This window comes from Hyalella azteca, unplaced genomic scaffold (genome assembly GCF_000764305.2).
Source record: "Hyalella azteca isolate HAZT.00-mixed unplaced genomic scaffold, Hazt_2.0.2 contig16984, whole genome shotgun sequence".
Classification (NCBI taxonomy): Eukaryota; Metazoa; Arthropoda; class Malacostraca; order Amphipoda; family Hyalellidae; genus Hyalella; species Hyalella azteca.
Window position 1 is genome coordinate 512,902 of NW_025946787.1, and position 144,179 is coordinate 657,080.

Here is a 144,179-nt window from a genome sequence, read left to right on the forward strand (position 1 = left end):
TGCTCAAATTCAGCCTTGTAGAGCAGGTAAATTTTTAAGGGGAGCGTCTATCCTAAATTTTATCTCAGTAATCTACAGAGGGATCAATTTGAAATTTGGTACACATGTGTAAACCCTAAAAATACTCAAGTTTTATTCGTGTCAATTTTTCGAAAAAAATTGAAAGAAAACGTGAAATTCTTAGAAAACGGATAAAAAGGGGTACTTTAGAAAACCTATCTCCTCCTAGGATTTTCAAGCTACAACATCGAGACACACATCATTCGATGTGCAAAAACCATATCTACAAACTGGTTTTAGTTTTTTTTGCATTTCTTATTTTTGTGGGTGTGGGAGCATTTTGTCCGAAATTTTTCGAAATTTTCTATTTTACTTTTACTTCCCCCCCCCCTTTTGCAAAATAAAATCCGAACTATAACGAACTTGGAAAAAAGGCTAAGACCAGTTTGTAGATCTTTTCTTTGCAAATTGAACAGTATATGTCTCATTGATGTAGCTTCAAAACTCTAGGAGGAGATACAATAAGTGTGAATGATGAGGAGAGCGCGACAAAGTCCCGCGCGCACCACAATATGCGCTCAATGTAGCATAGATACCAAACTAAACGTTTCTGGAACTTGATTCCACTCAAGGATGATAAAATCAACGTACAGAGATGGTATTGGTTCCGTTGGATAGGCCAGAATGTCAGCTTTAAATGAGACTATAAACACGTAACTGCAGAACAACTCAAGTAGACACTATATTTAAAGAGCTCAGCAGCTAATTAGTTCCTATCTAATTACTTAAAGAACTCCCCACCCGCCACCCTTTCATGAAATGTCGTGAAATCATAGATCAACGTACAGAGATGGCAGTGGTACCGTTGGATAGGGCAGAATGTCAGCTTGAAAATGAGTATAAAAACCGAAAAAGTGAAAATTTTCAATTTTAGGGTAGACGCTCTCCTTAATGGAGAAGCGTAAACGCTGAGACGGAATAACATCTTTTGAGAAAAAAGCTAAGGAGCATTTTTTAATATTTTTAATTTATCAATTTTAATATTTATTTAGTTTTAACATTTTTAATACAAAATTTAGTTCACTGTCCAGAACGAGAGTAATAAATGGCACGGAATGTTTGGGAGGTCAAAATAAGCAAAAATACTTCATCCATTACGTTCAACCACAATGAAAGTAATTATAATGTTAATCTTTACCTAATGGTTACACATATTTACTGTTTAATGAGAACTCTAAAAATTTTAACGAAAATTGGAAGTGGTAAATTCAAGTAATTGCCGATTCAAAAGAATAGTAAATTAATATAATTTTAAGTTCTCAGAAATGTAGATAAAATGTTTTAGTACCTAAAATTTCATAGATCGATGCTGCAATAAAGTCGCCGTGAAATAATTTTAATTCGTTTAGAGTTCCTCTATCCAATAAACCAGTTCTCACATCTAGCAAACTTATAATTGGATAAGGATGATTTGCAATCGCAAAGGATTCAATTCAATAAAATGAAACGCTTGTCGGACGACATGATGTTAGCAAAACGATGGAACATCCCTGCAAACATAGCAGGCGGGAAATGCATACCTGTTCTTAACTGCAGAATCCCATCAAGTTTGGGGCTTCAGAAGCTGATGCAGAGGCTTCAGCATTGAAGTCTGTCGCCATCACAATTAATCCAAGTTTCTGGTTCCAATTTCGTGTCGCTATGCAAGTTGCGTTGTGAGCACCAACGCTACGGACACTGCGACCACGCGTTCATTTAATGCGAGAGGATAACGCCATGCCACAGTCTCAAGCAAATATAATTTTTATTTTAAATAATAAATTCTTACTGTTGAAGCGTGCTCAACTGCCCATGTTACTGATTGCTCCCATGTTAATTACTGCGTATTCTCATGTTACCAAGTGCAATTGTTGCTACATAGACATGTTACCGCAAGCTCATGTGCAGTATGCACTTGTATGTGTACGCAGCAGAATGTATGCATTCGTTACCAAAAACACTATTCGTTAAAGTTTGTCTGATTTCTCAACCGAATGTCAGGCCTGTCAACGAGTAATTATTTTATACTATGGCAGGCGTGAGCGGGATGTGAACGCAGTCTCGTTTGTAGTGTCGCTGTCGGGAGAATGGCGAGACAGGTGGTCGAGCGTGGCCGCTTTTCAGCATAACGAAGGAAATTTGTGCTGTCAAAGAACGTCGCTGCAAATTATACGTGATTGGGCAGCAGGCGCGTAACCCGTTTATCCTGTTGCTCGCCTCGCGCCTTGTCCATTCATGCCAATATTTTGTCCTCCTGCTCGTCTGGCGCTTTGTCCATTCATATCCATATTTTGTCCTATGCTTACAGTGTCTATTCTTGCCAATATTTCAAGTTGATGGATGGAGAGGCTGCCTGCAAGAGAACTGTAGATTTTCATGTCAAAGTGATCGTGAGAGAGATATTATTGGCTTATGAATACCAGGTTACTTGCTCCGAAGAAATCTGAACAGTGAGGCAAATCGAGAGTTTGACCCACTGCGTACTGACGATAAATGTTGTCGACAGGCTGGCGCATCAAAATTACTTATGCATGCAAAATTGTACTAATAGTTAAGGCATCCTGATAGAGAGGAATGATGGGAGCAAAGTAAATTTTTCAACTGAATTAATAAAAAAACAGTGTTTTTAACCACGGAGTTGCTCCTGGCAGTCAATTTTCTTGTGGGTTATTCGTTACCAGAACATCTACAAATTTTATATTAAATCCTTGCACGCTCATAAATTAAATCCTTTCATTTATAATCCTTTTTAGATTAAACCCTTTCATCTGAAATACTTTTTAGATTAAATCCTTTCGAGTCCGTATTGCATACGTGGAATTAATTTTACTAAAACTCGTCCATGAACTAAATATGATGAAGCCGAACGATTGAGAACGCTTTTTCTTAAACGTCCACGCAGGATGCTCTGAGCACCGCTGTGAAACTGGAGACGTTTCCACAACGCCTTTGAAAATGTCTATAAATGTCTATAAAAGTTACTTTTTATTGGAAGAAACTATCCATTCATTAGTGTGTGCATTCACTCTGGAAATTTGATTACCCGTTCAGGACGAGGTAGAGTCGCTTAAAACTTTTACTTCTTTCACATAATCGAATTTTGCTCATTTATTTATTTATTTATCATGTGTTCAAACAAAGGCAAATAAATAATTCGCGGAAGGTGCAAACCACCGACCGTGGGTTGCATGCTGCCCGATACATAATTTTATGTTGCTTTTACGCATGTAAAAACTGTGATTATGTGTATAATTCGAGATTAAGCTTTAATTAGCTCTGTTTGAAGTTTCCGAAAGATAACACAGTTCAAAAATAAAAACAAATTTTAATCCCCAAATACTAATTATTAATTTTACTTTAATTTAATCCGTGGTGAGCTTGTAAGTAAAGTAAATTATTCAGTATTATTGTGAAAGGTTACGTAAAATTCTCATAAAAATATTGTGAATTGTTAATTTTTATTTTCAAATTAGCATTTGGTTTAGTTTGTGCTAAAAAATGAAACGTGGCCGTGAAATGAATGGACAGTTTTAAAATTACTACGACTACTACTACTACTGAAAGACATAAAAAATGTATATGCCACCCGCGATATTAATCAGTTTAAATATTTTGATCTACTCAGCAGTAACAATTTATTTGGTTGAGTACTGCTATACAACTAAATATCGAATGTTGTAAAAATAATTCTCAACAAATCTCATTGCATGTTGAATTGCTCTAAAAAATGCACAAAATATCCCATTCCTCGTTACGACTATTTCGCTAAATGAGTTGGCTCTTAATTCGATTAAATATCCGAGAGTTGTAAATTATAAATAAAATTGAGACACAATCTGAAGTCATTATATAATTAAATGTCGTTCTCCATAAATATATAAAATATCTTTGAAAAGCAGCGTCACGTAGCTATACAGTTAGTCCCAATATTTTTCATAGGTTCTGAAATGAAAAAATTATTTTTCGAAATAAGAATCCTTTCGGAAATGTGCCTGCCCGTCACGGCGTGTTTAGCTTATGGATGCAGCGGCGGCGGAGCGGAAGTTTGGTGCAACCTATAATAAATAAAATATAATAAATAGTGAATAATATAAATATAATATTATTAATTATAATATAAATACAATAAATATTAAATAAAAAAATAAGAATATAATAAATAGCGGAAGTTTGCTGCACGTTCCCTTCGGTGCGCGAGGCGATGCAGCGCACGTATACAGGCTCGGGTCTCGCCGTATTTGCATGATCAGGAGCTTGTCTGCAAAGTAAGTCTCGATGGAGCCTCTATCGCACCCGTCTAGATCAGTATATGAGCTACGGGCGTCTGTTGCTTTGCATTACGGTTTTGTAATTTTTTTTCTCCTGCGATGAAGTACAAATAAACATATTTAAATGTTTTTATATTTGTTCCAGAATTTTTCATATGTTAAAGTTACTTTCGCAATTGTGGGAACTTTCATACGATGACTAAAAGTTAGCTACAAATCAAAAGAAATTATTACCTTTTACCGAGGTAATCTTGTATGCATGATTACTTGCAAGTAAATGAAGTAATATTCAAAATATAAGAGGAATGCGGTTGCATAAATAAGTCTAGAATATATATATAATTTTCTGTAATTTTGTTCGTTTGTCTCACTATATATCGGTGTGAAGCAGATCTTTTATCTTATTTCTGCATCGTCTGAGTTTCTCAGGGAAAAAATTTCGTGAACAAATTTTAGTAAATTATTTCAGATGATCAGCGATTAATGTTTGTATTTTACTATTGAATTAAAAATACTTAGGCTGCGATTTGCGATTTCAATGCTCCAACAAATAATAGACAATCGCATTAATTAATCTTTCAAATAATTCATTTCAATCCTACAACATAACTGCGAAACAAAGAAACTAAATAAATCCCATTGTGTCGAGCGGTTGCGTCTGGTCAGTGTTTGCTTGGGAAATATACGACCTATGATTTCCAATATTTATTGTAGGCTGGATACAATTGAACTTCGAAAGAAACTATCAGATAAATCGATCAGAAATTCAAAATTCGGCAATGAATGCTAAGTATACTGTTCAAATTCAATAGATTCAACCGCCATTTAGATACAGTACATAACGGAGAAGATGCAAATTTTTGTAGTGCTTGGAGAAGGTCTCCCCAGGTGAGGTGAATACGAATTGTTGTAGGAATTGTATTTATTGTAGAACTTTGAGTTTACCATTCATATTGTCTATACCCTCGTGACTTCTATATCCTCCTGACCTCAATTTCCAGACTTGACTACACAATTTCCTGCTAGCGCAGGCAGGCGCTCGAAAAAACAAGATGGATTCAGCTCAACTCATCCGCCAAAAAAATCGATTGATATGAGTCTGCGTAAACAGCTAAACCTAATTTCCGGAGTCCTTGCCATCACAGACCTTGGCAGACGTGTTGCTCTAGCGGAGGCCTCCGATTTTTCTTAGCGCGTCTTGGTAAACAGAAATGAAATGCGGGCACAAGGGAATGATGATCTTGACTTCTGGGGACTAATATCTAAAATAATAACAGAGCTGGAAATTATGGAAGACCTCCAGTTGTCATCAAGTGAGCTAGGTTAAATTTATATATTGATTTAAATTTTTTACAGAATTTTATTAACGTCACTATGCCCTGATTAAAATATCATTGACGAAAATGGAATATACAATTCCCTTGGTAAATATAGAATTGTTCTTTTTGCAACAGTAAAGTTGATAATTTTCTAAGTTTCATTGGCAGACTTAGTAGGGAACTCAGTTGTTGCTGTTGAACCCAAGACCGTTTAATATTCAGTAAAGGCCCATCCAGAAGGAACCTTGAGAACCTCGTTTCTGGTTCAATCGCATTTTTTAATCAGACTCGTATATGCCTATAACGTATGTAATCATACACCCTGCAAATTTGATAAAATTTATGTAGAAAGGCCACTATTTATCAAGAAAAACATCGATGGCTTTATAGGTAGTTTGTTTCAAATTCGATAGTTTAATATGGGCAAAAACTAAATTTTATGCATCAATTATTGCTTGAAATCGTACAGAAATGTTATCGAATACCATCAATTTAAACAAATCAGTAAATATAATTTTTATCGTAACAATTTTTTTCTTCATTTTGATTTGGAGCTTTCCGCACTTTAGGTTTTGCGTATATCCGGAATGTATTCATTCACGTTTTAGATTCTATAGCTGCAACTTGTCATCAATGAATCATTAGATCCTGCAGGAGAGAACTACGCAGTACAACGCTTTGTACCTGTCCTCCAAATATATGCGTGTGGAAATTTATAGAACTTTCTATATGAACTGAACCCTAAATGGTAGTGCTCGTGACAGAGCTAGAGACGTAGTCTCCCAGTACAGAAAGATTAGGATTATTTTTTTTGGTTACTGGATATGAAACAGTCTAACAGATATAATATTCAAAATAATGAGTGTTAAAGCGCAATCTTAAGTTACTCCTCAAGACCTTAGACAAAATACCGACCTGGCTACCGCTGGACATGAACATTGCTGTTATGAGTTTATACTTATTACGCGACTATTAAGGAGTTATTCATATCAGATGCGATATATTGTATCTCATGATTACCTTTGTTTCGAACTCGAAGGCGAACTATTATGTGAGTGAGCCATAATACATTAAAGTTAATACATTAAAGTTAATACATTAAAGTTAATACATTAAAGTTAATACATAATACATTAAAGTGAGCCATAATACATTACAGTTATTTTGACAAAATTGAAATAAATCGAATACTATATCTATGATCTTGCGATTAATAAGTTACGATGATGCGATGGTACTTTGATGAAACTTCAATAAGTGATCTTTTTATCTGAAATCAAATTTTTCAGGAGCCATCGTGTACTGAAGAAAACGCACTGAACGGCTAGTTAGTACATGACCTTAACAAATTCATTAACATTCTGGCCGCATTTTGTTTTATCAGATCTCCCGGATGTAATTCTCCTGTTAATCATGCAGAGCGAGAAGCTTACTAAAATGTGGTCAGGCTACAATGGATAGGCAAAGTTAAATGACAATGTGAGAAGATGATATACTCGTTGCTGAAATGAGCATGTCTCACGAATGCTCACGTAACTCAATTTGTCGTTAGAGCGATCACAAGAGAATCTCGAGAGTGAAGAGGAGAGCTTCTCACAGCCTCAAGTGCCCGGTATTGCGAATAATCCAAGCCTTCCTTAACTTGGCGGCGGTATAATCTCATGAGCTCAGCAGCCTCGTTATTCCTTGAGAAAAAGAGACCTCGTCCAAGAACTTTGCTTCGAATGAGAGCCAAGTTTGCGCGAAGCTTTTTGAAGATTCAATTGAAGTTCGTCATCACGCGGGAACGCATTTTAAGCATCTGCTCTGAGCAGCAAGCTGTATTTTATATGCAAGGGACGGCTGCGTCTCATGAAGACGGAATCCTCGCTATTGTCCATCTCAGTTGAGTCTGTTGTGTTATCGTGGGAGTTAAGCAGACCTCAGAGGTTGAGTTCAGTTTTCACTGCGGCTGGAGGTACTCAGCAAAATTTGTGGGAACGTAGAAGGTAAATTAACCACAGGGATTTGAATTAAAAGATAAACTGGCATAAAATATAAATAAAATCTATTTTTGAACTAGTAAACTGGCGAAGATCAAAATTATCAGAGTGCGTCAGAATAAAAAATACGCTTGTGGAGAAAAATACTGCTAAGCGAGCATGTTAATACCCAAGTTAGTAGATTGAGTGAGATTGTCACGGACAAAAGTGTATTGGAAGACCTCAATCCGCAGAATGCATGGGGACAGTAATTAAAGGAATTCAAATATAGATCTAAATTAAAGAATGCTGTCGCAACCAAACTACTGAAAAGTGTCTACATGTAGAACTCAATTACTGGAATCTGTGAGGGAGCTTTAGACAGGAAAGTGTATAAGATGATTTTAATTTATACGACTAGCCTAGATCTTTGCTAGTGAGCATCGGAAAATAATTTGAAAGAAAGCAATTGCAAAAAGCAATATGAAGCTAGAATGCAAAGTGCGAAATATTTTACGGAATGATTAAAATTACGAATATTAATATTGACGATCAAATAACGGATATTTAAAGAAATCACAAGTGAGCAAAGAGATTTTAAGTCACGTTGTGCAATTTTCATGCGCGAGTTAGCCTCGATGTATCACGGATTACAATCAGTGAATGAATTATTTATGGAAATACTTTGAATTCTTTCCTATTCCTTTTTGGATCAAACAAATGACTTAATTTATGGAGAAATGTTTCTATACAATAGATGTGGCACTGAAGATATCATTATGCAAACATACAAACGGTAGTATACGAGCATTGAATGTTTCAAGTAGCGAGCGTTAGTAAAAGACCCTTTTGTTTTTTAGCAAATACTGAACTTAACCAATAAACCAATAAATTTTGTTCGTTTTTTATTCTTAGTTTGTGACAAGAACTAAAAATTAAGAAAATGTCGCTGCATTTAAAACTTGACCCTAGCTGCAAAAGCCTTGCCTCTCAAAAAGCCTTAGTGGTACCAAGACGTCCATTACAGTTCAACAAACAGAGATATTAATGAGACTTTGTCTAAAAAATACGATGCGTATTTTGCGCCAAGGTATGCCACCATGACTAAGATTGACACGAAAATATGATGTATCAGTGCTACGAGCAGAAAGTATGTTCTTCTTTGGACAATAGACCCAGTCTTTTTTCTGAACGTTAGGCATCGATTTAGTTGTTAATGTCTTTAGTTGTTAGTGCCTCAAGTGCCTTTACACAACAAGCCAGCATGACGCCTGCACTGCGTGCTGTAACAAATGAAAACTTAAGGCGCTAAAAAGAGTCTGAAAATGTGAAACTCTTCCACGTTGCGAAAGTTTGAAGCGCCGCAGACGATGGGTAAAATCCATTTTTTCAACGAGTCTAACGAGAGTAAATCGATTACCATGGTCTTAAAGAGCTCAAAAATATTTTGCAGTAATGAGGTTGAGGTAAATTCAAATCAATGTGTTTGTATATGTTGTACTCCTTTTGTTAATCATTTAATGCGCAATCCCATGATATACATATTTTCCTCCAGTAGATTAGTAGTAATGAATTTTTAAAATTTATTTCGAAAACTTGCTTGGGAAAAAATTCAATGCGGACACCGCTGTGCTAACAGATGAACCGAACTTTCTCACCAATTCTCCTTCGTGTCGAAATCTTAAGAAAGGTTCCGAGGAACCCGAAGCCCGTTAATTTCCTTATCCTTAACAGAGATTTAAACTGTGGGCTATATTCCAAGAGGAGCAAATTTTGATCACTTTTTAGTTAGTCCATAAAAAATTTTAGAGGAGCAGTTTTCTCTGTGCCTATGGGCAGCTGTGCGAAGTAGTGGCTAAATAAACACAGCAAAAACATTCAAAAACGTAGACAACGATATACATAAATGTTTTCTAGGATGCAAATCAAATTAGCTTCGGACTAGAACCAATCACATTGATTATTCTCGAATTTTGCAAAAATCGTTACTTTCCATGATGAACGAACCATGATTCGATGAACGAGTTATTTAATTTTAAGTTATTTACATCCCAATGGGAAGCTGAAGCTTCAGATTACCATTATAAATGTAGTCACCAACAGAATTATAAAATTTATCGGCCAGTAAAGTAATTTATAAATATTTAGGAAATAAGGATAAAAATTTCCGCTTTCTCCGTCTATATTTAGCTTGACCGGACCGCCCCACCAAGCTGGTTAGTGACTGAGTATATCGTTCCCTCTGTGTGGCGCCGAAAATGTTGCCATAAGTCTTGCTAGTGCCCCTAATAAATTCCGTCTGAATTACTTCGCTCAAGAAGAAGTGTTTTAGGCCAAATAAATTACATCCTGTGGGCTTGGGGACCATAGGATTTAGAGTGATGCCGAAAGGATTAATTGAAAGGAGAGTAAAAATAGTACCCAAACAAAATTTCGTTAATTTTGTTTACAGTATCAAAGTCACTCGTGATTTAGATATGGATAAATTCTGTCATTATTAGGAAGCAGAAGATAGTGTGTTTGTTTTCTAAACGTAAATCACATTGTAAGTTTAGGTATGTGTTTGAATTCTGATATAAAACTCGAAAATAAATGGTACCGTACTGAGGTATTGGGCACGGTTACGCGGATTCTATGTTAAAATTTATGATAATTTTAGATCGGAATCATTTAAGTTGTTGTAAACATTCACGATTCTCATCTTCGTTGGCAACTGAGCAAATATTGAAACAGGTCTCGGCCGGAGTGATGATGAGACCGGCGATGCTTCACGCCTGCTACAGAACAAAAGCCTTGAATGCTGTAATTAAGTTGCCTTTAGTTCTGTAATGCTTGAATCACCTCCAAAGCTAACAGCGATGCTCACTCTGGAGTCTCTTCCAGGGGCGTCTGTGCTTAATGTCCATTCTCGTTCATACTTTATTTTATAAGGTAATTTTTCAAGCGTCATGACCCTTGCGGTGCAGAGTTTTCGCTCCCCATCGAAGACTCACTGATAGGTGAGCCTCTAACGGCAGCCTGCAAGTAACGCCGGTCATTTTTCACTATCATAAGAGGTGTCGGCTGCTCTCCACTTGCTCGCCAAATTTAGTGATACGGCCTTCATGGAAATGCTTGCACTCTCCAATAGCGAGCCGTTGCTGGTGCGAAGGGCTAAATATCCCTGGCTTGGTACTTTAGGTCAGTTGAGCTGAGATTTGTTTCAGTCTCTGCGTAAATATTCCGACACTCGATACCGGAAAGAAACACCAAATATTCTCGCACGAGCGAAGGTTTGTGCACATGAGCTCCCGAAATGATTCTGCCATAAGAAAACTGTAGTGAAAGAGTGCTAAACGTTTGTGCATTAAAAGTTTGAAGCGACCGTAGGTTTCCCTGAAATACTTGTTTAATTTCGTGAATAGTTAAAAAAAGAAGGGCCTGTATGAACGATGTATGCTGAGTGCGATGAACCCCTTATTAAGAATCGACAAGAAATTCGCAACTTTCTATTTTGTAAGGATTTTTTGGCTATCAAAACTAAATACCTCACCCGCAACGTATTGTCTTTCCATTTACATTTATTGCGAACCATTCACTCACCCTGCGAAAATTCCGATGCGATTATTGATCACTGATAACACATTACAATTTATTTGTTATGTTCAAAAGATAACAGAAATTTTCATGCCTCTTTTTCCTTTTTCTTAGCAAATCATAAATAGTCCTTTATTATGAATTATACTAGAAGCAGTAATATCAGGGCTGCAGAGTGCCTAGTGACAAGAAGCCAACTTTATTACTTCAGTGACATGAGATGGAGCTCATCATGCACATTCTCAAGGCATTCTCTCCTTAATGAAATACTTTTGCTGACGAGACTCGTGTCGGATGTTCTAACTTCGATGGCCTCGAGTCTGACTCGTTGACGGCGCCTCTAGCAGCGGCTGACTTGTCCTTCATACTAAACTCGCGGCGCAACTTCTAACATTTATTGCACAACTTCTTCATTTATTGAATACTAAAACACGCGAAATTCCGGGAAAAGCTTAGAAGTTTTAAATGCATAAGTTTCCAAACATAATTGATAGGAAGGTGTTGTACTTTTGGACATTAAAGAGCATTTGAATGCACAGTCTCTCAGAAGCAAGTAGCGGAAACGAAGGACGGTCATGTCGAGCTCCGCGCGCTGTGTGAACGCGACCCTATATTGCCAGAGCATTCCTCGTCCAAATTTGTGCAGAAGCTGGACGGAGTCACCAAGTGCGGTGAATTGTTTCATTTCGCGGCGGCTGAGGCTCCTGGCTGAGTTTCCTGCCAATTTATCACCGATAGAACATTATAAATTCTCTAGGTTTATTGATATTGTAAATAGAACATGATTTTAAAATCATGATTTGTTTGGAATTACTTGTTTATGCATGTAACTTTGTGTAGAGTTTGTATACAGTACAGTCCTTGCCAGAGAAAAAGAATATTCTCTAAAAAAAATTTTCCGAGGAACAGTATATACTGTAATTGTTGAAGATAGTTGCAGTCATCGCTTTTCAAAGGCTCCTCTTCTTAACAGAACAAATAATGGCTGGGGCACCAGGCAGATCAAAATGGTTTGATTTCATTACAGTAGCATTAATTTCTACCGCAAATCACACTTTTATAGTGGCATTAGTGGCACCGAACATGATATTCAGCCAGCCACAATAAACTGAAAATTTTTGCTGCTTCGAAAGGATTAAGGGATTAACTATCACTCGCAGTACATTATTTTGCAATTAATGCATACGTGTTCATAATTTATATTAAAATGATGATAGCTCAGGCTTCCAAGCATCAAAATATTGCACAAAAGAGAAATTTCACGGGTAAAATTTTATGTTTTCAATTTCGTTCGATTAGTATTCCATACCGACATTGTCAGTTTTAGTTTAATAGAATATAAAACAGGCACTTTGAATTTTGCCCTATGAGTTTTGAAGTTTGATTAGTTCCTATTGACATGTATCGCTTCATTCACAGATGAAAGAGCCGTGAATGCGCGACACCTGTGATGAAGCCTCGATATAAATCAGGCACGTCTTTCATTGCCTCCTCGATGTTCAATTGCCAATCAAGTGTTGCCACTCTTCCTAATTGCAAGAGATTCTCGGTCAAATAAAGATGAGACCTGCAATTCAATTGCGAAGAAATGTGATTGATGGGAATTATTGGCCGGCGCCTCGGAAACTCCAGTGTACAATATCATTTGTGTGCGTAAAGTTTGTTATTACGGTATTTCATTGATATTTGAGAGCCTCTTGATCACATAAATGTGGGAATGTGGATTTGTTCTGTATGCGTAGCAAGTGTATTGCACTGAGGATCGCAATGGGCATTGTAGATTTGTCTTTCCACTTGGATCTGATTGCTTATACTCGGGTTTTGCATTCTTTTCCCTTCCCATACGGTTCACAATATTCCTCAAATAAAATTATATAATTTAATTCTAGTCTTATTCGAAAGTTGCTGAAGCTTCCTTGTGTGGTAAAAATAAACAATAATCGTTGCATTTATACTTCGATTTTCTGAAGCTTCTGTCCAATTTATCTAGGATTAGGAATACGAACGAAGGATGCTGTTACAATCCGAGCAGTTGCGTTGGCTGCTCATCTGGCTACCTAATCGATGTCTACCCTGATGAAAATAAAATATTTTCGACATCACAAGGCAATTCATCTAACAGAGATTTTTTGCATCGATTGGTTGTTCCACATTTATCGTGGAGCATTGTAGCTTGCCAAGCCTACCACTTGATGTAGTTTACTGCGATAATAAATATTAATAAAAGGATTGTGAATTTCTGAAGAAATGTCAGGCAACAATGCGTTATTGATAAACTATGTCATTATATCGTGAAAGTTATTATTATTCTTATCCTATGTGTTTTTTATAATCTTGAGATTTAAATTCCCCCGAAAGCATCAGTACCTTGGATAAATGTAGAGAATTGAAACACGAATTTCTGGTTGTCATTCAATCGGCATTCTCCAAAGTCGCTAATGACTTTGTCTGAATAATTTTTTGCCACTCTTATTATAATAATCAAAGCTACATACAGAGATGGTATTGAGCTTCATAAGGTCAAAACGGGTAAAATTTACAGTTGAGAATAGAACTAAATCATAACTAAGCTGAGGTTATGTCAATCTGTTAGGTTATAGGAGTATTTTTGTTATAGGTGTATTTAAAAATTTTAAAAATTACTATTTTCTGATTTGAACTATTTATTAACATAATAAAAGTTGTTTTAATAAACGCAACTTATGAATTGACAAACATTTTTAACATTAGATTTTTCACTTGGTTGCGTAATTCAATTTCTAAGGACCCCATAATTCTCAGGACCGTCTTTTTGTCAGTCCATAATGCATCCTTTTGTTTTATTAAGAAAGTGGTTCAACTTGTCACTGAATTTCTGGCAAAATATTGAGTCGCTGAAAATATTTGGAGACTGTTGCCTCAGGTGATCTTGCGTAGTGACAAACCGTGTCCCTGGACCACTTCGCATCTTTCTCGGGTTAGTCATTTAATTTTTCGCGCGCATTACCCGCGGCCTCCCAATGCTGTTAGCTGGCCGACCTTAATATATGAATCACTGAAGAAAATGAAAGAGTTCCACTGTGGTTGTTGATGAAGGCTTTAAAAAATTAGATCAGTACTCATTGCAGTGAGTGACAGAGAGCGCATTTTCTCGGACTGACGGACAGAGGGACGGACGGACGTGACGAGCACAATAGCGCCTTTTTCCCATAAATGAGAAAATGCGCTAAAAATATTCAAGCATTCGGGATTATCTCGGATATTTTAATTTTGCGAAGATGGATTGACGATACTTTTGACTCGTTTTAATCAATGTACATCTTGAATGACGAGAAAAAAAGAAACAAATTTAGTGTTGATGGGGACGCATAAAAACAAAAATATAACTCAGTACTCACTGCAGTGAGTGACAGAGAGCGCATTTTCTCGTCGACGAAAACTTGAGGTCACGGACAGACGGACGGACAGACAGACAGACAGACGGACGGACGGACATGGCGACCACAATAGGGCATTTTTTCCATAAATGAGAAAAATGCGCTAAAAATAGAATAATGACACCTTCATCCCTGCATTGTTCCGATGTATGATCGTATAGGTCGGTCCAATGAGCCACAGTGAATAAGTAAGATCTTTTCGTGTGCATATTTATTGACGAGTGTAAATAAAATGGGGAATTTAACTGAGACTTTTGCCGAGACTTGAGATGAAATCTGGGACTAAATTCCATACATCGGGACTTTTAATGAGGCTCATGGTAACGAATGACTGGAAATAAATATTTAGTAAAGAATTAAGTTGAACAAGAATATCGTATTATTAATAGACAACACTAAAATCAAACTATTAAAAAGATTTTTAATTATTAATAAAAGAATATGCACGTATTATAAACATATAAACAAACTAAAGATCTAACATCCACGGTTTCCATTTTTACAATTTACACGAGAACGTATAAATCTAACATCAGAATAAAATAAATACATGGTCAATTTAATCCATAACAGTTTAAAAAAATTTTAATATAAAATTTGGCTTGTATATGTGAAAGTATCGTGATTCTTCTTCTGTATTAAGGCCTAACTTGATGTTTCGAGTACTATAAGATCAACGGTTTTATATATAAGAGGGTTCAATGCTATTGGTCAATGTAAAGTTAAGAAATCAGACCATATATTGGCAATTTATATCTCATAGCAATCTCAAGGAATGAGTCTCAGGTTTGAAAAAACTAATTACATGAATCAATATTAGGAGAGAGTTTGAAATTACAACATTAATTTCTTACTCCAATGATTTATCTGTTTGAAGTCTCGAACAGGTTTCTTCACATACGCCTTAATGGTAGAACAAGTTCATGTTCAAATTATTACAACAGCATCCGAGTCCTTTTAAAACTTTTGAGTTAAACAAATAGAATCGTGTGGCCCATTTTTCCTCCACGTTAGCCGCACATTGAAACCTCACGTGTTTTCCTTTTCCTCGGAGAAATAAATCAAGGTCCCCGAGAAAATACCGCTTAAACATCGAGCTTACTGACATATTTTTCATGCAAAATATATCGGAGACCTTGGTGCTTCTCCGCGCCGTTAAAAAATTAGAAGCATGCAGGGTTCAAAGTAAGCTGTCGGGATTTGAGCGTCCGGGGGTAAGGCTAAACCCTCTCGTTTTTCTCAGCCTCTGCCAATACTCGGAGCCTTGGGCCGAAGCTGCGTGCCGCGCCTGCCTAACGTGGATTTACGAGCCTTTTATTTTATCTGCAGCCTTCAATAAAACAAAATTAGCTGCTGGGCCTTCCATGCGGCTGCATTTTGCCTTTAATTAATTGGGTGCTCGTTGAGCGCAGTGCAAACCTACGATAGTTGTGTACGTCCATGCTGCCAGCGTGGGCAATACCGTGTTTTTTTTTTTTTTCGCATGAAGGTATAAAATACCAGGGACAGTAGCATTTAATAGAGATAGGATATGATGTTAAATTACTTGATATAACATAACGTGCAAAGAAATGCAGTTGAATGTAAGTAATTCATGGCAACATTAATCAGTATTGAATTTATGACTTATTTACGAGGCATGGTTTTCGACGTGATACTCGATTAATTCTATCATACGTTATCTGATTTAAAAACTATTCTAGGAAAGTAGATGGGTGAATATCAAGAACATTCAAGCAGGTATGCCTTATTGCATTCTTAACTCTTGTGATAGTGAGAGTACTATTTGTTTTGTACATTAATTTTTCTTACAATAGCTACCTAGAAATCTGAAATATCATCTGAAACTTTATTGAAGTCGACCACTTAGGATAAATTTAAAGAAGATTGAATTTATTACGTTGAGTACTGCGAAATTCCTTAAATAAATATGAAAAACTTAGTAATACAAACTTATACACATGTCTATATCATTTGAGAATTATTTTTAAGAAATATTTTCCCCGATCGTAAACTGACTGAATAGAAATTCGCTTCACGCGCGGGTGAACTTCACCTCCGCCGACAAACTGTGTGATTCAAACTTGGCAAGCCCATCGACCAAATTATGCTACTCATGACTTCCTCTAACTTTGCTCGTCTAATATGAATGAAAAATTATCTTCCATTATTCAGAAGACTGCTTGGAACTAACTTGGGTAGTGATGCAATATTGCATATCATCTGGCGTCCATGAGTTATTTTTTGTTCTTTCAAAATGAGGAAAAATTTCACATGTATGCAACCTTATGAAAATGATCAAATTACTCTATTTATTAATTTATTAAGTATGTATTAGCTTGGCGAAAACGCCAAAATTGAAATGGGGTTACTTACAGTTGCTTTTCGAAATCTATTGATCAAGCAAGTGAAACAATGCAAAAATTTTTTAGTGATTTAGTTTCAGTGACAGTGCCTTGCTCATTTTTCGGAATATCTGTGGCTTTCAACCTCAGTTCAAACTAATGTCAATGGCGATAACCAGAGTCCGAATTAATATTTGTGTGATAATAGCAATAAGATTTATGATGGATTCGCCGGGACAAACCAATAAAAACTTGATGATAATAGTTCGTGCACGGGCTCAAACGACGAGTTGATTACATCTAACAAGAATAGCTCAAAATACATCTCAATTACTGTAGATTGCCGTTAAAATGGAATTGCACCGAAAACCTACTTATGAGGAATAGTCGCCGTGCGGGTGATCACAAAATATTATTTTATTCAATTTGGCAATTAAAATTTTCTTCGTTTCTGAATAAACTTACACGATTCGTCATCTAAATGTTTTAGAGGCACGTTTGGCCTGAGCAGGCATATTCAAGAGACCTTGGATTGCAGTTCGGCGCACCGAGAGCTCGAGTCCATAAAATGTTAGTAGAGGCTCTCTATCTCAGCGGAGCAGCCAGACACAATGTATAATTCAGAGCAATATTTTTACCACAGCCAGGATCTCTCAATAAAATAGGGCGCTCCGCATAAAGGCTGTTTGTGCCCCAGGCTTTTGGCAGAGTTGCATTGTTCGAAACGAGGGGCAGGTAGCAAATTGAAGAAAAGATACTTATGTTATTCTAAGGTAGAAAATATAATATGGAGAGTATTATATGCTATTTCATTTATTTTGTGCTGGAAAGTGGAAAAGAAACATCTTGAAATTTTCAGTTTTCTCTCAAAGTTAAAAGAAATACAGTGCAAACATTATTAACTAGGAGTCCTTGTTCCACTCGATGGACACAAACATTTTTTGCGAGTTAGATGCCCTAATGGTTGGTAGGAGTTTGTTGATTTATGTTAAAATGTTGTGTCTTTTTTAGTTAGATGATCATTTTTTACCACAGGAATAATTATAGCTATAATTTGTCATACGATTATTTTTATTTGAACCTCCATTGTTTAAGGTTTTACTTACATGAAGATGAGAAACAAATGAGGTTCTACTGACCATCTGACGGTACTGAAAATAAAATATGTTATTGTTATGTATCTTAACTGTTGTCTGGTTTTCTTGAATTATCCTCTAATCTCTCGCTCTAAGAAGGGAATAGCTGCGCGTGAGTATAAATAATTTTTCAAACTCTTTCTCTGGAGTGCCACGAGATTGACATTTCAACTATGAATTCCTTTTTTTGAATCTTGTTGTAATTCCCTGTACAATTGTTTATATGATGAAAAATTATTAGGTTCTTTTCATGCTAACAGAAATTCTTACGAACGGCTTGTATGTCGTGTTCCACAATTTGAGCATTGGAAGATATTTATTACACCGCCATATTGCATGAATATTGCATATTTATCGCATTGTCTGTCGGCAACTATGGCTTTGAGAACTTTAATTAGAATTTATATAGACGAAAGTTGGTATTTCAGGGGAGGTTGAAGGTAGGCCGGAGTGTAGAGGTTCACTTCAATTTGCATATTAAAATAATTTGATTGTTTAAGCTTTTCATGAGCAGAATTTCTCATCTATAGAAAATTGCATTTAGGGTAAGTGACTTCAAAAATGTATTTAAAAAATTATGATTCTAAACTCTTTTACAAAATCATAGCTTGAATTGATATATTCGCAGGCAGAAGTGTTTTATTTCTGCACCCGACCATTTAGTTAGTTCATTTTATTCCAGAGGAGTCCATCCAGCAATAAGTGATGAGAATATTCTAGGGTAGCTGGAGCGCAGTCATTTGTCTCGCTTGTCGTCCCCTGAAAATACCGTCCCATTCCCGATAGAAAAATAGTCTCGAGAGCCGCTAAAGTGCCCAGTGCCGAGCGGCCCAGCAAACACCTATAAAATAAATGAACTCGCCTCTTTAAATGCTTCGTTCAAAAAGAATTCGTGATGATATTTTGCAAGCCTTGTTTATAAGGGGGATTTTAAGTGAAAAACCGACGGTGGTGCCGTTGAGTGGCGACGTATCAAACTGAAATTTAGGATATCTTCGCACTCACGAGAATTGCTCCTCTATATGGCCAAGACTTGCAGCCATTTTCAGAAAAGAGATTTTTAGCCCAGATGAGTGGGTGTCTAACTTGGAAAATGAGATATAAACTTGATTATTTACGTCTACTGAAATGAAGATATTCAATGGTTCGTTCTATCTAAACTTAGATTTTTTGAAAAAGATGAAAAATTAGAAATATATATTACCACATATGAAGTAAGAGTGATTAGTCATATGAATATTTAATATTTATACTCATTAATTTTGGAAAAGTTCAAGCTTTTCATTGATGTTAATGCGAGAACAAAATTTGATTTCAAAGTTTATATCGCGTTTGTTATAAGTTGTTGGCAAATATTTAGTATTATCCTAGTGGGGATGTTAACAAACGTTCACGCAAGATTTGCATGTGTGCTCCATTATTCATTGAATGAACTTCATTCAGAGAAGGGGAATTCAAGTCAACTAATGAGCTACATGAAATATATCAGGATGATTCCGTTAATAACTTGACGTTCCTACTTTATTTATTATTAATAATTATTAAATTCATTGTTAATAATAATACAAATATTTTAAAATCTATTCGGATGGAATAACGACATATTTTCACGGCCAAAGCGCATTTGGCCTTCACTTTTCTGTTAAAAATCAAAGATAATTTTAAGATATTACAGTTTTATAAGTCTCATATAAAATTCCTATCTCAAGGTCCCATGTTCATGAATTTTTTATCCGGTTGGAGGTCATAACCTGGGAGAATGGTTACTTTTGCTTCAAAATTACGACTTGCTCTGTCACAGATAAAAATTTGCACGACATTTCCCAGTGGCTTCCGTTGACCCCAGACGTACGATAATTGCTCTGAAGTGTTGCTGGTAGCTCAGGCTCGCTGAGGTTGCGTTGAAAATTTTTATCTTCTTGGATTGAGAAACGCGTAAAAGTTCCTGGAGCGTAATTTAATTTATTTCGGACATTTCTGGGTAATTTTTTGAGAAGCTGAGTATATTTTATAGTTATTCTGAAATTATTTTATTTATTACGATATTATGCTGATACACTGTAAAATGCAAATGACTGAGTTCTGAAGTCCAAGAGAATATTATTACATGTGAAAGCAACACTAACATTGCGATCATAAGCTTTTACTACCATGCTTAAGACAGTCAAGCGTAGAAGTCTTACGACTTCATGAACAGCCTTAGTCTGTGAAAAACATCAGTTGTGGATCAACAAACAGCTTCATAATAATAAGGATGTTGAGTAGAGCTTCCCTCGTTAAACGTCTCGCTTCTGTTGTTTCATTTTTGGAGAGCAAAGTGCCCATAAAGCAACTCAAAATGAGTCATGAGATGGTTAGCGACTAACATTACGACGAGTCTTGTCTGAACTACGAACCGCTATTTTTGCGGACGGTCGTTCTGTAGTCGGTCGAATCGTTCGCCATCGTGGAGTAGATTAGTGAAAATAAGTTACTACGGCAAGTAGTACGGCACTGTAGGTATGTTGTAATTAGGCTTTTTATTTTATGTTAATTATTTCACATCGGAGATTTTAGGTCAAAAATCAAAAGTGCAAAGGGTGAGCAATTTTTTTGAAAAATTCCTAAAAAACATAATATCTAATTTCCAAATGAATAGTAATTTTCCACAAAATATCTGATATTAGGTATTTTGAACTAACTCTGTTAAAGAAACTTCGGAGCAATGTCAGATAAGTATTGGAAACTAAATTCAGTATAAATTATTTGATCATCCTGAACATATTTGCTTAACGCATGACTTAAATTTCGTACCCAACGACCCGTAAAGACTCGGAATTTTTTAATTATATCAATTTCGGGTCTTACTAGCATCAATTTAAAGTAGCAAACATCATTTCGCCTTTCGGGAGCATTTTAAACAGCACCATCTAACACAACCCCAAAAAGGTCGAAAACAGACCGAATTGCGCATCATTTTCAATATGAAATTCAATTCCTGTTCAATCCATTGAATTTGGAGCTTTGGTAATTGGTAAGGAAACACGCTTTTATAGCGCACAGCGTCCAGTTTTAAAAGCTTCAGTAAAGGATTGGAGGACACTAGTCATACCGCACAAAATGAACTTGCCTTTGTGCATTCATTTGATTCCCGTTATATCAATACATTCATTGAAAGAAACGCGATAAACATTCATACTCAATTACGCATTTAATAGAAACACTCATTTGTAATTATTACATTGCGTTCCTATGTGTAAAGATTCTCCGTTAAGCAAATGCACACTTCGTATGAATAGAATTTTCAGGATAAACATGTTTCATGCCACAGTTCAAGATGTATTCACATTGACTTTAAAGCATTCGTATTGTATGGCATCATTGGAATATTTCACGCAACGATTGAGTATCAGTAAGTCCACAACCAAATTAATTTGTGAGCATTCGAACCATACACGGTGCGTAAGTGCAACACAGGTCTAGTACTAATATGTTTGAATTGGTAAAATTTAAAATTTCATCCCTAATAATTGGGTACTCAAAGCATTCGTATTTTAAGAACCTTTAACTCTGTCTTATGTTTAATTTTCATTTTGTCCAGTCACATTCAGTTTAGCTTTGTTGGCATATTTTTTATTCTGTACAGTACAGCATCCTTGTAATATCGGAGTTTATTTTCTAGTTATTCAATATCATATAGCATAAACATTCCACTGCAATATTCAGTGTCGAGTTGATGATTCTAAACTAACCGATGATTCTATCTGTTTGAACGAATGAATGATGATGAATGTTTGTTTTCATCATTTTGTAACTAACTTCAAACTGATGGTTCTAAACTAAAGGAGGAAACTTTGAAACTTTTCGACCATCTTCAAATTTATGTATTTCAAGGAGCTGGAAAGAGCTTTGGCGTGCTGTCGCCGGTGACCTGAGGACAGCTGATGCAGACCACGGGGTGCTATGCGTGAGCGATTGTTGTGCCCCGAGAGCGGCTAGTGAGAGCTTGGGCCCATACTTTCAAAACAGGTTAAGAGATCGTAAGTTCATCAGCCAATCATTGACGGCCTTTCAAGGAAAATCCACCAATCATAGACAAGAAAATAGAGCGTAAGTACTTACGTTCACTTAGCGAGTTGTGAAAGTATGGCGCTTGGTTATTAAAGATGAGGATAATATTAGACAGATTGAAGGCATCGAGATTGACATAAAATATTTATAATTTTGCCTTAATTTATAACTTTTTTATATAATAATTTCGCTTTAATTAATAATTTCTTATATAATAATTTTGCTTTAATTTATAAAAATTTTACTATTGTTTTAATCAAAATACAGTAAAATTTTTAATATGGTAATTTGGATTCACCTTATGTGTCTTGCACTATGACCGTACAAGTAGCATATGTAAGCAAGCGTATCGTGAGAATAGCATTCACCCAGGGAAGTACTCTATTAGCGGCATTCAGCATAAGTGTAAACATTATCCCTTTGATGTATCGTAATAATCATACGTGCGGTTCAACTTGACGAAATTTATTGAATTTGACAGTTTCCCTTTTACGTACCGTCGTCGGCTCCCTGTTTGTCCATTTTACAGGTGGCATTTGTCCGCATACCTGTCGCACAAATGTAATTAGTGTTTTTAATAATGTAATAATCCCTGTTGCAGTGGTATCGTAGATACATTTCACTCAATTAAAAAGGCTACGGAAAACCGGTTTGATTATCGAGAATTTTGAACCGGTTCATCAATATTTTAGAGTCGACACATATATCGTTTCTGCTACTTCATTCAAATGTCACTTAAAAAAGTGTAACTCTTGATGTACAGTAGGATGGGTACGAAGCCAGTTGTTTATATGGTTTTATTTTTTTACTGTAAAAAACAATACATCGTATGCAAAAATACAACAACACTGATAAATTGGATCTCAGAAACTGTCATTCGTAGGTTTTGTATACATGGAGAATAAACATTCGACAGTTCCACGAGCATTAAGAAGGAACTCTATATGGGGATTACGTTCACAACAGCTAACAAATTTCCTTCAATAGCGATACTTTGACATAGAAGGTTCAGTTAAATGAGTATATTAATATATTGTCTCGAAACCCTCACTCTCCTTGCGTTGAAAAAAGAGTTTACCAAATTATTTGGAAACAAATTAAAGTATCAAGATCAAAAACATTGTAAATTGCTTCATTCAATGCCAAAAATCTGTTCGAATATATTTCAATCAAATAAAGAATATGCGTGACTTGTCTTAAAAAAATCTTGCATTAGTTATAAATATAGGTATATTTATAAATCAAGGTATAAAATCTTGTGGAGTTTTACTTTCTTTTCTGGCGTTCGCGTAAACGTTGGTAATACGTTTGAAGTTTGTTTGGAAAGTTCAATCATGGTCTAGAGTCTAGACTATTTCAGATAGTAAAAAATTTTCCCTTCAATAATGAAGAATTGCGCAACTAAAAAGTATTACCTTAAAGCCAAATTGTACTCAAGAATTTCTGTCAAAACTTATGAGGTTCAATTATTAATGTTCCTATTAAGATGATGTAAAAATATAGAAACCAGTATTTTCATTTTCGTAACCACTTTGCCACGATAAGAAAATGATCCAATCTTCAGCGGAGCAAGATTGAAGTTTTATATAGGAATATCTGCTAATTTTTCTGGAAGAAATGTGAGTTAGAAGTTGCCCACATCCCGGTTCGTATTATACACGAACGTCCCGGGGGATTCAGTAACGTGGAAAACATGTGCTCACATTAAGAATTAATGTGATTATTAGATACTTTGTGAAGAGTATTGTTAGAGTTCTTAGTATCCGGAACGAGAGAAAATGAGCCTTGATTGATTGACAAGAACAGTTTGCGAGGGATGAATTACATATGGTTATATTTGAAATATGGAACATGAGTGTTCATAACTTCTCATGAACTGACACATCGTTGACTGGAATATCGCATATATAATAAAATTTCAACAAGCGAGTTTATAGTGGTAATAATTATAGAATTTTACAATATTGATTATAGAATTTACGAGTAATGTGATAACTATTTCAGGTAGCGCATTGGCCACTCAAAAGAATTCGGGATGCAAAGCATTGCTAATGCTCAGCCTTTATTGTAGAGCATTAGCCTTCAGATCGGAGCCATGCAATTCCAAAGAGAAGTATCCTTATATTCAGAAGATTTTACGTTTTCACGTGAGCTCGGAAATTTCGAACTCATCTATTTATATTCTGGGTATAATTGCCACTTTTATTCCATACCTTAAATACTGGTGGTATTCAATCTTCTGAGTTTCACTTGCAGTAATAAGTAAATGAGAACAAGGGAAGAATGTGATTCATTGTAATGTTTAAGCCAAAGTTTGCATTGACAAAGTATTTACCTAAATCATCGCACGGACATCGATGCAGAATTAAGTACGTATAATTGAACCAAATTAGAGTAAAAAAATCACTTGTATATATAAAAGCGGGAAGGATGGATCAGAAGGGAGAACATGAATATTATTAGTAGATGAAAATTACGCAAAACATATCATACGATAAAAGGAAGCTCTAAAGTCTCACTTGGAACAGCAATCAACCTCATTATTTGAATATTTTTGTTGAGAATAACTTTTTCTGTAAGTCATCTCGCCCGTACATCATTCACGAGCTTCTATTCTAGTCCGTTGAGGAAGTTGAAGGCTGATAACGGTGTCAGTTAGACAGCTATAGAGTAGTTCCTGCCTCGCTGTCGCACTTTACGACCAACAGCCGCATCTCTCGCACATTCAGCCTCACTCACGCCTTCTGCGCCCTTCATATGAGGTGTTGGTGTCGGTTGCCGGGCTCTTGTCCTCTCGTCTTCTTTACGCTCCGCTCCTCCAGCACTGACTTCTAGAAGCTCTTCGTTGTTGCTCACAATGAGTCCGTTCGAGTTTGGAGTGATTTTATCTGACGGATTTTTATGGCTCAAGACCTGGCTTTTGGAGCGCTTGGGACTCTGAGCTGCGTTAGACATGTTGTTAGTTCTGAAATGTTGTGCGGGGCTTTGGTCTACAAGGTTAGCTTGCTGGCCCTGGTGATAAGGGTAATGTACTAATTGCTGCTGCATTTGATGATGCTTATGCTGTTCCTGCAATTGATACGAGCTTCTCTGATCAGTAATGGGGATGAAATGATTTGGAGGTTGTTGCTGATGAAGAATCTGTTCCTGCTTCTGTTGCTGTTTCAGATTTTGCATTTGAACTGGACTTTGAAGTGAACTGATCTTCTCCATCTCGTTGAGCCTCCATACATTGTCATTTTGGGTCTGCTTGCTCCTGTCGTGACTGTTTTTGTTGTTGTCTTTGCCTTTGAACGATAGCCCGCCAGAAATTTTCCTGTCAGCTTGAGGAGGCCCGGAAATTGCGACGGCGTTTGCATTAGCCGCTCTATTCGCTTTCGCGTTACGTGCATTTTTTACCATGACCGTAGCGGCGCCGTAGCCTCCACCGCTGCTGCCACTCATCCTGGAAAAACATTATGGAAACTTTGCGTGAAAAAATGTGGAACTTTCTTCTTCTTTTATTGGTTGATTGCGAAGAATTATTAATTAACGATTACTCAATGGAAGTTTAAGAAGTAATTTTTCGTAAAATAATTTTTCGATTTGAGGAATCGCTGGTCAAAATATTTCTACATTTTTTGCTGCTTGGTCACAAACGACTTGAATGAGCCTATTTGAAAGAATAAGTTTCATTTGTAACTCATCATACCAGTACGAATAATATATGTATCTGAACGTAGCTAGACTTGTATGTATATATCATCATAGTCTGGCTTCTCACTTTCACCATCATTTTAAATAAATGCCCTCTAAACAAAAGAATGTTCGTAAAGTGAAATGCACTGAGAATGCATAAATTATATTTATTTTCCATAAGCAACTGATTTTACTGGCTCTAAAGGTGCAATTCGGCAGAATCTTATTGGTGTATTTCAGCAGAATATTTTCTTTTAGGCAAGTTTGATTAAAGACTAGAGCATGCTTTTTATTAATAATCTTCTAATTCGTTTTTTCACCTTGACTGCGTTCGTCTTGGAAGGCTCCGCCGCTCATGCCCCGGAGAGGTGATCGTGGAAGCATCGGACGCAACGTACAGCAGGTCTGGCAAAGAAAAAATTAAATTAAATTAAATTTTCATTTTTAAATTTATTGGTAGTAATTAAAAAAAACGTAATATTGACATTACCCGTAATTAGTCTGGAATAATTGATCAACAAACTTTTTTACTAGCGCATTTTCTCACTTATGGAAAAAGGCGCTATTGTGCTCGTCTTGTCCGTCCGTCCGTCCGTCCGTCTGTCTGTCCGTGACTTCACATTTTCGTCGACGTGAAAATGTGTTTCTGTCATTCACTGCAGTGAGTACTGAGTTATATTTTTTATATTATACATAAAAGTTACCTATACATTGCACTGAAAACATTTAAAGGCTGCTGATTCTCTAAATTATTTTTCATGTTCGCAATACATTTGCATTTATTTTCAAGTTTTTGTGTTTAAGATCATAGCGTATATATTCATGTAGTTATTATAATTTTTTCTGTTGCTGGTTACGTAGAAAATTAAATTTTAACTTCGTAACACAGTTAGCATTCGTGCAATGTGAGTAGAATTCCACATAAAATCAAACTTGTATTTTCCAACCACGAGAAAGAATGAACTACATGATTAATTACATTATTTCGAAAATGAAATATTATTTCTTAGGAATTTATTAAAGAAATTCTGATTTTGTTTAAATGAAAAGTAATTTATGCCTTCAAAGTTATTGAAGCAAGACCGGACAGAGAGCTCGAGATGTTCGCTGCCATTGCGTTACCATCCCTTATATCCTCCAAATTAATTCTGGCGTGCGAACAAAGAGCTGACGTAATCGAATTATGCTAATTTGCAATATCGTTTGAAACAATTCATTCCGTGCAGAGGCAACTAACATAAACTAGTCCACGTACGTATCGAGGCTCTTAATAACTATTGATAACGAATACTATGACTTTCGTGGTTACCTACAACAAATGCACTGTTTATGCAAGAGACAGTATTTAATATATTATATATACTGGTATTAATAATTAATGTATTATCTTCATTATTATATATAATGAAGATAAATAAGCCTTATAATCCTCACTGCCAAAATAGTGCACGGAAATAAGTAAAGACCAATTAATTAATTTGAGATTTATGCAGGTATCATAGAAACCTTAAAGTTATCAGTGCAGAATAATGAGAAAAAATAATTAGGGTTCAATTCCTTACATTCCGGTCAAGTATTTATAATGCGAGAGAAAGAAATAAAAATTCTTCGCTTAGCATAAGAGTGCTTCTCTAAATTATAAAGGTTCACAATATCTTATTAGTGTAATTCGGCAGAAGCTTTTCTTTTCTGCAAGTTTGACTAAAGACCAAAGCATGCTTTTAATTAATAATCTTCTTATTCAATTTTTTCAATGAGTCGAACAAAATTTCTTGCTTGCGCCGGGAGATCAAAATATCTTATTGATAGCTATCTACTTGCAATGAGCATTAGGATTTGTAGCTATTTTTAATTGCAAATATTCATTCTTCGCTACGTTACTGATTTTCTTAACTAGTTGTACCGTATATTTAATATTTTATTTCTTAATTGTTAATGAATGCTGGTTAACTAGAAGTTGCCAGCATTTGCGATAAGGTTTGATCTACATACTCTTTTCACTGTGGCTACGATGTCACAACGGCAACATTAACGCTTAGCTAATCATTCTGCTTAGGTTTTATGATGGCTCGCATGAGCGTTAACAGTCCATATGCCTTACATGTGCACTTCCATGTAACCGACAACTCTGACACGATTGCCTTAATTCCTGATTAAGGCAATTAAGATTAACTCTGTCACCTTAATTCCTGATTATCGAACCTGGGGAAACTTTGTGCCTCGACACTTTTCCATAGAATAGAATAGAATAGAAGTGTCGGCGTTGAAGAAATAGGCCCATGGCCTGTTGCCGATTCTTGAACTTTTCGTGACTTGATTCACAAGGGATCCAGCCTTTGGAACCCGATCTTTCCATAGCTGACGATTGATTGAGATAGCTGCTGACCTTATTGCCTGGTCCGTAATTTGCAAGGCATTTTAAGACTGAACATATGCTCCTGCATAGCTTCGTCTAGTCTGTTTTTGAAGATGTTCATACTCGGAGCGTCAACGATGCTATCAGGGAGGCTGTTCCACATATTTGAACACTCTCTACTAAATTTTTGTCCTTTTCAAATTTCGGTGACCACACGACATTTCCAAACTCTAGGTTCGGGCGCACGACAGCAACAAATAACTGCTTCATTGTTTCTGCATCTAGGAACTCGAAAGAGCGTCTGATCAGTCCAAGTTTTATTTATTAACTTGACCTTTATTAACTTGACCTTCAATATGCTTAGAAAATTTCAACTCATTGTCGATATTAACTCCTAAATCCTTTTCCGTTGTCGACTTCGACATCATCACTCTGTCGTTGCAACCGTGTCTTCTCATACTGTAATCTTGCTGTTCATTATTCCTGCCAAGGTGGATAACTTTACATTTGTCAGCGTTAAAACGCAGCTGCCACTTATCAGCCCAGTCAACCAGCCTGTCAAGATCCCCTTGCAACTGTATTTTTTGCGACGTATTCTTCACTGTATTATAAATTTTTGCGTCGTCAGCATACATCGAGCAAACGCTAGACACAGCTTCTGGCAGATCGTTTATAAACGCAACGAATAGAATAGGCCCGAGAACGCTTCCTTGTGGCACGCCGCTGCGCACTGAAGCCCAGTCTGATACGGACCCATTAATACTGACACGTTGTCGCCTCCCTGCTAGAAAATCTCTGATCCATTTGAGTACATTACCCTCAATTCCCAAAGACTTCAATTTACGCAACAGCCGCTCATGTGGGACACTGTCAAATGCCTTGGCAAAATCGAGGTACACTGCATCTACTGGCTCCCTTTCGTCCAGCTGGCGGGTCCATTCGTTCAGAGTCGACAAGAGGTTAGTGGTGCAGGATCTCCCGGCAATAAAGCCATGTTGACAGTCTGATAGGAGATTATTAGCAGTCAAATGATCTATCAATCGATCCCTCACAACAGATTCCATTACCTTGCAAACGACACTTGTCAAACTGACAGGGCGATAGTTGCCTGGGCAGCTTTTGTCACCCTTTTTGAACAATGGTGTCACTTGAGCTTCTTTCCAGTCAGCCGGCAACATTCCTTCGATCAAAGTTTTTCGAAAAAGTGACGTCAGAGGGCCGGATAGGACAGTTGCTAACTCTTTGAGTAATCTGGGGTGGAAGCCGTCTGGTCCACATGACTTGTTTGGATTTACAGCGATAAGGCGCTTGAGAACCTCTTCTTCTTGTATTTCAAAGCTTGTTAATTTAGAGCCGACTGGGCGCTCCTCAATAGCTGGAATACGCTTCAAGTCCTCTTCAGTGAATACGCTACTGAAAAAATGATTAAGTACGTTGGCTTTGCCCTCATCAGAGGATATCCTTCGCTGATCTACTTTCAAATCAGAAATACCGTCCTTCATCTTGCACTTCGAGTTAGCGTACAAAAAGAAGGCTTTCGGTTTCTTTTTTTTACTTTTTTAGCAATAGGCCTACGTGTCCTTGAGAAGTGACCATGACTTAGCCACATTCATGTCCTTAATACAGTTCGAAATATTCACTGCATTCACTGCTTCACGGACAATATTCATGTCCTTAATACAGTTCGAAATATTCACTGCATTCACTGCTTCACGGAGTTTATCATAGTCGCCTTTCGCAAAATTCAAACGCTCACGCTTCCGAGGCGTCATTTCTGTACAGCACTTAAGTCTGAAAAACAATGATTGGTGATGGCTTTTGCCCAACGGAGCAAAAGCCATCCCATGTATGACTGTACTTATTGTTACTATAATTTAAGTGCATTATTATTTCAGTCAAAATTTAAAATTTATATTATGCATATTTTCTATTATATTCATTAATTAAATGCCAAAAATATATGGATGTTTATTGTCCCTCCCTCCGACAAAGGCCTTTGCGGTTCCCCTAAGCATACTCATCAAAACTTTGATTAAAGTTCCCAACTCACAGCAGTGAATACTTTCCGACTGCACACTCACTGTGATGCGTGTTGCGTCGGCCGCTTCCGTATGTTCTGACTATACACTCACTGTGATGCGTGTTGCGTCGGCCGCCCCCGTATGTTCTGACTGTACACTCACTGTGATGCGTGTTTTGTCGGCCGCCCCCACACGTTCCGACTGTACACTCACTGTGATGCGTGTTGCGTCGGCTGCCCCCGACCGAGGCGTCGTCGAGATGCGAGGAGCTCTCGGTACGTGACGAGGCAGGCAATTCGGTGTCGGAGTCGCTGACGCTGAGGTCGTCTTCGCTCAGCAGGTCGCCCTCGATGCTGTAGCCTCCGGAGGACGAGCGGGCGCGAGGTCTGCGTACTACCGCCCCGTATTGAGGGGCGAGTTCCGAGCCCTGTGCAAAAGTTTTCACATGCAATGAATGCACTGGAAATTTTCGAAGGTGTTTGTATAATGGTGAATTGGAAATTTTTGAAGATCTATTGAATTTAGCATTTTGCATTTCGGGTAAATTCTTTGCAATTGCAATTTTTACTGGTTCACCTCTAAGAGACAACCCGCATAGAATCCCATAAGAACAAATAGCCTGATGATCAACGACAGCCTGATGTGCTTCACAATTTGATATGAATAACACTATGGAACCTTAGAAATTTGTTATACCTTGCGGTACTCTTGCTGATGGCTTGCTGACACCGCGTGTGGTGGCATCACGCGAGGATCCCGGAACACGAACGTCTGGAAGCTCGACGCCTCCTGGTCTTCAGTGCCACGTGCCTCTTGGAACGTCGCGTACGGGTAGATATCTTCGGCGTACTCTGTGATGCCGAGAAATCGGACAATATTGATATATGTAGTCATGGCTCACTATGTGTTCGGTTCGTTAACTGTTAGTTCATTATATCTTTGCCTTATTTTATGTGATGCCGAGAAATTGGACAATGTTAATGCATGCTGTCATGGCTCATTATGTGTTCGGCTCGTTAACTGTTAGTTCATTATTTCTTTGCCTTATTTTATGTGATGCCGAGAAATTGGACTATATTAGTGCATGTATGTAGTCATGACTCACTATGTGTTCGGCTCGTTAACTGTTAGTTCATTATTTCTTTGCTTTATTTCATGTGTTGCCGAGAAATTGGACTATATTAGTGCATGTATGTAGTCATGGCTCACTATGTGTTCGGCTCGTTAACTGTTGGTTCATTATTTCTTTGCCTTATTTTATGTGATGCCGAGAAATTGGACTATATTAGTGCATGTATGTAGTCATGACTCACTATGTGTTCGGCTCGTTAACTGTTAGTTCATTATTTCTTTGCCTTATTTCATGTGTTGCCGAGAAATTGGACTATATTAGTGCATGTATGTAGTCATGGCTCATTATGTTTTCGGCTCGTCAACTGTTAGTTCATTATTTCTTTGCCTTATTTTATGTCGGGTTCATTAACTGTTTGATTCATTATACGTCCGTCTCATTAACACTTTTGCTCATTGTGTATCCCGCTCATTGTATGTTTGATTAATAATATTTCAGTTATAAATGAAAATTGATCGTGCTCACCGGGAATGCTGGAATCAGTGTTGTCAGTTCGGGTGGCAGGCGAGACGGGCGGTTTACGGAGTGCGCTGTAGAATTGTTCCTCCTTCTTCACGCTCAGTTCGCAAGGTTTGTTTTCAATGCACTGGCTGGCGTTCGAGTCTTCGCTTGGTTCTTTCAGGCGGCAAGAAGCAGATAATCGTAAATCTTACGAATGAAATATAATAATATAAGGGTTTTAATTCGTGATTTTTATTTGCCATTGGGCACCAGAGTGTCTACAATTATGCCTTAATTTATTTAAACAATTCCGCCTGGAATAGAACAAACACCAGAGGAAAATGCACTTCGTTACCTGCTTGAAACACTTAACGAAACCCGAATTCGGGCTAATTAGAACTTCAGACTAATTAAAATATTTGAGTTTTTACTCATATTCAATTTACTATGAGTTTTCTTTACATATTTTCATATTCAAATTTTCTATCAATTGATGGAGAGAAAAATACGAAAATGCTCAAAACTCTGCGATTTGTAGGTCCATTTTAGGTATTATATACCAGCAAATTATCAGGCAATAAACTTCACGATAACTTAAGCTGTAACAGGAATGCTGAATCCTTTGAGCAGCGTCCAAAATATTATTTTAATTTAATTATTATTGCAATTTTTATTGCTTAATTGATGTTGGAATCAAAAAGCATACGGAAAAAGTTAATTTTCTGTGTGGGTCACGTCTGGTACAGGGTTACTTTCTGTTGCTGAAAGCCCATGCACTACTAAAACTAATGCGTAGCTGAGTGTTGTAGGCTCGTGAAGGTGAAATTATAATTATAAGTTTAAATGAATTACCCTCGCAATTCAGAAGTCAAATGTACTAAATTAATTTTAAAAATAATTCCTAACATCCACTGACAAGTAAAATAAAATTTGAAGTTTGAATTCACGTGCTCTAAAATTAATTGAACAACTAAGCGGACAAATCAACTATAGTGTTAATTCTACTCTGAATTCTGAAAGCATGTGAGCTGAAATTAACCTATAACCTGGTGAATAATTCCAGTAAAATGTTAATTTCATCCAATTAACCTACACAACCACCCACTTTTGCGCCAACAAAGCACGAGTGCCGCAACAATGGCGACGATGGCGAGGCAGGACACGACAACGGGGGCTATAAACGCCGGATCCCGGAACAGGTCAGCCGAGGAGTGAACGGCTTTGGTTCCGACTCGCAGGACTCCCCCTTGTAGCTCCCGCTCCTCTTTTGTGCGCAACACAAAGCGTTGGGATCAGCACGCATGAGGCGAGTTTCTCATGTGAAGTACGCACAATATATCGTACGGAGACAATAGCTCACACAGGTGACAGCGAAAGTGTTAGACAGGAGGCAGCTACTGCGTGTCACACAGGAGGCAGCTACTGCGTGTCATGCAGGAAGTTAAGTTTCAATCGGTGTAATATGAAAATTTCAATACATTGAAATTCAATAATATTGATCAATTTTCTTTTATTATTATCCAAATCGTATTATAAAATTTGATGTTATTCACTTCCTACAATCATGTCCCGAATATTTATAAATATTAAATCGTTAAAGAAATAGTTATTAAATATTTCAATAAATAGTTATTAAATATTAAATAGTCAAATAAATAGTTATTAAATATCAAATAGTCAAATAAATAGTCATTAAATATTAAAGTACTCACCGTGACTATGGGTCGTGAAGGCATACTCTGCCTCAGTCACCCCGGCAGAGTTGCGGGCGGTCACTATCATCTCGTAGCGGCTGCCGGGGGCGAGCTCCCCCACTGTCACGGCCGTGGTGGGTGCTCCCACACTCTCATGCGAGCCGGGGGCTGTAACCCCAACTGTTGGGGAGCCCGAGGAGTGAACTATGACAGCAATTAGGAGAACAAGACGAGAGAAATGGATGAAATAATGTACCAGTGGCGCTGAGGGTGAAGGATGATTTCAGGGATAGAACTGATATTATTTTATGTTAGAGCGAGTTTGGTATGATCTTTGCTGAATCAGCATAGTTAGAGTGATGTTGTGTTTGCCGTCGATGTGTTAGGTATTTTAAAGCAATAAATGAAAAGAATGGATGTTAGGTGTTAAGTTAATGAACTATTTGTCATGCGCGCATATGTGTAATTTGTATCTAAATATTGAAGAAGCACTTTTATAGTTAGATTTCTAGATTTCAAAATTTCCGATGCATCAATGCGATATTCATGTTCAACCAAATTCTTTTCTAGTAATCAAATTGTTAATTTGTTTGTTTTAGTAGTCTCAGTATTATTCCCGATATAAGTTTTAATCACATTGATTTAATCAGTGTCACTCTCACCCGCCGTTAAAAAAAAGTACACCACAAGTCTGTAATAAGCACACAGATGGGACCGACCTATACAGTAACCTGGCTGAACAATGCAGGGATGAAGATGGCATTATTCTATTTTTTGTTTGTATGCGTCCGTATCAATGAAAGTCTGTAGTGGAGCAACTGATGCGTCACTTGTATAGGCTGACAAACTGATTACTGTGCTGTCAATTAGTTGTAGAAGAACTAATTTCCAAATCTTGACGACGTTTAACATTTCTCAAGTTAACATTGTGATATAGCCATGCTTCGATTAAAAAAATAAATTGTTACCGTTTGTCTTTTTTCTATACTTCTCGTACATGAAATTCACTCAAAAGAACAACATTAAGAAAAAAATTTTTAACAAAATGTATAGAGGGCAGGTAATTTAGAAATTTTAATGAAGCGGTGCGAAGCTACATGCAAATAAAACTGATTAATTATGCATACAAAAATCGTTTAATAATTCATATCGTAAAGATCTATTTGAGTTTTGATGTATGAAATATTATCCCTAGTTATCCCGGCTTGTACAACATGAATGAATATTTCAGCTAAAAAATAAATAAGCAAATCAATTTTTTTAGGAATATCACAATGTCGGGACAGCTTATGCAAAGACCTGCTGACGGATTGCGCTCGATGCAATCAGGGCGCCGCCGAAACTTATGAATATTTTAATGGATTTAATTTAGCGCCGCAAACAACTGAAATGTACGGCGGCTGAGCCAAATGAGAGTGACGGGTGGCGCAATTTTTCATCTCGCTTCTTTCTTCGCAGCTCAGTGAGTAAAATAAGACAAACTTATTACTCATGCGAAGCGGGAGATGCTCGCACATGAGTATACTCAAATTTAATTAATGTTTCCAACAAAATTTTACTGAAATACATTACATTGGATGTAAGACTGAAAAGTGTTGCTACGTAAGAGAAAAATTCCTGGCAGAGGAGAATGAACTTATATCTGGCACAAAATTTCACTATTTCCCCGAAGAATTATTACACGAAGCCGACTTCCACTGCAATTGAACAGTAAAATTTTAGGTAATTCAAATTATTCCGCCTGGAAGTAAATGATGAAGTTTTCCCCTGAAATGTGTCAAATAATGGGCCAAAATTGATTTCCATTCATTCAATAAAAGATGGCGTAGAATTGATATTCTCCGTACATAAATAATGCAATAAATATTATTCAAACGTCCTTACTAGAAGTAATCGAACATGATAGAGATAGAACAGTATGGGACCCTCTTATTGCACAAATTATTCCGTACATTTCTTCTATGGCATTTGATAACCGAATTTATTCTTTCTTAGAGATCCCTGCTGTAAGGTCATCAATCGGTGCGAGAATTCACTGTGGCTACGGGCAGTTGAGGGAAATTCCCAATCGTATTGCGGGTTGGTCACCTGTGTACTATAGACTGCTGCTGAGGGCAACCACCTCCTATTGTGTTCATCTATGGTACTTACCATTGCGCCATGACCCCTGCGTGGGCTGGAGTCTCCTGATTTTGACGGCAATTGTATCTGTAGGACAGTCGGGGTCAGAAAACAGAGGGAGATGAAGCTGAACGGATGTCGTGTTTACGAAACCAATGAGGCGGTGCTGGGGCGGCACCGGAGGCCGCGACCCTTTTGTGCGTAACGTGGCCACCTCACTTGCTGCGCCTGCCCCTAGTTACATCGAGATCAGGAAGGAAACTATTAGTTATTTTTTATAATATTTTGAGTTTAGAGTAAAATTGCATTATAAACAGTCAGAATTATCCGCAGGTAAGTTTCAATCAGGCGTTCACAAAGAGCATTATGTTCCCGCACCGATAGCATTGTAAGGTGTCACATAAAGATGATGAGCTGTGCCACAGTCAAGCCCCTCGAGCTTATACTGCGTCAGGTGTCGGTCCAGTTCCTCTTCTCGCCACTCGCCACCCTGACGACGCCACGTCAGCAGAAGCCTTCTCAGAGGGGCACCCCCATCGTCGTACGGCTTCGTCGTCATGCCGCCCTGAGACGAATCTTCAGAAGACGTCCCGAACTGCAGGCTCACCGAGTGGCTGGTCGAAGACAACGCGCGGAGGTGTAACGCCGATGGCGGAACTGCGACGAAAAAATCGCAAAATTATTGGAGCTCTAATGCATGGAAGTGAAAAAGAGGAAAAATTTGTTAATGGAAATTTGTTGTTGTTCACGAACAAAATTTGTTTGTGAGGAGTTTTGTTGTGAACATTTGTTGTGAGCATATTGTTCACAAACAAAATTTGTTTGTGAACAATATGTTCACAATCAAAATTATCGATAATACTGTAGACTCATATAATTAGATTTACTGTATCACTGCCATGTCAGCCAGTACTCGAGATTTTTGCTGTAAATTGTGGAGGATTTTTAAAAAATAATTTTACTGGTTATTCTAACATCACGGTACAAAAAGTGTCCAAATCAGCCTATACCTAAAGTTGAATTTAAAGTCCGTAAGCGTACATTTTTTGGCTAAATCGTTCATATGTTGCGTGTATGTCGTACACAACTCAGTTGTAGTCGACTTAAATCCTAGTATTTCTTTATAGTTCGATGCTGGCACTCAACTTACCTGGTTGAAGGTAATATTCGGTGCATCTTTTAAATATGTAGGAATCATGTTCTTAATATTTACAACAGTTTTCAGATCTTATATGTTCGTGTCCAAATAAAGTACATAACTCGTCTACTCACGTGCAATGCTATTTTTAAACGCAATTACTTTACTATTGTTGTTGTTTGTCTCACAGAAACAGCTTTTCAAGACTTAAAGAAGTTCAAGAAAACTTTCGTGTTCAAATCCCTCTAACTGAACCAACCATTTTTTCTATCCGATGTTTTACATTATTTTAAAATCTTGCTATTTTTACTGTTCGTTTACCTAATTATTAGAAGTTGAAGTTTGTGGTGATTAAGTATCAAATTAATATCCTTTCAAGATAATAATAGACGCGATGATGAAAAATTTTAAATAAAATTCACTGCATATATGTAAACTCGACAATTCAGCAAACTCGAAAAATTGTAAATCCAGTCAATAATTTAACTATCTTTAGGTCTAGCGCTGTCTTCTCCATATAAACTTTGCTCTTCTTTCGGAGACGTGTAACTGAAAGTTGCATACCCCTCAAGCGCTGTTCAAGTATCCAAACATTTGGTTGAAAAGAGTGACATTTTTATTGAGAATTTATGAGAGTTTGTTATCTATAGAAGTAAATAACAGGTACTCACTGCAGTGAGAGACAGAGAGCGCATTTTCTCGTCGACGAAAACGTGAAGTCACGGACAGACAGACGGACAGACAGACGGACGGACAGACAGATACACATGACGAACACAATAGCACCTTTTTCCATAAATGAGAAAATACGCTAAAAAGGGGCAACAAGTCTTAAAATGTCATCAAGTACGAGGTTTGTAACATCAGACGACTGTGTTGCTCATCGCCAAATATCTCACTAAACGTGAAATACATTATAAACCTACCCAAGACGAGCAGCTTGTACGTCACGTGATCAGAGCCGTGTGAGTTGGACGCATGGCAGGTGTAATTTCCGGAGTCCGCTCGCTGGCAGTCGCGGATGAGCAGACTGTGGTCCGGCTGCTGCTCGGACCGGTTGTGACCGCCCTCCGTTTGCCTGCCCGCGGAAATGAGGAAACAAGTTTTTAGCAAGCAGTGTTTAAATTCTTAAATTGGCGATTTTAATTGGTATTGCCAACATTTGATGTGAGGTTGTAACTTTACGTTACATTTCTGGTTATTCTTCTTTCAGTGTGTCTGACTATTAAAGCGGCGAAAAATTGGTAGAAAATTATCGTTGAAAGCAGAAGTAGTCATTTAAAAGTTAAGTAGTCATTCAAAAGTAGTAGTAAGGAGTTAAGTAGTCATTTAAAAGTAGTAGTAGTAGTAGACAGAAGTAGTCATTTAAAAGTTAAGTATACAAATATATGTTATCCTTGTACACTACTGTTAAATTTCGATGCATTCATGAGCGCAAAAAAAAAACGTAGTAGTTTTAACGCTCAAGGTTCAAAGAAAGTCTTACAAAGTCAAAACAAATATAAATATATAAAGACGTCAAATTAAACTTTAATCGCTATTTACAGATGCTAATATTCATACATAATACATTTATAATTTATACATAATACACATATAATTCATACATAATAACAAATGATATCAATTTGACGAATTTGCGCTTATACCTTATAATACATAATTACAAAATTAAATAATTTGAAAAAAAAAACATATTAGGCAAACAGAAATTCACGCTCAACACTCACGTCTCCCAGCTTTTAATAATTGGTTTAGGATCTACCGTATAATACATAATAATAAACTTACATAATTTAGGAAGAAAAACATATTAGGAAAACAAAAATTATAACAAAATCATAATGCTTTGATGAGTTCACGCTCACGTCTCCCAGCTGATGATGGATTTAGGAGCCACCTTAAAACACATAATAACAAACTTATACAACTTGGGAAGAAAAACATATTAGGCAAACAGAAATAATAACAAAATCATAATGCTTTGATAAATTCACGCTCAACACTCACGTCTCCCAGCTTTTAATATTTGTTTAGGGTACACCGTATAATACATAATAACAAACTTATACAATTTGGGAAGAAAAACTTATTAGAAAAAAGGAAATAATAACAAAATCATAATGCTTTGATAAGTTAACGCTCAGCACTCACTTTCCTCAGCTGATAATTGGTTAGGGACCACTTTATAATACATAATAACAAAATTATATAATTTAGGAAGAAAAACATACTAGGAAAACCAAAATTAGAACCCGAAATAATAACAAAATCATAATGCTTTGATAAGTTCACGCTCAAGACTCACGTCTCCCAGCTGATGATGGGTTTAGGAGCCCCGACGTGGGGGCAGGGCAGGAGTATGTCGGTGCCGCGTCCCACCTTAACCGGCCCCCCCACTGCGTAGATGCCGGCGCCCACTGGTTCAACGACGTCACATGGTGTCTAATTAATCTATTTACACTTTGGTGAATGTAAGAAGGCCGAATTATCAATAAGATTTTTATTTTTATGCATTGAACAACTATATATTACTATTACAAGCTACAATGTTGAAATAAATTAACAAGCAACAAATGTTCCGCAAAATAAAAATTTATTACAGTCTCCAACCATCTTCATGACTTAAGACCAGCCTGTGCAAAAGAGTGTAGGGCTGATCCAAAACGGGCTGGTAAGATACGAATGTTTCATAGATAATTATATTTTGCCCAATTGTTTTTCAACAAACCATTGGCAAGGCTTCAACTGTTTTAGTATATAAATTTTTGCGTGAATTGTTGATAATGAAGAGAGTCGGTTAATTCTTGGATTCGGTTTATCGACTATTTCCATTCCTCAAAATAAATAAAACACAACTAAATAATAATTTTAATGCAAAATAACTTGTCAAATACTCGTATTATTGAAATTGTGTATTTGTTTCAAACGTATGACAGCCCACTTGATGATGATAAATAGGAAAAATATAATAATAATAATAAGATCTTTATACTAATTAATATGGAGTCATTAGACACTCACGTGGTAACGATGCCATAATTATAGTATTTAGTATTTAAAATACTTCTTAAATAGTTAACCGTTAAAAGTATTTTTACCCTTATTTCCCAGTTAAATTATTATATTTTTTTTATTTTTCGCTTGATAATTTGGTGTAAGTGTTTTGGCAAACTTCCATCAACAAAAAACGTTCGCGCTCAAAAAGTTGATAGCGAACGACTTGATCGTGTGCAGCGCCAGCCTTCACATGTTCCCTCTTGCACACAGAGGTTGAATTACCTGTGTCGCTGGGTGCACACATTCCTTTTCCATTACCTGAGTCACTGGGTGCACACATTCCTTTTCCAAAAGTAATTACCTGTGTCGCTGGGGGTGATTTTAATTTTGGCGGAGGCAGGACCGTCTCCCGCGCGGGTGGCCGCTGTCACCCAAACCTCAATCTGTCTCCCCTCGCGCAGGCCCGTTATTTCAGCGTTCAAGGACTGAACACAGGAATAATGTAACTATGCATGAGAGAATTAGCCCAGTAAAATACTAGAATTCTTTCCTTTTTGCGTAATAATTAGATTTCCAAAGAAAATTTTCGCAATATTATACTAGTTGTGAGGTTTTGGTTAAGTAAATAGTGACCTAAAGTTGTGGGGAATAATGTGCAATATTATAACTGAACTTATAAGTAGAAAACAACTAAACAATAAATCTTGAAAAAATTCTAACTGATTTTAATAGAGATATTGCGCTAAAATGAATTACAAAAATAATTATTTACCTCCTCGAAAGAACATAATTTATTAGATTTGTTAAGTCCTACAAAGATCCAATGTAAGCAGAAAAAACATACCCCATTTGAAATGCAGTATAAAAAAATAATTCGTACAAAGTTGTAATGCGATTCTATGCTGAAATTCATTTAGAAATTCTTAAACCCAAAGCTTTATCAAGGAAACAAGGAATATTTACTGTATGTTTTATCACCTAAAATGCTAAATAATCTGATGTTAAATCAGATACACTTCAATTCCAATCCAAATCTTTACAAGATTTTTCTTCCTCGACATTCGACCAGAACGTACTGCCTACTCTCAAATATTGTTTCATAGATAATTCAAATATGATTTAGCACTATGACCTTGTACCCTGAGTGTAATTTGACGCACGAGAAAATCTCTGAAACAATGAGTAAGGCCGCGCTAAACTACAGTCGTTCGTCTGCAGAAATCAATACAGCTTCAGCTCGGGCATTTTTACGACTGCAGTAAACGGCAATCAGCTTTGAACCTTTGCTCCAGAGAAGTTAGTGGCTACAGATGGAAATGTTTTACGACATAGCGAGGTGTATACAATAGTTTATGGGCCATCACGGCAGCATTAAAGCGATCACGAACCTCAAGAAAAGTTTTAGTGCAGTCGTTGTGACATACAATGACCACACAGAAGATAAACGAAAGAGAAAGTGTATATTGTAGCGGTAAGAATAGCTTTAAATAATAAAAGTAAGTTCAAGGAAAAAGGAAATGCACTAGATTACGAACAAACTGGCCATTGTTGCGACCTTCTAGCGAGCTCAAGGTTCGAGAAATCCAGATCTTTTAAATTTTTTTTTATTATTGATGCAGTTATTCGAAACGAAAAAAATTGCCGTGAAAATTCTGATTGTAATATTAAATGTCATATCATCATGTCACATTAAAGCTGGGTCAATTAGAATTTTATCCTCTGTGGCTTTTCTTACTGACAGCTCCGACAGAATTTAAATTGTTTGTGCCAAGATTTGATACACTTAACTCTCTATAATTTTAGATCTCTGTACTCACAAGAATTTAGTTAAAAAATCAACCTAGATTAATCATAGAGGAATATATTATCTGCAAGACTCACGTTGAACTGAAGTGTTTTGCTCTCAGAGTTAGTGCCGGTCCGGTAGTGGACGGTGTAGTGGGTGAGGGGACCGTGTGTGCGAGGTGGGTGAGACCAGGCAACCCTCACTGACGTGGGGCCCGACACTACAGCCTTCACCTTAGCCGGAGCTTGGGGGACTGATAACGTAAAATGAACATTAGGATCATCAGTACATAGGTCAAGATATTTTAATAGCTTTTATATTTTTCTTTGTACAGAAGGAATACTTTGTAAAGATAATCGCCAAACATAATATAAATTATGAAGACCCATAAATGACCCATCGAGACATAACCGCTCGTATGAATGGAATTTAATGCCCTTTAATGCCTTATGAACGTTATTCATCAGTTTAAATTTAACGTTGAATGAGAATAGCGCTAAAATCCAATTTAATCGCCATCGATGAAAATTTGCATTTAACTTGATAGCAGGATATATCTATTAAGAGTTACACGAATTCGAAATTAAGCCTCACCATCCATGTCAGTGACGCACAAGATGTCGCTGGAGGCAGCGCCCAGACCTGCCCGAGTAGCGGCGGCGACGCGCACCGAGTAGTTAGTGTAGCGGTGCAGCTCTGTGAGCGTGGCGCTGGTGCTCTGCACGCTCATTGACTCACTGGCCGGCAGTCCTAGTAATAATAATAGTATAATAATAATAATAATAATAATAGTAACAAGAATAATAATAATACTAATATAATAATATTAATAATAATAATATTAATGTAATAATAATAGTAACGAAACGGGTGTGTAGCGGGCAGAAGGATGGTGCAGTAAAGTGTCTTCCTTCTGCACATCGTAACGTTCAGTTACGTAATATGAAATATGGTGGATGAGTTTTTAATGGATGAGGCACTCCATATTATAATTTACGATGAATTCGAATGTCCGTGTTGTTAAATTTGGTGAATGACACTTCTATGGATGAGGCCCAGTAAATTTGGATTTCTTATAAATTAGAATGTTCGTATTATTAAGTTTGGATGATAAGGCTTTTATGGACGAGTCCCCCAAAATTAGAATTCACGATGAATTAGAATGTCTGGATTATTAATCATGGAGTATGTGACTTTAATGGACGAGGCCGCGCAAATTAGAATTTAAGATGAAATGAAATGTCTGGAGTATTAAATTTAGAGGATGTGGCTTTTATGGACCAGTGGCGTAAATTAGAATTAAGGATGAATTAGAATAGCTGGAGTTTCAAGTTTGGTGAATGAGGTTTTTAAGGTCATCCCTTCAATTAGAATGACCATATTACAAATTATGATGGATGAGGTTTTCACAAATGAGGCACCGTAAATTAGAAACTACGATGAATGAGTATGTTCGATGATTGACTTAGCGACTCCATCGCATGCAGCCGTAGCGCATAAAATATATTTCATTGTGAAGGATAAACCTGCAGTAAAACTGCACGTTTGTGTCTGCAATGACTTTGTTTTGCGGCACTATAGTTGCTTTAGTTCATGATGAAAATATTATGGGAATCTCAATGCGATTGGAAATGCATCACTTATTAATAGTTTACGACAACGAAATAGTGTATGGTACAAACAATAAATGTAAAGCGTTATGACAAGCATTACAGTTCTTTAGATGCTATCAGCAGAGTTATTGTTTTAAAGGTAAATGCTCTATTCACTCATTCTTAATGAATTAGTGCCTGAAATTAAGATATACTAATTTCTATGAAATTTGAAAGCTTTCAGAAAAAGTAATAATAGTCGGACTCTTTCGCTTAAAAACTAACTTGTATAACTTTAACACTTGAAGAAAGGAATTGGAAATTGAAGATTTTAGGGCTTTAAAATAATTCTTAAAATCAAGGTTTACAAGCAAGAGCTCATTGGACAAGTATTTTTATTATTATTTTCAGCAATAGCAAAGTATTTTATTACAACTCGATCCATTGAAGTACTTTTCCGCGACATCGACGCCATTTTACAATTATCCGGTGTAGTATGAAAAGCTATACTATACTGAAATATTGGATGTCAATTCCGTAGACTTACATAATAGGATGCGAAGTTATTTGCTCAGTGATGATAAAATTTGTTCATAATCGAAATAATTCTTATCAATTTAAATTCTTTGGATGCAGCAATATAAAATTTGCATTTTATGCGTTCTCGTGGCAGCTTAACATTCGTTTCACTGATTTGAAGAGATATACATTCCATATAAAGGTTTCATGAGTCTTCCTGTCTCCTAAATGAGAAAACGAGGCAGGAGCTATTTCGTTATCTCATCAGTTTGGAAGATTTTTAAGAAAGTGTCTGGTGAAAAAAAATCCACAAAATTATATCTTTTCTTGTAAATTAATTTTGAATCAAACTGCTCTCAAAATTCCTTACGCAATGTTGGGATTAAACTAACATCGAGGGCCATACTTTCAAAACTCGCTAATTTAACGAAAGTACTTACGCTCTATTTTCTTATCTATGATTGGTGGATTTTGCTCGAAAGGCCGTCAATGATTGGCGGATGAACTTACGATCTATTAATTTTTTTTAAAGTATAGGTCATCATGTAAAAGTCCGGATGCATAAGCTTACCGGTGTGATCGTCGAGGGGAGCGAAAGTGAGGGTATAGCTGCTGATTTGGCCGTGAGTGAGGGGAGCAGGTGGAGGGCTCCACGAGACCTGCAGGCTGGTGGGGGAGAGGGCAGAGCACGACACCTTCTGAGGGGGAGCCTCAGGTACTGCAATAGAGGGTTACAAGGAGCAAGGGTTAAGACTTGATTTCTCGCATAAAAAAAGCACAAAATTATCTCGATTACTTAAAGAAATTACAAAAAATAAATTAATTTAAATTAGACGTCATTTCTAGGTTTATATGTTTCTTATATATGTTTCATATATATATATATATATATGCATATTGGGAAGGAAGTTTGAATATTACCTTTAAATGACTTGCTACGATCCGATATATCAAACATGGCAATGCGTTTGAAGATTTATTGTCATCAATAACCAGTCGTTACTGGAAAATAATAATTTTTGATAACTTAACATATGTTCCAGATGAATTTGTAAGTTTGTTCATAAAAGTCAAATAGAATCTTATACAGAAAATTTCTTGCTCGATCACATTTTAATGTTCTTGTACTCACCATCTTCAAGAGTGATGGCGGTGATAGGATCGGACAAAGGCCCCGGTCCAATAGCATTGTAAGCCTGAACAATGAACTCGTACTCAGAGTATTTTCCAAGCTCGTCTACCACCCACTCCTGTAGCACGTCGTCGTCTGACACGCCGTGTGATTTCCTACCAAGATCGTCCACATTCCTGACACTGTAAGATCCTCGGCTCACTTCCTTTGCTATCAAATCCAATCCGTTGCTAAGGAAAGCATTTTTGGATCGGTCTTGTTTGTCTGTAAGGTCGTTCAGGTAAGAAGAATGACCGCTTGACTTGTCGGACGAGATTTTGTTTGAGGTGCTTGTGGCTAGCGGCAGAGAAGCTGTTCTGAAGACATAGTTGTCGGTACTACCAGCTCTAGAAGAAGGGAAAACATTTTGCTATGATATGAAGTGTAGTCTTTGTAGGACATTTTGGTATTGACAAACATGCTTGCACTCATGATCTTTTGAACATTTGTTCATGGAAAAGTGTTTATTTTCTTATGCATGAATTACGTCATCGAAAGGTGAATATCTTGTACAAATAAATACGTAGCTGCAAACGCAGAAAAAATTGCAAAGGAAAATTGTTAGCAAAAAAGATGCCGTAAGTATAGCAGCAGCCACAGATTCAGTGATCATAAAACCTACGAATGCATTAAATGCTTCATTGTACACTAATCATATTGAAATTTTTCTCCATGTGTCTGAACCTAATCCGGTTTAACTTTCCATGAAACTTGATGATCCAGCAACAGTCACTCTAGTCACTCTACTGTTTATTAATTAAGACATGTTTCGCGAGACAAGTGACATTCCCTAACGACATTTTTCATACTCTTCCTTTCCTATCCACAACCAGAAATATTGATTCGAACACTCTCTAGAACATTCTCGCAATTAATTTCCTTCTTTATAGTTCTAAATTCACAATACATTTGTATGTAGTACAATCCAAATATTTGATCAATTAAATACTATAAAAGCCAAGACCTTTACCACAAAGAAAAATTAACGTACTTTTTGAATCCGACGTAGTAACCCAGAAGGGCTCCATGCCACGTGTCCCTCGGTGGTGGGGTCCAGGCAACCCTGACGGAGCGGGACGTGAAGGGCGTCGCCCTCAGGTTACGGGGGGCGCCACTCGGGGCCTCGCCCCCCGTGCGGAGAGACAAGGGCTCGGACGGCGGCGACATACCCACGCTGTTTACTGCGATTACTCGCACCTTTTGGGGGGATAAACAAACTTATTTATTATTGAGTAAATTAATATCTCAAGAGGATGATCGCACGATTACATAGGCTTAATGCATGGTAGAAAATTTATGAGTTAAGTTTCGACTTAAATTTGACCTAACCTAACCTAAACTAAACTAACCTGCAAATTTATCGGTACTATCATAGAAATTTGTTAATCCACAAAAAGACTCCATAACTATGAAACTAATTGTAAGAGTCCAAAAAAAGAAAATCCATTTGGAAAATTGAGAAGATCAGGAGTTGAACGAGAATGTTCTACTACTTATACGTTTTGGCTTAGAAAATAAACACTTCACCCTTGCTTATAAAGTTATATACCACATATACCTAAAGCTTTGTAACCCAAGATGACTCAAAGCTAACAATTAAATGCAGCTAACCTTGATTTATCATTCGAACAATGAAAATATTTTAGCTGGATAAAGTTTGTAATTGAATTTTAGAAGGATTTTAAGACCTGATATTTAGTAGCAGGCAGCAGGTCACTTAGAGTGCAGTGCACCTAATATTTAGTAGCAGGTAGCATGTCAGTTAGAGTGCAGTGCACCTAATATTTAGTAGCAGGTAGCATGTCAGTTAGAGTGCAGTGCACCTGATATTCAGTAGCAGGTAGCAGGTCAGTTAGAGTGCAGTGCACCTGATATTCAGTAGCAGGCAGCAGGTCAGTTAGATGCACTGATGTCGCCGCTCCATCTGCCGTCACCTGACGAACGTCTGATCCACTCCAACTGTTTCCACCTGCTCAGTAGAACGCGAAAAATCTATGGAATCAACGCCTGAATTAAATGAGTGAGTAGTTCAAAATTATCTATTTGGTTTCACACAAATTTATGTTAAAAAATTACTTCTAACGCGAAAAATCGATGGAATGAACCCCTGAATTAAATGAGTGAGTTTGTCAAGGTTATTTATTTGATTTCACATCAATTCATATTACAAAAAATTATTTCCAGTGATTGATTGAATCAATTCACCTACCGAAAGCCTCTCTAAACTGCACGTTGTAGCTGGCGATTGGAGTGTTGGGGGAGACTGGCGCTGCCCAGGTCACCCGTGCTGAGCGACTGTCCTCTTTCATCACCCGCAAGTCTCGGGGTGAAGACGGCACGTCTGGGTGTGCAATATAGAAGGTGGCAAACCATTATTGCATGTTTAATAAATAAGAGTCATAAACGCTTTTAACTGCTTTCAATTTTCATGTTGATAGCTATTCGTTCAAAAGAACAGCTCTTTAAGAATAAAATTGTTAATTTTTTCTAAAGCAATACTGTAGAGTATCTCTTCTGGCAAAAATTAAGGAATTGAAAGAATACCTGGCATAACAATTAAACAATCACATTGAAAACATAATCTGCTAAATACTTATCACGAATCACTGACAATAAAATCTGAAATTAATATATTCTGATCTCCAAGATTAAGTGAGTTGCGCGAAAATACCTTCTTGAGTCATCTAGGAATTACTAAGTAATTGTATGTACAAGCACGCTACCTTGCACGAGAAGTTGTATGCGTCTCGTATCTTGGCCGTACGGGTTGCTGGCGTGGCAGATGAAGTAGCCGGAGTCCAAGGGCTGGGCTTCTCTAAGCACGATCTGAATTTTAAATTGAAAGGAAATTTTGACTTGAAGCTGAATTCATATTTGTGAAATTTTGTTTCTAACTTTCTTTCAGGCAGAGAATTCAGAGATGTCAGAATGTCCTCCAATGTTTTACAGACGTGTTCAATTTAAGTTGGTAGTGATACTTTTTGGAATGGGACTATAGCCAGTATGGGACTCGGAATGGGACTATAGACTCGGAATAGAGACAGAATGTGACTATAGCCGCCCATGAAAATTTACGTGGTAAAATTCAAACAATTATCATTTACGATATTAGTTTCAATCAGCTAGCTCTGATACTCAAAGTATGTATTGAAAGAAGCAAGCAATTGATAAAAAGCATTATTTGGATTTAATTTCCGTGAGAGTATGAAGTTATATCTGAATACATATATATAAAGCTAAAACAACTATGTTCAAAGATTGCTAATGAAGTCTTTGAAATATGCCGAACGATTCAATTAATATGAATTGAAAAAAATTGTTCCTTCGAAGAGAAATTCTCACCTCTTGGACTTGTTTGTCATCTGAGGAACTTCCTCTGGGAAACTCCGTGCCATGTTTGGGCCCTGAAAACTTTTCGTATCTGTGCGAAATTTAAAGCAGAGGAAAAGTTTAGAAACCTGAGAAATTTTTCTCCTCAAGGAAGAAGTTTGGAAGCATGTGTACATTTCCGGTACGACAGTGGTAACGAAATGTTATTTCAACGACAGTTCAACAATTTTAGTGCGTTGGTGTCCGGTGCTTAATTAATGAAAACCCAACTTATTGAGTTAAAGGAGAATAAAGTAGCAATTGAGCCAAATAGGTAGATGACTTATTGAATGACATCATAAGTTAGCTATAATAGCATTCAGAAGTACTCAAATTGAAAAGTTTTATTGAAAGAAAGACACGGTTATTTGTGATCGAATGCGAACAACCTAAGACTGAATTAAATAGCTGTATGGAAATTGAACAAAAAATAGATAGAAAATTTTCGGGAATATTTTCACTGCTCAAGTGCAACTTACCATTCGGACATCAAATATTAGAGACTAAAAATAATTAAAAATACATTCGAAAGTTGCATCTCGAGAAAACCCAAACATCGAAAGTCAAAATATGGAACTTGAAAGATGATATCCAAGTACCTACCAGAATATTCACCAGCTTAAGTACAATCGATACACGCCCAAAGTAAATGTTTAATTATTTTTAAATTAACATTTATAAAATTATATAAATCTGAAATTATAGATAAATTAATTAATTTCAGATGTTAATAATATTAATTATTATCATCTGAAACTTTTTCTTGCCTGTGATCGACTTGGCCGGGCGGCGTGAGTACAAGAGACAGCGGCGGGTCGCCCTCAGCCGAGCATTTGATGGTGACGGCGTCACCGCGGCGAGCCTCGATGCGGTCCTTGCCGGTCAACGTCGGAGGAGCTTTGCGGCAAATAATAATAATAATAATAATAATAATAATAATAATAATAATAATAATAAAAATAAAATAATTATTATTATTATTACTATTGAATATTATTATAATTACTATTATTATTATAAAGTAAATTAAAAAAACGTGAACAATAGGAGTTTGTCGAGTGGCAACGCGAATGAAAATTTATTCAGACGAATCCATAGTGATATCGCAGCATAGATATTGACATGACTGTCTTTTGAATGGATGAATGATAAATGAAAAATTAAAAACGATGTTTGAGATGTTGACCAATCGGGTTCGGAAGAATTAAACAAAATGAGTTCCCGTAACATCCATGTACAATTTTTGGCGTAAATACAACTCAAATCAGTGAGAAAAATATCGAGCATGAACACGGTCCCGAAATAAAAGTTTCGCAAGTCTTACAAATTGCGATTCAGACCAGCTCAAAAACACCTGTTAAATTTGCTGCCTTTTCCATTTAAATGTTCATGTATACGGAGCAGATAACGATTATTCAACAGAAATTCAATAGAATTCATGTCCATCCATGGCAAAAATACTACTTATAATGAGTGTCTTCAAATGATATTGCATATCAAACTCAAACCAATAACATTTACTAGTAATTTAGTACTCACCATGCACTGTGAGCGTAACTTCTTCTGATATATCAGCTCCCACACCATTGGTAGCTTCACAAATATAGCTTCCTTCTGCCAGTTCAGTGACTGCTTGTATCACTAGCGTGCCGTTAGGGAAGCTCATCGCCCCCGGGATGTTCATGCTGCCGTCTGTAGTTAGGCGTCTGCTGCCCATCATCGCGCGGTGGAAGTCCATGCCTACAACTTCTTGGCTTTCTGATGGACGAGTTCGGGTCCCTGGATGCACGTTGTTGTGTGTGCCCCGAGAGGAACCTTGAAGGTTAACGTTTCCACTTCCCCCCAGGAATGTGGCATGATGGACGTCATTGTTTCTAAAGCCCAGAACTAACGCTCCGTGTGGTAAAAAGTCTGTCGCAGATGAGCGGTATTGCATTTGGTGCCCGCGACTTCGTGAGGTGAAAAGCGACAGATGGGTAGAGTGGAAGGCCAAATTTGGTAAATTCGGTAAGGACAGTCGGTTGGAGTGGCTGTTAGAACCGAGTCGGTTGCCTGAATGAAAATTAGTGCGAAGTAAGTAATCACGATAACTCAATAACTTTTACTTTTAAATTAAATATATTGATATAAGATAGATAAAGTGAAAAGTTAGTTGCGATGAACAATTAATCTTATAAAAATATGCAAAGTGTGGAAATCGAACAGCCCAAACTTTCAATTATTTCAAGTCAGAATTGATTCAATGATGGAAAATCTTTGCAGGGTTTCTATTCTCTTTAATCCAATAGATGTACACGATAATATAGTTAACTGAAAAAGTAAACATTGTCTGCAAATCATTCTGCCGTTGGGACTGAAACGAATAATTTAGCAATTAAATTAGAATTCGGAACATGAATTTTATTTTAAATGCAACAAAAGAAATCTTAAAAAGATTATGACATAAATATTTTAAAACAATGGTGTATTGCAGGAGAAAATGGTTTATCTAGCGTGTAAGATTCAATGGGGCAATGGATGACGACTGGGCATGAATAACATTTATCGAGAGGAAGATGTCCCAGGACCAGGTAGTTGTCTCGACTGTCTACGTGAGAGACACAAATCTCCTCTGAGAGGGAATCTGAGTCACGGATTACATGGAGCACACGACAGACGTGCCAGACGTTATAGGGATTAAGCGAGAATTCTTCCGAGTAAAATACATAGGTTTTTCTAAATTAGGATGCGACTGCAAAAGAAATGCCAGCGTGTCGAGATAACACCATCGTTGTGTCTTGCCTGTCTGTCGTTAGACGTAGATGTGCGCAAGATGATGTGCAACGAAAGCTGGGGCCGTTTGTGGATCAGAATGAGTAATATTTTAAAAAATAGTATCGTTATGTTGGTGTCATAGTACACCCATTAGTGGTGAATATTTCACTTTAAATGTGAGAGAAAAGATGCTCCGAGTAATTTATAAATATTATTATTCTTATCACCCCTTTTACATGATGAAATGGATGGTTAATTAATGAACAATAGAAAACATTTTTTTCTGGTCTGTATGATGATGGATGATAAGCCTGCCAAAACGAGTGAAAAAATTCAATAGACGCTTCCAGAATGAATTGATAATGGTTTTATATGGAGTTTTAATAAAAACAGTTGAGGTGAGAGGATGGCAATGACCCATAAGTGAAATCAATTTCCGCATGGTTCATTAGACGAATGAGTGGCATAAATGTTCAACGTGAGATCACTCAAGTAAAATAAATTAACGAAGAACAAAGAAAAATGAAATAGATTAAAATAAAAATGAATGAAAAAATAGAAGAAAAGTTTACTGTGCAGTACTTCCAAAAGAAAAGTCTTTGTATACATTTTCTCGAGTGTTATCCTCTGATTCCCTCGGGATTTTGGAAGTGTAGTATAAATTGCATTCCCCGTGATTTAAATACTACAGGGTAATCTTAAATATATAAAATATTGCTCAGACCTTTGGTGTTTTTTGTCCACGAGATGGTCGGTGTAGGAAAGCCCTGAGCGAGGCACTGCAGCACAGCTACCTCCCCCTTCACAACACTCACTTGGTCAGGGGGCTGTACCCAGCGTGGTGGTTCTGAGGGTGTTCAGGTTTAAATGAGATGTTAAAATATGAGCGAAGAACTTCAAGGAGTGGAATTAATAATAAGGTTTATTGAATGGATGCGTAATAAATAATTATCGAGTTGCATTTTCAAGCTTTGGATCCTTTCTACATTAAAATTTATCATAGATTGTAATGAAAGAGAAATTGACATATATCCATGTTAATTTGATAAAATTATGAGGTGGACCCAGTTTCATATGACGTGATGGAGTTATGAGGTGGACTCGGTTGTTTGCGCCAGTAAAAGTAAATTAATTCTATCCACAAGAATCATGCGTGCTCAACGTTCATTAATCTTATAGGTATTCAAAGGTAACACATTTCTGAGAATCATAAATAGATCTACTGGAGTCAATTTAAAGTGAAATGAACACAGAAAACGTAGTGATATACTGCATAATTCATGCTCCTGCTGCAGAAGATATACGAATCCATTATTAAATGTTTACATCAATTCATTTTATCTAATTTAATGATCGCAACCATTGTTGCGAATATACCTTGCACTCCTAGACTTGTGCATAAAGATGAGAATAATAAATGGGTTGCAACTTCAAGTTACCTTCCAAATTTAAAATCTTTGCAGCTTTGATATGATTACATTTTTTTTAATTGAGGAAATGATTGAATTGTCTATAGTGACCTAATAAGAATTTGAACGCTGATGAATTTTCCTAATAATACGTATATAATCTACACTAAGAGTTAGCGGCTTGGAACCCGTCAAGATCCAGACTCTGGTGCAGATCAGATAGCTTATCTTGCAACGTCGTTGAACAAACTTTGTTGCCCTGGAAGAGCGTTCAGCGATAACGAGACAACTTGGCGAGCCCAAACAACTTGTTGCGTCCAACTTCGTTTCTAACTTACGGACTGACTTGCCTTCAGTGGCTCCGCTACCAGAGGCAATCAGCAAAAATTGCCAAGAAATTACGGAATTTAGCTTTACAACCATCCAGGTGATTTTAGTAATTGAGTAATTTTAGTGAGAAATTAAAGATTGTCAAATTTAGTCCCGATGTCAAATCTCCATTACTATATGAAGGAGTTGAGATGATCACACTCCCTCAGACTATGAGGGAGTGTGAAACTTGTTTGATCGTTTCCTGGACTGAAACTTTATACTTGTTTATTGGTTTCCTGGACTGCAACTTTGTAGTTGTTTATTCGTTTCCTGAATGCAACTTTAAGAGTTGCATTCAGAATTTCGAAATATACCAGAATGTGTAAATTATAGGTATGAAAAGCCTATTGAGTTTCTTCCAACTTGGATAATTTCATCTATTTCTAAATTAACATTTTAAATTATTGCTACTAAAGTGTGTACAATACGTAGTGCAATAAGAAGGCACAAACATTGGTGAGTGCAAAAGTGTTTGAAGGTAAAAGTGCTCGAGTTTTTTAAGTGCAATTGCATGCATACAGTATATTGTATAATAGAGACACACAAGTGAGCTTGTCTGTATTAACAAGCATTTGTTATTCATAAATAAAGACAAAAATTCGCCAATAATTGATTACTAAGAAGAAGTAAACGTGAATTCTGTAAATCTCTCTATTAATGACTCAACATAAAAGAAAGGAATTATTTGTTAAATATGACTGGTATCGTGAGCGAATTTTAGGCAAAATAAGAATAATATGGAAACGAAAGTAGAGTTTCATGTAGAAGTTTTGTGTATTGATTTTTTTGAAACTATATTATACATTCCATAGTTCTTACGTTAACCATTTTCTGAAGCCATCAAAATTTCTGAGGCAAGAATTTGAAGAGCTTGAATGCATTCAATCCTGTTCACAGCATTCAATTTCGATTCAGAACGAATGAAAGTAGATGACGACGAACTTTAAAATCAACGGGTGAACAAATCAACAGCCAACTTAAAAAGTGCTGGAAACGAAATAATTAGTGTTGTGAAATAGAAGTAATCACAAGAACACAGAGGTGCTTTAGAGTGCAGTTAATTGCATTGGTGCTGGTGCGGAGGTTGACTGCTCATTACAAATTTGGTTCGAGAGAAATACCCTGCACGTCGAGCACGGCTGTATAACTCGTCTCTCTCGCCGGGTTGCGCGCTAGGCAAGTGTAATTGCCAGCGTGACGAGGCTCGACAGCTGCCAAGACGATGCTTGACGTGTAGTCGTCAGGATGAGTCATGATAATGTCGTGTACCATGGGTGTGTCAAGAGGCAAGCCATCTTTGAGCCACCGTATGGTAAGAGGAGGGTCTCCAAGCGCCACGAGGCATGACACTCGAGCGCGCATGCCCGCTATCACTGAGCCGAACTCGAACGGCCGGATGGCTGGGGGGACTGATAAATGGTATTGATGTTTAAGGTGTCTTCACCTGAAAATACACGTAAAAAAAGAAAAATCCCCAAAGTAGAAGACTCCGCAGCACCGTTTCTGGAAATGAATTTGGTTATTCACAGGTTAATAATTGATTAGATTAGTGTACCGTGAACAAGCAGGACGGAGGAGTGAGTGGCATCGATGACTCCATCACTCGAGTGTCCGCTGGCTTTACATGTGTAGTTGCCAGCGTGCTCGGGCTTCACTTCCTCGATGACGAGAGCCAAGACGAACTGCCCCAGAGGTGTCACAGTAACACCAGGAAGATCAGTGGCTGGCCGATGGTCGTGTAGCCACGTCAGCTGGACAGGAGGGTCCCCTCGATCCAGCACACACTGGACGGCCACGCGTGAACCCACGACCAAAGAGTCCGGCAAACTGAACGGTGCTACGCTGGGCGGCTCTATGCAACAGCCAAGCGATGTGATGGCAGAACGAACACAACGACATCGGTATAATGAGGTTCGACTTTAAATCTATATTTGCTTCTTTTGAATGCAAAAGTCAATATTCTGGTGGAAATGTTAAGTTCAAGTTAAACGGACTGCACTAAAATAACATAAAAAAATTACTTGTTAGCTGTACGAGTATAGAATGTTTTTGCCACAAATCATCTACAATTATAAAAATGTTTTATTTCGTCTTATTTATAATTAGAAAACCTTTGCAACCAGTCTCAGCGTAGCTGAAGCAGAGCTTTGCTATTATTTTATAGAACTTCCTTTTTCATTGATCTTAAAAGAAGAGAATCATTATCGACATTGTTGAATGATTTCAGTGCAAATAGATTGATTATGGCAACAAAGAAATAAAATCAAGATACGCGAACTTTTTAAATCATTTTCAGTAGGTAAAAAGCGAGCTCATCACCACAGTTTTCATTAACAGCTTAAATAACAGGTTACCGACCATTTACGCAAAATTTTATTTCGAATGTTGGCCATCAAAAATTTGATCACTGTTCCCTGATCAAAAACCTGATCATTTGCCTTCGATTGACCATGCACTTTTTCAACCCAGAACCCGGGATTTGTCCTAGTGTTACGATGTGAGATACTTCTTTGGAAAATATAATTGATTTAAATTTTTGAAATACTTTCCAGAATCTGGATGCTCATCTTTATTGATCAACACGAAACTGTATGGTACTTCTTATGTTTTATTATACAGTTTTTGAAACTTTGCTTTAGCATATTTTGTGGATACCATTGAAACCCCACCTCTAACACCTTTATCGATGAATGGCATCACATCAGGATCGTTTTTCATATCTAATTCTTTATCAGAAATCTTGAATAGAGCATCAAATAATAGACCCGGAGTTATGAAATATTGAGCTGGATCTAATTTATTCGTTTTCAAACATGTATCTCTAAAGTTCTCAAACGCTTCACTTAATAACGAGGTATCAACTTTGAGGTAGAGAATATTATAATCTTTGAATGTTTTGCATTTGAATACATCCCAAACCTCTTTAGCGTGCTCATATTCTTTATCAGATATATGATTATCGTTTAAGTTGTAATAGAATTCATCCCTCTACGGCAAACTAATTGAATTCATTCCATCATAGGTATCTATGCAAGCGTATTGATATATACCTTTGTTTAGTATCAATTTAAACTGCTCATTATTAGAGAAATGTCTTTTTAATTCCACATGCTCAGATAAATTTGTTGATAATGCATGATAATGCAAATGAATCTGAGGGTGCCTAGGGATCTAAAATTTCTTACTATGTCTCCATCTTTCTAGTTTTTCTCATTCATATACGTCTCAAATTTGATGGTTCGTGTGGAACTTATATATTTTTGATCTGCTTTGGGTATGACATGTTTCGGGTTTGGCATTTATGGGTGTGGTTTGAACGGTTGAGCTTCGTCTCCCCAATACGTTTTCATTATATACCTACTGCTTTTCGCAGAATTGATCTAAAAAATATCCATAAAGCATTTGCTCCTAAAGCAGTGATTTATATTTGATTCTATTACACTATATGATTCAATTAAAAAACGAAACAGTTCATCATAATCGTCACAGGTAGCAGCGGGTGGGTAAAAATTTTCAATTTCATGAGTATTTTAAACTAAATGCTTTTTTTAGCCAATTATTTGTTTCCTGTGGTGTTTCTATATAAATTCGATTTGTTACCTTGAATAATTTCTTTACGTGGGTTTGAAAGTTTTTAGGGATAGATATTTTGTATTTACTAATATAATTTCGAATACTTTTAAAAGATTAATTTTCCTTGAAAATAACAAAATTAACTGAATATAATTCAGAATAATTACACAGAGAAGAAAAATTATTCTGAGTATGAGTGGTTGATTTTATAATTTTTCATCATCCAAAGTGTTAGCTTCAAAATTTAACATAATATTTAGAACATTGAAATTTCTGTTTAATCACGAGGTCGCCATGTCTGATAGATATTTTGATATTAATTTTTCTGCTGACAGGTAATATTCCAATAACAAAATTTGAGAGATTAAACTCAAACAAAATATTATATTGGACACTAATCCACAGCATGGTTATATCTGTCATGAGCCGTGGGATATTAGAAAATTTATTCAGCAATATTGTACTAAAATATTTTAATAATAATATAATAATATTCTAATAATAAACTTTAGGAAATTAACTCAGACAAGTACTGTCATTCATTGGACGTTATAGCTTATATTATTAACCACACGAAATTTGTTTAGCCATGATAAATACGTATGATATGAAAAATCAATCAAAAATCAATAGAACTAGCAGATGCTAGTTCTATGATCGATGTAACTTTTTGCAGTTATATTGCACTGGTGCAAAATATGACTCAAAATACGTTTCACTGATAGTTTGTGAATGTCGCTCTGACGCGAATGTTGCGTGCCTACTCGCATTTACGATGCTCAGCCGAGCATATTACGTCAAATCTTACGTATGATAACATATCATTCTCTATCAAACTTACTCAAGTGTTTCGTGTGATGATGACGACTGCTCTGTATGTATGCAATATGTGAGGGGCTCTCTCAAAAAGTGCATGGTCAATCAGAGGTAAATGACTAAGTCTAGATCAGGGGACAGTGATCAAATTTTCGAAAAAAATATTTGATCACTGATTCGAAATAAGATTGCCAAGATTCGAAATGAGATTGTGGGTAGAAGGTCGGAAATCTGTGATATAAGCTTTTTATGCAAACTGTGATGATGAGCTCGCTTTTCTATCACTAATAACATTTCAGCATTTGAAGATGGCGAATCAATTTCGTCTAAATAAGATGCTAAAGTAAATTTTCAAGTATCATTTCTGTCAAAGCGAGTTTCTTAATGTTTCAAGCCTCATTTCCATAGCAGTGAGTAATTTTCAAAGTTAGGTACTCATGAGTACAAACGTCCAAGTGAATAGATCACTTAATATTAATTATATTTTATTACCGTTCGTTTTTTTCAGGAATTCTTTCAGTTCTAGAATTATCGTTAAGAACGAGCAAAGTTACAAGCCAAAGCACTTATGCGGGGACTCTGCTCCAGCGTACGACTCTTTCCCCAGACAAAAGCATGCGCATTTATTCATTGTTTTCGTAAGCTTCCCTCACGTAATTTCTCCATCGTATTTTCATAATATCAGCATTTGTTTCTGTCTGTGCCACGAGAGGGGGATTTTCTCCCCTCTTCTCAGATATTTTCAGGAATTCGTTAGAATAAATTATTCAGCCTCAGGTGTTTATGGAGCGAGTCAGTGCGATACGAAAAATACGAGAAAAATTCTGAAAGATGATCTTTACATCAAGGAACGTTTGTTTATAAAGTGAAGAGAATGCTAGAAAAATTTCAACTAAGGATGCGCTCACTCTCATCGTTGAAGATCTGTCATTCCAGTAGTTTTCAAACGATTTGCCTGAAATTGTTGATCAATATTTATTATTTTGAATTCAGCATTGAAAATTGTAAATCTAACAAATTCCCGTAAAGCGTTCAATTCCGTATGAAAATACGAATTCGAAATAGGTTTCAAACGAATTTCACGAAGGATTTAAAATCAAGTGCACTGAACTCATGGCTGGCGCTCGAACCATCATTCGTTAACGAGAAGAAAATAGACCAAATGACGATACAAGAACCGTCGCTTGATACTGCAAAAAAAATAAACTCTATGATTTTGCAAAATTATCGCTCGTTACCTCTAGTAATGTAAACTCATTGATGCTACCGGAATCATTGAGCGTTACTGCTAAGGAAGTTGACACAATTATTTTTCAGGAATCACCGTTCGCTGCTGCAAGTAAAATAAAGCCAATGATGTTACAGTAATTATCGCTCGGCAATGTAAGGAAGAAAAACATAAAAATGCAGCTGTATTTTTTCTAAATTATAACTAATGAAATGAATGATAATGAATCTAATGAATTTCTAATCGAGTCGAGATTTTAAGACATCAATATTTTGAACGGCAGACTAATTTATATGGAAATAGGTAACCATTTTGAATCAGAATATTTATCCGAAGTCACCAATGGAAACAACACCTATTGTACTATCGGGGGCAATTTTAAAAAGCTATAATTCCAGCAATAATGTTACGAGTATGACAAGAGTTTGTTATATAGATTAAATATCATTACTATTAAAGGTATTCAACTGTTAGTTGAATTAAATTCTGTAGTTAAGCTACGTACATTCGAAGAAGTTTCAATGTACGCGGCACTATATTAAAAATTTAAGTATCACGACGCAGAAGCAAATCAAGAAATAATTTACAACTCAATGGTTATAAATTCGTATCATCAAAGTTAAGGCGGGATTGTGTTCATCTGAAACTTGTTGATGTTATTCCTGGTAGTTAGCAACTACCGATGGAATTCACCCACAATATGTCGAGGTATATGGTCTGCTTTTAACTGAAACTTGTTAATTTTATTCTTTTATTAGTCATCTTTTTTTATTAGTCATCTTTTACCGATGAAACTCACCCACGATGTCGAGGTGCATGGTCTGCGTGGCAGTGTTGCCCTGCTTGTCGGCCGCAGTGCAGGTGTAGGAGCCTCTGTCCTCCTTCTGGGACACTTGCCTGATGGACAACACGCCTGAGATGCTCACCTCTTGGCGGCGGTTGTTGGGCAACACTCGGCCATCTATGGGGAGGGGGACAAACCACACGCTCAGAAAATAAACACGTTATATTTTCTAAATAGTGACTCATTTTCATACCTACAACACGGGCAGAGAACGGGTATATCGCTGATACAACCGAACTGAGTCAGGGAGCTTAATACAACAGCAGTCCCATTCACGATAGAAGTACCATTCACTTCTCTAAGTGCAGGCATGATTACGGGAAGGTCTTTAAGGCAATCCAAAAGAAAATTTTTATATATAGATTAGCGGTAATTTTTATGCATATGAAATGGAATTATATAAAGCATTTGAATGCATATTAAGTTAGGAAAAATCACCTTTAGCCCAGGTTATGGTCTCGATGGGGTACCCGGCGACGGGGCAGCGCACCCTGAACGTCTCCCCTGCCACGGCCGTGACGCTGCCCAGCGGCCGGACGTGTGGGGGACCTGTCATCACATTAATAGTCCAAATCTTTAACAAATTTATTTATAAACAGATGATGAAATCATTAATAACAGAATGTTTTCATACCAAAATTACATATCATTATAGTCATTTCTATATTAACAGCATAAATATGCGACATGAAAGTCTAGTTTTTTTTTGGTATTCAGGGTAGAGTGACAGATCTATAATTGCATGTTATGGCATCATAAACAAGAATATTAGTTATGAATATGAATAATTTTCTTTGCTTTTCGTCTGACCGTAGACGCTGAGCGGTGCCTCGTGGGTGACAGACGACGCGACGTTGGTGGCCGTACACGCGTAGTGGCCGCCGTCCTCCACGCGAACGCTGCTGATGTTCACGTGGCCGACCACGTCACCCAGTCCGGTCACGTGTTGCCCCACCAGCATCCTGCACGTAGACCAAGTCAATGGTTCGTTAGGAAATGAGGCGTCGGATAACTGACAAAGCCCAATAATTACGCACTCTAATTAGGAACATTTTTAAAGTGACGTCGTCTTTTCATTCGTTAAAACCTACGAAGTCGCCCAACGATTCACCAGTATTACAGCTTCGGTAAATAATTGCCTTAGTTATCCTTTATAGTGCACGCTTACCAATAAAGTCAATAATTACGCACTTTAATTGAGCACATTTTTAAAGTGACGTCGTCTTTTCATTCATCGTAACCTACGAAGTCACGCAATTATTCAATCGCAATAGAGCTGCGGTAAATAATTGCCTTAGTTACCCTTTATGATACACAATTATCAATAAAGTTTACGACACAGCCTCTTGAATTTAAATTGTGTAGTATTAACAATAGTAATTACCATGGAAATTGAGTATCTAACTAGTCAAAAACAGTAAATAAAGGCGAGTACATACGTAATATACCTACGTTCACACTAGGAGTAATGCTGGAAACATAAAGACTTCTTATCTCTATAAATTAATTTATTATTTGAGTAGAATTTACAGTGAAAATTGCAGTAATAATTATATTCGTATATTTAAACTTGAATAAAAGGAAATGAAAAATGAATAAGGAGAAATAATTTGCAATGCAGCTTGGAGCTTAGTTTGAGTTCTAAACTTCCTCACAAATTACCAAGTGTCGATGTTATCAAGTTTTTCAGGTAAATGAGATTAATATAGCGTGAAACCTCGCCAATTTACTTTCAAAGAGATCATTGAATTCAGACTTCGAAGCTGAAAGCAAGCATTACAACTTAGGTCATTCCGTGACCGTGCTGAAGTTCTTAGTTCGTATTCTATCAACAGAACGAGCCAGGAGCTTAAAGAAGCACTCAGTATTTAGGACTGAGGATATTCTGAGGAAGAATGTCCTCAGGAGGAAGGATATTCTGAGGTGTATCCTACCTCAGAATATCCTCAGAGGAATAGGAAAGAATATTGACAGTATTAATGAGTGAATTTTAATTAAAGGTTTGATTAGTTTCTAAATTGATTGAAATTCATTAAGTGCAAAAAATATGATTGCAGGAAAAGTGTCTCTTTAGGAAATATGTTGAAATACACGATGCGGTTCTAAATAATTTCAAATGATGCTTGATATCTAACTCTCACAAAACTATAAGAAGAGGTTAAAAACATTATTTATTAATATAATCGTCTGATGTGAGAGGAGTGAGATGTTGCATAGGTCAGTAATAGCATTTGTATGTTTCGAACGCATGATCAACATAAAATTTAAACTTCTATTAATATAGTCACAGCAAGAACGATTGGAAATTTCTTTTTTAGCGCAAATTAAAATCCTTAAATATTGGGTAATATTAGAAACGTAATAAATAATATCATACAAAACGTTTCATTTGCCTCTAATACGAATTTTTTCGATTGCTTTTTTTATTCAACTCACTACACGGTCATAAAACGAATAAAAAAGTACTTTATCAATGAAACCAATAATAGTGATCTGTTTCTATTCGATCGTATTATAGAATTATAACTTATACGCGTCCAATGGTGCAATGAACTAAAAGAAAACGATAACTTTCTTTCTCTTTATCCTGAAAAAAAACAGTCGCAATTGCAGATTATAGCACGAATTTAATTAATATACATTTTTGCTGTAATTTATTATTCTTCTATTTAGAGTTAGCGTTCTATGATAGCAAATTGTAAGCCGATTCAGTATTGCATCCAAAGCACGGCTACATTATAATGTCCTCCGCAAATCAGACAGGCTGACGAGCTGCAATCGACAGCATCGATCGACAAGGTTGACAGTTTTTAGTGTCTGTTGAATTATGGACTTTTGTAGAGTCTTTCCTGTGAGAGCATAAGTCCCGGCAATCTTCATGCCTCTCAAACAACTCGTATCCTTGATGTATTAGTGTTATTTCGTCTAATAATATAGGCACCCTTTATCTGCATTAAATATTTCGAACCTGTATTTCTAAAATAGTTGAAGATTATTGTTGCTGTAAACTCTGTTACAGCATGAATAGAAGCTTTGCGGAAACATATTATTTCGGCAGATTATTAGGAGGTAAGTTACATAAGCGCCGATAATTTTTTTAATTTCATTTTATGCTATAACTTTAATAATGCTTGCAACAGAAAATAACCAACAATCATTTCCTTCTGAATCTCAAATTAAAATCCTGTATTTTTACCTTTATTGAAGGCAACGACGTCATTTTAAATCACCAACTTATCAACTGTGAAGCTTCCGCAAGACTAATATTGAATCATTCAAGAAGTGTACCTCCGGTTATCTATGGGTGAACAAGAGTTCAGATTGTTTACTTTGAGACGTACGACAGATTCCTGGAACAGTTGAGTTGCTATATTTACTTTGAAAGGTCCTTCTTATTCTAGAATTTTTCAGGCACAAGCTCGTCTGGGATCACGCGATGAAGCATCGTCCCTCAATCGAACCTCGATAATTTATGTTGCAGAGTTTCTACAGTAATTTATTTAGACTAGAGTTGTGTGCATGTAAATAATGTTTATTGAGAGTTTTGTGTTCTAGGACGATGCTGAGGTCACTGATTGTCACTGGATGATTTCTGGACAATAAATTAATTGTGATGATGGTAACCACACACTTTTAGTCATAAAATTCAAACATTGGGAGTTATATTTTGATTAAATACGGGCATCTTTAACAATATCTTTACTTGTTAGTCGATAATATTTCTTGAACAGATGCCAGTTATAAATCTTGTACAGGACAATCTTGTTTACACCACTGTTTGGAAATTGTAAAACCGGTATTATATCATATAAAACTGATATTAATTTCATCTCATACCTTGGAACTACTAAGTCATGTTCCTGTGCTCCTTCCTTGGTAGAAAAATTATCATTGTGAAGGAAGAAAATAGTAAAGAATAATCATGCCGCTCCGATCGAGCGAACTTATAAGCTGCACAGCTACAATGGTTCCAGAATTAGGTGAGCAACTTTTCTTCCTGCCAACAATGCGTTATTAATTGAACAAATTTACTACAATGTAACGAATCAACAATTGTAGCCTATTATGAAACTCCATCATTGCAAGAATTAACTCGAAATCGTTAAGAGTATGAATAATTTGCACTGCACAAACATGAAAACACGATCAGGGCATTGCTTCATCTCTCTTTTTAAACATTTTCACGCAAAGGCCCAGCAGGGAAATATAGTACCCGAAATACTCATTAATCTTGTGAATCTGGACGATCGATCACTGATGACCGAAAAAGACTGACGTCCTAGAGATTTTTAAAGGAGCATATTGCTCGAGTACGGCACACAAAACTGGCCACCACAAAGACATGAACAAAGGAATCGTGACAGTAGATTCATTTTATCTTTCTCTCCGCCGCGTATAAAGTGATGACCTAGGAAGTTATTAACTATCCGCTCAACAGAGGGGCTGAATTGTTGACTGAACGACATTTTGCAAAGTAAATTCGTTCAGAACTCACGCGATTCAAGAGCCTATCATCATTGAAAACTATCGTATTCAATCTTAATTTTAATCACAAGACACTAAATTATAATAATATATCTAACTAAATTTTCAAATCAACTCCATGTTCACAAACATAAATATCTCAAATTGAAGTATTCTAGAAACAGTATCTATTTTCAGAACCTCAGAAAAGCTTGAATTTGAAATTTGATCAGATCTCAACGACTGTTTCCTAAAGCCGATAACATCAAATTCAAATTGACTGCTCCCGCTATTTAAGATCCAGCTCGCTAGCACTAAATCATGTATTAGATGGCATCGTTCACGATTTTCAAGCAACAAAGATCATCAACCTTAATTCTTTAAATAATTCATCAAGAAAAAGTTCAAAATTCGGGTTTTCCTTATATCGCGAGCGCTTTGTGCAATGAATCATCCGGGGATGAACAGGAACGAAAACGTTCTAACTTGTGGGAAGGATAGGGCAGTCCCAGTGTGGCCGATAGATCAATCAGTTTGGCAGGTTCAACATAAAGAGCGCTGCAGCGTTGAAAATATTTCGAGCTGAGAGACATGCTCTAAATGAAAGGCGTTTAAAATACGCATTGTCAGGTGCGAAGAAGATGAGAGCATGAGAACATAATGCATTGGAAAATCCCGCAAGAAATAATTTACTCGAATTTAGTTAGGAAAGTATTATTTTCGTGAAGTAGAAAATATTTTTTTAATACTCGTCCTAATTAATAAGAAAAACATGTTTTTGATATTTTCGTGACGAGTGACAAATAAAGATATGTTAAAATTGCAACTCAGTGTGAATTGTGTTGATCAATCAGAAATCGGATTTCCAATATCAATTGTGTATATGTATCAAGGAGGTCCCTGGCATAAATTTCAAAATATACATCATAATGTCACTTCAAATTCCGAACTTTTCTTTAAACCATTTATAGTGGTCGCGACACCTTATTTTAAGTTCACTGAGAAACAATTTAAAAATCATTATTTTGCTTCCAATATTCAGAAATTCATAAAAAACTGCGGAAAAATCCAATTAATCCAGAACCGAACGTTGCCTATTCCTTTGATGTAGGCGACAGCTCTCGGAAGCTTTCTTTAATATCCTAGCAATGCTTCTCAAACCTATAAGCTTTAGATCTGTAATGGAATTTGTTACGCAATATTGTTCCTGGAACGCAAAAAAATTATTCTAATCTACATTGCAATCATCACAACGTATGGAACCTCTAACAGTAGTCATGAACTTTGCATCCCAAGAAACGCCTATCAACGAATAATATAAATGGATGTGGTAAATAATAATTGATGTTATTCATGTAATATTAATTAATTAATATAATATCACGATCAATAATTCTCGTACATGGTAAAATTTGATTGGCATAGTTGTAGTCGAAATTCTACCTATGGAATGCATTAATTTATTGCAATCCAAATGTATAATATTGGGTTTTAAGAAATGTATTTAAAAATTACCGCTACATTCGTAAAGAAATTAAAGTCGCTTGATAATCCTGTAATTCCTTCAGGGATAAGTTATCAATTTAAATAGGTTTTTGTTGCACATTTTGAAATACGCATGCTAGGATGCAGAGCAGAATCTTAATGCAATTTTAAATTGATTTTAAACACATTTGGAATTGGGGAACACCGAACTCAGCACAGAATTTAAATTTCAGGTCAAAGTAGATAGAGTACTATAGAGAAATTTTAAAGAGATAAAAAACGAGGGAAATGGCTTTAAAATTAAGCAATTTTAAAAATTTTATTTATTTAATTTTATTTTAAAATTAAGCAAATTGGCAATTAAAATTAAGGTTAATCTGAATTTCATATTCTGACGTTTCAAATTTAGCATTAGGAAGCTTCAATTAGCTACGGATATCAATTAATTGCCAGTGAGAAACTTTTGTTTCTTAACAAGCAGGTATTCGCATGACTAGTATCAGGTGAAATTTTTCTGTTTTTAGTCTCGCCGATTCTTTGTAATCATCCAAAAAATTCTCTGACCATTTTCATGATTGAATTCGTCAATTACCACGCTAATAATTGATTGGCGTTCATAATAAAACATTAACCATATTTCACTGGATCTTTTTGCCAGTTTTTTTTAATATCATACAAACTCATCGACTGGGATAGAGGGAAGCCCCACAAGAATTTACAATCATCGACTGCGCTGGTCTTATCCCAATGCATTCACCTCTCTGACTGGGGCACAGAGAAGCCCCCACGAATTCACAATCATCGACTGCGCAGGTTTTATTCCAATGCATAAAGCCCTCCAGGAATTCACAATCATCGTCTGCGCAGGTTTTCTTCCAATGCTTTCACCTCTCTGACTGGGGCACAGAGAAGCCCCCACGAATTCACAATCATCGACTGCGCAGGTCTTATCCCAATGCATTCACCTCTCTGACTGGGGCAGAGAGAAGCCCCCACGAATTCACAATCATCGACTGCGCTGGTTTTATTCCAATGCATTCACCTTTCTGACTGGGGCAGAGGAAACCCGTCGAGCGTCCACGAGAGGGTGGGCGTTGGAGTGCCCCGAGCAATACACTTGAGGGAGGCGCTCGGTCCCGGCCGCATCTTCTGACTGATGAACTTGTAGAGCAGCTCGGGCGGTGAGGCTGTTTCGGGGTAACAAATCTAAATTAAGTGTTTGATCCAGGGACGCTAATTAAGTGAATGTGATGAGCAGCTAATAGATCGTTAAGTGTAAGACGGAGGGCAAGGAACTGAATAAATATTGTTATTTAGATTAGCATACGCACAGAAACTTGATTTACATAATTGATACAGCGATCTTGCATTTTTTGTGACAAATCTAAAAACACTCATTGTTCTTGCTCCTTAATAAACTATCTGCACGAGGTTGAAAAACTGCTGTAGTGGGTGCGCTATTACGCTTACTTATAGGAAGAATGCAGAATTTATTTACCTCGACAGTAATGGGCAGAGAATGATGAGAATTCTCAAGTTTGTGAAACATACCACGAAATGACGAAATCAAATACAGAAAAAATTTTATAACGATAAAAATGATCATCACCAAACTATTTTTTGATTCATGAATGGTGCGAAAGCGGAGAAAAATACAACAAAACAGAGCTTGCAGGGACGTAGGAAACAATCAAACATCACTTGCTCAGGTGGCTAGCTGTTGTGATAGCGAAATGTTCACAAACATTCTCCTGATTCATACGGCACCGTTGTGCTATTTACCTAATATTTTTGCTATACGTAAGTGAAGCAAATATAAAAGTAATTGAATGAAAGCTTTACTTTAATTTGGTATCTCCATTAGCAGCAGGTTCATATCTCACGTTCACATGGAGCAGGCACCGCGTGGTGCCACATGAACATTAAACTAATATCTGCATTGGTGCTCTAGGGAGCGAGCGTCGCGAGCCAATGTTACATGCATTACATTATAATAATTATGCTTTAGCTCAATGTTCTGAGCACGCCATTTCATAAGCTGAAATTCAATTTCCTGGCAGTAGTTTTGAGATAATGGAGGAAAGATGTTTTAAATTTATAATAATGCTTTAATACTGAATCTCTGTGCTGCGAGGAGAATAAAGCTTGTACATAATTTCTCTGTATAATATATTATACAGAGAATGTGAATTATAAATCAAATTGAATGTTCATGGTGATCTCATATTGTCTGCTGACAGAAAAATGATATCGCTAGTACTTGGACAGGAAACGCTTGACTTTTACAGCGAATGATTGAGAAAGAATTCTCTAAAAGATGTTTCGAGATGCAGAATGCAGAAAATTAAAAAGGAAATCGATCTGATTTGAAAATAAAATGTCCGCCCTGCTGTACAATACGATGTAGATCTGAATTTCCTGCAATAATGTCGCCTAAATTATCAGTCGGATTTTCTTCTCAGAATCGAAAGAAGTTGCTAGAAATTTTCATCAAGCCCTTTCATTGGTCTAATATTTTTTTTTCTCGATTTGAATCGTGAAGGACAGCCTGAATAGGATCAGCAAATAACTTATCGGCAAACAATTTTATTGGAGTAATGATAAGAGTCAGGGAAGGAAAGTAAATTTCGGAAAAAATCAGTATTTTTGACAGTAGCTGCGAAATTTTGATGGGTAATTCTTAACACTTTTTTGAAACTTCCAACTTACCACGTACAAATTAAACCTCTGAATCTGACTGATATGGACAATGCTACGTGATATGTGCTATCAAAGAACAATGTTTTCAAGTTATTTTCATTTGATGAGAGCATCTAACATCCAACGGTGACGCCGTCTGCCCAATAACTACTAGTTTCGATTATGTGTGAACACGGTTTATATAGAAATGTCACCATGGTTTTAAAGGCACTATCGTATAATTATCAGCCACTCCAATAGCAGAGCAGCATGAAGGAGCTCCTCTTTGACGGCATAGACTATCGGACTGCCTTTATCAAGCTTTTTCTCATTAGGCTAATGCCCCCAGACGACCTGAAGCTTCGGTGTATCTGGAAATCTTGAGACTAGGATGCACAAATAAAGATGTGTGTCTGCTGCTCTAGTTAATTAGAATGACACGAGAGAGAAATTCGGACCGAACTATGGTCCACATTAGCAGATGAAATGCTACGAAATGGCGAATAGAGCACGTCGTTTTAAAGGATTCACGAACTAGACTCGTTCTGGATTAAGTACTCATATTTGGCTGTGTTTTATATTTTCTTGCTACATCACTTCGAAAATATTCATTAAAAGTCACGCAACGAATTCAGAAGTATTAGTTTAGTATACAGGGTTAATATAAATGATTAACCCAATTTAGTAAATTCGCATTCATATAAGTAAATTTAAAATGAATAATTTATACACCAATAGAAAGAGAAATATTCATAGTTTTTTTAACCTATTCAAACGCGGAATTATTGGGCGGTGGCGGCGGTAGTTAGAATATCAGTAGTATAAATGAAGATCTGGCTCTACACTTCTGGCCACCGAGATCACCTGATCTCACCCCATGTGACTATTTCTTCTGGGGTTACGTCAAGGAATTTACGTCCCGCCTCTATACCAGCAACTCTGTTTACGTCCCGCCTCTACCAGCAACTCTGTTTACGTCCCGCCTCTACCAGCAACTCTGTTTACGTCCCGCCTCTACCAGCAGCTCTGTTTACGTCCATCCTCTACCAGCAATTCTGTTTACGTCCCGCCTCTACCAGCAATTCTGTTTACATCCCGCCTCTACCAGCAACTCATTTCGTCCCGCCTCTACCAGCAGCTCTGTTTGATCTGAAGAACCGTATCACTGCTACGGTGCACTAAGTAATAGAAGATATGCTTTCTCGTGTGTGGGACGAGTTTGGCCGTTTGCCGTTTACCGTTTAGATGTTTGCCGTGCAGCACAAGGGGGACATATTGAACATTTATAAACATGTGAAAAAACTTTGAATATTTTATTTTCAGTTGTGTGTAAATTAGTCATTTTAAATTTATACTTAAATAGATACGAACTTGTTATATTGTGTTCATCGTTTACAATAAGCCTCTATAACAGTGGGTATGAGTAATATGAATCTTCCGGACTGGTTACAATTTTGTAATCCTGGAAAATTCTTCTGCGAAGGAAAACATACCAAAACAAGCATCAGGATCTCTAGAGCAATTATATTTTTAATTTAAAACGTAATACAAACAATAACATATGCCAAAGTTATTTATAACATATATTGCAATTTTATACATTATAATAAAAATGTGTTTAAAAATTAATTTCTAAAGACAACACTACTAAAGAGGCCAGTGTCTCCGATGTTACACATATACAATGAATTTCTTATTTTATTTGTACATCTAAAAACAATTTTTAATATTTTTTTAATATACAAGAAAATATCTCATTAATTTTTTTATTTATTCTGTAAATTGATTCAAGCATAGTTTCCGACTATGCTTGATCCGACGCAAATGTGCAAAATTACAGATCGATTGGGCAGATAGAAGTGTGTTAAATATCGATTATAAAATTTGTAGCAGACAGAAAAACAAACAGCAAGAAGTGAAGTTAAAGAGAAATGCTGTAAAAATAAAGACGCAAATTAAGAAAGAAAATTGTATTGGTTGATTTTCAGGTTCAGGGCCTATACTATCAAAAAATGTTAAGAGATTGTAAGGTCATCAGCCAATCATTGACGGCCTTTCGAGCAAAATCCATCAATCATTGACAAGAAAGTAGAGCGTAAGTACTTATGTTCACGCAGCGAGTTTTGAAAGTATGGCCCCAGGCAAATATGTCTCACCTCCGAGTCGCAGCTCAGCCGCGTCTTGCAGAGTCGTGCGGTCTGACCGAGCGAAGCACTGATACATGCCCGCGTCGCTCCTCTGCGTGCCTGTCACGCGCAAGCTTCCGCCTGACAAATAATTATTCAATATTTTGAAATTTTATGGAAATTTCACTGTTATTTGATGTTAACACCGCAATTATAGTCTTTTTGGATGAAAAAACATAATTTTTTATTTAAATCGCTGCGTCTAAGAAAATTTACAAACATTTTTGGGTGGTATCAAACTCGAAGATACAAAACCAAGAATTAGGGACATCGTGCTCGCATGAGGGAGAGAAAACGATGATGAGCTTTTAGTTGAAAAAATGGAAACTGAGGAGAGAAAAGTGAAAAAATAGGGCCCTCAAAAGCCAATCACACTGTCGTAGACGTTAAAAATAAGAAGCTCAGACTCTAACAATAGAGTTGGGCAACCACAGAAGTCATTTTTACAAGCAGAACTGGAAGGAAACCATCGATGCATTCAAAAGAAAATTTTTGCCTTAGCTAACGACTGGGAAAAAGTTTAGGAATAGTCTTTCTAGGAGGCTAAAAGCTTGACGAGTGGAGAAATGATTTCATGTCGTTTAATATTTATAAAAAATTTCTGAACTGACCAGTACGCTGTAGCATTGAAGCGCAAGAATAAAATGCAAAAAAAGAATACGAAAAAAAAACTGGAAACATCGTCAGGACACAAGCCGGAGGCAGGACTTCTAAAAGAACCAGCTCGTTCCTACGCCGTTGTGCTCGTTGGTGCGCAATCATTCGTCAATCAATAGAGGAGTTTTGTAGGTTGAAGCTCCCATTTTTTCAAAAGCACTTTGAAGTCACTAGAAGCTAGTCGAGAAGATTCAACGGCATTTCTTCAATTTTTAGTTAAATAATATTTTTAACCAACTTTGATGCGCCCTGATGCAACTCCGTGAAAAGGGATAAGTTTGTTTTAATCGAGAGTCATCTTCAGGACATAAAATGAATTATTCACGAAGATTATGCAATCAGAAAATAGAAATATAATTTAACAGCGATAACAACAGCGAGATTGCAGAACTAACTTCTGTTCGGAAGGAGAGCTTGAATTTCAATGTGCAGTCTTCTATCCAAATTTCAAAAACCTAAAATGTCTTAATTTGAATGTTTAGCTTGACTATAATTATTGTAAGACCAAGTTATTGACAGATCTGACCTGTTACTGCAGCGAATTGCTTTTAATCCCATCGAGATATCGACATATTTCTCATAACTGAAGATGAAAACCACAATAGCACCCATTCCTTGTCTCTTAACTATACTTTAGTAGATTAAATAATCGACAATATAAGAATGTTTTTTATACGGTCCGTTCAACATTCTTTACTTGATTCTTCAAAACTTTGCTGCGCTTTGCAGCCCAGAAAAACATGACTTTTTCCCTCCTCATCCACAAAGTCCGCAGTCTTTGTTCTTTCATGCTCCCCTCGGATTACAAGAGCGTTCCGTCGTTGGCAGTGGTACAAAAATCACCCACTATTCCGCATCAAAGTTTCCACTCGTTCTTGCCAATATCGAGGGACGAAAGACCAAACCTCCTCTTTACGTGGCAAAAGGCAGGTAGCGGTGCAGGCGCGCGCAGAAATTACGAAAAAAATATAACTCAGTACTCACTGCAGTGAGTGACAGAGAGCGCATTTTCTCGTCGACGAAAACTTGAGGTCACGGACAGACGGACAGACAAACAGACAGACGGACAGAGAGACGGACAGACAGACGGACGGACGACATGGCGAGCACAATAGTGCATTTTTTCCATAAATGAGAAAATGCGCTAAAAACGTCAAATGAGAAAAACTAGGGCAATAATCAGCACAAGAAATTATGAATGTCTGCACTTTACAACGCAGAAACGCCATAACTGATTATTGGCAAAAAAACCATGAACTTTTCGAAAAATTCAATTTTCACTATTGATAGGAGCAGGATAGAGGTTTTATTGTGTGTCAATCAAGATAGTCGTTATAATTTAACGTTTACCGATAATTCAGCTTCTTAAATTCATACATCAAAAACCAATTAATTACCTTTCATAAATCTGACAAATGAAACAATAGTTGAGACCCATGAAGCCTTTGCATGGAAAATATGTTCAAATGTGCGCTTTGCTAATTTCCATTGACTAAATCATTCAATTGTATGATAGCTGAAAATGTTATTAAGCATGACAGATGGCCTTAACTTGTGAATAATGTTCATTTTAATAATTATAAATTAACCAAAATATATAAGCTAAAGTGAAAATTAAAAAAGCTTTTGGAGGCAACGCAATAAGTAAAAAACTCTTAGACATTAAAAAAGCATATGCAAGAAGTTGTTCAAGGTTCAGAGTTAAAGTAATTTTCAAAGTTTTGCACAAAATTCAGTACTTTTTCCGTGAAAGAAAAACCATTGTGGAGATTTAAAGATTGATCGCAAAACAAATGTTTAACAATTATTTTTTAATAATTATTGTTACAGTGTGTTGTACTATGGTAAAATGTGCTTGTGTTTCTAGGAAAATATTCGGTGATCCGTCAAAATAATGATTCTAGGAAAGCTAGAATTACGTTATTCAACCCTTTTCCCATCACATTTCCCATTGCTGCATCACCTCCATGGAACGGCGCGATAGAAGCGCAAGCACTGAGAAAGTAATTCTTGTCATCTTGAAAAGATTTCAAACGGTTTCTTCTTTTTATTGCTCCTTAAAAAAATGAAAGTCTAGTTCCGGACGGAAGAAAGCACACTCAAAATGCCTTCAAAGAGAGACCTTCAAAGAAAAAGGAATAGCCCGAAGCTCAATAAGACTTAAAAGGTACATGCACCAAGTTTTTACAATTGCTAGAACTAATAAGGTCATTGTTGAATATTTTAAATAAATAGTATTACAAAAAACTATAGGTATGAATTTTATGTCGATTCCCGCAATTACTTGCATGACCCTGAAAAGAATCAAAATGATTTTTTCGCTTGGAAAATAAACGAAAATTTAGAAATCGTTTTTGAAACTCATCCCGAATTGTAGAAAAACAAGAGACTTTTAGATATAAGTGAAAAATAAATCAGCTACTTGAATTAGTAGGACAAGTATGCATTTTTACTAAAACATTTTCTCGGCGAAAAAGAGTCCAAAGCATGACACGATAGCAAAACGGCTGTTCGGGCTATGACAGCAGAACTGTTCCTTATTTTCATTATATCAACAATCACTGAAAAACATCTTAAAGCAAATCTCTCTACCCGAGAACGTCTTGCTGTGGTTGCTGCCCTGCAGCTTGAGCCTCCAGTTGTCAAGAAATCTGCTCTAAAAAGCGCAGCATTTTGTTGCAGAGTTTTACTGTGAGATTCAACGCGCTAGACGGATGTGCTTACTCATTTTTTATTATAAATTGTCAGCCTTGATCTTGCGTCTTATAGTTTGCCTGAAGATTCCTTGAACGGAGTTTTACCGCTTTTGGAAAACAATCAGTTTCTGTTTTGACCTACAGTACGAGTTTCTTGATGTCAGTGAGAATTAAATAAATCTCAAATTTTTTAGCGCGTACGCGGAGAATCACTGAATCACCTGAACATTATTTTACAATTTTTTTTACTTGTAAATTTACTTCATTTGTACCTTGAGAATGATGACTATAAAATCAACGTGATTTCACAATCTTGAAGACTATTTGATAGTCTTGATTTCATAGCCATGAAAATGAAGGCTATGAAGTCAGTATGATTTCATAGTCTTCTTTTCATTGGTTTTACCATAGAGCGAGAAGATACTTCATGCACAAATGTTTCATGAAGGAATATCCTTCTAGCTTAGTTAATATATTTTTAAGAGACATTTTTACACAATGATCAGATACCATAAAAGCAGAAAAAAAGCGCAAACTGAGACACGTGTGTATCTATAGTTTCATAAAGTATAGTATCATAAATTCTATAAAAATCAAGTTTCACTGACCTGTGATTACAATACGGGAAGAAGGAGCGATAATTCTGCCGTCTTTGTACCACGTATAGCGCGTTGCGGTGCCAGGGCCTCTGCCCCCGGAGCTATACTCGTGGCCGTAAGTCCACGTCGTGCTGGAGTCGCCCTCGCCCACTTCACACAAGAACTCCGTGCTCCCTCCAACGTCCACGACGGCAACTTTTGGCTGAACTCGCACCCAGGCAGGCACTGACCGCGTCACGCGAATCTGAGGGAGAGTATAACGGGACCGCTCAAAATAACCGAATCTGAGGGGGAATATAACGGGACCGTTCAAAATAACCTTAATAATTGTTACCGGCATGCAACGATATAATTCGAGATGAGCTCTGTGATGCTGAATCGTGAAATGTCTTTGAAGCTTAAAATTAGTCGTGGGGAGCTGAGATTTTCCTACATGAATAGGGTAAAATTGTAATGCCAGAAGCATGATTCCTACCAATAATAGAATAATTGTTAAATGCCTAAATCATAGAATTAGTGCATGACAGATTTAATGTAAAGAGGCGTTTGAGTTACCCGATGTAACTCCATTAAAATGTAATAGCACCCATAACTGATACACTGGCGTCTGGCAGGTCGCTAGAAAAAGGTTTTCCTTTCTAACTAAAATTTTTAAATATTAGTCCTTTTGCAAAGAAATCAAAATAAAATGGATTCTCGTTTTTAAGCATAGAATTTCAATTTCATATATACCCGTTACTTCGTTTGAACTATTAAGATCTCTTGACTGTTTAAATTGCAAGTTTATCAAGAATTTGCAAGCAAAGAAAATAACCAGAAAATTCACCCTTTCTTATAAAGGAAAACGTTTCGGAGTCCAGCTCCATCGTCAGTTCAGTCCAGCAGTTCGCGTTCATGCCGATAAGTGCAACGTGCCCGTGTCCGATAGAGATTTTCGAATTTTAGCTTCTACAACCGGGGTTTCTGACCTGCGAATTTTTGAGACCCTTTATACTTTTAAACAAAGGCTTAGTTTAAATGCCGCCAACAGTTCATATCCCATCGAAATTGTAAATAGAGAGGTTTGTCTGCTCATATTTACTTCATTCTTATTTGTTTTCATTTGACGATTTATGTTTCAATGTGAATTTATTTGCTAATTGTTTGTACCTGTGTTTTAAGTTTTGAACTGACGATAGAGCTGGAAACGTTTTCCTTATTAAGAAATGGTGAATTTTCTAGCTATTATCTTTGCTTTTAAATTCGGTTGAACTCAAACGGGCAGCTAAGAAACAAGTTCTGAGTTTTAATCTGGAGAATTTGAGACTCCAGTAATTAATCAATATCATACATTTTCTGCGTCACTTTTGCCAAATTTAAAGAATAAAACTTTTAAATGCTCTGAAAAAATCCGTGAATTGCAAATTCCAGGAACAAGCTGAAATTGTTCTATATTATGTATGGTAGCTTAAGATAATAAAATCCCCAAAGTCTGATTAAAAATAAATCTAGACTGAATGGAGCCATAATACATGAATATTCATCCTGAATTCTGTTCTATCTCTGAAATATATTATTTTTTTCCTTTGCATTACGCCTTAAATAGTTGCGATTTCAACGGGAAACAAAACTTCACTACAATCCATTTAGATTACTTACGATTAATTTAATTTATTTGTTCTGGGCCAATTTATAGGAAGATCGACGACCTTTATTAGCATGAGACGGCAGACGGAAAAGAAGTATGACCAAGACAGAATTGATGATGCCAATAACGATGGTCGTTTGAGCGGGACGTCGACCGAATGCATTTCCAAGACCAAAATGAGAAGGTAACGCAAGCGACTTACAATGTATAGAAAGTATGTACATAGTAAAGATGAAAAAATAATAATAGGTATTAACTTGCAATAAAACTAGTCATCGTATAAAGTTACAGGAAAAATCTTGTAACGCTTTCACTAACGCTAATAAAATGTGTGGAACGAAAATTTCAAACTTTTCCTCACATTTGTCCGATGCTGGCGGTTTAATTAAAGCATACTTTACGCCCCTAAGTCAACACCGGACTTCAAGTTCATCACGAACAACTGGACAGAAAAACAATAGAGTTCTTCTTAAAGAAATGATAGCGAAAAAATTGAATTGACAATACTGTTTATAAAAGAAGCCTTCATTACGTAAATTTTTACGAAGAAACTCGCGGCAAAAGGATGAAATTTACATACAACTCTTCTCATAACTTCCCTTAAAGAGCCTCGCCTTGGAAAAAACTTTCGCTGATTCAGCTTTTTTTACTTGGTCTTGAAGACTGAAGGGCTGCTAGCAAGTAACATAGAGTCGTTTTCTGCTGACCCATCATTGTTGTTGCACTGAGAAGCAGGAAGCTTTTGAAGGCATCATCAGTGGAGCTTAAGTTTTATATCTTTGGATTTTCAAGCAACCTAGAAACTTATTCATTTGACAATTTCATTCACATTGAAGTTCTACTGTGAATAAAGTCCTGCACTTGGGCATGTTTATCAATGGCGAAATGAGAACATTTTACATATTCCTAACGTGAATCGTGAAAAATGACCGACTATCCACATACGAGAAAAGTTATCACAGTACAAAGTGAGGATTGACAATATTAAGTAACTTTGTAAACGGTTTTAAATTTTGAGTGCACCCTTTCGCTGCAAATTACGCCATAAAGGCCGTTCCATAGCTGCCTTGAGGTAGGTTTGAAAATCAACAAAATAATCTTATTTTGCGACAGTGAATAGAGAATTTGCAGAAATGATTTTTCATAAAAAATAAGTAAAAAATATAAGCGTGAATGAACTTGATTGAACTTGTACTAAGATTCAAAATTTTCCTGATTTTTTTATTCACAAAAATAAACATTTGCGCCATAAGCTATTGAATTTCCCTACAAACAAATTTTAATATTTATTCATAAAGATTGGAAAAACTATCTACATTTATCCGCAAGCAAGGAGCTAAAGTTGAATTATTTAACGGTGTTGACGCTGCGGAGCTCAGTTGGCTGCCTCGCAAACTAGAGTTACTCGCCGTATCAACAGCGACTGCACAGGAGGATAAGCTTAACTCCAAGTTACTGCACGCCGCCTAGTGGTTTACATGCTTACTGAAGCGCGCGACTACAGAATATAGTCGCCAAATGGACCTCGAGTCACCTACATACTGCTGCTGTCTGCTGCGTTGGTGGGCACACTTTTTGAACATGTGCGCTCGGAAATTATGACGCCCAAACTAAACGTCACTCACCTCCGTGGTGCTGCTGCCGGTTGGATTGGTTACTCACTCGCTGAACTTTTCCGTTAAAAGTACTGACGCCAAAACAACAAGCCACTCATCTCCATGGTGCTGCTGTATTCTTTACCTCATTTACTAAACATCTGCGCTTGGAAATTATGACGCTCAAACGAAACGTCACTCACCTCCATGGTGCTGCTGCATTCTTTACTTCACTTACTGAACTTCTCCGCTTGGAAATTTGACGTCAACGCAAGGCGCCACTTACCTCCATGGTGCTGCTGCATTGGGCGCCTCACGCACCGAACTTCCTCGCTTGAAAATCGTGACGCCCAGACACGACACAAATTCACCCCCATGGTACTGCTGCCGAATGCAATGGTTATCTCACTCACTGAACTTCTCCGTTTAAAAATTCTGAGACCAAAACAACACGCCACTCACCTCCATAGTGCTGCTGCCTGCCGCATTTGTGGCTTCGCACACGAAGGCCACCTCCCGCGCCAGCAGACGGCTGGCACTCTCGAGCACGAGAACGCCGCTCTCCCCGCTAGTGTCGCTTGCCCCGGACACGAGGCCTCCGACGCCCAGCCTTGACGGGAGCTGTTGCTGGTGCACTGGTAGTCGGTCACCGTTGGGCGTTTTTTGGTACCATCTGAGTGGGGGTTTCAAATTTGTTCCATTACGATGTACATTTCGAAGTGCTTCGTAACACTGAGTGCAGATTCGCTCTTGATGTAGTTCTAGATCTCTCTACTAGTAGATTAGATGTGTATTAGTCATAGATGTTGTGTCGTTAAACATTAACATCAGAAACACTACTCTGGTTTTCCAACATTTGGCGAAATTCATGATCACATGATCATAATCTCGGGTGCCTGTAGCACGCAAGAAACTATTACATTAATTTGTTGACCAGTTCAGTAATTTTTTGTTGACCAGTGCAGTAAAAATCCTAAGACACTTCCTCATCATAATTACCGAACCCCAAATACAATTCAGCTATACCTAAATATAGAATGTCTCCAAACAGACATGAATTTCTACGTATACAATCGTATACTTATAAAGGTCAAAAAAAATTAGAAGAACAGAACATTTGTTTTCAAATTTAACTCTGCGATATCCGCTGCGTTAAAAGCATAGTTATTTTCTTTGCGTGGTATTGTTAGATTAATATGAATATAATCATACACATTTTTGTGCGTATTCAATAGATAGAATATAGTAGCTTTACACATATAGCAAAGGCCACATCATTCTGCCTCATAACGTACGTGACCTGAGAATTTAATGTCTCTCTTACTAAATAAGAAGCGCAATTAATATCAATATTGAAAGGCAATATATTGCTGAGGCGAGACCCAGAATTGGTATCACTCGGATGCCGGACGCGTCTGTCAGCCCCGTTATTAGATTCATATTGACGGTCATTAGGAGAGAAAAAGTTTCCCCTTCCTCTTTCCCTCTGTGATGAGCGTGAAATTTATATAGACCTTTAAATTTATTCATTACATTAAATTCATTTATTTAAAATAAGTAAATTTTTTATATATTTTATTTAGCGGTTTGCTTTTCAGATTTTTAATTTATGATTATATAAATATCGGAGCGAAACTTGATGCTCTTTATAAGATTATGTAAATGTACTCTGGATTATTCGCATTAATGGTGGTTGCTATTTTGAAAAATTATTTTACATAAATTTTTACAAAGATTCAATTGCGTTTTTCAATATACCTTAGACTCAAACATCCACTGCCATTGAAGCTGCAGACAATCCTGAGATATATATAGAATAATATAATTTTAATTGAAATTTGATGATTGGAAATTCCAATACAAGAGATATTCATGAGCGATCGTATTCGCTCAATGATTAACGTCCTCCCTCATTACGGATGACAGCTCCGCGCGCTTCCCTCGGAATAGGAATTCTATTAAAGAATTTATGTCAGAATCATTTTAGCCTCACGGGACTTTATATTTTTAAGAGAATATCTAGCAGCGGGGCTTTCCATGTGTGAACACTACGGGGAATTTTGCATTAAATAATAGATTGGGTTTTTGTAGTGAGGGGTGAAATGTTTATGGAAAGGACATATAAATAATAATAAAAGATTGTAATAGCGTGTGTAAAGAAATGATTTATCTTCAGAACAATAATTAAGAGAAGCTTTTAAGTATTATTGAAATTCAGCTAAGGATTACAAGAAAATATGACAGTCTACACGTTTCCCACATCACGCAAAAATATTTCAAAATATTGTAGTCATTGGTTTTAGGCGACTGTGTCAAACCCTAGAATAGTTGTTTGTTTAAAAATGGTTTGTTAATTTTTTAGAACTATAGATTGCACAGAGTAGAAATTTAAGAAAATAAATTACGTACAAAAGGCATATTTATTTGTGATTTGAATATGTATGATTGAGACCCACATATTGTAGTCTCAAAAGCGACAAAAATTAATTGTTCGAGATTTACGCAAAAGTAGTTTATTTTACGCATAGTATGAGATTTACACAAAAGCATGCGATGGGTTGGCGTGCGCGACGCAGGGCAGGACGAGCGGCAGGTCCTGCGCCTACCTGTAGGCTGGTGGAGGGTTGGCGTGCGCGACGCAGTGCAGGATGTGCGGCAGGTCCTGCGCCTACCTGTAGGCTGGTGGAGGGTTGGCGTGCGCGACGCACGGCAGGATGAGCGGCAGGTCGGCTGACGCGCGCACTTGTGTTGACTGCGTAATGAGGCGAGGTGGCGACGGCACTCGAGGATCTGGTTGCGTTACCGAGCAAAGTTTTCCAAGTTAATAATTGAAAAATTGCAAAAGTTTTGAATTAACACAAACTAGAACCTGCAAAGTTTTCCAAGTTAATTATTGAAAAATTGCAAAAGTTTTGAATTAACACAAACTAGAACCTGCAAAGTTTTCCAAGTTAATAATTATTGAAAACTTGCAACAGTTTTGAATTCACATAAAGTCGAACCTGAATTATTATTCAAAATAATTTTTCCAGTCATGGGAATACAACGCCCATTTTTTCAACCATAGAAATTTAAACGAATTAAATTGAAGCGGAAAAGAATTTAGAATAATATTAGAATAATATTCATCACTCAATGACCTTGCCTCATGAATTTAACTACATGAGCACTTATAAAATAACATTATTCTACGGATTCTGAAAAGTTCAAGCAATACGAGCGATTTATTCCAATTCAGAACCAAAAGAATTGCGATTTTTTAATGAGGAAAAGCTTTTCTCTCAACATCAAAATGTTGCAAAAAATGTATCTCATTTAAACACACGGTCTTACTTGACACTTGTGTTCGGAAAAAATGGGTTGTTCAGATTCACGAAACAAACATAAGCATCTAATTGCAACAATGTGTGTATTCATAATTGAGTAAGTGGAATAGAAATAATACATACTTCTTTAAAAGACTTAATTACAAAACTTGTGCTCATTTTAGTGGGATAATTTTTTTCAGAGATTTCCCAAACTATTATTACTCACTAGTAGACATCGCTTTCTGATTTGTGTATGGGAGCGCAGGAAAATTGTTTGCATAAGTTTCGTGACTGTCCAGTTTCAGTCCAGTTTCAGTGACTGGAATATGCTTGTAGTTCTTCTAATGACTTGTCATAGGTAACGCTTATATTCATCATTACTAATGATTTCAAAAGAATATATTATTTCGCGTTCAATTAATATTAATTAATTATTTCGTGTCATTCTTACATAACCGTAGCATATTTTTACCCCTATGCTAAAACTCCCAATACAAATTTAAGGCTCATGCAGAAAAGTAAACGACTTGAACCCTTCAGTAACCAATAAATAATGAAAAAACTAAGAACAAGATATATTACAATAAATAACTTGGAAAAAATAAAGGCAATAATTATTTTTGTATGTATCTCGCCGGAGGGCTTTCATACAGCACCATATTTAGGATTAGTTTCACTCTGTCCGGTAAATCCGGATTGTTTTCAGATCAGTTCATATATACTGATCGACATAGCCACGACCTATACTGAAGGTCGTCCGCTTAAACTTCTACTTGAACACTGTAGATTTTATGAATAATAAAAACTCAGTAAGCATTACAATGGTATTTGGGCATTCATAGTTTAACATTTTCAATGACTGTTGTTTTTATATGACTTAAAATTTCCTATTTGGAAACTAAGCATGTACTTTCTTTCAAGCGGATGAAGAGTTGCAACTAATTCTAGAAGTTCGCATATTTGAACATAAATGAAACCGAAAAACAGCCGCATGTAATAATTAATAGTATGCATAATCAGTTCTTCAATGGCTTTGCATGACAGCAGTAGTTTTTTCTCGACGATCGCGTTGGCAAGGCTACGCCGTTGCTGTAGGAACGAAGGCTGGCGAGGATGTTTGTTCAAGAAAAAGAAACGTGAGCTTCCCTCTCTGCATCGCCTTCCATGTGATGAGAACAAGCAGAGTTGGGAGGAATCCCGCTATTTGATTAGACCGCTCCATTTCTGCGCTGTTTTAGAGAGAGCTGCGTAAAAACTTAATGCGCTTTCACACGGTAAATTTTGACACGTGTCGCCACTTCTCGTATACTCGCTAGTAAATGAGTGAAAACATCCAATGTTTTATGCAACGAATGCAATTTTGATTATCTTTTGCATTTTCTAAATGTGATTCATTTCAATTAGCTAGATGTCTTTACGAGAACAGAAACACGAATAACAGATGATTTCCGGGTAGTAGTACTACATCGTACAGTATTACTGCACAGACAACTGGGTAACAAGGACTATCATGGGAGAAATTTTTGGCCACAATTTTTCAATCGGGAATCTGTGAATTAAAAAAAATGCATGTTTCTTGATCAGAAATATAAGCCTATATTTAATGCTATGCAAAATTTACGATCCCATAATAATTGATGTTTTGTGGTTTAGAATTACGATTCGGATTGTTACATTCAAAACAACTGAACTGTGTAGAGCAAAATTGCACTAAATTCAGAGTTAGAATTTCTGATGTGTAACTTCACTCCACCGTGACGCTTGTTTCAAAATCCTGTCAAATATGTCGGTCGCCTAGTGTTGTTGACAGAGATTTGGTGCTTCTGACACCACAAGTGTCAGAAGTGTTGAAAACATAATAAAAATATAATAAAAAAGTGTTATCTCACCGTTGACGATGATGCGTGCAGCGTTGGAGTGTGTGGTGGAGTGTTGGAGTGAGTGGAGAGCAACGCAGCGGAAGGTGGAGTGCGAGTCTGAGGCATCCACGTTGTGCACGAGCAGCTGTCCGCTCCACTTGATCGCGTGGTACTTCCCGTCTGGTAAAAAAATATTTATATTTTTAGTTGTGAGAGGGGCAAATACGATTTAAAATGTAAATTGGTTAAAAAATATGTATATTTTTTAGTTGTGAGATGAGCAAATAAGATTTAAAATGTAAATTGGTTAAAATATATATATTTTTAGTGGTGAAAGGGGCGAATACGATTCTAAATGTAAATTAATATCAGCATTTGAATTGAATGAGATGATCGTTCATAAATTCGTAGCAATAAAATTCAAAGACAGATTTATCATTTTGTAAGCTAAGAAAAAATTCATGCCTCTTGTTTTCAGTTTGGGGTTGGAATGTTTGGTAGTAATTAATGTCTACTATTTAAAGCAAATTTCATTATTATTCTCTTTCAAGAGGAAATTAAGACAATAAAAAAGTAGAGAGGTTAATCGCACTTGCTAGACCACCAATTGCTTTGCCATTGCAAAATATAATTATACAAATGTTTAGATATCGACTTTAAGCTTACTGCGAAAATAAGACAATGAAAATAACAGACGAATTCCTTCAGAAGCAGTGGCTAACGCACCGCATTGCAGAGACAAGGAAATTTTTACGTGAAGTTCTCATCTCAGAATCGAGAATTTTAAGAACTTTTCTTTATTCTTGTGTCGTGCTAAATAGGTCTTGATATTGGTCAAAGCTGAATACCGTAGCAAAGATTGTTTGAAAAAAGTGTCACTGAAAAAAAACAGATCTCAACAGTGAACAGAATTTTTGAGAGGTTGAAAGGATCATCGAACATTGAAACCCTTGGAAGTTGGCGAGATAATTCACAAATTCAATGGAAAGAGACTTGCCTCGTCCACGGCAGCATAATTTCTTGCCAGCATTTAGTAAGCTAATAAAATTCATAGCGGGAGTCAAAAATGTTCCTCGTTTAAAGAGTTCTCTGATAGCGCATCCGGATGCCTTTCATTTTTCCCCGTCGGGCGTTGAAACCGGTCATAAAATGCACAGGGTGCTCCTCATCAAAGGTGTAATTTTTCTGGTGATTAGGTAGTTTTAATACAGAGTCTATCAAGGATACGTACAAGCTGACATGCACGATCAGGGTTCATGGCTGACGGTTTTGTAGCTTTAATCACGTAATTATTAACAGAATGTTGTGAGCTTACAACACTGAACATTAGGTCGCTTACTTGGCTCCTGAACATCCTGATTTACGGGGTAAAATTCTGTGAAGACATCCTGAAAACACAACACCGTGCTTATAATAATCTAATATTTTCAGGAGAGGCGTCTAGTAATATTGCCTTCATTAAAACTGATGACTAAAAATGTAAAGGTGGTATCGTAAAATTTAATAATGATTTTTTATTTCCTTAAAGATTTAGGCCAGCGAGAATTCCGTCATCGAATATAACGAAGAAACAGAATATTGAGCGCGAAATATTTCAATAATAAAATATTGAGAGGGGTGATGAATTGAATTTTCCGTCGAAATAAATTATATATGGAAATCTGTGTCTTTCTCCTTTTACATGTGAATATAAATAAGAAACAATGCAATTTTAAATTGTACTTCAAATTATTAATATCAAAATATTATTTTATATCAACGGAGTTCTGAGCACATCTGTCTACCTTTAATCATTTCATAAAAAGTTCAGCATTACGTTGATTTTCTCAGTGAATCAATGAAATACGATCAACGTTACTCACGTGTGAAATCAAGTTCATAAGATATACTCTGTTCCAGCGTGTTCACATGGGCATGAAGATGATTATTCAGTTCACATCGCTCAAATGTAATCTTGTTCAAATATGATATGATTCGGCTACAAGAAAATCATATATCAGTGCAATTTTGGCTGTCGGTTAGTATTATAAATGTTAGAGGAAGCAACAGTAACGAGTATTGGGCATCCAAAATTAAGAAGTGAGAAAAAGCAAAACGGACGATGAAAGATTCATGTTGATTGCGCATCGGTAAACTTTTTCGTTAACTTTAATACATGAACTACAAATCACATTATCGCATCAATGTATTTAATCGTGTAGACCAGCATTTTAAAAAATTGGATACTTGGTTACATCCATCAGCCATAATTTATTACTTTGGGATTATCAGAATATCAATTAGAGTTACAGTTTAGCATTACGTTGATTTACTCATCGCAGTGCCTCTAAGCTTTCAGTCATAATTACTTCCTATTTATAAGTTTTTAGATTTGTTTTCTAATATTTTCTAAAAAATGACAACTACAATCAGGCAGTAAAATCGTTAAGCAAGTATAGGCTTAACTGCAACAACAGCAAGTACGAGAATAAACATATAACAATTCAATTATTAGAGTCACTAACCGATAAAGTCAGAAATACATTAAATTCTTTACACTGCTGTCAACCTTCACGCTTTAAAATGCAGTATGAATTTCGTTCTCATCGTCCTTCAAATTAGTACAAGACAATGAAACAACTTTTCTCTAAACCTGTTGCACAAATTTCTTACACATCCCTTCACAACGCATCTAATATTACTTCTAAAATTAACCCCGCGCTCCTGCAAGTAAGGAGAGAAGACAAAACTCCTGCTCCAGCATCATTAATTGCGGACCCAATGGCCTCACGATAATAGCCTTTGCTCTATCGTCGCCGTCACGACAGCCTCCTCATGATGGACGAGCTCAGCTGGTCTATTTTTGTTCAGTCCTTGCGACCACACAGAGTGTGTAGTACAGAGCTGTGTGGCCAGGGTTGTGTGCTCCAGAGCTGTGTGGGCAGGGCTGTGTATTCCAGAGCTGTGTGGCCAGGGCTGTGTGGCCAGGACTGTGTGGCCAGGGCTGTGTGTTCCAGAGCTGTGTGGCCAGGGCTGTGTTCCAGAGCTGTGTGGCCAGGACTGTGTATTCCAGAGCTGTGTGGCCAGGGCTGTGTATTTCAGAGCTGTGTGTCCAGGGCTGTGTGTTCCAGAGCTGTGTGGCCAGGGATGTGTATTCCAGAGCTGTGTGGCCAGGGCTATGTCTTCCAGAGCTGTGGGGCCAGGGCTATGTCTTCCAGAGCTGTGTGGCCGGGAATGTGTATTCCAGAGCTGTGTGGCCAGGGCTATGTCTTCCAGAGCTGTGATTCCAGAGCTGTGTGGCCAGGGCTGTGTGTTCCAGAGCTGTGTGGCCAGGGATTTATATTCCAGAGCTGTGTGGCCAGGACTGTGTGTTCCAGAGCTGCGCGGCCAGGGATGTGTATTCCAGAGCTGTGTGGCCAGGGCTATGTCTTCCAGAGCTGTGTGGCCGGGGATGTGTATTCCAGAGCTGTGTGACCAGGGCTATGTCTTCCAGAGCTGTGTGGCCAGGGCTGTGTGTTCTAGAGCTGCGTGGCCAGGGATGTGTGTTCCAGAGCTGTGTGGCCAGGGCTGTGTATTCCAGAGCTGTGTGGCCAGGGCTGTGTGTTCCAGAGCTGTGTGGCAAGGGCTGTGTATTCCAGAGCTGAGTGGCCAGGGCTGTGTATTCCAGAGCTGTGTTTTGTCAGGGCTCTGTATTCCAGAGCTGTGTGGCCAGGGCTGTGTATTCCAGAGCTATGCAGTCCAAAGCTATGTACTCCAGAGTTGTACATTCAGGATCTGTATACGTAGTTTAGAAGTGTGCAGTCAAAAGCTAACCAGGCCAAATCTGAGAACTCGGTGTGCTGGCAAGAGCTATGAAACGTGGAACTCTAAAGTTCGCAGCTGTGCAGGCCAGATGAACATTACAGTAAAGATTTGTGCCTTGTACTTTCCAGCACTGTAGTTCAGAAACTGCAAGTAGAGCACTGTAGTACAAATATAATTGTCCAAAGGTCAAGTAGTGCCAATATTTCGGAAGCATGAAAATTGATAAAATTGATTTCTGTGTGATAGAATTGATAAAATTTTGATTTCTGTGTGATCTCGAAAGCAAAATTTTCAGGAAAATTACGAACGGGAATAAATTCTGTCATAATAACTCTAATATAGTAATATAATAAATAATAATAATAATAATAATAATAATTATTATAAATAAAATGCTGTTGGGAACTTTTACAACGATTTAGTCCCATATTTTGCCGAGCGAAGTCGTCCAACGCTGAAGCATATGGCAAATTTCATGAGATAAAGGCCGTGTTGTATGCCACGCAGGTCACGTAATCAATCGAGCGCCTCATTCCTACGCACGATGAAGTTAGTTTTGCTAGGAATCGATGACATGGCGAGGAGTCACGTAACTGATGACATGAATGCATTTCTGGCAGCACTTTCTGGATGTCATCTCCTCAGGAAAGCTTTAGAGGAGCACCAACAAAACTCATGAATACGCAATGCTGCCTCGCTCTGAGAGTTTCAGCGAGAGGAAGGGAAGCTGCAATATGCCAAGCCTGAGTAGAATTCTTTTCGGAAATGTAAGCGGGCGCGAGTGCCTGACTTACTTCTGCAAATATCTCACGGAGGTGACGCATTTGCCGACGTAAGGTCAAGAAGAATAAAGCTTATTTTACTTCTACTGCTCATGGATAAACAAACACAAGCGCGAACACGAGAAATGTTAACACAGTCGGCATAATGGCGAAAAGGTTGCAATACACAGATAAGTTGAACGGGGTTGAGAATATATCTTTACAACAATTTGTAGATTTAAAACGATTATTTTGAAGTTTCCTTTGGAGCAACAACAATTTGTAGATTTAAAACGATTATTTTGAAGTTTCCTTTGGAGCAAGAAGCACCAAAGTGTCAAGCGCGGTGGTGTTGCAAAAAAAGCGGTGTACAAATGTGCAAAAGTTCCTCTTTGTGAAAATAATTACTTTACCTGGAATGTAAGAAGAAATACTAAGCCTAAATCTGAAGTCAACTTAAGCCAGATGTCACATTCCTGAAAATCGTTCATAGCTCCGTTGCCAGGTTTTGTGCTTATACAGCCTGCAATTCGACTTAATAAAAGGGAATGCGCTACGGCGATCAATATCCGAGAACAATGTTCGGACTATCAATCAGCCGCAGAAAAGGGAATAGAAACTACGCAAGTAATGGCAGAGCCGCCATTATCCGCATGATGATCTGCATATCCTGTACCGTTATGATCATAACCAACGTTCCATTCAAGGTGAATTGCATCTTGTTTCTGCACTGAAGTAAACAATGGCATCGATTGTAGCGGACCAGTAGCACTTGTAAAGGTAATTTCTAGCGAGGGTAGAAGGCCAATCTCGCTCGATGCGGAGAGCCAAGCAATCTCAGTGCTGGCCATAGAGGGCAATTTCCCTGGGACAAAATCGTGACGATACTGCGTGCCATGACGAAGGCAATCATCACGTCCACAGCCGCAATCCTGGCCATACTATACAATGTTTTCAAGACCCCAGAGGCGACTCGGTCAAAGGGATTGAAAACAAAGGCTCTGAATATATTGGTTTTAAAACTTTGTCCTTAAATAAAAGCTGGTCTTCAAATAGTTATTTATTGCTTTTTAAGCGTCAAGTAGCTAAGTTCATGTTCAAATACGTGTTTTTAACTTTTTCTCATCCACATAGAAGATTTATAAACAGTTTGTCTTCAAATACTAAGAGATAGTATCAGGCACTTCATATAAAAAAGGAAACAGAGTAATTTATCACTAAATGAAGTCTTGAAATAATCGAACGTTTTAAAATGGACCAGATTGAATAAGTGAGTCTCTGAAACCTAGGTCACAAATACATGGCTTCTGAAGAGACGAGCTTCTGGAAGGTGCTAGTAAGTTACCACGAAGCTGAATATGGCAGGGCAATCAGACCAATTTGAAAATAATCGATTTCCACCAGATTAAACGATCGGACATAATTAGCTTCTTTTGAATTTGTGTTTTTGTCGGTGGCTTTTCTAATTTGATTTGTTCAATAGCATAAAAATGTTTGAGCGTATGGAAACATGAGTCATAACTTTATTACTTATAGAAATTCTAAAATGAATGAGTACCCGCTGCTTCTCTGAGTACATCATGCACGAACATAGCAAAACTGTCTACCTCATTGTATAGACAAAGCTGTGGAAAAACTTAATGTTGCAAGCCAAGTTACCTAAATAAGGTCAAGACGAACGCATGACAATAGACATTAAGATTGGTCAAGTTTTTGTTGGTCTTGTATTGGTTATTGTATTGGTTTATTATATTGTATACTATATTGTATTGGTTATTGTCTAAGTTCAAGACAATAAGGTCAAACAGAAACAATTGAATGGTTTTCTCACCGCCATGTAGGCTGGGATAGATATGGACTCCTCTGTCTCTCTCCCAAGCAGTGACAGTTAGCAGGTCTCGTAGTGACGAAGGCAGTTCACACGTCAGCACCGCTGTGTTTCCTGACATCACAGCTTCGTCCCTCACCATCACCTCCACACCTTGAGTCACCACTGCGCCGGTACAATGACGTGCAAGTTTAAATTTCTGTCATACGTATGTGTGAGTTTAAAGGCAATTTTTCTATTCTAGTTAAGTCATTACGAAATGAATGCTGTAAAAATGATCGTGAAACAACGAAGTGTGAAATTTGGTTACTAAAGAACTTATTTGATACAGATTCATTACCTGCGATATCTTTTCTACAATTCATAATGGTAAGTTGAATAGTTTAAAGATAATTAGTTGAAAATATGTCAATAATTGAGTGAATTATCAAATAAATAAATATGAACAGAAACTTTTCCCTAAAGCTCCAAAGATTTACAGGCGTTCGGTTTCTCGAGTCATTTCAGCAAATGTCATGTGAGGTCGGAAGAAATTCCAGATATGTTATAATTTCAATCATCGAATTCAATTTTCAATTCAATTTTTCAAGCTATAATATCTCTACATTGGTAAACAGTTGAGGCCTCACTAAATTCATTCTAGAAACAGCAACAACAAAAAAATTATTCCAGGTTCGAAATAATTTTTTTCTGATATTTGTAATTAAATTGAAGCCCATTCTGCAACAAATTCATAGTAAAATATTGCATAAGTTTTAAATAATTACTGCTCTTGGTGATGCTACTGTCCATTAACTGCTGGTCAATATCCTCCTTTTTCCAAATTGTGTCATCAATAATTGTAAAATATCCTCGAAAAAACGACGTCTACCATAAACCTGGAAAATGTTGTCCAGTAGGAAATTGGCAACCGTTGTAAAAAATTCGAAACCGGAAATTCTCTCGCTCATGGCAGAATATTTATAGTGGTAGTCTTATCACGGAAGAATACTTCACCTCAGCCTATCTAACGAGCCTTCATTGTTAAAACTGCGGAAAGCATATGCAAACTATCTCATTTTTGGGGTTATTGAGTCATAAGTCTTATGTTATGGCCTCCATACTTGGGTTCTGGCATCGCCGAGTTGCCAATATCCTGTAACGTCGGCGCCAATATTTACGAACAAACTATTTTTGGGGGTAAAAAACACCCATAAATCAAATTAATTTGTCATCTACCAGGAATCTCGGTTGTATGAAAATTTATCTCCTGTAGAGCGTTAATTTATTTTTTTTTCGATTTTCTTCAGCACGTACTTTTTTGTGTGTGTAAATCAAAAGCCCTGGAGAAAGAGTTAATAAATAATTTGATGGGAGAAGTTCATAGAAGAATTTCTTCCCGTTGTACGAATAATAATACTTGTTAACCACAAGCAAAGCACATCTAATAACAAATAGTGATATAGGTACATACCCTGATTAAATGAATTTCATATAATGGAAAATATGTAAAATAAATGTACATATTTTCGAACACTTGTTATCAAAGTCGAGATGAATTAATTTTCTATGCAATGTCAGTGAACTGCGTGATGACGACAGTTGTACTCAAATAAGACTAAAATCCATTATGTTTACGGAATACTTTTTTGATGGTATTGCAATGAAATAATACTGAAAACGAATCAAAAAGAATATCAAGTTACGAAAATGGCAAATTCATTACAACTTTTCTACTTATGCTCATACCAGGCCTGAGTGTAGCGGGTAACCCCAGGACGGTGCCGGTGGGGTTGGAGACGGCGCACTGGTACACGCCGGCGTGCACGTCTTGGCGGTACTGACTCGCACTGAACGGCAGCAGCACCAGCGACCCGTTAGACAAAATCTGAAAAGCCAGAACATTTTCGAAAATTATTCCGGAGATAGAATTGTCAATGAAATTTAAAATTTGTGTGAATTTAAAATTTGGATGGGTTAAAATTAAAATAGGGTTATTTCTGACAACCCAAGTCGAGGCTATAAACTCAGCTATCTGCGGAGAAATAAAGAATACGGGTACGAATTTATTATTCGCATGTAGCGTGTGATGATTGTTTTATATATTTGGAATTATTTCAAAATTTATCCGATCCTAAAAAAAATCCGATTAAATTGAGACTAAAATAATAAGAAGTGAATGAACAAAAGAACAAAAATTTACTGAAACAATGGAAAGTCATCGCCTTCCTAAGAATTTATGTGACAATTTTTTCCATCATCGTAACATAACTGATATAGTAACGAGAAAGTATCACTCAATTTCGCAACTTTTCATCTGCAACGTTTAAATTACTCTTTGGTAATATTTTGTATAACGTCAGCGTATTGCATTTAAAAAATTCCTCGCTTTACAATTCATTGCGCGGAAGCTCGGTGACAGGACTCCCACAGCGGCCACAAACCACGTTAAGTGTTTTGCGCACGTCAGTATATCTTTTGAACAGTTCCCCGGACACCGATACGCTCGTCGACTACAGTACAAAGTTCGTTCTATACAAGTGCAAGTTTGTCCTCCGAGGGCAAACTTCGACAAACTGGGCATCAGAGCCTATACTTTCAAAAAAGTTAAGAGATCGTAAGTTCATCAGCCAATCACAGACGGCCTTTCAAGCAAAATGCACCAATCATAGACAAGAAAATAGAGCATAAGTACTTACGTTCACTTGGCGAGTTTTGAAAGTATGGCCCCTGAACTATTGCTTGCTGTGATATGGGTTCCCGATAAATGACTTGACCACGTCGGTGCTGATGATCATATCTCATCTCATTTGGAGCAAAATTTTCATATTAAACAGCTCTAAAGTCAGGAGCAGATAAGCCTTTTAAAAGTAATCGCATTATAATGTATTATGTAGTGAAAACATTAGTTTATCAAAGATTCCCTTAGATTTTGTTTGAGGTTATGTCTTGAGGTGACTCTGAAGTTAAAATCAGAACGATATCTGTAGAAAATGTATTTTATGCGGAAGTTCAAAATTTAATCCGTTTTTTTTTTTTTGCAATAATCTGGCCGAATAAAATTATCCGACGACAATACGTGCATATTATTCCATTTTTTTTGTAAAAAGGAAATTCATGCAAACAATGTTAGAATCAGAAACCTTCAATGAATAAAAAGGCCAAGTATTAGAATATTATGTTTTTTTGTAAAAAAATTAATAAGCTTTTCGGAGAAGTCTGAATTTTTTATCACCATTAGCAATAGAAATTAAAAGCTTCATATAACTATAATCGTTAATTAATTGTGCTATATTTAAGGGATAAAGTTGAAATCATACATTCCACTCAATTTTGCAATAATAAAAGTTGAAGTTCCTGCATTACTTCTACTACTATATAGTACTAGTCGAATGATTCAATAATGTCTACGATACGGCCAATATTTTTAAAATTTGAATTATTCAAATTCCGCTCTCATAAATTGAACCCACCTCCCTAACTCCGGGTATTTCCCTCACGAGATTCTGGTCAAGAAACCTCCACGTGATGCTGGGCTCAGGATCTCCCTTAGCGGCACAATTGAGCACGACCCCGGAGTTATTACTGTAGGTCACCACGCCTCCAGAGTCATCTTCTTCTGTTCGGCCTTCAGCCAGGACCGGTCCCGAGGGCAGGAGTTGCTGCAGATTTTGTAGCGACGTTCCTCTGGCCCGAAGACGCTGAGCGCCATCAGAGTCCGGCGGTGCTATTGGAACGGATAAGGAGAACCCGCTCGTTCTCCCGAGCTCCTCTGCAAACAGAATCAGAAACACAGAAAATCAGTATAATCAGTACACAGAAAATCTTTCTTTATTCAGAGGGTTAATATGATGTGTTCCTAAGTTGAGCAAATGACGATGGTTTTAAGGGTAGGAACGTTGTCAGAAATGCACCGCCCAACAGCTGAACAGTTCTTGAAAATATTATATCAGCATCTTGTGGCTAAATATTTAATTTTAGCTTCTTCCAAATTCGCATGTTGGATGACTGTTAATATATCAAGATATTAAAGCGTTTTATTAGATACAACAATTACAAGCCTACTCATCGGCTTTTTATCTGTCGGGAAAGTGCATCAAACTTTACGTCATGCTACTGATAACCAGAGTGCAGCAGAAAAATAGTAATAGATATTAAGGTACATCCTAGCAACTGGTCGCGAGCGACGAACGTTGTCAGTAATGCATGAAACCACAACTCTTTGGATAGTTTTACTCCGCCAGTTCACAATTACAATTTCAAAATATTCATATAACAGATACAATGAAATCACACGTGTCGGGCAGTCCTATTTGCAAATTGTATTTATGATCAAAGGGACTGTTGTTTCACGAATGTTTTTTTCTGTCATGCTTGGTCTAACCCGTTGCAAAATTGTTGAATGCCAAGCCGTAATTTCACAAACAACTTTCCAAGTGGTAAACTGCAACTGAGTCATGTTCAGTGACGTGCAAGGAAAAGAGCTATTGTAAAACACGACCGTGCCCAAACAAAATTTTAATTATTAGATCTAAGGCAGCAGCCTATTGAATGCAAAATTAAAACGCGAGTTGGGGGTGACCTGTGTCTGGGATATATGTACAGTAACGCTCATGTTAAATATAACACTAAAATGACAACATAATTAAATGGATGACCCCAGTAAAGAATAAACGGGGATGAAGCCGACAGAGAATAAAATATTTGGTCATAACGGATACGCGAACTGCAAATATAATATAATATCTGCATGTAAAACCTAAAAAAAGGGTTGGGCGTTAGTTAGAAAATTAATCGACTTACTAAAACTCTTTGAGGGAAAGATCGCATACTTCTTAAAATGTTAAACAAATGCGTCCTTAGGACCGTTCAGAAACTGTTTAATAATTTTCTAGTGCAATTAGTGTACAAACCACGGAGATCATCGCAAGGAAAACATTTTAAAAATTTGATAAATGAGTTAAATGAGGCAAGTTTGCATGTCATGTTTCCAGCTTCTATTTTGTTTTAAAGATTAACCAAAAAGTACGCTGGGATTTTCATTATAAATTTCGTTTGGACAACCTACATATTGAAAAATGTCAGTTTGGTTATATATTCAAGTATAATCTGTCCGGTTTTGACTCCAAAATAAATGTATACCTAGAAAAATTTGCGAATTTTGAGTTGGCTATTGTGAAAAGTAACACAAATAAGGACAGACATTCTGAAAGTTGGAACAATGTTGCGATCTTGTTTGATTTTTAGCTGGCATCGTGCTCAATATTCTGGTGAAAACGAAGTTCAAAGGTTTGGGGAACGGAATATTGAATATGTTTGGAAGCAATTTATGTATAAAACATTAATTTTCTGAAAAATGCCATGAATGACAGTTCTATGAAAAACATTCTAAAGGCTATAATCTACATACATTATAATGCTTTCAAAATTTAGCTGGTGGGCGCATTTGTCGCCACAAGTCTTAACCCCAACTATAAAAAAATGCTTTCAAATTATGCTGAGAAGATTTACGAGAGGTTTATGCTAACGAACATTAGTTCATGTGTTTGCTTTATCTTTAGTTTTTATATATTATAATAAAATATTACATGAGCGCCACACAACTTATTTAAAGTTCGTATATTCTCACCTGCAATCAGTAAGATGAAGGCGGCGTAGATGACAGACATGGCGCCGCGGTCCAGCGGTCTCGTACTTGCAAATATTTTTACGGGGCTGTCAGCCCTGAATTTGAAGAGCTTCTAGTTGAATTCATTTGTGCAGTCAATGAGTGGGGAATTTAATACAAGTATGAGTCGACCAAGATAACTTAATTAATGCTTAAGAAAATGAGACGAAGCTAACTTGTTGGAGAAAGGCGTATCCGTAGGTTTTCTTCATTTCACATGTATATGAAATTGGCGTGTGCTGCTGCATGAAGATTTATATCAATGTTATCTCAAAACAGGGCAAAATCTATCTCTGAAATATTCAAAAGGTAATGTTAAAAACGCTGGAAGACTTTGATAACGGATAACTAAAACAAATAGTGGTCAAATATCACCCAGGTTTGGTTGCTTTACATTTTTATTACTAATAATCACTTGCAATTTAAAGTCTAATACTTCTGAAGAGTGCTTTTATATGTGATATATAATAATACAAATAAATCTAAATAAATCTACAGTATCTAGACGTCACAGAAAATTTCGAATCCCAAAGGATTCTAAATCAAGCCATTGTAGTTTGAAATCAGGAAAGTATTTGAAACTTTCACACACACAACTATTAAAATAATTTAACTTTGCTACGCCAGCAACAAAATCGCTCCATTATAATCACGAGACCTTTAATTCATGTAATATTTTCCCGCGAAAGCTTCATAATGAACAAAATTATTGTCAGCTCGGGTTATTTTTCGTCACATTGGCACTACGTGCACGTCTGCAAATGGTGAGACTGGACTACATGGCTCGTCAATTATTTTAAGTAGAATTGGAGCACCCAAAGCCTTACAAAGCCTCTCGTTTTTTTCTACAAACTACGCTGACAGAGGCGCTTTATTTTCTGAGGTTTCAGGACTGGTGTCGACTGCAGGTTTCAAGTCGGCGTGAAGTAAGAAACGTACGGGAGACTGAAATAAATGATCTGTTCTGATTGCCGGCTATTGTAATAATTGGGACTAAATTATCAATTTTTGAAGTGTTGCGTTAACTTCGATAACTGTGTATTATCAATCATGGAATATAGTATAAAAAATTAGTTTAGAATATTTTGTTTCTTTCTTAATAGATATTTGTTGTTTGATATTGAATAATTTTATCTTCGTTTTAGTATATATTTCATGATAAATGAATAAGAAAAACTTCAATAAATCATCGCGAAGGAACGAGTTATTACTAGCTATCGATAAATGATAATGGTAAGTTCCAGGATTAGCCCAGGATTTAAACCTAAAAATCTATTGGCTTAATTTGAGCAGGATAGGTAGTTTCTCCCTCGGCACCATCTAATCGCAACTAAAAAAATATAACTCATTACTCACTGCAGTGAGTGACAGAGAGCGCATTTTCTCGTCGGCGAAAACGTGAAGTCACGGACGGACAGACAGACAGACGGACAGACGGATATGGCGAGCACAATAGCGCCTTTTTTCCATAAATGAGAAAATGCGTTAATAAGATCTTCCGTTGAAACGTTGAACGTTAACTTGCCGTTTTCAAATCAACTGAATCAATCAATGTAGACGAGGTCGAAAAACGTGAGGCTCGATACGCTGAGATGCAGAGCAGGATTCTACACAGTCAGTCTCTAATCCAGCCTTCACCCAGGAAAATTTTCCAGTCTTCAACTCAGGAAAAAAGTAGCAAACTTTTGAAGATTCACTTCCTGGACCGAAGGATTTTCCTCTAGTTCATGGTGGATCAAGGGACTTTTTTTGATTTAGAACTGTCTCGCTAATGACCACCTAGCGATATTGTAATAAATGCAGATACGATGATTGCTGGAGAACGGATACTCATTCATCAAGAGATGTCACGTCTCTAGAGATAATTCCGTTTCAAAGATATTTGTATAGAGCAAATTTTACAAAAACTGAATTATAAATTGATATTCTTAATAAAATGTATGCTATCGGTGAGGAAACGACTATACATGTATGTTTTCAACATGCGAGAGCTTTTTAGTTGTAATAGATAGTAATATGAAGCCAAAAAATAATGATTAGGAACGATAACTGTTAGCAACTCTATACGAACAAAGCCATTATTAAATTTCTCGTTTGACCCGACAACCAAAGCTCCGTTTAGCCACGCAGGTTCCTAACGTTACGGTGTCGAGCGAAGTCGTATTTCATGTGCAGGCACAGCCCGCCAAGTGTGTCATTGCGGCGCAGAAACGAAATTCTGAAGCCTGAATTTCTCGAACAACGGATATAGGCTTAATATTGCGCCATGTAATCAACGTAAAGTGCGTTGTCGCGCTTAAGTTTCGTTGAAGTTTCAAAAAAGTGGGCAGAAATGCTTCTAAAACAAGCGTAATATATCGGGTCCAACGCTGTTGCTGCTCATACATTTTTATGAAGGACCAAATTAGGAAGTCCCATCCACTACAAGACGAGGATCTTGTTAACGCGAGTGACGGAGCGTCATACCGAGCGTGCCGTCTAATTATGTAAAATAGAAGACGCGTACGGCAGCAAAATGTGACGGAAAGCTGCTTTGCTGCCATGCTCGCCGCTAAGCAATACCTTAAAAATCCCAAAGACTGTAGACTTTTCTCCATTAATTAAAATAAGGCTTACACTTTTGATGATTATATCAATAAAAATTTAATTTTAGTTCAGTTTAGCTCACCTCTCAAAATAAATGTTACGCATGTATATATTTTATATCTACGTATAAATTACGTACGTTAATTGTACGTAATTTCTTTCTATCTAATAACCAATGATTTCTTAATTTGTGTTGATTTGAAGGTAATTGCTTCGCTGATATTTGATGACCCGCAATAATTAAAATGTTACAAACGTTGTGCAATATTTGGTTTTAATGCAAGTCTGGTAATTCTAGTTTCGATTCTGAGTCACCTCTGGATAACGTCAAAAACGTCAAATCCTTTAGCCACGTCTTTTACACTATCATAGCTTTCTGTTCCACCACCGAGGGTAGGTGTTTAAATATTTTCTATTCATATTATGATAATCCTGTATCGATTTAGTGGCATTTTCTATAAGTCAGAAAGACTATTTTTTACCAGTCTATTATTTATTTGTTCCGAGTTTCAAGTTATGTATATCTTGCTTTATTAGTGAGAAACAGTCGTTAATTTGTTTATTTATTTATTCGCAGAGAGGGATCGAATTTAGAACCCGAAATCATTTCAGGGCGATAAGAGCTAAGGAAACATGATTTATTGTTGTTATTGAAGTTTAATCATTATTACAGTTTTCAGTTATATTCTTATTAATCCTTACGTGTATTTGTGTGCCGTACGACCTGACTAGCCGAGTTGATGTATCCCGGTGAACCCAACACTAACGCACAATAATTTTGGTGTTATTCAAGATTACATTTTAGACAAAAATTGAACAAGAAATAGAGTAACGGCGTGATAAATATCGGAGTTGATTTTATAGTAATTGAATCCAATTTGTATTCATATGAATTCTCTTGTATATATAGATATAAATAAGCATAATTTTTATTGTCCAGTTGTGCGCAAAAGGTCTGGCATATTATTTTTCTACTGTCTTTATTTTGAAGAGGTAATCGACTAACTACTGACTGAGCACGAAATTGCTTCGAGGAAAACATTTATTTTTAAATTTCGTGCCTATGTTTAGAAATTACATTACTTCAGACCTGATCGTAAAAATGCTTAATGTGTTGTTTCTGAAGTTCAACCGCGATAGTGTTTTTCTACCCATTATGCATAGAGAAATTTAAGATTTTCTACTAAAAAATATGCTTGATGCGCAATGTGATTTAAATTTGATATGAAATACCGATTATTTGGAAAGTCTTTCATAACAAATAATAAAAAATGGTACCTGCGTCATGTTTTTATCGAAAATACCGTTACGTTACGTTACATTTTAGATCGGAATGAGAAGTTTTGCGGAAAAATAATTTCGATATGTTCATTTTGGGAGCGCGGCTTTCGATTGGAGTTGGTAAAACTTGATGCCTGCGGACGAGCGCTAATTACACGAGTTTTTTAGGCAAGAGAATTCCAAAACTGGACTTTGACGAATTAATTACCATGAGCGGATAATTCGAAATACTGTCCTTCGATAATAATCTTAAAATATCGAAAGATCATAAAATATTAGAGAAAATATTTTATATTATCCAAATAAAGCTTATTCATGTATTTCAAAGAAAGCATTTGAATAAATGGTTCAGATCACGCTTTTCTAGTGTTGAAGTGCAAGTGATTTATATATTCATGTTTCATGCTCTTCCTTGTAACAAATTTTCTGGACTGGTCATGACTAAGAATTTTTCTGCAATTGAATATCAGAGGATTCAGTGTTGAATAAAAAAATTAGGCCAATCGTTTTTCAATTGATGATTTGCATTGAAAAAAACATTTGGATGAGTAACTAATGAGCGTAAGTGAACAAATAAATTCGAGCACGTAAATTCAAGTAGAAATCCCATCGGCATTTCAGCATCTATTTTGCTAATGGATGACAAAATGCAAATGTGGTATAGAAAAGACCATTTGCAGGATTATGTGACATGTTTATCCCCATTGATATTATATTTTTCGAGGAGGATTCAAATTTTTTTATGCTGAAGCACCGTTATAGTAGTGAATGGATCCTGTTGTATCTAGAAATTTATTCAAGAAAAAAAAACTAACTGAATGAAGCCTCATATAAATCCAAGTCATAAAGATTTAAAAGTTACATACGAACATTTTTATCTGCATGCTCTGATCTTCTAGACCCAGAAGTTGTTCTATGTTCTGCAGAACAATTAAAGGTCCGGCGGAAACTTTGATCTAGGGCCCCGGGTGACGAGTTTTCATAATGCCTTAGAATGTATAAGAACGCATTGTTCTTAAAAACTCGCACTTTTTTTTTTGTTCTTAAAAACTCACAACTTTAGATGAGAAAAAACTATTCACGACACTGGCAGGTATCACTGTATCAGTGAATGTTGTGGAAATGCAGCCGGGACATATGAAACTTCTTTTAATGTGTCTAATTGTATTATGCAATTGCATCAACTTGACCTTGGATGAAGGTTCCGACTTCCCATGCCATTTTTTCGACCACGTTGTTCGAATTACTTCGTCATTAACCTAGCGATTTTCGAAAACTTCTCCTTGGTACTCGAAATCTAGTTTTATGTTAGCTTTTTTCAAAGTGGGAGGTGAGGCACATTATTTAATTTAGTTACAAACATTGCATGATGATTGAGTTTAGATTAACAAGAAACTTCCATCACTTATGAAGCCACCTGATAGTTCACGGCACAAATAATAATGAAAAATATTCCACAATACCTCGAAATATTCAAACATTCATTTACGAGAGATATTTCTTCTGGGATTTGAAGAAACGGGCGAAACTTGAAAGGAGAAATTCACTCTAGCTTAGTACACAAATTAATTAAAGGCACGAATTCAGGCGATTGAAAGAAATTGATTAAGAAATATAAAAATTAAACTGTTTGTTATAATTTCGATTTCATAATAATTCACCGGTGAAAAATACCAGGTATAATAACATTTCTGTATCAATACGTTTTAATTCCACTCAAACCGCAGAAAAGACGCGCGATATACAACAAAAAATAAACGGGATCCTGAGAGAGGATGAACGTCTGCACGTCCAGCAAGTGGGCAGTGAGAGGAGACCAAATGAGGCACATCCTTCCTCAGCCACGGCACTCGCTACACTGATGAGCAGGGGCAAAATTTTGATGCTGCAGCTCCTGCGTTGAAATAAAACAGAGTTTCAGCCAGTGGCGGTGCACCAATAGTTGACGAAGCTTGAGTGCTATGCACATTGCTGTATATATATGAACTAGTATTACGATTCAAATAAATAGCAAAGTAAAATGACTTTATACATAAGAAAACAACGGCGAATTGTGTTTTTTTGGGTCTCTCAACGACCCAAGCATCCGAAAGACTTGATGAAAAATTTGCTAACATTTTTTAGCAATACCGCCATGCTCCGTCCACCGCAACTTGACGTGAGCGAAACCCTCGAGAACTCGCGTTTTCTGAAAAAGGTGACTTTCTTGCATCCGTTTCTAGCATTAAAAGAAAAACTGCCTGGAGCTCGAAGTTAATTGAAGTCTTTTATGGATTTCCTACCGAACACCAGGCGCCACGCGAGGGCTGCTCACGCGAGCCTCGCACTCTCTAATGAGTGCGAGCTTATAAAGCTTTGATGCCGAGGGAAATAAAACCTTTGGACTTGAGAGGTAGAGGGAAATCTGAGTACGTTGATGTTCTTATTTTAAAAATAAAAGCTTTACTGAGGGACGACGCGTCATTTTAAGTTTCCTATTCAGTTCAAAAAGGGATATTTTCTAAAGATGATTAATTTTTGAGAAGTATTTACATGGTTTATCGGATACATTTGCTATTTCAATGTGGATGAGAATAGAAGCAACTGCAATCATGATTTTCATGACATTAATTTTCCTATTCGTTTCCTCACGTATAATAAGTAGACACTAATGGGAATATTTTGATCAGTAAAGATAGTATAACTGATGATAAATATGAATAAAATATTTTATTGTATGCGTAATGAGTAATGTGTCGCCAGTATTAAATACTTGTCGTTTACTTGGGACGCATCAGAACATCATATGTCAGCGTATGTAAATTATAAATAATTTGCTCATTCCCAGCAAAACTGAGTTTGTACTCAGCGTAAAATAGATACCGTTTCTAAAATATAGATATCGTTTCTGCTCAGCGTAAAGAGATGTAATTGGCTTTACTTCACTCTATGAAGGGAAGAAATTCGTATTGTTCCTACGGATTTCACAGTGCGAAAGAAATCTACGGAGTTTGCAGCCTGGATTTAACAAACTTCATGGAGTTATGATAAGTGACAGGAATAATTGTTAAATCTGAACACGGCGATAAATTACAATTTAACGCTCAATAAAGTATGGAAATATCACGTACTTTTCATCATTATTCATAATTTTCCAGGTTTGCGATCTGACCATTACAAGTTCATGTTGAGAGCTTCAATTTCATGTATATAGTTTGTTCTCATGTACTTTTTTAATGATTCATGTAGTTCAGAAACAATGTTTTATATGTTGTTTAACATAGCTCGAATAAGCTACTTTTGGTGATAGTAGAACTATCAAGATTTGGCATGCCAGATTCAAACGAAAATTAGTGTTTCTGATTAGGAATATAAATTATTAAATAGTGATTCTAATTAGGAATATTAATTATTAAACAATGATTTTAATTAGAAATATTAATTATTAAACAGTGATTCTAATTAGGAATATTAATTAAATATTAAAGCTACACGCGACAGCTAATTTGAAAAGCTAATCTGATCAATGACATCGAGCAGCACGGTGGCTTTATTCCGCCCGACTGCCACAAAATAAACATGTCGGAAATAAATAATATACATCTTGCCTATATTCGTTTCTATGTGGATATTTATTTCTTTCTAACAACAGTCAGTTTCAGCAATTGAGCTGCATTTGTTTTATTTCTGATTCATCCTTCAAATTTGCGAACGAAACGAACTAAAAAATTGTCATTTATAGTCCCACTTTGTTTGTAGGATTGTAGACCGTAATCGATTCCATATTATTGTGAAAAGTTGTCATGAACTATGAGTCAATTTATGAGAATCATTACCGTTAGGAATCTCATCCAAAACCTCAGGATCGCTCGTCAAAGAGCAAATTGCCACATTTGATGGGCATCCGTCTAGGCCATCTTGTATTAGTTGTCACTGCATAGGACTGTCGTTGTAGACTGATCGTCTAAGCCCACGGTATTACTGCGCCCGATGACAGATGGGAGCGGCTAGCAACCTTTGTTGTAGTGCAGGTTTATGCCACGCCACTGCCACTTTGACAGGTCGGACCTAATTTACGACTCTGGCCTAATTTATTGTTTGAGTTTATGGCGCTCAGAACCAAGCAAACCTGTCTTCAGGAGACCTTCGGTTAACAACTTCCAGCATCTTCATATCCTCTACAAACTTCTTTGCGCCGGAGTGAATGCTCTGAAGTTGGTGCTGTAAAATTTGCGGCTTGAAGTCGGTCAACGTTTTGACAGAATAGACAACGATATTTTTTTGTTCACGACGTAATTTAATAGCTTTTTGCCACTCAAACCGTTCTGTATATTGGGTGGAATATCAAAAGCACTTTCTTTCGTGTAATTCAATTTATGGCGAAGAGTAGATACGATTTTTCTTCATTGGCATTTGGCTACCTGACCCTTTGTATCAAAACGCAATAGTCCACATCTTAAATTTAATTTCAAGTACGCTGAAAACGTCGCTCTAAAAGAACTTCTTTATTTGAAACAAAATAACTGAAACTGAGGATGAAAAATTATGATCCAATGACATTCCGTAAAAAATAATTCTACAGAAAGAAAAATTAAAATATCTTTTCATGTTCAATCGTTCAGGCAGATATTATCGATTATTCTTTCACATAAATTGGCGCACAAAAAAGGCTGTTTCATTCCAAAATTAACCTATTTACAAATTTAATGAGCAGAAACAAATGTTAAAGATTATATATTTAATCACTTTTATAATTTTAAGGGAACGTGGAATCGTGAATCGTCTTTATTGGAATCCGCAGAGCACTCCAGGAATGCAAGGACCACAAATTGGAATTTGCTCCTGTAGTCGAGGTCTTTAATTTAAATGAGGGGCAACCATTAAAATTTCTTTTCTTTTTTTCGCCTTAAATGAACGATTAATTTAAAGGGGGGTTATAATTAATTTTAGGGTGAATTTTATTCTGACAACTTTTTTGATAAATTCACATATTGCCATTATTAGTACATTTCATGAAAATTGGTTTTATAGTTTGATTTAGAGAATGCAGAGATTATTCATATTGATTTAAGAAGGTTTTTTAATGATTAGTAATAAATAATGGATTTAATTTTTGTTATATGATTTAGAAAAGACATAAATGAATCGTCCTGGCATTACCATAAGATATTGATATATCCAAACGTTTTACGTCAATTATTGAAATTAAGTCTCGACGTGGATTAATTTTACTAGTAAATTGTTATAGCCCTTAACATCAATATACTTTTTTTGGTGCTGAAATTGCAGCACCAATTATTTATTAACTTTCGAATTGAAGAACTTCGTGCGATTTAAACTGCGGAGAATTTCGATCGGTGCCTTCAATAATCGGACAACTTGGTTGGATGATGTTCGAAATGATCTCTTCAATTCACTGAATAATCTAGCGCCTAAAATAAGAATAGGTCTACGTATGGATTCTTCCTAGTCTTTAAAAAAATTACTTGTTTGTGATATGAGTACAAATTTTCCTACTCTCGTGATAAAAGGTAGCTAAAATATACAGAAATATTATCATAATTTTTGTAGTGAAGATGTAACCTGTGGCTGGCGCCCGAGAAAGGGAGTCTCTCATTAAACTTTACAGGAATTTGTCGATGCTGTTCTAGAAGAACAATTTTCTATCGCTTAAGTCTCATGATAAAGCAATATTGCCAAACTTAGTTCTTGCGAAGCCGCTTATGAAGCAAAAATTTGAGTCCTTAACGCCTTGGGACACCTTACAAATTTGCAACACTTGTTTTTGTCGAAGAATACACTTATCGTTTTATAGACATTGACTTATTCTGATTCATAAAAACTTATGAAGTAATTCGTGAGATTTTATCAATATGAATAATTTTATAATAACTATGTGTATGAAGTCTGGTCGTCGTTGCAGACTGATCATAATGGACAAGACTTTCTAGCTTAAATCAAATATATATACAACAGAAATGTATATACAACAGCACTCTAATGAATCTGATGCCTTTATCCGTTAATGCACTGGCCTTTCTCATCCATCAAGTAATACAGAAGAGATTAAAAGCTTCTGCTTCATAATAGCTAACTTGACCCTCAATAAAAATGCGGGTCGTTTTCCTTTTGAATGCACTACACTGCGCAATTTATGCCAAATCGATTCGCAGTGCAGAAGGTCTGTGCTCCGTTACCTCATTCGCTCGGGTCTGTAAAGCAGGCAATCTCTTGCTTGCCCTACCGGGACCTCACGACGCCTAAACCGTCGGCGAAATGGCGTTGATCTCGGCCAAAATAGGTGATGCTGAGCGCCGAGCAATTCTGGGCCGCATAGAAGCAATTCAAATGAACCAAGAGCGATAGTTGAGGTTCCATCACAGAGTCTTGTTATAAGCCCGTGTAGGACTACAAAGAGGCCATCTCAGGCCTCTATCGGACGGGTTATTGGCCTCGGTCATCTGTGTCCCGTCGCTTGAATAATCAATGGAGCCATCTTTGCAGCTGCTTCACCACAGCTTCGTCTTAATATTTGTTAAATAGGTGGAATATTTACTAAATTTGTAATTCTGAGTAATTTAACACATACTTCTGATTACTGCGCTTGTAGAATGCAATAAAACCATGGTGGATTACAACTTGAATGGCGAAGAATGTGCAGTTCACTAAAGCATACCTTGAAGAATTTTTGTAGTTTCAGAAGCTTTATACATTTAAGGATCATGGTATCGCATTACTGTCTTTTTCAATTCAGATTACAAATTTTATTAAATTATGTTCAATGACAGGCTCTAATTTACTCACCACCCCAACCAGAAGAAGATGTAATATTTAACACGAATTCCAGGAAATTGGCAAAGTTTTTCGTGGATTGTAGGATGACGAACTTGTGGCAGTACGGCGAGAAGTATTGCTCTTCGGCCTCCACCACAAGTAACTTTTTCTTGGGGTGCCTCCAGGCGCCGATACCAGCCTGAAGTATGTGCAATCCCGCTTTTCGAACGTTCGCAATTTCCTGCGGTGCGGCTTATCATGGACTATGAAACCCGTTGCTCATTTCCTTGCTTGCCCGGCTAGGATTTTGCGCGAGGCGCTATTGCGCACGGCGTTTTGTGTGGCCGTTTGTACATGATTGAGTAATTTTGAATTTGGTTCAGTATCAGAGGGAATATTTGCAACAAAATTTTGGATCTAAGTTTCCAAGTCAGGAGTCAAGGTACCCAACTGGTACTTAAGTTAGGGTGAGTCACATATAGCCCTGAGAAGTTAAGAAATGAATTACGCCTTAGGTTACTACGGGTGCAAGATAAAAATTTTATTCAAGCTAGTGCAAGTTTGGACCTCGATTGTCAGGCTGCTGGAATTGCATGAAACAGAGATTCATACGAGCTGACGACTGTAGTGTTTTTTCAGAGGGTAAAGTCATTATGTGTCAGCTGAGGACTTACCGGAAGCCATTTATCAGACGTACGGTGGCATCTGCGGGTTATGAAGCGAAGGGGCTCTAAAAACCGACATTCTCGCCTCTGAGTGATGTAGTATCCAGACGCAAAGTCGCTCGATGCGAGGGTGCTTGACAGATTTTCAAATACGAGAGACATTTTTTGGCATCTATTGCGACAAGTAAAAAGTAGCTCGTGAATTATCTTGCTAATGTATTACTCAAAAGAAATACACAGTTTTTGTTAGTCCTAAGTTAAATTGCACGATGACCTCGATGAATTAAACTAGACTAATACTTTCTCGTGTTTTATTCATATTTTAAAGTTATCATATTGCGATAAAAAGTATGTATGTAACACTTAACTCGTTGTTATCAAGTTTAACTGTTGGAAAATATGCAAAAACTGTAACTAAATGAACTGTTGCTTTCTACGGAAGAGATGCTTCAATAAATCTGTAACGAAGCTTTTAAGTTCCTTCTGCACCTTTAAATTTTATTGCACTTTGATAAATTGAATTATGTTTCTCTATGTGCCAGTCAAATGCAAGAAACTGATTATTTTAAATTATGATAGTCTTCAAGTACAAATAAATCAACTTTGATTTAGTATTTTTGATTAATACCACCTGGCTTCGAGGTTGTAGTCGTGGAGGTAAGTGGCTGGAGTATCAAAATAATGTTGCATGTAACGTAAACCATTTACTTATAGAGTCCTAAAACTGTTGAATAGAGTTATTTTTTTATGTCACATTGCCATTATTGAAACAGTGAGATAGATTTCCACCACGAACAGAGAGTGATGAATTCCTGGTTCTCAAATGCACTTCTATTGTATATTTCGCACGCCTGATGCATGCGTGTCACTGACATTTTACTTTAGTTTGGTTTTAAAAGCATCTAGACTTTCAGTTGCGGTGTTGGCTCTAGACTGTAAAGAAAGAAATGCTTGGTACGTGTGTTTTAATTTAAAGATCCGTGTAACGTTCATATATGACTTTTATCGTGTTATACATGTATGTTCGAAATAAATTATTTTACTTCTTGATCATACCTTATGTGCAATACTAATTTTATGTAACCACTTTTACCTTTTTATATTGTTTGTTTACAGAAACCGATTTTATATAGAAAAGGAAAACGAAAAATCGTGTATTCAATCCTTCGACAAACGAATATACGTAACAGAGAGGCCATACATCACTATTACATTAATGCGGGGTTGAACGCCCTCGCACTTCTACTTCTATTCATCCATCAAATACAACGTGTGCTGTTCTAGAATTCCACGACATAATGTATTATATTTTAATATCTTGTTAATCTTGCTACCATGGTATAAAAATTGAGGGAAAGGAACTTTTCTTAGTTCTCGCATTGCACATTATTTGCACCTGCTAATAATGAACTTAGCTGATATAATATCTCTTTCTTTACATTCCTTACAAACTAGTCATATTGGCTGATTATGTTGCTTTTCTAAGTGTTTAATTTCGCGATCCATTCCAAGTGTCGCCAACAGCACGCCCCATTCATCATGTCCATGCACTGAATAAAATTGAATGTAGGACTGAACACTACATCAAGCCAGAAACATTCAAATTTCTGCAATTTTTAGGTTCTCACTCTCTCCATATCACTGTCATTGTGCATAACATAGCTTTTATTGTTCTCTATACACCCTATGAAATGAGGGATTTCTTCTTGTCTTTGCAACAATGAATCACCTAATATTTGCTGTACTTCACAAGCCCCATGCAATGCTGATACTCATTCATATCATTGTTATACCACGTTTCATCCAGCATTTATTACACTCCACAAGCCCCATGCCATGCTGATACTCCCTCATATCACTGATACCACGTATCACCTAACATTTATTGCACTCCACAAGCCCCATGCAATGCTGATACTACTTCTTATCACCGATGCCTTGAATCACCTAACATTTATTGTACTCTACAAGCCCCATGCAATGCTGATACTCCATCATATCATTGTTATACCACGTATCACCCAGCATTTAATGCACTCCACAAGCCCCATGCAATGCTGATACTCCCTCATATCATTGTTACCACGTATCACCTAACATTTATTGCACTCCACATGCCCCATGCAATGCTGATACTCCCTCATATCACTAGTGCTCGAGATGAGAAGACTTACAGAGAGCAGCAGAAGCAGCACCAAGACGGCGACCGCTCTCAGAGAAATGGGCTCATCAGCGCCCAGCCACGGCCAGAGATAACGGTGCCGCAGGCTACAAATGGGCGGAGGTGTGAACAGTTCTCTTCAGTAGCATTGCCTTCGTTATCATCTTGCCTTGAACTTTGTAACAGGCGCAATTTCGAGTGAATGATCTGATAAGTCATCGCTACAGTTTACTGCCTTATCTTAATGCTCTCAGCAATTTGTATACAGCTGGAAGAAACAGCCGGCAGTTGCACAAATGATGGTTGTTGGCTGTCTAGGGAATGGCACACAGGTCAGTAAAGACAGAAATGTGAAGTTTTTTTGGGGGTTGAAAACATTTGAAATATAAACCAGGAAGATTATTATTTTTAATGCCAAAAATTATTTTACACACCCACGAATTCAGCTCTTAACACTGTTTCATTTTTCTCCTCATGCGATAACTTATGCATCGTTGTGAAGTATTCCAGAACACGTTCACCGCTTAGTGACTATTTAATAACTAATTAACGCAAAGAAAAAGTTCTTCAAATCAACTTCGACGTAAATCTCTTGACTAAAGCTTTTTAGACATTATTAAGTTATTTTCTCGGTAAATTTATCACACATTTATAATGGAGGATTCAATAAATATGCATTGTAATGAATCTTATTAATGATCAAGGGCAATAGCCATGTTTTACTAGAGTAGCATAAAATTAGGATTTGTTAGAGGAAGATATCGTAGAAGATTTTTTCCCTTTAACAGCGTATCGTTAAACAAAAATTTTTATGTCGCTTACGTTAAAAGAAATCCGAAGTCATAACGTTCCCTGCCGGTCACAAGAAAATCGAACTATTCGGCGAGAATGCGAGCCGAGTGATTCTCGAGCAGGTTGCCAGTGCAATAACAAATTAGTGCGATCAGCACTAATTTGCGTAGCGATCAGCAAGTTCTATTTTTTAACTTTAATTTTCGTCTATTTATTAAATGGAATTTCAAATTTGCTTGTAAATGTTGAGAGTAATTTTTTTATTATATACTAGGTGACATATAATTTTTCGTCAATTTTCGATTGTTGCAACCTAATTTTATACTAAAAGCGATCGTAAAATATCTCACAACACAATATTTGCAAGCAGTGGTTTCTTCGCTCATTGTCCCTGAAGCTTGTTGCGCGCATTAATGTTGTCTGCAAGGGCGGAGACTACACATGAACACATGCATAAAGTAAGACCAACATCAGTTATCCTGATAATGATTCCAGAAACATTTTCTTCTATTCGGATCGAAACGGGGATGGGATAACACACACGTGGCCTAATATTATAATATGGAAAATAACTTTGAGAGAAGTTAGAAGTTGAGGGCAGTTGGAGGACGTTGAGCCATTAAAGACCGGATATGGCCTCGAGAACAAAATTCGAGGGACATCGTGCCGCTGGAGCGAGAGTTTGAGGGCACGCTGAGGCTTGGTACCCTGAATTTGGAACGAAATGTGGCTGTCCAGGATTGTAAAAATTTAAGACTGAGTGCGGTTGGGAATTATTTGCAAGTTTTATGTACATAACTTATATTAGGAGAATTTAATGCTCTTTTTACAGGAGGAGTTATAGTCTGAAAGCTCGTAGCCAGAACTATGTCGAGAAATCCGTGCTCAATTATTGCATCAGAAAGTTTCTACTCTTGAGCTTGTAGTAATGTGAAGTTACATGTGTACGGATTTTCAACGTTAGACTGTTGTGCGTTGACTGCAACTCTGTGTGTTGCAATAACACACAACACACAAAACTTGTGCGTGTTGTGTGTTGATTGTAACCAACCAAGTCTCTCCGAGGTTGCGCGGCTAGCTGTGAATCGGAGCCTTGAGCACCTGCATGAAGAATAAATGATGATGCCACAAAGACTCTGGATCGTTAGGAGAGTCCCAGTCGTAGACTGTGAAGAGAGTTCCATATATGTAAAAGAAACTAATTATTTATATTTATTTTAATATTTATAAATCCATTGATGGTTTTGGAGTGAGTCCACCCGATGGTCCTACCTTTGCAAACATCTTCATATGATTTCACGAGGAATCATGGCTGGCGAATCATCCCTTTGATTTTAAGCGCATTCTGCTACCAATAATTTTAGGTAGAGAAATTAGTTAAATTTCATACTTTGGCCTCTTTGAATATAAATACTGACAAATATCACTGTCAGAATACCTTATGCACTTGTTACTGGACTGAAAATGTAGACGGTTTCGGACGAATTTTAATCTGAAAATATGATAAAAGACTCAGAAAAACGTCAATAAATAGTAAAAAAATGAACAAAGTAAGAATTATCAACTTGATTGAAAACTTTCAAGAAAAACTTTAATCGAAACATAAATTCAGATAAAAAATTGAAATATATTTGTTTGATGAAGTGAGAAAATTTCAAATGCCATACAGCGATAAATAACCAAACATTTAAATAAAAAAGATATCCAGGTTCATAAATTCTGTAACTGTTCTCTTGTGCTGATGCTTATGCTGGCCCTGCCTGGCCCTCGCGGCGACAAGTGGCGCCGCCCTATCACCAGACTGGAGTTGTTATTACAGCTCCAGTGACCAAACGGTCCCGGGATTGTAGCGCCAGCGTCGCATTTGCATTGAAATGCCATTGTTGAGCCGGAGTCGGATGCCTCAACAGGCCGTGGGCTTCTCTCGAAAGCTGCGTTTGCGAGCCGAAATCGACGATAAGGAAGAACAAAGCTAGACGTCAGGGGCCGATATTCCGAATGAGTCTTGTTGCAGTCGTCAATGGGTAACACCAAAGAATTCCATAAACATTTATTCAGTCAAATAAGGTTAAATGCAAATAAGGTATACTACTTTACAAAAATTTTCGGCTAGCTTCTAAGATATTGTAGGGTTCTGTTCATTAATTTTTATTATGTTTAAACAATGTTTATTTGAAAATGATGATATTTATTTACATTAAATATCATCATCAACTCAACTTTATTTTTATCAATTATATATGTTCATAACTTTTATAAATTCTGTTAAAAAAATTCCCACTCAATAACTTCAATGGTGCAAGTATCGAGAAATTTCAACTGGTAATTTGCCGATTGAGTAATCAAATAAACGCATATAAATGAAGAAAATAACATTACTTCAAATATTAGTTATTATTTACGGGGATAATATACATCTCCTCATTCCAGTTTCATTTTTGCTTCCAAGATTCGTTTGTTGATTAATTTTACGTTTACAGTCATTGTGTACTCTATTTAAAATAGTTAATTTAAAAATTAATTAGGTTTTCTTTAGTTTATAATTATATCTATAGCTTCATTTTTGTTGTTTATATACTCCAGTAATTTCAACTAAAGTTTATGTATTATAATTTTTCAGTTATTGAAATCGAGAGAGGAAAGATCAGGCAGTAATGTCTCATGTTTACGATTATTTATTGCGAATATACAACACCAATACGTGTTTATAAAGTAATAAGATGATAACCGTATGTTACCATTCGAACGTAAATTAAAAGCATACGAATAACCTGCTAGATTAACGAGAGCGTTGCAAACATATTCCTCACAGCTACATGTAAACGCTGGTAACATATTCACTATTTTTGAATTCACATCTTGCGAGAAGTCATTTCTTGTTCGGTTTAACGATAACAATGCGGTTAATGAATACTTACTTCGTCATTCTTATGAAGCTTAACGTTGATTCGTTCAACCGGTGATGGCATTCAGCAGACATATTGCGTCTGCACTAAACAGGGAATTTATTTTATGTTACAAAGTCAATATGTTTCAAGCTGGCCTGCCAATTAGTGTTTGGGTTGTAATTGTGTAAATTCTCTCTCTTTCTACTAGCGTGCAGGCAACTCTTTTGTTAAGGTACCTCAGTTCTAAATTTTTTAGGGATAATTTCGATGAATACTTCGCGATGAATTGTTGCAATCTTTGATGAATATTTGTGAAAATCCTCGATGTGCTGATACCATCATGAATTAAGCACGAAACAGGGACGGATCACTATAGTTCAATTTATTCCACATCACATGTTATTTTTCAGTTTTCGTGAGACAGTGCATTGCATTAAGGCTTTTTCTATATATACAGTGAAAGACAATTCTCCACCATACCTAGAACTAGGCTAATTGTCGAATAAAACAAATTATCTCATTAAGATTTAAGTAACGTTCCTTGTAATTCATTAAAATCTGATCCTTACTTTTCTCCGTATTCGAGAAACCTTTTGATGCGATGATCCCGCTTTAAGGCCAAGTTATCTCCATAAGACGGTCATTACACAAGTTATCACCTGCTCAGCCTCCTCTTGAAGTAAAGTTACAACTCAGACCAGAACTCGTCAGCCTGAAGCATGGCGCTCCACTGGCTCCTGAACACTGATAATTATGATGTAAAATTAGCAATGTTTTAGATGATCATAAGCTCTTCATGCATGTCTCAGTGCTATCTCACAACATTGCTGTAGCAGCATCGTTGTTTTAATATACAGAGAAGAATAATTAATTACTGGAACTCTTGTCCAGGGGCCATACTTTCTAAAATCGCTAAGTGAACGTAAGTACTTACGCTATATACGTAAATATAGGCCCAAGCTTGCGCCCGGATTTTCTACATGTTTCGTTAATAAATATCTAAATCACTAATAAATGTATGAGTAAAATTGAAAATAGGAAAATGATTTTCATACAGAATTCCATCAACTTGTTTTATAAAACTAGAGTCAATGAGATTAATCCCGAGTCCACCAATCTTTCACAGTACCCATACACGTTCGTTTTACGCGTATCGCTGCGATTCCCTCCAAACTATGGTGTAATAAACGGCAACCGTTCCTCCTATTATGAAGCTCGTAAATTTTTTATCTCGTCCAATTTTTTGGAGAATTGCGAAGAATTATGATTCCATAACCCCATCACTCCCTCCGTAATGAGCCGCGTATAACTTTCTACTTTTTTATGCGCGATAAAAAGCAACATTTTAAATTAAAATTTAGCTACGTACGTTTAGCACACTCAGTTTACTTGGAATTTTCCCATATTTTACTTTCCCATTCCAGTATTGATTGGAAAGTGGTATAAAAAATCAATAATAATGTTGGTTGGACAGTGGTTCCGTCATAAACCTTGATTAAGGGTTTATGACGGAAGCACATTCTTAAAGTATGAAATTCATGTTTTCTATAATATGAAAGTTCAACCTAAAAGTTTGAGTAACTAAATTAAATGCACATCATGCGTCGTGAGTAATCCGTTCTTTTCCAAAAAGTTGAATATATCAATGGATCACTGCCAGCTGATGCAGTGTTCAAGTTTAAGATAGAATTTTATATTGCATTGGTACGTAAAAGCAAATCTATGCAATGGGAGACATTTTTTTTCATTTTGAATCAAGTGAAAGGACACGGCGACTGACAGCCAATGTAACTTGGTTATTATAATAGCAAGCAGAGGTGGGCAGTAGCGCGCTATATGTAGCGGCCGCTACATATTTTCAGTAGCGCTAGCGGCAGCGGCGCTACATTTAAGGCAATGTAGCGGTTGCGGTAGCGCCCGCTACATATTTAAGTAGCGATACGAGGTTCTGCCGCTACAGCGCTACTGCTACATTTATAAATTAAGCCTTTATATTTTACTTAATAGTATTAAATGTTATTTAAAAACCAGCATGATACATACATAATATTAATTACAGAATAAAACTGTACGAAAGATTTCGGTGTAATGTTGTCAACCTCAGCCTGTTACTAGTGTCAACATGTTAGTTGTTACTTGCTAAGTTGTTACCAGTTACCACTTACAGGTATTTTTTCATGTTTCAGTTTACTTACAGTTATTTTTACACAGTTATTTTTATGTTTCACCTTCCCAACATGGATGTCTACTTTAATCTACCAATCTCAAAAATTATCCACGTATATATACAAATAAAAGACTGATTTTTTATATGTATATGTGGATAATTTTACAGATTGGTATGTTAAATTAGACATCCATGTAGGGAAGGTAAAACTTAAAAATAACTGTAACTTTTATTTACTATATCTAACCCGTACTAGTTCGGTTAGGTTAATTGCAATAAAGTTGCATTGATATATTGATATATTTTGAAAATGTTTTATTATCATTAAATGTTTATGAGTAAATCCCAATAGCAGAACAAAAAATATTTAGAGATTTCCAATAATTTTGGCCATTGTAGCGGCCAATGTAGCGGCACTACATTTTACTGTAGCGGTAGCGGTAGCCCTCGCTACAATCTAGTGGGTGTGGCGGAAGCGGTAGCGCCCACTACATTTAGAGCATGTAGCGGTAGCGGTAGCGGCCGTTACATTTCAAAGTTGCGCTGCCCAGCTCTGCTAGCAAGTAGACCTATTTTAACTCCTGCAGCATCTTTGCCGTTACGAATTAGAGCGCAATGCCACTGTAGAGCAAGGCAATCAATAAAAAAGTATTAAAACGTTTGCCATTCTCGTACCGGAAACAGGCTCAAGAAGAGGAAGGAAAATGAACGCTCGGAGGAGTCTCTGCCCCTGGTCTTATCCGCAGACCATTTCTAGGCGTAAGAGCAGACCGGTAAGCGCCTATCTAAATGCAAATGCCCAAGTGTTCGCCTCTTCAAACTTTGAACAATGAGCACAAATGTCATTTTAGAGCCATTTGGGCCACTTGCTCACTTTTCCCTCCGATGGCCGCCAAAAGTTTGCTCAGAAGCGAGGAAAGTCTAGACAAAAAATGCCCTGAGGTTTGTCTGTGAAAGAATTTCACCAAAGCTGCCTTGCTAGCACGAGAGCAAGTTTTGGTACTAGAAAAAAGTTTGCTGTAGCAGGATCCGATGAAATTGCGCAATATTCTTGCTGCCGGGAAGTATTCCTAACTATTTACTTGAATAGTCAATTGGTCATGATTCACTCCAATTGGTCATGATTCACTCCAATTGGTCATGATTCATTACCCCCAGTGATTAGTCGCTGTGTCCCATGGGGCACGGAGTAATGAATCATAGAAATATCGGAAGATCACCCACTTATGGAGCTTGAAATAAATTTAATTCCAAGACATAAGGTGAATTATCATTAGGATAAAAGATAATGGAAGTATTCTAACATGAATTCAGGATATTTCATGACCTCTATTCATATCATGCAAGTTTAAGAAGCGAATGTTGGTCGATGAGCTCTCACAATCCATGCGCGACAGATTGTGGGAAATGTTATTTACTTTGTTATTTTCGGATAATGGCACCAGATCGGATTTACAAATGTGTAAAAACTTAGATCAGTACTCACTGCAGTGAGTGGCAGAGAGCGCATTTTCTCGTCCGTCCGTGACGTGAAGTCACGGACGGACGGACATGACGAGAACAATAGCGCCATTTTTCCATAAATGAGAAAATGCGCTAAAAAGGAACCCGTTTTAACCTCTTATTAATAATAATGACACGTCTATTAGTATCCGTATCTTGATTCGAGAAAAAACTTTGATTGAAAGCCATGCAAAAAATTGCTTAGTATGCAGACGGATTTTCCGTCGCACCTCATCGTATCAATATCTGCTGAGATTCGAACCCATTTGCCGTCAGTTTTTTCTTACAAATCAGTAAATCCTCAGTGAAATCGAGTAGGATTGAAGGCAACCATTCGCTTCGAGCTCAAGATTTAGCAAATCCTGAATTTGATATTTTCCATTTGCGGCATCTGCTCTGACGCGACATGTATATAATGTTATACCGAATTTATTAAAATTATAAGCGACAAATTCTTCACCTTGGAAACTTTTCACAAAATTTTAGGAATATGTACGTATATTGTACAATTCAAGTGTGTTATTTATGCATCAAAGTAGGAATACAAAATGGGTGGTTTTTGCCAAGCACTCAAATCTTGCTCAAATTTCGGCTTCGACGTGTAAGTTGCATGAGAGTAAAAAGTTTTCAATTCATTCTGAGTATCTGAGGCTGTTTTCTGAAGCATTCTGTTAGCAAATTTTCGAGATTACAGGAAACTTAACTTTCTCATCAATGAATTCATTCAGATGTCTCGTCTTTAAAAAACATATGTTTCAATTACCTCAGTTTTTATACAGTCGTGTCTTGAATATGGTTTGATGTTGGTAAAAAATTGTTTACTTTATGCTTATGGTTATTTGTGGGGTGTGATCATATGAAAAATTGTATTAAAAACACGCCTAGAATCCATTAACATAATCATTTAAAAGCTGGAAAAAAGCCGCCATATGTATAATTTCAATAAACTTCATCGGCAATTTCTTCTTCAGGTTTAAGTTTGAATTTGCCAACTCAAGCGCTAAGGTTGGCTTTCTACAGCCGCTGCTTCTGATTAAATGACTCGGAAGTCGAGTTTGTACTTAAACAAGTTCTCAAGCGCCGTTCGTTAACTCGCAATAAACTTTGAGTAAAGCAAATGAAGCCTTTACTACCAACTGCTTGCTAAAATGACACATTGAATACTGAATCAATTGAATATATATATTGGCTATAGTAGATAGTGATAATCGTGAACACTGTCAATCTTTAATATTGAATAATGTAATTTGATCAATTTTTTATTTGAATTATTCAAAGAGAATAATGTAATTTGAATAATTCTTTATAATTCTAAAGTTATTGAATATTGAATAATGTAAGTATCCACAATAACATCGTTTCTAGTGTGTAAATTCTAGTCATTATAAAACGATGTTCCATGACGCCATTTGTGTGAGACGTAGAAAACCTGTATCGCATGCGATGAATAATTATTGTCTATGTGCTTTATCAAATGATTTCTATTCTAAGTAATCAGAAATAAGTTAAAGGAAAAACTATCAGTAGCAGCTAGAGTGCCGTTGTTAACATGGAAAAATTATATATACTATGAATAACCCTTGGTCATTTTGACGAATTGTTCAAGATAGTTTGTCATTTATTTGATTAAATTATTTGTTATTTGAATCTTTTTAATGAATTTTCATAGCATCACAAAACGAGTTGCAAAATACTAATAACCCACCTCTTTCGGTTGAATCAAGTAACACTTGGAGCTTATAAAACATCTTACACAGAATGAAACGTGTACAATAAATTTACTCAGTACTGTAAATAGAGATATCATATAATGGTAAATAATAAGTGGAGATATAATACCAATAATAATAAATTGAATTCAAACATGAAAACCGACTTTTTCGTCTTGTGTAGTTTCTGACAAACACCTTACGTCACGATTCACTGGCAAATGAAACAATTGTATTGCACGAAACGCGAGTTTTGCTAAATAAACATAATTGTAATATAGAACAAGCAAGTTAACACAGGCTCAGTGTTAGATCCTTCCGGTTTCACTTCTATTTTTACCTCCTAAGTGCAAAATAATTGTAATACTTCACAACGTTCTAGCTTGATCATTTGCGGGAAGGATTGTCCATTTTATATAGTGAATTTTAATATATTCCTAGCAGTTGAAACACCTCCTAGCTTCTTAGAAGTGTTTTATAAAACTTTATAAAAAAGAATAGTTGACCATTTTTTTCATCGTTTTTGCGTGGTCGCATCATTGCAGGAAAAAACTTGGTTAAATTGCACAGTCATGTAAACTTTTTTTTTATGGGAGCAAAGACTGATAATAATAATAGGAGACATAACTAAACGGGATATTGATTGGAAGGAAATTATAGTGATAACGTCATTATTGCGTATTTTCGATAACTCTACGCACTCAGATACGCAGCTTCCACCCTATATGAAATAATTCTACGAAAATTAAATGAATGTAATTTAAAAAAGCGTGGTACGAGAATGGTTCAACTTCATTACAACACTTCTCTTTAACTTCACTTCTTGTTTGTCTGTCTGTCTGTCTGTCTGCTACAAATCTTGTAATCGAAATTTAATACACTTCTACTTATCCTATCAATCTGAAATTTTGCACACTTGTGTAAAGTTGGAGACAATGCACAAATCAAATGTCAAAATAAATGATTTTAAAAATTAAAAATTTTTTTTTTTAATATTAAAAAAATAGAAAAAATAATTTTGTCAGCTACAAATCTTATAACTGATATTTGACACACTTTTACCTGTCTAATTGATCTGAAATTTTGCACACTTGTGTGAAGTCAGAGGCAATGCATGAATCAATTAATAGAATAAATAATTTTGAAAAAAATTTATGTTTAAAAAAATTATATATTAAAAAATGAAAAAATTAAATTTTTTAATATTCAAAAATTAAATGAGAAATTCATTGTACATCTGTAAGATTGGAGACACTTGATTCTTTGGAAGTGTTGTCTTTAAAAAGTAATTTTTAAACGTATATTATTTTTACAACACTTCTCTTTAACTTCACTTCTTGTTTGTCTGTCTGTCTGTCTGTCTGCTACAAATCTTGTAATCGAAATTTAATTCACTTCTACTTATCCTATCGATCTGAAATTTTGCACACTTGTGTAAAGTTGGAGACAATGCATGAATCAAATGTCAAAATAAATTATTTTACAATTTTTTTCAAAATTACAAAAATTGAAAATATAATTTTGTCAGCTCCAAATCTTATAACTGATATTTGACGCACTTTTACCTGTCTAATTGATCTGAAATTTTGCACACTTGTGTGAAGTCAGAGGCAATGCATGAATCAATTAACAGAATAAATAATTTTGAAAAAATTTTATATACAAACAAAATTTATATATATTAAAAAAATTGAAAAGCTAATTTTTTTATTTTTGGAAATTAGATGAGAAATTCATTGTACATCTGTAAGATTGGAGATACTGGATTCTTTGGAAGTGTTGTCTTTAAAAAGTAATTTTTAAACGTATATTATTCAGCTTAGGTTACCAAGGCATTGTGAACGAAAAAGAAAGAAATTTAGAGCTCAAGAAATTACAGGAAGACCAATCAAAGTTTAACGACTTTCCAATTAAAATTTATTCTCGTATTATCTTTAAGGGTGAGCTTGGAGAATATGAATAATCAGGAAAGATAGACATATATTCAGATTATTCTTTTTGAGAGACATATAATTTCATGACATGTGAGTGAGAGAGTAGCACCCCATTTTAAAATATTATGATTCCGTCCAATACTCATCGGCAAATTTAGGTCCTGAAAGTCTACGGGATTACGGGATGGAGATAAAATGTTTATGTTCATCAATAATCAACAGAATGAAATTATCAAACCTGGCTACGCTGATTTGCTTACGAGTTGTGGAACTATATAAGCTTTCTCGTATCCTTTACCATGTCCGCGAATATTTTGAAGATGAAATTCTAGAAAACTTGAAATTTTATAATAATTTACCAGTTTATACATGCTAAGATACGTAGCAATCACCTAAAAATATATCCAAGAAACCTGTTATCATTAATCATTGAATAGAAATCTTGCAGAGCGCTCACACCGAAATACGCTCATTTCAAATTCAAAGCAATTTTATGGTTGCGCAGTGACGGTGAGTGTGATATCCTACAACAAACAACACGTCTTGCTTTTGCTCAGCCAAAACAATCCTGAAGGTAATGTTTGCAGAGCGGATCGCATAGGCAGCATCTTGCAATACCAACAGATTATCGCCAGGATCGCACTTTGTCAGGCGCTATAGCGATGGCTACATCCTTATTTGCCCTCGCAAACTTGGCGTAAAAAATTGCCGAATGATGCCGAAGTTCGGTGACGTGGATTCTTAGCTTGAGCAATAATGTCAACGGTGGAATTCTGCTTCATAGCGGCACTCCTCTTCGTATTGCCGAAGACATGCAAGTGTTGGGATGAATTTCAGCAGGCACGGTATTGCATTCCTATTACGAATGTAAGGATGACAGTCACATAGTCTGTTGTAGAAATCGATGTTCATTGCAAACATAGCGCCACATGTGTCGTGCCTAGAACGCTTAGAATATGATAGATCTCAGGATTGACTTAGAGTTGGGAATCGGTTAATGTGCAAATACCAATTCTAGCATCGAAGAAGAATATTGGATTATATCTAACCACTAGGATTTTGAGGATTATATCCATGCACATTAATAATAAATCTGATCTTCCATGTACTTAAACTATTCAGAAGAATATTTCCCCAAATAGTCAGCGATGGACCAAGTCATAAAAAGTATCGAGGCATAGATGGGAAAAATTCTCCTGTATTTCGTATTTTTTTAATGTTAAAGATTGTCTCGTTTCGTATTTTAAATGTTTAAGGTAGAGAGCAAATTATAAAGAGACAAAATTTTTTCAACTGACCATCTCTGGTGCAGCGAGTATGTGGATCGGAATAACTTCAAATTTCTAGGGGCGAACTTTCTGCCTTACGTGTAACTTAATTCGGTCAACAAATTAAAACACTTTTTCCCCACTCACATTAGAGACGCTTCAAACTACAGGACCAGCTACGATCATTTATTAGCAGACCAAGGAAATTAATATCAACTTGCAACCGATTTTCAGTTGACAGGAAAAAACATCCGAGATCATCTGCTAATGGACTGACCACAAACCAGGAAATCTGAAAACCTTGGCCAGGATCTCGGAGATTCTTGATTTATTGGAGAGTTGGCGAGCACCAATCAACTGCCACGCCATCAATCACCGGCCAACATGAACATCTTCATTAAGACCGCCAGCAAAACATCGCTGACCATTTCTATGATGAGTTGCTGTCCATTTACTAAGAAACTTTATAGTATGAGTTTCTGATTTACTTTTAACTGACATGTTAACACTGCCTTGCCCCGGTAGTTGTACAGAAACAGTAGCAAGTTACGGGTAGTAGGTGATTTCGAGCTTGATGATTAGTCTTGTGTTGGTCAATAACAAAAAGTTTTACGACGAAGGTCATGGGCTCTTGGATGGAACCTTGGGCACATTCTCAATTTATTCGCTTTTTCATTAGCTCCACGGGAAAGTCTACAACATGCCGTGGTATCCACGATAAAAGGCGTCACAAAAGCTTTTCAAACATAATATAGGGTTGCCTTCCGTCTCATTTTAGTAAATTTAACATTATAATATATTGTTCTCTGTTTTCAGAAACTTCAAAGATCAAGGCATTGAATACTCCTCAGATGCACTTTTGCTTCATGGTGCCTGATTAAAGGTTTGTCTGAAATATACCTATTCAATTTTTCTGACTAATGGACGGCTTTTCTTCGACTTTTCAATCTGTCTACGAATTATCTTTACTTGAGTTTTTCTTCTCACATTTAAATCCCGATCACTTGCAGTTGCGGAGCTGAAAAATCATATTCATTTACTCATACTTGGGTGACTGATGGAAGAGACATCGGATTTTAGTTCAGAATTGACTTTCTTGACTGAGATTGTTGCATACGAGAACTTATGTTTAGGCGAAGAAGTCATTTAATAATTTTATACTCTCACTGAATGATATAATTGAACAAAAATATAAAACATAAGCTGATTTTAAAAATCGACGTGAGCTAACAAAATATAACTCAATCTGACAATCTTAAAAAAAAAATTAAATTTATTAATTTTATTTGATCACTAATTAATCTCATTTTGCACCACCAATAGTAGAATCTGACCTAGAATAGCCTCCCCAAACAAGGTTGCTTAGTTAAAATGTATATTTGGATTCATTATCATGATTTTAGAACTACGTTTAAACTACGATGAACGGACCTTGGACTTCATGGAATTATCAAGCGTTTGTATTATGGAAACCTAGCAATCCAAAATTTTCAAACTCCTGGGAGAACTCGATTGTGATTGAGAATCGAAGTTGCTGGCACTGCTTTTTCTATTTTCAAATAATTATTTTTCATACAAACGATTCAGGAAATTCAAATTCAACAAAATTTCTGTACATTTTTCTGCTGCACAATTTCTATATATTGCATAAGATTAGATGAACTAAATTGCCCAACTACACGCACCAAACGAGATTTTAAGACGGTATAAGAAGCCGGACTCGTTCAAAAGATTTTCTATAGTATCACGGAACGAGTTAAGAAAGAAACGAGTTCTTCGTATCAAAAGCGCAAAGCTAGCCCAACCAAATAAAACTATTCAACCAAGTATCGTTTGAGCCCAACACTGTTAGAGAACGTGGTGGAATATACTATTTTATTAAAAGCTAGGATAAATTTAATTTCACATTTAGGGTTTTTAGTCACCGTTGACGCAACCTTGTTGAGAAATTCTCGCTATCTATTCACTTATCGGAATCTCATCTCATCGGCTCCGAAATTAGAGTGTGAAATTAGAACAAAGACTACGGGAACATACGGTTAATATTTTTGTATTAATAGTTTGCTTTTTTTCATTGTTATTTATTAAATTATTTATATTACTTATTACTTTTATTCGCAATTTCTTCGCGATCATCTGGTGAATGCTTCGGGTCACCGAACACTTTATTCATGTTTATGTCCTATTTTATTGAATGGACCTTAAGAAGACCAAACCAGCCAAGCCTTGCCATGAAACATATATTCTCTGTCATCAAAGAAATTATGATCGAGGTAATAATTTATGCGACTCCACAAAAAAATATTGCCGGAATTGATGTCCTTAGGCCTCCATTGAGGCCCATGCCGAGAACTTGTCTCTTGAGTTCGTGAGCAAATACGGGATTGGGATGCACTTTCAGTGAATCCCTTATAGAAAGCAAGGAAAGTAGCGCAAGATGCTGGTTCAGTGTGTCCATAACTTAAGGAATACTCTCAGCTATATTGGATCCTTTGGCTCAAAGGCTCTCGTGTGTATTCAGGACATTGACATTAGGATGGGATTCAAGCTCGGGACAGGAGGGGAGTGAGTGAGTGAGTGAGAGATAACAGGGGAAAATTATGGGTTATAGAGTGAGGGAAAATGGAGAGCTCACGATAACGGGAATTTCAAAAAAATTAAAAGGGAAATGAAGACGCGAAAACGGAGAAAGCGCAATTTTTGAAAGGCTTTACCGCGAAGATATAGGAGAGAACGAATGCTAAATTTGATGCTCTGTAATGTCATCCTGAGCTCAATAGAAACAGGAAATTTATTTCAATTCCCAAGAAAATACCACCGAAATAAAACTCAGAGGTCTTCACAGGCGAACGAAACATCCATGAATGTAATGAATAATGCAAAATCCATAAAAATGGCATCAAGTAAAATCAAGATAATCAATTTAATTCCAGCCATTGCAGAGGGAGCAAACATATTACTCACTCGTCGCTTATATTATGAGAAGCGTGTCTCGTAGTTGAAAATTTTAAACATATTTTATACTCATAAGCACATGAGAAAACGTGTGTCATCAATGTAACATTTTAAGTGCATTTCAGACAATGGAAGTGAATAATGTCTTCTACGGAAATTAACTTTCCTACCGATCGTCTTCGTACGGAAGATATTCTGTTCCTTTGATGAATGAAAAAAAACTATAAATTGTTCCGAACACTTATTTTCCCAGTTTACTGTTAAATAAATGCAATATTTCCAAATATTTATTTCCAAAAGTGCTTAAAATATTAAGCGCAACTCTTGAGGTAAATTGAATACGCTAAGTTCCTAACAGACTTTTAAAAGCTGTCGGAGATGCACCTCAATACCATCGAGCCCTCTGGACAGCATGTGCAAGCTCTATTTAAATCGTCCAATAATCCGATACAACCCAAGCTACTGGAAAACAACTTAAAAAATCGCTTATGGAAGCTTTCCAGCTTTCTCGATATAGTATTGAGCGGCGTTGACGAACTAAAATGTTTCCAATAGCGGCTCGGACCGCAGCGAAACATCACCTGCTCCCATTTGATTGTGATACAATCAAATTGTATTGAAGACAATGTGTTTGAAACCATTTGATTGTGATACAATCAAATTGTATTGAAGACAATGTGTTTGAAGCATGGCGCATTCAATGTTTATTATAGATCCAATTCACATTATATCTAAACCGTATATCAAAAAGTCATAAAAATTAGAAACGAGATGGTAAATTTTAGAGGGTGACGGGCATAAATTACGAAATAAGTTAGTTTGAATAAAAAAATTAAAATTAAACACAATTCGATTTGCTTCTCTTTCTTGTTATCTTGACTTATTTCTAAATTATTTCAAAGGCCGAACCAGCAGGTAACACATTATTTCCCAGCGAATCTAGCCTCACCTGCTATTGTGATACTCAAAACATATATGTGTTCAATTTCTAATACATATTTGAAGAACTAACCACTGGCAGGGTGGCCATGCAGTGGTTCCAGTTCAGAGTATCAAGATTGGCGCAGAGAGGCTTGGGTAAGATCCCAGCTCTGTGTGACAGCTTCTTGTCAGAACCGGCGAGGAGGCCGGGCGGTTAAGCACAGCAGAATTGTGGCAGTGAGTTGCGAGTTCGAGACCGCAAAATGCTGTGAATGTTCTGTAATGTTAAGAATCGGCGACAGACCTACGGCCTAATAAACGCTGAAACCACTATTATTATTATTATTATTATTATTAGTATTATTTTTATTATTATTATTATTTTATTATTATTATTATTATTAATATTATTATAGCTAGTCCTTAGCAATTGTTTCATTAAACATGACACACGTAGCATGGCAGTGGATAATTCTGATCTTATCTGTTCGCATAGTGACTCAATATTTTTTGTTGTTAATATTGTCCTTAATAGGAGTTCAATGACCACTTACATAGAGTAGCAAGGCAGGAAACATACGAAGGGAAATAATGCTGCGTCATCATTTCACACGTTTTCCTTTTTTTGTTCAAACTGCCTGATCAGAAATACTGCATGCAAACATAAATAAACTTGGAGCATATTCAAAAAGAATTGGTATAAGTATTGTTGTCTAATCAACATGAATATTAAACCACTAATTTCACGATTTAGATTTTTTTAAAGCGTTACACGATCTTTTCAACTCTAGTCTATGAATCATGAATTTATTCTACTCTGTCATGAGAAAAATAAATAACATAAATTTTACTAGAACTGTGAAACTTTATCGAGCTACGATAATGATGATAAACTCTAACAAATACGAAACCTTACAAGTCACAAACTCAGTTCAAGAGTAGCGCAGCAAAGCATAATGGTCAATGATCGGACAGGTATTGCTACTTTTAAATACGGTTCCGTTCAAAACTAATAAGGGATCGTACCAAAATTACACGTCGTACCAGGACTAGCATGGCAATTGTAATTCTGTGTTCATATGGTTTCCTCAATATTTTCAATACTCTTAAATCTACTTTCATTACGTCAAGTTTCACAATACATGAATTTATCCACGAACTGAAGACATGATGCTATACTGAAAAATAAAATTAGAATGTGTAAAATCATTATTACCTAAGAAATTTTGAGAAAAAAACATAAATTAAATATTACGATACCATGTTTTTCCATAGAACAAAGGCATTCCATTTAATAAAGGCACACTTTTTCGGCCCTGTAAGTCTGACGTTTGAGGTCCTCCCCGAAAGAGAAAATATTTGCCGTGGATGCCACGGCGCATTCACTCATGCAGCCACTTAAGAGGCAGCTTCGATCTCGGCATGTATGGCACGGCCCCGGGACGACGTTTATGACCTGATGCTCGCTTGCCCTCGTGCCTATAAAGTTGCGATTGCGTCGTCGGCAATGGCCTGATGAAAGCCTTTATGTTGTGTACGCGAGCAGCACTTCGCTCTTCAGTGCTGCGTAGTCACTAACAAACGTGCTCACCAACTTACGTGGAATCAACTGGCCGTGGCCCTCTGAGACAAGCTCTGTGATTCGTCTTGTTCCGTTGTAAAATTATTTCCATGTGGGAATTAATGATATTAATCTAAAATACTATACCGTCATTTTTGGGACAGTTTTTCCAACTTCAATGAATTTATGATCGATCATGTTACTGATCGATCGAAATTTATTGATCAATCATGTAGATGATCGCTCAGTAAATTTCGTTATTGATTAGATGGGTAACTTAATTATTTTATTAATTTTTCTCTGTGCACCTTAAACACCATTTTAGGAATGGGAAGCATATTCTGAACAAAGGAGGACAAACACCGGAAACGATAGCAAGATATTTCGTTACGTATATACAGTACTGTATGTTACTCAACAGGTTGATGCAAGGTATTGCAATCTGAAAATTAAATATTATTGCGCCACAAATACATTATGTTTTTCACCTGATCGTACGTTTCACCTTGATAAAATCGATGTCTACTATTTTACCAATTTGTTGATACATCAGTGATTCAAATTATTAGCAAAACACTTCAATTTTAATCCAGTAAAAAATTATGGAAAATGGAAACATACGGTTATGGGTGCTTTGTAAATAATATAGTTTATGACTGTTGAAATGCAGCTTGCAGCGATAACTTACTGTCGAATATCATATTTACTTGGGGGAAAATGATCTCTAAATCCTAGCAGGCAGTTGAATTCGTTGCAATTTTCCTATACATTTGCTACTCTGTCCATTACAAAAATCGATCACAATCGTTGATCTGAATTCCAGAGTGAAAAATCTCATAAGTTTTCAGTAGCAAGAGGAATGTTTTTCCTCTGGAGCTTTTGATTTGGAGGATTTAGGTCGATAGAATCCTTCATTACGGGATCAAGACTGGCAGTAAAAGCAGCCTTAGGACCCTGAAATGTCCGGGGAGCCGTGTTTTAGAGCCAAAAGGAGCTTCCGCGGAGTGCAATGAATTGCGACATGATTGGTCGCCTAATCTCATCTATAGGATAAAAAATAAGAAGGATAAAATATTTTACAGGGAGTTGGGAAGTGAAGGACTGTTTTCAGAAGCTCGGAGTCAAGTGTTACCAAACTAATTTCCAATTTTAGGTTCAGCAGGACTTGGATTCCCCGGAATTAAAATTCTACGATCGTATCATAGAAACGGTAAATAACTCTAAAATAAACAGTAAAATCGGCTGGAAAATAGTACTAGATTTTTTCAGAATCTGAACATGTTGATTACCAGCAACATCACTAAATTTTGAGCAAACGATACCAAAATATAAAAAAACACAACACGAAAACCGTATTTCAAAATAATTGTAATGCAACATTCGCCAAGGGAAAGAAAATTTTCATGAATTTTTCAGTTTCACGATGATGTTTGTTTTAATATACGAAAGTAATTATGCATAACCCGACGCACGGATTGTGGCAATATTTGTTCAATGTATTAAGCTAGAACTTAACTCAACTGAATTTTTTTTATAAAATTAGTCGGTCTTGACCGTGCTTGAAAATTCCTGTTATTTTGGAATCCTGTTATCCCAAATCCCAGCATTCCTTTAATCCCTAACGCCGATAATAAAAATGAAGCTTGTGATTTCTAATCAAATAAGACCTACTTCAAACCCAAATTTTACAAAAATATATGTTTTTAATTCAATTCTCTCTTCAAAATTAAAATATATTTATTATGGGCCTTTGAAATGTATTTTATACTCGTATATACCGATTGCAAACTCAAGTTTTAACTTTTGATCCCATATTCTCCTGGCTCTCATTTATTTTTTCCTATTCTCCCACTATGAATAAAATTTCAGGTGCAGACAATATCCCAACAAGGTAAGTATCCTGGATTTGCGCCCTGACAGCCCCTTTATATTTACGGTGTCAAACTTCAAACACACAACTTCATTTGTACTTTAATGTATTAAAAACATATATGATCGAGTGTTATCGGTCATTGAGAATCCGCCGTTAGAACTAAATGTTCATAAAAATACTTCTCCGTTATGTTTATTATTTCACATATATATTCAACACCAACTTTTTTCATAACTTCGCAAGAATCTTGTAGAGATTTTTCTTGGGCTGAAGTCTGGACGCCGTCTTAAGGCTCTCATTGCAGTATCAACTTGAAATAGCACCTGGAAATTCGATCATTTTCTTAAGAGCGATGATGCATCAAAACTTCCAAATGATACACTTCGGAAAATAGAGGCATTAGTTACCCAAATGACGCCCCAAACTTTTTTGAGACAACATTTGCAGCAAACGAAAGGTTTCTGCGAAAGTAACCCGCTCAGTAAACCTACGAAAGAAGTGCTATTTTATGAACTCGGCGCGTTTTTGTTGCGCGATGTATAAAAAATGCGTGAAAATCTGATGCATAATTCAGCAATAAGTTTTTAGGCTTTTAGTGAAGTTCTCCTTCGCTTGACATAAATGATAGATATTAAAGATTTGCCTGAGAAGGAGCCAATATTTTTGAATGATTTTACGACACGCCAATGCAATCAGCTGTAGCTCAACGAAGCTGCACCGAACACACAATAATCATGCTAAAGTATTACGAATGACGCCCGTGCATGAGGAACAAATTAACATAAGTTAAAATTTGAACGTCTTTAATTAATATAGTGTAACATACATAGTATGATTAAAGGAAAGCAAACACCCCAAGAGAAGATTATCATGGTTAATAACCAAGATTATTCGTGACGTGGCTACAAATAAATGAAGTTCTACGTACCAAGACAGGCATAGAGTCCAGGGGCCATATACTTTCAAAGCTCGCTAAGTAAAACGCGTAAGTACTTACGCTCTATTTTGTTGTCTATGATTGGTAAATTTTGCTTGAAAGGCCGTCAATGATTGGCTGATGAACTTACGATCTCTTAACTTTTTTTGAAAGTATGGCCCCACGTCTGCAATGAAGTCGCCATATCTACTGCATGCATAATAGCGCTGCATGCGGCGCGTGCGTTCTTCGCACAGGCGCTGCCATGAGGGACACGGACATATAAAAAACATCAAATTTTCCCGGTTTTCATCAAAGATTTAAGTGCATGCTATTGGAAACACTGGCGGCTCCGGGCTGTGCAATATCAAGTAACCGATCGTGAGTGACGTAGGCTTCAAAAATTCAATTAAAATATAAATCGAATTGAATTTTTAACCATGTTTCTCAGCCTGTATTTGACACAATGTACCCGTGCAACTCATACGAGTGGGTTTCATAGACAAAGATTCGAATAGAGCATATATGTGTATTTGACTCACATCAATTCGGTTTTTCATCAGTTTAATCGGTAAATCTTTGACCGTATTTTAATATCGTCAGTATCATCAATAAAGCTACTTTTACAACTAAATTTACTATTCTGTTAGAATTTGTATCAATAAACTGTAATAAAATTTTTAAAAAATGAAAAATTCATTGTTGTTATGTTACTTAAATTGCCTAAATCACAAAATATAATACAGCTTAAAATAAATTTTTTGTTGTTACTTTTTCATTTCTGAATACTTTCACGCCTCGAGGACTTTCGTATAGCAAGTCTCGATCAGCCGTCAGCGGACGGTCTCCTCAGTCCACTCACGGACAGGGCCGCCTGCTGCAGACAGCAGTGCCGGCCAAAGTCATTTTCTGAAGTGCGCCTGCACAATTACGCTCTACGAATGAGATAATTATCTGACAGTGAGATCACCATTGAGTCTACACCGTTTTTTCTTTTCAAGTGTTGTACCTGGTTACGGCGTAGAGCTCTGGACTGTTATTGCCAGCCCCTTGGCCTAAACTGAAGCTCACTTCACGGCTCTGCCAAGAAATTCGGAGCACGAAATTAAACGGCTTTTCGGTTTCTAGCATTGAAGGTAAATTGTTCGTAATGACGCATCGCTCAATTAAAAAATTTTGGCTCAGAGGCAAGTAACTCAATTACATCCAGATAATGGAAGCAGTGCAGTCAAATCATACAATTAACTTTGCATACAATTTATGGAGGAAGTGTTTCATGAGATTTCAATATTCAGATAGACATGATGTTTATGATTAGCGCGCGTTGCTAGTTTTTTTCTGTCTTAGAAGCAATTCATCCAATAAGATAAATAAAATGAATCGAATATCATGTAATCTTCAGTAGGCTTAGATAAATATCGATTAGCAGCGACATTTTAAATTTTCAGTTCTTACGAGCCTAAACCACAGTTAATTGCTCTATAGCTGCTCATATGGCTGGCAGCGCATTACGTTTAACATTCATTCATTCATCAAGCTTCCCAAGCAGAGCCTGTCGTACCTCCCATGGTCCGGGTAATCTCCCCTCGTTGAGGGTTCGCAATTTTCAATTTTGTCGACGTGTGATTCCTGCTCTTTTGACCGCAGATTTTTTATTTCAGATGTGTTTATAGATTCCTTGGTCAGTGGTTGTAACTCTTGCAATGAAAACAGTAAATGCTATAATTTAAAAAAAAACATCGTTTGCATCATGAAAAAATTGTTTCACGTTGCACCAACTCAAATTTTTTTACTCCTAAATGATCAAGTTTCAACTTTTTTCTTTCACGAAAGATAACGGAAATCTGAACCATTTGAAATTAAATTTGTAAATTCTTGAGGATCCCATAAATTTCAGGACATATTAAATTTTTTCAACCATCCTTTCTTCCTACCATCCTTCTATTCATCCTGCATTATCCTGTTCCATTATTTATTCTGCGCTTCGTCATTCTGGACGATTTTTCGCCTCATCGGTTACCAGCGGACGCTCTTCTCCGCACATGCGTCCGCGACCGGTAATCTAATGGAGTTACTCTCTCCCGAAGGAGGGATAAAGCGTCCCTGAAATAAAGGAAGGATAAAACGTCCCGGCGCTCACTCTGGGTTATACGATTATGCAGAAATCAGATTATGCAGAAACTCCGAATAAGCGATTAGCTCTCGAGACTATGACTAATTTGCCGCGGTTATGAATCCTTTCTGAGACATTGAAGAACAAACTGGACAATAAAATAAAGGACCCTGATGTGCTATCAATTAATATTGAAGGCAGTAAGATTTACATAAAAACACAATTATGACTATTGATAATGAATTTCTCATTTCAGTGCTTCTATTGCGTATGACAGTTCCTGGAATGAACGAAACGAAACGAATGTATAAAAATTGAAATATGTGTATAATAAATAAAGAACAAATTAGTTTAAATATCACGTTGTTGATGTTTCAGCCCTGAAAATGTAAACTTTCAGTTACAATGCGCAATATTCTAAAAAAATTGTTCAGAATTAAAATCTTCTTCATTCACTATATGAACTGCAATCCGGACGCAATTTGAGGAGATAAATTTATTTAAAGAAAACATACCACACTTACAACAGACCACTTTTTGCCGTCACGTATGAAATGCATCAGAGTTTAGCTTTAATTTAAGCTGAAATCAGAAGAAAAGCATCCCACAATAAAATGCTTAACTGATATTCTTCCAAATCATATCTGAAAATAATGATTTCCAGACGCGCATGAAGCGCATGTAGTTTAAGATAGCAAACCTTCACTATAAATTATTTTCTATATATTTTTTATTTTAAGTTCTTGAAAAAAATTATTGCTTTAAAGCTGAACTAGAACGTTCTTAATTGCAAGCTGACCTCGAGTGCTATAAGCCACAAATAAGACGACACAAGTATGCCATTAAATGAACCAGTGAGATTTTATGTTATGGCTTTTATGGTAAAATTTTTGTCATGTGAATGATCTTGTGTTATGCTAAAGAATTTGCTTGACAGTCTTTTTAATATTGTTCTGATTAATAATTATCGAACATTTGCAGATGATCTGGCTGAAATTAGTAATAATGGTGGAAACTATTTAATTAGAGTACCACTGACCACCAGAAGAACCATTCAAACCAGAAGAACCACTCGAACCAGAAGAACCACTCGAACCAGAAGAGCCACTCGAGAAGAATCAGAAGAACCAATCGAACCAGAAGAACCACTCGAAACAGAAGAACCACTCGAACCAGAAGAACTACTGAAAACCAAGTGACCCACTGACAATCAGAAGAACCAATGACAACCGATTGGCGAGCAGCCACTAATGAGAAATTGAACACGAAAAAAATTGGTTAAAAAAACGAAAATTGAAATTTGAGCATAAATGAAAACGAAACGAAAACGAAAATATAGGCTATATAATCGGTAGCAGCTCACTGGAAATATTCTGTTGATGGTTCACATTAATTTTTAATAATGGACAAAACAGAGCTGCTCGCTGCTAATGACCTGAGGCGGCAAGCGAGCGTGACTTATCGCTTCAAGAACAGATCTGCTCGCCTCCCTCAGCAAGAAGGGGCTTGTCCCCGGCCTTATATTGAGAAGTGTTACTAATAATGCTGCCTCATAAATTGCTTGTTGCCTGACGACTCTAAACTCAGAGGAATGAACTCTGAACTTCCGCAATGAATCTTGACAGTTATATATGGGAGTTACTTATAAAAGACACATAAATAGATATTCCATAGGCGACAAAATAAAATCAATTATAATGTGTGCGAAGACTACTTTCTACATACAATTAATAATATGTTTGTTGTTCAACCCATGTGAAGAAGAAGCGGCTACATTTTTATTATTTATCGAAGTAGTCAAAATTATTTCTTCTGGCAGGTTTTATTTGTCGTTATGAGCATTGAGTTTATATCACACGAAATTACTTCTCCTATTTATTGTATGTAGGCGACCACGCATTGGTTCAACTGTTATCAAACTATAAACCTTTTTCAGGGTCAAAGATAGTTTGCTTTCTCTCAAACTTCTGAGTCAGTCGGTTTCTGCGCCAGACTGGAAAAGTTGTCGCGGGACGAGGTTCTTTTGTAACACATGTAGCTCATTAAAGGCGCCTTCGGAGCAACACTGAGCTCGTAAAACAGAGTCTCTTCCAAGAGGTAACGCGTAGGAAAATTATTATATGCAAACTCGATCTTAAAGTCAAATTAAGCAGGAAGTTTTCACGACGGCTTGAGCTCCTAATGTTTTTTTTGAGTCTGCGAGTGTCAGTGCTCTGTATATAACAAAATCTCAAAAGGAGAAGGTAGAAATAATTTTTTTATGTAGACATTCATTTCCTGTTTCTTTCACTTGGTTGTAATATGAAAGTAAAATAACCGAGATTCTAAGAACGAAAATTCCATGAAATTTTACTATCAAACTACATATTTTCTTCATTTGAAAAACAATGAGAAACCCAATTTGCGACAACATACGTAAGTTCTAGATGTCAATAATTAAATTTAATCGTTGGGCATTAAAGGGAGGTCAAGATTTCCACGTTTAGTGTGTGGGTTTTTAAGATTATTACAAACTATTGATATTATAACCAAAACAAAAGCTTGCTTACTGTCGAATAATCAAAAACTGAAAACGTATGTAACAGTTTGGTCAAATAACCATTCATAACAAATAACAAATTAGTTTAATTTGTCTCTTCGGAAATCATAGATAATTGAAATGTAAACAGTTTGATTTCGCAAACTTTTTAGGAAAAATTTAGGAAATTTTTCGTGAATAAAAAAACTTGTTGACCTGCATTTACGTTCTGTTGAAAAATTATTGGCCACGCAAGTTTACTCAAAAAGTCACCGTTCTGAGCAGATCGTTAAAATGAGTGCGCCCATCAATCTCCCCATTTATACATAATTAATTCAGTGCGTATAGTAATTAATGAGGAGGCAGCCTCTTGGATATTTAACCATCCAAATTATGGTGATTAGTAGAGAGCGACACACACTCTTCGTGCGTTCGTTCAACGATGCTGGAAACCTAATTTATGAACATAATTAATTGCAATCGACTGCAACAGAGAGAGTGTAGTGTAGGCCACATCAGGCCTACACTTCAGCGCCGAGATCACTATGTTATGTAAATAGCTAGATTCGGGAGAGGTATCATGTCAAAATAAGACTGAACTGATAATTTATAGCATATAGGTAGAGATCAACATTAAAATGTTGGATGTGTCAAATGATTTAGCTTTTAAAATCATTCATCTCAATTTTTTATTTACCTTATTTTGCACTCATCGCATTAAGGAACTGCAAAAAGCCACTTTCCCGATGCTGTCCCAAGTTTTGTTTGTAGCCACACCAGTAACCAGGAGCGCGAAAAGATCAGAGAGAAGCGCGGTCTCCAGGTGAAGATAACAGAGGAACTAATTAAGCCTTGAACTTCTGCTCGAGAGTTTGCAGAGACGCCCGGGTTTGTTGTCAGAGGCCGGAATAAGGAATCCCTCTGCAGTGGTCCTTAATGAGGCGAAATCGAGGCGTTCGCTCCGGCCGCGGTGTCATGTGATAGCTCACAGACTAAACTTGCGTCAAATGCGTAGGGAGTTGAAAATGTGGTTGTTAAACGCTTCTAATTAGCTTGTAAGAACGCCTCGAATAAACCGGTTAACTGTTTCTGGAATGACTATTAAACACCTCAAATTAACTTGTTCAGCGCCTCGAATGTTTTACGCCTAAAATAAAAATATTAAACTCCCATGAAAATCCGAGAACGACTCAAGGCGTTTTCTTGAAGTATGTTTTTTTGCACGTTTCGTTATTTTCTTCAACAAGGAAATAAACTTAATTTATATTTTTCAAACTTAATTCCTTTATTTGATAAACTTGAGAGTAATTCTAGGTATAAACCAGAGTTCCATTAATATAATCCAGCATTTGGTTTTAAATTACTTGGAGCTCACGGTCGGCATAACATGAATATGACCACAATGAATATCGTTAGTAAATTTATCGATAATTCATAGATTACAAATGCTTATAACTGTCTAAACCCAAACGCAGTGGTTGCAAATTTGCCACCTTAAGATAAGGATCGGGAAATCATGCATTTTTTCAGATTATTGTACTCTTTTCAATCCGTTTACCGTACCTAACCAATAACAACATAAATGCTGATTTTTTAATATAACAGGACAGCAGGCTGATCATCAATGCTACATCTAGGATGATGCGTTTTCAGTTCATTTCTACATTGAAATATGGAGTATTACTCTTTAATTCACAGCATGACCTGATTTTTAATGTTATCTCATAGTGTAATTGGATTGAATTTCTAATGACGATGCAAAATTTGATGCGTGGGCGTGTCTCATGTACAATATTCACGAAGTTGTCTCGCCTCAACACTATAATTTCATTTATACGACAGTTCAAAAGCCTGCTTACAAATCAGCTTACAGAAAATATTACTCTATCCTAAATAAAATGTCTTGCCTCAAAACATTTAACGGAGAACTGTAAAAATATCCAGATTTTCATTGAGGAAGAAACCGGTGTTCAACGGCACCCGCAATTGCGCTCAGTCGCGTCAAGATCTGCACCGTGAAACAGCTTTTTCGTTTCGCTTTCACAGCTTGTAGCCAAAGAGCTCACGCTCCAACTTGAATTGAATATTTTTCTTGCGCAATTGTACGGTTCAATTGTCCGTAAGATTTTCCGCTCAGTGAATCTTTTCAGGGGTGACCGAAAAACTCAGGTTCCTGCTTTAAACGCTCAATTACAACCATGGGGTCGTTTTGTGTGCAATTTCCCGAGTCGAAAGTCTTGCGTCCAGTGACGGTAGCTGGGATTTTTGGGTCGGAAATTTGGCTCATAACCCGTCTGCTTTCAGTACGTTTGGTTCGCTTGCAGAGCTACCGATGTTTGTTGAATGTTGTGGTGAAATAGAAAGAAGAAGCAATTAGAAAAGCTTTTAGATCTTAGGAAAGAAATGGTTTGAGTTTGTTGGCATATCAAATCATTCCAGTTTTTCATATATATGAATGCAAAATAAATTATGAACAAAAACCTCCCTATTTACAGTTGCTGAATGCTTTTAAAAATTTTTATATTTTATATTTAGTTGCTTGATTGGAAGCTAAACTCACACAATTCATCAGACGCGGACATTTTATGCAAGGAAATTGCTTATGTCATTTTTTCTAAACAAAATTTTACGGATTTTTGTGACACGTTGATTGCATCTTAGATCGACAAAGTCTCTCATTTTCTGCTCCTTGCAACAAATGAAGTTCCTAAAACGATCCGCCGATTGTTCCATCGGACTTATTCCCAATTGATGACGAAGTCCGATTCTTTTCCGGAGAAAATTGCCTTCATTAGATATTCTCTGTCGTAAAATGCGCTCCTGGGAGCTCCTTCATTACCAATTCTCGTGCCAGTCACTCCAGACTCGCAGGATTGGCTGCGATGTTTTAGTTAGGACGATTCTAAGTTCACTAGAAGACTTCTCTGATCGAAGCCCCAGGCGGATCACCATGCAATCTGCACGTCCAACATTAAAATGATTCAAGACATCTTTTCGTCGACGACAGATTCGTACCTAACTGAGTGCGTCCGAGCAAAGGAGAAGCAAATCTGCTTAATTGTCCCTTTGTCTTTGTGAGAGCCTAAATTTTGTTCGTAATGATATTTTTCAGGGGTTCTTCTGGTTTAATGGAAGGGAAGCTTTAGAGGAAGGAATGCCTTCTGAATGGAGATTTCAGGTCTCATAGAATGCATTTTATTGCGAAAAAAATTTCAAGTTGAGAAGAAATCTCAATTTTGCGCGTTTTTTTTTTCAGAGTCGCATGGCGCGTCGGATAGCTACAAAAATTGTGTATATTTGAAACAGGAAGATTTTCCTATTCATAAATTTTCCATTATATCATTATTCAAGTTCAATGTTTTGCCAACAATCGTTGAATGTTTCGTGGAACACCGCGTTAGAAGGTGCAATCGTGACCCCACTAACATAATATGCAATTCGTCCGTCCGGATAAATATTTATGTTGTGAACGAAGCTCCGCTTTTCCCCATCGGGGTGAAGAAGCACGCTCGAGGCACTGAGGTTAATCTCCTCCGAGCACTGCAGCAAAAATGGCCTCACATTTAATAAGCACCGTTGAGGTGGAAGTTGATTGCGTCTCTGCGTGACTGCTGTGGTGTCCTTTGTAAAACATTTGACCTTTTAGGCACCTCCAGAGACCCAAAATTCATCCCCAAACCTCGGGCAAAAATTGACAAAAACCTCAGCTGGCCCCTGGAATTCATTTCGAAGAAACAGCACATTTTTGAGGCTACCGAAAAGACACATTCACTAAATAATATTATATAGAGTCATTGAAGCCAGAGCTATGAATCAAACTCAAAAATGGATCATTGGTAATTTTTGAGACTTACGGCTAACTAAAATTAAGAGAAGCAGGGATTAAAAATCAATACTGTCGATTATTATTCTTTAGTTCTTATTATTCTTTATTAAGTCGTGAAAATGTCGATAGATGAAGACTGAACGTTATTGTTAAGGGAACTTTTCGTGTCTGTTTCTGTACAGCTCTTGTATTATGTTTTTATATTATCTCAGGTCCTGCATTTCTTCTGGGTGCATGGAAAATACAAGAAAAAAGCAAGCTTATTGAACTTTTATATCAATCCAAATATTTTTCTGTCACCATATATTTTTCGATCGCAATACTAATAAATTTTTAATGATTAAAATTTTATGAAAGCCATCTCTCAAAGAAAGTGCAAGAGAAATCATGAGTTATATATACGTAAAAAACGGATTACGTTTTACGATTAAAACAGTATAATACTGCAGAAAATTTTATGCATGTATAATGGGATGCATGCGAGCAGTTGTAATATTTAAGGTACAGAAAATATTTATTCAATTTAAATGCATACCAAGACAAGTTCGACAATTTTAATAGTCAGAAACATGGCATGAGTAGTGAAATGTTGCTTTTACAGATTGAAACAGGTTTATACAGGTTTATTTGAAGAAAACATGTTACAATACAGTGGTGCTCTTAAAATGTTTCTACAGTTTGCCTTCTGTAGATACTTGGAGTAGATCGATCGGCATCACATCGATGTCACATAATTTACATTCTTGTATCGAGGCAACATTTCCTTATCACGGGCATCATTTCGATACGGTATGAAAATTGGTATGAAATTAGCTATTTTTCGTTTAAAATAACAGAGTTTTGTGAAGTCTTTCGAACCTTCCGGAATTCATTAAGCTTGGCATAGGATAATATTTTAAATGTATTTACATATTGATACTTTAACATTTCATTATGTAAATGCAATAAACATAAATTGTGATATAAATTATATATGAACGTATTAGGCGCGTGATGCCTCATTAGAATCACCATTACTGATATGAAATTGTCAACGGCTAACAGGAATCAAGAACAGAATCAATTAAACAAAGGATTATATCGGAAGCATGAATAAATTAATGTGCCCAAGGAATACTTGCATGTGATTTAAAACTGACCACATTATTATATAAACAAGATTTATTTTACTTCTAGCTGTAGAGCACATAATTTTTCTGCTTGCAATGCCTGGAAAATTACCGTACAACGTGTTCGTAATTAATGTAAGCAAGCACCGGGTTTTCAAGAAAGAAACAGCACAAAAAAATAATATATCATTAATTTCTGCCCTAGAAAACGTATCCACAATACCCAGCAATCGCCCCATCATCCCCTACAGATCACGAGCTCATCCTCAGCTTATATATACGAGCAAACCATCCAGCATTCCACGCTCGTCTTTCAGGTTTCCGTTCTTGAGCTGTCACCGGAAAGTCGATGCCTCGCGCTCGAGATCATTTGCTATATTTCCTTCGAAGGAAAATGACACTCGGCCGTGATGAAGTGCACGGGAATTGAGCGTTTGCCGATGAGTAGATATGCGCATCTCGATACTTTCAGCTCCGCACGGCTGCAGATCGAGGGCGATTTCTCCTCAATATTTTCGGCAGACTTTTGTGCAGAGATGAAGACTGTGGTCATAGCCTCTGGCCTTCAACCTCAATAATACATTGGAAGCTTATTTGCGTGAATAGCGCACGAAATATTCTCCGTACTTTTATCATGAGCATGTGTTTCCCGGCAAGTTTGTGATAAAATAGTTTATTTTATTGTAAAGGATCCAGAGAGTGCATGTGTCAAGGTAGGATTTGTTTGATGTATTACCGACATTTGCCACGTGTCAACTGATTTACTGGAATCATTATTACATAATTCTCTATATAAGTTCATCGTATGCTCCCCGATTTTTAGCATTTTTTTAAGGTTAAGATCAGAATGGTTTAAACCTTAGTATATATGAAAGAAAGCCTGCTTTTACGTATGCAAAATTAGGATTATTTTTTTGCACAAACCTAATAATAGGTCACTTGGCCGTCATTGAAGCGGGAAGCTAATAAATTTCTAGATTTCTCATACAAGAGTTGCGATGGAGTAAAAAAGTTAAATGTAGTCGTGACAGCAACACATAATAGAAAAAATTAGTCGTGACAGTGACGAATAACTAAACAATTTATTCGTGATAGTGGTGCTTGACGGAAAAATTTATTCACGATAGTGGTGCTTAACGAAAAAAATGTATTCAGGATTCTGGTAAATGACGAAAATTTTTTATTCGTGACAGTAGTGCTTGAGCAAAAATTATACCGTAGTGTATGATAGAATAATTGCTTAGTGAAAAAAAGTGTTTGACTAAAAAGTTATACGCGAACGTGGAGCATGCCATAAAAACATAATACAAACACATATAGTAGAAAATATATATTGAATTGTAAAAATTGGCATGAGGAGTGCGCATTATTCAATGAACTAAATTTAAATATTACAGTCCCGTTTATGCGAGTTATGCTTTAATAATTGCTCTAAGGATAATCAAAATATATAATGAGACAAACACCTCGTTGCTGAGTCGCCTGTCTTGCTACGGCCACGTGGTGGTAAAACAGAGACAGCAGGGCCCATACTTTCAAAAAAAGTTAAGAGATCGTAAGTTCATCAGCCAATCATTGACGGCCTTTCAAGCAAAATCCACCAATCATAGACAAGAAAATAAAGCGTAAGTACTTACGTTCACTATACTTTCAAAAAAAGTTAAGAGATCGTAAGTTCATCAGCCAATCATTGACGGCCTTTCAAGCAAAATCCACCAATCATAGACAAGAAAATAGAGCGTAAGTACTTACGTTCACTTAGCGAGTTTTGAAAGTATGGCCCCAGGCTCATGCCAAGACATCACTCAGAGTAAAGAGTGAAACATGGTACAAATAACGAAACCATTTCTGCACTTTTGATCATGTTCAAACCAGCGAAAGAGAGTATTAGTGCTACGTCTACTCTGTTCGTGTTGTGGGGAAGAAAAGGTGTCGCTATTTTGAAAATTTACCCCATTAATTTTTTCAATGGCGGATTATTCGCAAGGTGGTCGTTGCTAGGCAACCAAGCGAAAATTTTTGCTTCTGCATGGGAGGCGATGTAGAAATAAATGCCAGAACGGATGGCAGGGGCGGCACGACTTTATAATGAAGAGATTTTATTCAAATAAATGTCTTTCGATAATGCAAAATATGCGTAAAAAATAATATTGGGATAGAAATCTCGACACAGTGAGTGAATACTCGAGCGTGAACAAACTCGCTCAGGCCGTGGTGAATCATTTGATTAATTTTATTTTTCTAAATTTATTGCAGTATGCCTTAGAAATCAATTACAATATGCATAATACGTGATTATAATTTCATCAGTCAGAACCTCTGCAGCCTAGGGAACAGGCAGGCATGCTGATTTATTTTATAGATAGGAATGCTGATTTATTTTATAAAAAGAGAAATGATTTAATACAAATATTTCTCATCGCACAACAAATCGGAGAAAAAGTATATGAGCAAAATACTCTTTCTATTATACCGTATGTTTTCGCTCATTTCAATGTCATACTATCCCAAGAGAGTCATTTGCCAGAGCATTTTTGTTCACTCCACCGTCAGCTTTTAGAAGTGGAATGGAAGTTCAGTTTTATTGACTTCGTATCGAATGTAAAAGATGCCTAAAACCGTTACCCGCATTATTTTAAAGCAGGTAATTCTAGCTTCAATTTTATTATTTTGTTCGATGAAGTGGTATCGATTGTGGTGCTGATCGTCCTAAAGGGAAAATTCTGTATTGTGAGATACAAAAAATAAACAGCAGCAAAAACGATATTCCCGTAATAAAATCGTAATTTTGCCCACATTATACTGTTTCAAGTGGTGCTCAGAATTGCCTAGCAAATAACAATCGCATTTAGTTGAAAAAGAATAAAATGATAAATGTAATGTAGAATCAGGGTCCAACTAAATATTATAAATTGGAATATCTAATTTTTAACCTTTTCAAGATAGGTTCGTTTGCTGTCAACGTACATTCAAGAAGCTTATTATTATATTTTTAAGCTTATTATTATTAACGACTAATTTCATCAAAATAGTTGTTGCAATATATCAATGTCTGTGTGAAGGAATTAAATCCTAGGGGTAATTAATGATCCAAGTCTATTTCCATGTTGAAATGACCGTGTCATTGTTCCGCATATGCATGCATGGTAGCCATGATACCAGAGAAGCTATTCTTCGTGCTATTACCTGACGCTCAAGTTTGATAAAAAATATAACTCAGTACTCACTGCAGTGCGTGACAGAGAGCGCATTTTCTTGTCGACAAAAACGTGAACTCAAGGACAGACGGACGGACAGACGGACAGACGGACGGACAGACGGGCGGACATGACGAGCACAATAGGGCATTTTTTTCCAGAAATGAGAAAATGCGCTAAAAATAACCGACAACTATACATTCCGTTTCCAATATTTGTGTTCGTGGCATCAATTAACGAAATTGATGAGCGAAGTGAAAACCGTTGATACTGTCATTTTTTTAAAAACTTAACCACCCAAAATCTGAAGTTGGAAATTCCCCGACATTTTTAACTGCTCGTAAACTGTTACTTTTCCATTGTAGTAGAGCATAAATTCTGTATTCATTACCAGCAATATATTTGAATGAATTCATTGCAATTCATTAATAAATCACTTGTTGACTCGAATATCACTCGAATTATGAGAAACTCGTCAGCGTTGTATACTTTTAATCTACAAGATTTCTTTCATATTCTCGTGCTGATCTCAACTGTCTTTTATTCTGAATTACCACATTCGCACTTACAGTCTTAATAACATCCATTGACGTGCCGCTTGTTTTTCCATTGCTCACCTCCCCCTATCTCGCAAATTAAAAATCAACACTTTCTTGTTTGAGTTTAACTAAATTTTAGTTTTCTTCTGTTTGCTCTCTTTACTTTGCTGTCAGCAGGCTCATTGTGAATTAATTTATGACTTTTTCTGTTTGCCTGTTGATTGTTTTCTCATTCAGTCTGCACAAGATAATTTCAACGTGGGTTTCTTTGCAATGTTGGTAGCTGAGAAATCCTGGCTTCCTCAAATTTAAGATGCCAATCAAAATATTATTGAATTATTTTCTGGAACAATTAATAAAAATTAATTGAATTAAAGGCTTTTCTACCAGAAACCATGACTCATGTCTAGTTTATCATTTTTTAAGCAGTCTGCGGTGGTAAATCGACGGAAACTCTTCATTAGTATTTTTCACAGACTTTTCTGTCTTTTTACGCGGACAGGGCCGGGGGCCATACTTTCAAAACTAGCTAAGTGATCGTAAGTATTTACGCTCTATTTTCTTGTCTCTGATTTTTGGATTTTGCTTGAAAGGCCGTCAATGATTGGCTGATGAACTTACGATCTCTTAACTTCTTCTGAAAGTATAGGCCCTGATCTTTAGGACCTTTAAATTCGACAAAACTAATACCTTCGTGGGAGGCTCAGTGTCGTAATCAGAACTCGCATGTTTTTCCATGGTTTTCATTTTCACGAAGGTACTCGCAGCTGAGGAAGTGATGGGAGCAGAGTTCATGTCACCGCAAAATAAAGCAGTGGAAGAATGTGGAGGACTTTGACTCTGCCTATATTTTTTGCGGTTAACAAGCATGCGTGTATGTAATAAAAATTACAGTTGAAGTGTCAGTGATAGCTTTTATTTATTACTAATTAAATTTTATATAGGTTTCCATGTACCTGTGTGCCAGTCAAATGATGGAATGATTCAATTGCTTATAGCAATAAAATTATTATTTTTTTAAATCGATGAAGAACTTAGACAATAAGACGTCTAAACAATAGAGCCTCAAATGTATTTAATCATTGAGACGTTCGCACGTGGACAACGTAGGACTAAGAAGTTTTTATTATTACTGTGCCTCAAAAATCGACCTAAAAGTGTGCAATTCGAGCTATGGATTTCTTACCAACCATGAGTAATTATTTCAAATGAAGGTAATATTTTCACATCATTATTTTTCGAGTGCTTGGAGTGCCATTCCAGAAATATTTTTTACGAGACTTGCTTGTTATGCTACGGACGTTACATTATCGCACGCCTTGTAAATTAAGCTGTAATTAAGCATTTGTAAGCTTCTCTACCCAACACAGAAGAGTGTGGTTGGGTTGTCAGTCCAGGAGCAGCCGTAGTCATAGAACACGATGGGTGACTCGCTCATGCCCAAGCAAAGCTGAGAAGGTTTGTTGTCAGGATTATTAGGCAGCCATGCGAAGAATTCGCTGTAGGGGAACGGGGTCATGGAGGTCCAATGCACGTAGCTGCCGTTCGAGAGCCTCTGGATGTCGACGTAGAAGAAATTTCCTGTCCGAATGGCGAGACTGGCACGACCCTGTATTTTCGAGGCAAAAATGTATATAGCGAATACAGTATATATATGTATATGATCAAATGTATATCATACGAGTACGGTTACTCATTATATCATGCGTGAATGACAATGCGTAACGGTTTGTTATACATTTGATCTCCGTCATCAATTCAAAAATTGCTGTGCAATTCGAGCAACACATGTAATGAAAGAGCAACATTATCTTGAATCACACAACGTCATATATAAAGATATTATAATTATTAAAATATGATGTTTTAGTTGTTAAAAGGATTAGCGCAAGAAATTTGAGGCTGTATAGAAGGCCGTTTCGCCGCGATTATATTTCAAATACATTCATTTGAACATTATTTCTCGGTCATAAATAATCAAATTCATTACTGAGTAATAATGTATGACTCCGGTATCAAATTGTGCCAACTTTGTAAGAAATTTTAGGACCTCAAATCACCTTCAGAGAGTTCGGTGGAGGAGCCAACACCAGACCCCGGTTGAGGCATTCTTGTGCAGCTCCACTGTAGATATAAAATTTATACAGGAGAGAAAAACATAATGAGGTACTTTTTAACATTATTCATCATTACGAATTAATGTCCAATTTATTACTAATTGATTTTAAATTTACGATCATCCGCTCCGGAATAATATCCCCTGTTGTATATCTCGCTCTCACATGATTATTTTTTCTTATGAGAACGCTAGAAGTGAGTTATATTCTCTGCATGACTTATTTCTTGTATAGTGCACATTTAGAGCAATCGAATTTTAATGTTTTATCATTCTTTAATTCGAATTCACTCGAAATTTTTATCGCTCCTTATAGCTAATTTATTCTTTAATATTAAGCGCTATTTCGATCAATGATATTAACTTTGCACCAAGTAATGACTACTGAATGTTTCAAAAATCTGATCCAATACCCGCCATAGCCAAGATTTTTTTGATATTCGATTCGTAACCAATAAAACTTTCCCGAGCTTACGCTCTCTAAACATAAGATCATACGTCTTATAAATTAATTAATCCTTTTATATAAT

At 36.5% G+C, this 144,179-nt stretch overlaps 1 protein-coding gene across 1 annotated transcript; it reads right to left on the reverse strand.

Moving 5' to 3' along the window:
* Positions 1–22,906: 22,906 nt before the first annotated feature.
* LOC108678549 (Down syndrome cell adhesion molecule-like protein Dscam2) lies at positions 22,907–94,580 on the reverse strand. The gene is made up of 39 exons (XM_047885117.1): positions 94,260–94,580; positions 92,104–92,402; positions 90,380–90,518; positions 88,655–88,816; positions 82,310–82,459; positions 79,785–79,902; positions 77,575–77,785; positions 73,900–74,134; positions 69,909–70,019; positions 66,116–66,260; positions 59,935–60,086; positions 59,563–59,673; positions 59,080–59,241; positions 54,219–54,515; positions 53,785–54,072; positions 51,607–51,729; positions 49,668–50,180; positions 48,896–49,025; positions 48,102–48,180; positions 47,483–47,585; positions 46,969–47,100; positions 46,628–46,728; positions 45,751–45,956; positions 44,721–45,106; positions 44,160–44,306; positions 42,072–42,227; positions 41,573–41,730; positions 40,053–40,176; positions 39,000–39,111; positions 37,618–37,769; positions 35,932–36,210; positions 35,584–35,787; positions 33,451–33,612; positions 32,844–33,002; positions 31,763–31,912; positions 30,862–31,016; positions 30,379–30,592; positions 26,109–26,193; positions 22,907–25,555 (listed from the first exon to the last, which is right to left on the reverse strand). Exons 1-39 carry the CDS (start codon positions 94,297–94,299, stop codon positions 24,766–24,768), a joined length of 7,440 nt encoding a protein of 2,479 aa, XP_047741073.1. The 5' UTR covers positions 94,300–94,580; the 3' UTR covers positions 22,907–24,765.
* Positions 94,581–144,179: the final 49,599 nt, after the last annotated feature.

What these genes read in the sequence shown, in the direction of transcription:
- LOC108678549 (XM_047885117.1), bottom strand. Translation starts at nt 94,299, where the DNA reads ATGTCTGTCATCTACGCCGCCTTCATCTTACTGATTGCAG. An exon ending in ACCCGCTACACTCAGGCCTG is followed by an intron (nt 88,817 to 90,379) that starts GTATGAGCATAA and finishes GTACCGGCGCAG; the next exon opens with TGGTGACTCAAGGTGTGGAG. An exon ending in GCAGGGGTCATGGCGCAATG is followed by an intron (nt 33,613 to 35,583) that starts GTAAGTACCATA and finishes GCTCCCCAACAG; the next exon opens with TTGGGGTTACAGCCCCCGGC.